The 113191-nt window shown below is 42.2% G+C and overlaps 3 protein-coding genes across 3 annotated transcripts; 1 reads left to right on the top strand and 2 right to left on the bottom strand.

Annotated features, from left to right (window-relative positions):
* The first annotated feature begins 5454 nt into the window (after positions 1-5454).
* Positions 5455-54291, top strand: CLOCK (clock circadian regulator). Its single transcript, XM_084266656.1, has 22 exons — positions 5455-5512; positions 22111-22225; positions 24575-24665; positions 26611-26670; positions 27631-27779; positions 31992-32083; positions 33506-33595; positions 35070-35190; positions 36327-36440; positions 39417-39535; positions 43298-43380; positions 43618-43724; positions 44369-44516; positions 44742-44817; positions 45466-45607; positions 45930-46030; positions 46974-47063; positions 47892-48038; positions 49807-50013; positions 51133-51341; positions 51623-51899; positions 53998-54291. The coding sequence occupies exons 3-22, from the start codon at positions 24619-24621 to the stop codon at positions 54184-54186; spliced, it is 2568 nt and encodes an 855-aa protein (XP_084122782.1). The 5' UTR covers positions 5455-5512; positions 22111-22225; positions 24575-24618; the 3' UTR covers positions 54187-54291.
* A 9813-nt stretch (positions 54292-64104) lies between these two features.
* Positions 64105-74855, bottom strand: TMEM165 (transmembrane protein 165; the record flags this gene model as incomplete). Its single annotated transcript, XM_084266946.1, has 6 exons — positions 64105-65031; positions 66442-66547; positions 69311-69493; positions 70282-70457; positions 72980-73205; positions 74682-74855. 6 exons carry the CDS (start codon positions 74853-74855, stop codon positions 64955-64957), a joined length of 942 nt encoding a protein of 313 aa, XP_084123072.1. The 3' UTR covers positions 64105-64954.
* Positions 74856-77333: 2478 nt separating this feature from the next.
* On the bottom strand, positions 77334-84457 carry SRD5A3 (steroid 5 alpha-reductase 3; the record flags this gene model as incomplete). The annotated part of the gene is made up of 5 exons (XM_084266611.1): positions 77334-77593; positions 78126-78248; positions 80782-80972; positions 81394-81549; positions 84255-84457. 5 exons carry the CDS (start codon positions 84455-84457, stop codon positions 77334-77336), a joined length of 933 nt encoding a protein of 310 aa, XP_084122737.1.
* Between the last annotated feature and the right edge of the window lie 28734 nt (positions 84458-113191).

Below are 113191 nucleotides of genomic sequence, written 5' to 3'. Positions count from 1 at the left end.
ATCCGTCTCCCCAGTACAACCTGGAGCCTGCTGAGAGATTAGGATTTGAATCCCTTCTGGCAGAGAGCAGAGATTGGCTTTCAGACCCCTCTGTTCTGGGTTGCTGTGCTGCTGGATGAAATGGGAGCACATCCTTTTTCCTCCTGCTGGAATGTTAAAAGAATGTGTTACTCCTGTTTGATAGGGAAAGCTTAGCTGTGTACATCAAGGGCAGGGACCAGGAGTGTAAGTATTAACCTTACCTGTGTCTGAGGCCTCTGAAATGGGTGAAGATGAAGGCATAATACTCTACGGTTCCCCTCTACTCAAAAGTCTTGCTGAGTGATGGAGCTGTCCTTGGCCTTGGGACTTTAGATTCCCTTATCCTGTCGTATGAAATTCCCTTTTTGTGCCCTGGTAACAGTCTCCTGTAGTGAAGGCTGTAGTTTAGGGTAGCACAGCCTGTTACAGCCAGAGCTGGCTGCGAAACTTAATTACTAATTCATGACACAGAAGTGGTGCTGCTGTGGGACGCTTAGATGAGGAGGTGTACCTGGGAATGGGCTGATCATCCAGCATGATGTCTGAATTTTAAGTGCTTTATAGTAGGGTATAGTATTGCCAACAATGTAATCTGCAAGAGTTTAGGACTATATCTCAGTTGTTTGCAGAGGGATGGTCCCAGATCCCATAAGAATCTCACTATCTGCTGATAGTAGATATCCAGAAAGTTCTAACACTTTCTTTTTAGTATTGCTGGGGCAAGGGTTTGTTGACATGGAGATGACAGGCCTGTAACTAGTGACCTGGCATATGAGGGAGGAAAGATAATGTGTGAATTTTCTAAGATGGGCATTAGAAAGCTTTAGGAAATGCATAACTCTTACAGATTAAATTCTGATCTTGGAGATTGAGTGTGTGAGATACTAAGCTGCATAATAAGAAAGATACTTCAAAATAAATTGTATTAATACAGCTAATTTCATGTTTACAATTCTGAGAATGCTGCTGTTGCAAGTAAAACATAAATTACCATATTTTTAACATTTGACTAAAGTTTTTAATGACATATTAAAGAACAGTTTCTGGCATGTAAGAGCATTTGACATCTTTGCTGGCTGTTGAATGTAACATCAGAGACTGGCTTTTGCTGTTTAAGTTGTGGCAATTACTGGTGTGCCCCCTGGCAGAATAATATTCCATCAGTTTGGTGGCTGCTGGTGAGACGGTGGTTACAAATTCGGAGAGGGCTAATTCCTGCTAGTGGGTAAGGTAGGAAGTCGTTAATTTTCCAGATGGATCTTGTTAGAGAAATATCAGAAGTTTTGCATTTTCATTGATTGTCCAAAAGCATCAAGATACATTAGGGGAAGAACTGCCTTGATACATGGAGCAGCTTTCACAGTCCTGAGTCCCCTACCAGTGTATCTGAAACCTCAGTGTGAAGTTGTGAAAAGTCAGCTAGTGGAAAATGTTTTGCCACAATCTTCTATTTCCCTTACCTCAGTAAACAACCAAGAAACAGTCTCCATTTGAAGATGTAGGGAGTTGCTTTTTTTAACGCCTGATTTCCTAAGAAAACGGGACATGTTTTTTCCTTGTTTTCTCTCATTATTCCCTTACATTTTCACCAACAGCTTTTGAAATCATTGACCAATTGCAGCCATGTTTGTAGGAGGGATAGAACTCTCAGGCTGTAATGTTGCTACAGGTTTTAGGAAGAATAGGCAAACATGGTAGAGAGAAATGTGTCACTGCACCCTCGCTCAAGAGGAAGAATGCAGTGTGAGTTTGGCACTGACCTGTTTGGGGTTTTATTTCAAGATACGCTGGTTTTGTGTTGAATTGAAGAACCAGGAGGTGGTTGTATGTGGCACTGGGGCTTGAGGAGGCAGGCAGGATAATGAGCTGTTTTGGAAGGGGATTGGGATGTGTCAGAGGGATGACTGGAGGGGAAGCTGACTTCTCATGATGGTGAGAGGAGAGCTGTCAGAACTGTGCTTTACTGTGTGTTGAAGAAGGGTAAGCTGGTGAAAGACATTTTGACTGTGAACCAGGGAATTATTGGCCTGGTCAGAATTAGATGATAATAGGTTTCACTGACTGTAATTGAATTCATATTTTCCCATTGTTTTGGGGGAAGAGAATGAGTTTGGTGTATTTCTTTGGAAAGACTAGAACTTAGAGTCCCCTTGCAGTAAGCAGTAAAGAGGAAAGAAAGTGTAACTTGTGCCTAAGGAGTAGTACTTTTTAATTCAAAGGCCATAGTGTCTAAGTGCTTTTAATAGCAGAGAGCTAAAACTAAATGGGGGCTGCCTAAAGATTTCAGTTTATACCAGTTACTGTATAAAACACATCCGTTAATAGCCAAAGAATAAGGTTTTTCTTTCAGCATAAGATAGTACCTCCCAAATGGGATTTCCTGTAAGCCCTCTCCTCTGTCTTATAACATGGAGTTTTTACTTGAAAAGCAGGAGGAGCTGGGTTTATGTCTGGAACATTTCTCTGATTCTTTCCCATCTTGCCTGTATTTGCATTATCTATTATTTTAAACAGCAGACTGAAATTTACCTCATTAAGTTCAACTTGTAAGATTTCTATCAAGTCGCCGTGGAGAACTGTAGTGTGTCCTGCTGATAAGTTTAGAAGATCTTCTTACAGATTTAGTAATGATGAAAGTGGAGAAAACTTTATTACTTTGCTACTTTCATTTCTAGGGAATTTCCTGCTCAGTATCAAACATACTTCCCAAGCTTTCAGTAACCAATAGAATCTTCATAAATTTTGTAGTAATCACAAATTTTAACTCATTGATTTCAAGTATTAAAACACTTCAGTTTTAAACTATAGTAATGGATTGAAAAATAGGTGACTTTGACTAGTCCTTCTGTTAAGGTAGTGTTAATAGTAACAACGGATATTTTAAAGGAAACTGGATTTTCCTCTGACTGTGAGTAGAAAAGCAAGTAGCAGCATGAATCACAGCTTCCAAGAACTGTCAGAGTAGGAATGCAGATTCTCTCACGCAGACATGCTTTCCTCACTGTCAATTTTAATGTGGTAATGTGATTTAATAAAGTTTTTCTTGCCATCCACAGAAGCAACATTCATTATATATAATCAAACTACTACTAGTAGTTGTGTGGTTGAGGATGAAACCAGAGCCTGGAACTAGTATGGTAGTTCCAATGATAACTCCCTAACATCTCAGTAATTTTGCTTAAAATTTGTTTTCTGAAAATGTTTTTGCTGTTAAAATACTGGTCTTCATTTTTGCCATTCCTTTTTTTCCAGCTCAGAAGCATTAGTTAAACATTTTGTGCTGCACTGAAGCTTTGCATGATGTTTCATAGATAATAAGATACAGTTCCAGCCTTGAAGAGCCTGTGATCTGAATTTCACTGACATAGAAAATGAGGAGAATGACCTCAGAAAGGGGGACAGGGATTCAAATGAATAAATGAGTCATAGTGAGTGAATTAAGTTGTCATTTCTAAGAACAGACTAAGGTAGAGCAGCAAGGAGGAAGATGAGAATGTAGAAGCAAAAGACAGCATAAAGCAATTCCAAATAGTATAGAGATTTGAAAGAAAAGAGGGAAGGTGTGTTATTCTGCAGGATCTGGAAAGCAGTATGAAATCAGAAGAGTAATCTGAATCAAGATGAAGAGTAATTAGAAGGTGTTAGGAAATGGGGCAGGAAAAAGATATGTAGAGACTTATATTGATGGGTTTGGCTTTTATGAAGGGAAAAAAAAGATAAGACAGGAAAGGAATTTAAGAATGTGCTGGTTTGATTCAGCAGGAAAGTCAGGACACTAATTCTAGTATTAAGAAATTTTTAACTCCTTAAATTAAGCTGTCAATTTAACTTGCTTTTAAAATGAGTGGCAAAACAATGGGCAGCTGTGCCTGAAAACTCAGTCATTTTGCATTCATGTTGCTCAGTCACTACCTCCTATTACATCCACTTTTTGTATGAACTGGAGGATGATTTACAGGTTTCAGTGCAATTGAGGTGGGGCTATAAAACCTCTAACATCAAAAGTAATTGAGGCACTACCACTTTATCCAGGTCAAAAGTATCATAAACATTTTCATTAAAATAATGGAAATTGCTTTCCAAAATTATTTTAGTTAAACTGATACTAGAGTTATATGGACAGTGGAATTTCTGGTTGATTTATATTGAAGTATGTTAATCATTATACTGCTGGCATAAGAAAGGAAAAACAGTTTCTCTTAAACTTGTATAGATTTATTTTTTTTTCATGGTGCCTGTACACTTTTCCTCCCCTATAGAGTTTGGCATTTCTTACCTGTATGTTGGAATTTGATTGAAAATGTGCATTTCTCACAGTAGGATTTTTCATTTTAGTGTATAGAAAATAGAGAAAAGTAGATTATACTGGTGGTCTTATCCCATTAGGCTTGTCCAGTAGACGTTCCTCAAACATTGGTATTCTTCCCCAGCTTCTTTCTGTTTGTATGTACTGGGGTACAGAGTGGTAAAGAACATTTTGAGTGGGGTTTTGAAGTTCCTTCTTTTTTTGTTGTTATGACAAAGGAATTCTGCCTGTCCTTGCATACGATGGAAGGAAATAGATTTATGTACAACTTAAAGGGTATGCTTTGCCACAAGGGAGTGCTGGGTAGAAAATGTCAATACTTAGAAGTAGCAAGTGGTTTTCCCAGCAGGATTGTCAGCAGTAAGATTATATTACCAAATTGGTGTGTGAGTATTTAAAACAAAGCACTGTGTGTAGGGATACAGAAATTGTGACTTAGTGAGCTATTGCTTTGTGGAGTAAGAGTGTTTGTGTATAGACAGTTAGATTCTGCTCACTTCAGCTTACTGAAAGTAGTTTGTCATTAGTGAGGGGAAAATGTTCAAATCTTTCATATAAAGTTGTGTGCCGTGTTCTTTGAGAGTTTTAAACTGTGTTCTGAGGTAGATAATGAATCCAGTTTGAATTCTAACACACACACAGAGTTAAGATTATATTGATGTATATTTATTTCCAGAACTTTGCTGGGTATGTTATTGATGTTCTGCAAGGTCATAATATACCCGCCAAGCAACTGTAATATAATAATTGTAATATTAATGTTTTGTAGGTAGTGTTAGAACTGTAACTTTAGTCTGAGCCATCATCAGGCTGTTGCATTTGTCTCGCAGATTTGGATTTCAGGCAGTGCCAAAGCTATGTAAAAGGTACGTGTTTTTGAAGCTCTTCTTAGATATTTGCTTCATATGTCAAATAGAGGAATTGGAAAGTGAAATTGTGAGCAGTTTAGGAAGGGAAATAAAGTGACTGAAATGGCAGGAGAGAAATCTGAGAGCAGATATCAAGGGCTCACTTCAAAAAGTTGTTTTGAATGGGTTTGTCTTTATAAAACGGGGTTTTTGTTGTGTCTTTTTTTTTTTTCAGAACACTGTGCCAAAGAAGACTTCTGCTCAGATGACATCACATTTGGACTACTAATGCTATCCACCCACTCTACAAGGAACAATGCATTTCTAGGTAATTTAAGTAAGTATGTAGATTTTATTGCTATTAGAACAGTAACGCTTTAAACAGAAGGATCTCTTTCTTTCAACCTCAGGCAGTGCAGACATTCCACTTCAATTTCAGATGGAAATTTGATGTTGTGTGAGAGCAAGAATAAACTGCAGACAAACTTTTAATAAGTTTTCCCCCTGTACATAGGTGAGCAGGAAATGAAACAATTGAACTAACTGTATCTGAGCTGCCTTGGAAACTAGAAGGAAAAACCCAAACCAAAAAACCCACCCAGCACTCATGATAGCATTGTCCTCAGCAATGAAGTATGCTAATGGGGCCCTGTGGTTTCTGGAGATGGAATTAATATCTCTTCCATGGACGCTTTGCAGTGAATGAGCATACATGTATTGCTGTGCTCATAGCTTTTTTTGGTTGGGTTTGGGTTTTTTTCACAGATGCTCCTGTTAAAGTCTAAGAATATATAGAAAGCAAAAGAAAGCATGCTAATAGGTTCAAGTAGCAGTATCTGTGTTTACATGGCATTTTATTTGTGAAAAGGTTGCACCTCCCCACTTCCTTGATTGAACACTATGTACTCTTCAGCTGAAGATGGGACAGGAGGTGCAGATTTTCAGCTTTGCAAGATTTGACTTCCCTTGCCCTGAGTTTACTGATTGCTTTGTACATCTGCAGTCATGCAGAGAAGCACACAACAGACTGGGTAGCTTGTTTAAGGTTTGTCTTACAAGTGACAAAGGTGTTTTGATTTGATACATCATGAAGATCATGGCCATGGTCCCAGTAGCCTTCATGTCATGTGTTAATATTTTTCTTTATGAGTAGATACTATTGTTAAACTTTTCAGATGTTCTGTTGGTTTTTTGACTGGGTCAGAAGCTCCAAAGAAATCGATCTGTAGATCAGACATTGGGCAAATCTTGCTCAAACTGGATTATTTAGTCTTCCTGGCAGAAAGCCTTCCTGTATTCCTTATGGCTTATCATGTTTGGTCGTGCATGAAGTTTGGTCATGAATGGAGTTACAGGTAGCAGTGCTTGTAGTTAATGATGCTTGACACTTTCTATTCTAAGACCATGGGTTTAGTTGCTTATAGTTTAGCAGTTGCTTATCACTGAACAGTAATTCTTTGTGTTATCTGTCTGCTTCAGGTATAACTTTACATAAGGTCAGCCTATGTCTGAGAATAAGAGGAGGGGGAGCAATGCACTGTTCTCTTGATTCAGAATGTGTTGAAATCCTTACACTGGAAAGATAAAACACCTGCACATGTTAGAGCAAGCACTCCGGGTTTTAGAAGAAAATGTAACCTGTTACACTGCAGTATCAGATTTGTTTTTTCTTTTTTGGTGCCATCCCAAACTCTGCTTTTAGGCAGCATGATAGATTTGTGAAAATACAGTTTCTACCAGTTTGGTGATTTGCCTAAATCCGTATCACCTGCACAAATCAGATGAGGTACATATATTCCACATCCTTTTAGTCATAACCAGACAGCTTCTGAGCATGGTCTGGCTGGACTGAGAGAGGTAAAGGGGTGTAATCTCCTCCAATCTGTTGCAACGTACAGGTACAAACACAGAGTAGGGAGACTTCTTGTTGTGTTCCTTTTGCTTTTCCTTAACCCCATCTCACATCTGCTGTTGATTCTGCCCTTCAAGTGCTGCTTCAGCAGTATATTTGCATAACAGCTCTGCATTTTTTTTATTCAACTTTTCTGTATTCTTGGATATTTTTATTTATTGCTGCTCTTATGTTCAGAACAGATCATAATAAAATAGATTGTTTTGAACAGTGCATACTGTCATTAGAAGTTATGAAAGATTTCTTTTTGAAAATACTAAAAATTTATGCATGCTGTCCATCTTTGGTGCTGCTTTTAAATAAACTTTGTAGCCCGTGAGGGTCTGTTTTACTAAGAATTTGTATTTTCCAGGGTGTATTTCAGACTTACTTAGTGCGTGTCTCTTGTATCTTTTCCTTCACCTTTACAGTCTCTCTGGTCCTTTTACTTGTGCTTCTTCCTCTGAGCTTTTTTATAACTTGTGCTGAAAATCCTCAGTTTAAAGCTGTTCTTAAATTGCTGAATTTTTGTATTTGCTTATATAAAAACATCTTTTTATACAATTTTTCTCTATACTTTTCATAGAAGCTTGAGAAACAAATAACAATGCGGAGAATACTTTTGACAGTGATTTGTGGAAATATAAGAGATTTCAAAATCGTTGTACTCCTTTCTCACTGACTTGTGTGCATGTGTGAGTGCTTGCAGTAGTGTCTCTGTCTCTCTGGAAATGTGGCCATGTCAATACCTCATGCAAAACCACATTTACTCAGGAGAATAGTGAAGTCAAACCACTCTCTCACTCAGCTTAGTTCTTAACACACCTGCCGTAGAAGTGCAATGAATAAGGAGCAGAAGCAGCACAGAGCCCACCCACCACAAATGGGAAATGCAGTAGTATTTTATGGAAATGGGTTATCTTGGTTGTAATTATTGGGGCTGCTTTGCTTATCACAGGGAAGAAAAATTGCAGCTCGTTAAATCAAAATTGAATAGGGTTTGACATGGTTTGTCCTGGTTTTCTGCTGGGGTAGAGTTAATTTTCACAAGAAGCTGTGAGGGGACACAGCCAGGACATCTGATCCAAACTATCCATAGGGATATTCTATACCATGATGTCACGTTCGGTATATAAGGGAAGGGGAGCTGCTGCTCAGGGACAGTCTGGGCATTATGTCAGGTGAGCAAATTGTGTTGTGTATCACCAGTTCTGTGTATTTTCTTATAAGTCTTTTTATTATTTCTCCCTCCCTTTGCTGTCCCAGTAAACTGGCCTTATCCCAATCCATGAGTTTTGTCTTTTTCTCCCATTCTCCCCCCCATCCCATTGGTGAGGAGGAGTGAACAAGTGGCTTTGTGGTTCTCAGCTGATGGTTGGGGCTAAACCAAGACAATCCTTTCTGGTGCCCAACATGGAGCATGAGGGCTTGAGATAACAGCACATCTGACCAGAGTGTGTTAAAACAAATTGGTTATTAGCACTGATTGTATGAGGTGAATGGTCACAAGTGGTGCTGGCATGGCTGTAACACTTTACTTGCTGTGTGTATTCCTTGGGGTGTGTGGGTTATCACTTCTGGAAGAATAAACAGGATTCTCATTTTGTTGTACCGTGCAGTATCACCTCACAATATAACATCATCACTGGTCATGAGGTTAAGATGATATTTGTGTGTGTCATTGCTGTCCTGTCCATACCTTGGATGACGTCTCTTGGGACTGATTAATACACCCGATCTGTGGGGAGGATGGGGGGGGACACCTCTCCTCCTGTTCTCTCACCTCCCTGTTTTCCTTCAGGCTAGTTACACAGTTTTTGAGAATTTTGAATGCCCTGAGGATGTTCAGGCCAGCATGCTCCTGTTGCTAGATCTGAATGTGTTCCAGGTCATGTTTGGGATTACAAAACATTGTTTGAAGAATACTACCCAGAGATCTGCCCAGAGGCTGGATAGTCAGGGGTGACATGGCATGTGAAAAAATATGGGCAGGTATCTAGAGAACTTCTCACCCTGAATGGTTTGTTACATCTCTCCTGAACAACTACAGGACCCTGATAAAGTGATAGAATACTTGAGAGGAAAATGCTGTGACTGTTCCAAAGGGGCACAATTTACTGCACTATGCTAGGCCCTGGCCAGCACCTGCTGACCGCTGCTCAGCCATCACTGGAAGGAGAGGGAAAACAGACCCACAGGCACTGTGGCTATTCCAACCCTGGTGACAGGCACTGCAGCTGAACCCCAACCCATGCTGGTATCAAGTCTCCCCTATACAGAAGAAGAAATACAGGAAAAAGTCAGCTTGCTTAGTAAGGGATGATGAACCAGGGCCATCACAAGAATAAGAGGAAGAGGCAGAACCAGAGATAATCCCTGGTCCTTGTCTTTGAGTGAGCTGTGAGATGTGTGAAAGCATTTCAGCTGCCATCCAGGCAAGCACACAGTTACCTGGCTGCTCAGATGCTGGCATAATGGCACCAGTAGCCTGGAATTAGAGGGTGGGGAGGCCAAGCAGCTGGGATCCCTGTCAAGGGAACGGGACATTGGCAAGGCGATTGGGAAAACTACAAAAGCCCACAGCCTCTGGAGGTAACTTATGTCAGGTATTCCTCTGCTCCAGAGAGAGGATACAGAGGGTACACACCATGAGATGTCCTGTGGTATGACCATGGGGAGGACATGAGGAAGTGGGATGGTAAAACCTACCTTGAGCCTAGAGGCACAGCTATGTGATCTACAAGGAAAAACAGTCACAAAAGGGGATTCTTCCAGGAAAAATGTCATTCCAGTTTCCATCAGGCAGTTCTCCAGACTGAGTGGACGGCTTCATTGTACATGTGATCCTCTTGAAGTGATTTGTAAGTCATTTTTGCAAGAAGTGAGTAATGAATACAAACAGTGCTCACGAGTAGAGAGTCCTTGCCTCCAGCCAAGTGGAGGAAAGGGACAACAGGGTTTATTGGAGACTGTAGATCCAATGGCCTGGCACATCAGACCTATGGGAGTATAGGGCTCTCGTAAACACTGTTGCAGAGTGGACCCTAATGCCATCATCTGCTGTGAAGGGGCAGAACCCATCTGTATTTATGGAGTCACAAGCATTGCAACAGTTGACTTTATTGGAGGTTGAAGTGGAAATGACTGGGAAGAGCACCCCATTGTGACTGTCCCAGAGGCTCTGTGCATCCTTGGCACAGACTTCCTCCAAAGAGGGTATTTCAGAGTCCCAAAAGGATGCTGGTGGGCTTTTGACATAGCTTCCCTAGAGACAGAGGAAATTAAATTGCTGTCTGCCTTGCCTGGTCTCTTAGAGGACCCTTCTGTTGTGGGGTTGCTGAGGGTAGAGAACAACAGGTGCCAATTGCTACCACAGTGGTGCACCAGTGGCAATATCATACCAGATGAGATTCCCTGAATCCCATCTGTAAGCTGATTAGTCAAATGGAGAGCCAAGGATTGGTACCCAGAACTCGCTCATCTCTTAGCAGACCTGTATGGCCAGTATGAAAGTCTAGTGGAGAATGGAGGCTGGCAGTAGACTGTCATGGCCTGAACCAAGTCACGCCACCCATGAGTGCTGCTGTGGCAGGCGTGCTGGAACTTGAGTATGAACTGGAGTCAAAGGCAACGAAGTGGTATGCCACAATTGTTATCCCAAGTGCATTTTTCTTCAATCCTTTTGGTGGCCAAGTGCAGGCAGTGTTTGCTTTCACTTGGACGGGTGTCCAGTACACCTGGAGTTGACTGCCCCACGGGTGGAAACAGAGCCCCACACTTTGCCGTGGACTGATCCAGACTGCAGTGGACCGGTGAGGCTCCAGAGCAGCTGCAGTGCATTAATGGCATCGTTGTATGGGGCAACACAGCAGAAGTTTCTGTGAAAGGGAAGAAAATAGTCCAAATTCTTCTGAAAGCTGCAGTAAGGTCAAGAGACCTGCACAGGAGATCCAGTTTTTTAGGAATAAAATGGCACAATGGGTGTCATCAGATCCTAATGGACGAGATGAACAAAACAGCTGTGTCTTCAACAATTAGCAAAAGGGAAATGCAACATTTCTTAGGTGTTGTGGGTTTCTGGAGGATACATATGCCAAATTACAGTCTAGTTTAACCACAGCTGGTAACTAAGCACCATGTGCCTGCTTGCTCACCCCACCCTCCAGTGGGATGGGGAGGACAATGAGAGGAATAAGGTAAAGCTCATGGGTTGAGATAAAGACAATCTAATGGGATAACAACGGAAGAGAATAATAAATACAAACCAAGTGATGCACAAATGTAGTTGTTCACCACTCATGGGAAAAAACAACCCAGTGCCCAGTCTGTTTCCCAGCAGTGATTCAGCCTCCTGGCTTGCTTCCCCAGTTATGTCTGGAGCAGGACTGTCTGTGGTTGGGAATATCCCTTTGGCCAGCCTTGGCCAGCTGTCCTGGCTGTGCTCTCCCAGCTCCTTGTGCACCTAGCAGGGTGTGAGAAGCTGAAAAGTTTCTGATTTAGTATAAACATGACAACTACCTAGCAACAACTAAAAACATCAGTGGGTTATCAGTACTATTCCCATACTAAATCCAAAACACAGCACTATGCCAGCCACTAGAAAGAAAATTAACTTTATCTCAGCCAAAATCAGTACAAGGGTATAGAGAGCTAATGATCTGAAAATGGTCTCCTGGTTCCTAACTGAGATTTAAGGGGGGGAAAGAGATTGTTTCTCAGCAAGATAAGGAATTATCCTGGGTGTTAGATTTGATTTAGAGGAGTTGACTTAGTGAAACAAAGTAGTGGGGTTGCTGACCAAAGCAAAGGTATGCCCTAGGCCAGGCAGAGAGGAGGGAGAGGTGCTATGTGGGAGAAGTCGCCACCTTGTTTATCTGAAGATTCAAATTATGAAACGAATGCAGACTTGCAAGACAGGCTGGAGACTTCTTGTTCCACTTCCTTTTGATGAAACTAGAATCTATAACATAAAGGATAATCTGAACACTTCCATATTTCCCTTTTATTATAGGACCACACTGAACTTGCTTTCAAATATTCTGGGTTTTTTTGTGTTGAAGTGACCCAAGAGCATGTGATATTCCTGAGTTACAGGAAGATGGAATTAGTGTTCTACTATAGGCATAAATAGAATGATTTATGGTTTCTTAGATTTTTATTTATTAAAAAAGTAGCATTTAATTAATATTAAAGTTCTGTAATTGCTTAATAGGGTTTAAAAAAATCAGTTGATTAGTTGATGTTGCTGCAGGTTTTTTGTTACTGAACTAGAATTCCTTGCAAACTCTGTGTTTTGCTTTGAAGCCCCCATCCACACAGAAGGAAGCTTCTGAAATGAAAAGGATTATCATTATACTTCAATTTATATACATGTGAAGGTTTGTATAGTATTGCTCTGTCATTTGTTTTTATTAAAATACATTTTTTCTTTAGAAATTCCTTTAACGAGATTTGATTTTCTTTTCATACGAATTTGAACAAATGCAGAGTGAAGCCCATGTTTTCTTTTGCAAAACTCTTCTGGAAAATTATTTAGATGCTGTATATTGAATGTCTGTGAAACTTTGTGAGTCTGGGAATATTTCGCTTATTCTAAGCAACTGATGAGTTAATTGTGTGTGACAAAACCCTGTTTATAACTTAGAATGCTAAGAGAAACTCTGGCATTTAACCTAAAATCTTGAAGATTAAATTCTTATACAAACAAATGACATAGCTCAGGAAAGAGGCGGGGGGAGCAAAGATTAAGCAATATATTCCTGGCTTTACTCCTAAGGTGAAAAGCTGTGTTTATGCCAAATACAATTTTATCCAGTGTTTCTGTAATTAAGTTTTTCTGTAACAGAAGGTGCTTGATTAGTGTCCCTTAGCTCTTCTGTCATGGTGTTCCTGTGGCTGGTGATCTCTGATTTCTTCTGAGGCAGGTGTCAGTCCTGTAGTGTCGCTGTGCTGTTAACCTGCTTTGTCTCTGTGCTCGTGGTTGCGCAGCACCAGCACCGGATTTAGAGGTCGATTGGAATGATTGGAGCAAACACGTGTTCATTTTAGCCCTTTTGAAATTCTGTTTGCATTGATAAGTTAAATCACAGTGGTAGTGCTTACATACCTGTCTCAGTCTCACCATCTGAATTTCCAAATAAAAAACCGACACAGGTCTGTCTATAAATTCAGAGGTGCCAGAATCTTCAGTTTTCTCTTGCTGTAATTAATTTTTGTGGTAGCTGGTAGATTGCCATGTACTATGATTTTTATTTATTTATTGTGACAAGGAGTTAAGAAAAAAAGCTTACAGAATTTCTCCAGAGTCTATCAGTACCCTGGAGTATTCTGTTTTGTGAGGTGACACACCTGCTGTGGACAATCTGGTTTGGAAAGGTAGGATACAATTCCAGTGTATGCATTACCATTTTGATTCGGATCTTTAATACTGTTTTGGAGAGAATCTCTCAGTTATCTCTCCTTACCACATACTTTTCAGGGTGTTCAGACTACATTCCTATCCCAGAAGAATTGTTTTTAAGTACTGCTGCAGGTGCAAAGTGCTCTTTTGTCTGTACAAGGGACACACAGGTCTGAATCAATTATTAAATCCCTGGAAGACTTTGAATGGCCTCTGTGGTGGTGATGTTTGCTTCTAGAGACCAGGTGAAATCTAATCCAAAATAAACCTTCTTGAACAGCTAGCGTAGGAGTGTCAGCACCAGCTGGTTTGATCTACTGATCCATTTCTGCTGCTCCAGTTCACTTGCTAATGGAGACGTAGCCAAAATTGTTCACTTCGGTTATAGGTCAGTAGATGAGGACAACGAACATCTGTGATATAAATGGATTTGCAGAACAGATACGTAAATATTGATGCTAATATTTACAGCTTTCCAAGTGCCACAATGTTTGTTACAACTTTGGATGTACAAAACATTTGTATGACTTCTGTTAATGCAGACTGTCAAGGAAGGGCTAAGTACTACAGGTCACAGTAAATCACATGGCTAAGTCATACCTGCCTTCTGAAATTTTGTTTAGTCTGGTTTTATTCTCTGCTTATAGTCTTAAACTGTTTGGAATCTTCATAGTTTTTATATTGAATTCTAAAGTTTGCACGCTCCCCATGCCACGTGTTCTGCTTGAGCTGCTCATCTGCCCTGAAAAAACCCAAGTCTAGTGCTTGGTTGTAGTCATTGAGTAAGAGGAAGACAGAAATCTTAAAAGGAGACAGTCTTCACTGGTGGGGCAGTTCTCACCATCTTTCTGTGCATTGAACTCTCATGAATTGAGACAGACTTTTCCCTGGACAGAATTCCTCAGGCTGAGGTTGTGGACAGGAGTTGTTGAGGTTTTGACATCTAAATAATGTTTAGTTGCCAGTGATAACTCATTTTTTCCTGAAGTAACAGTTGTAAAAGCTCTCCCCATCTGCCTCCTGTAATCTTAAGTTCAGAGATCCCCAAGAATTTGGCACGCTTGCTGCTAGTGTGGTATCTTGCATGTCTAAGCCAGTGACTAAACTCAGTTATATTTCTAGTTTATTTGATCTTTGCAGAATCGAGGCCTCAGCTTTCAGCATTTTTTTCTAGAAAATGTCCAAGATTCAAGTAAGATTTCTACTGATAGGACATTTAAAACAGCCCCCAATGTAATAATCTGAAAGAAAATCTTCTATCTAAGCTTGCAGGAGCACAGATAGCAGCAGCAGTTTGGACAACGTCATTTTTTTAATAAAACCTGTTTGGTTTTTTTTTCAGGCTAAATTTTTTGCAGTTTTCTTGTTTTCATTCCATCCCCTCATGTTGCAACGAGCATAAACATATTATAAAAGTTGCATATTTTGTTCTCCTAGGCTTACGCATCTCTCCATTCAATTTTTATAGCTCTTTCAAAGGGAGTGTTTGTAGAAATCTAGCTAGCAAAAAAAATAATGTATAAAGACCAAATTTAGTGCTTAGCTGCTTCATATAGCAGCTTTGGGAGGAGGCTTCATTGAAGCAGGTCCAAACCTCAACTTAAAATTAATTAAAATGTGAGTGTCAAAAAGTTGAGTATTGTAAGCCAGCAAGGTAAGAAAAGTTCTCATAATTTTAAGTAATCTTGCACTGTTTTGTCAAAATGTAGATTTCATTCTCACTCTATTTGCATATTTGTAAATATGCTAGACATAATTAAGCTGTTTCTAGCCTTAAATACAATGCATCTGTTGCCATTAGCCTGTTAGCATGTGACCTCAACATGTATATTGATTTCAGGAATTCCTGTGAATACTGATAGTGTTTGGAATCTCCTTTCTCCATACCAATCTTAAATAAGCTACTGGCAGGATCCTAGGTCACTGAAACCATATTAGTAATGTTCTGAGGAGAGAATTGTAACTGAAAATAAAACTGGGTTACAGTTTTACTTTTTAATAGCTGATATATTATTTAATGTATTATTAAAATTGGAATAGCTATAATGCCTTTATAAATACTTACTTTCTGTTACTTTTCAGCACTTAAGTGCTGGACGATTTAAGTCAGGTTCTGTTAATGAAGTGGGAAAAGAGCCTATAAGGGCTGGATTACCACATTTGCTTTGATTTAAAACTTTAATTGTAAAATACTTGTAGTGCAACTTGATTTTTAGCCACGTCCTTAGGTAGCTGAGCTGGCAGTCTTTTAAGCAGTGCTAATTTTAGCATCTTCAGTAATGACTTGGAAGGTAAGATTCTAAATGTTTGCAAATAAAATATGGTGGTACTAATCTGGGAGGTGTTGATAACTTGAGAATGCAGAGAAGGCTTTGAGGGGCAAGAAGTAAGCATACCAAGACATTTGTTTTTGTAGATAGAAGTAGTGTGATCTGATCATTTTGTGAAAGAGAAGCTTGAGAAGTGGTAAAAGAGGAGAAAATTTGATTAAAAGAGTTTTTTGGCATGTAAATTTGATGAGTACAGTCCCAAGTATGATTTTGTTTGCTTTTGTAGATGGTAAAAGGGGACTAATAGTTCTCACATAAATAGCTTCAAGGACTCATTTGAAACTTTTAAAAGTTTTTATGAAAAGTTTTCATGACACCAGAATTTTAGAAAAGTAAGTCTTTACTTAAACCTTGTTCATTTTATGAACATAGCAATAAGCATGCTACTACAGAAGTGTATTTTGCAGCATCTTTTCTGAAAACACTTAAGTTAGCACACCTGGTTTTGTTTTGTTTTCCTACCAACTCATTACTTTTTCTTTCGTTATTGCCTTCTGCTCTCCAGGATGTGCAGGACTGGGAGGGGAAGCGGGTGGGGGGAAGTGGAGAGGAGGACCTGCTTGTTGGTAATCTTGACTTGGATTGCAGTTCAGTCTTGGAGTTTAGACTGTTCATGTTCACTGATTTTATGGAAACAGCAGTCTGAAGTCTCACTACTTGATGTTTGAAGAAGCTTTCCAGTGAAGTGCACTGCCTACTCTGTTCTTCAGGCAGCAGAACAGTCCACTCTTCCAAAAGCTTTACAGAACAGTTTAGCTGTGCATGAGTCACCCGTGCTGGGAAATCGAAGCATCAGAAGCACTTGCACAGCTGCACAAGTCAAGGATTGTGCAACAAACTTGGAAGAAAAAAATATGTCCATCACTAAATATTTTTAAAGTGTTTTATTTGCCTGTTTGCATTTCTGCATGAGATGGATAATGAAGTTTCAGACTAAATATTAGCTTTCTGAAACACCTGTCACGTTCTTCTGTGTTGCTGTTAGCAACTCACCTAATCTTTTTTAATATATGTCCATTTTGTACACTCATACAGTTCTAAGAGTTGCAAATAGCTGCTGCTGGTAGAAATCATTCTTTAAATTGTCTGAGTTTCATATTTAGGCAAGTACCAGTGTCAGTATCTGTACTGTGGATCATCTGAAAACAGCCATTCGATAACATGTTGTTTGTTAGATGGGTTGATAACTTCTTAGGGGCGCACATTCTACTGCTTTATGTTTTGCTTGAGTTTCCCCTTGACTCTGAGGCTGAGTTCTGCATTTGTTTTCACATCCAGAAGCTGATCGATGGGTCTAGATCAGTGGGTATAAACAAACCTTGTTCTGTCCAAAGCCACGATGCTTGGTTTTTTTGAGCCCAAATTTGAATTATTTTTTTCTAATTTCATTTCCTGGTGGTAATTTAACACATGGAGTAGGTTATTTTGTATGGAGTGGAATAAGAATTTACTTGGTGTTATCTTGCTTTGAATCTGTAATAATTACATCTGTTGAATTTGGTAATGAATTTTCTTCAGGACACTTCAAAAATGAGTTACCAGTTGGGATTAAAACTCAACAATATTCTTTGTCCTAGACATTCTTCCCTCTTGTTATTGGGGTAGAGGAAAACCAATGTTTAACTCATTAAACTGTCTCATTTCTCAGTGAATTTTAATTTATACTTTTCAATGTAGGAGTAAAGTGTTTGCTTTTTCCTCTCTAATTGGTAAACCTGGTGTTATTTATCCTCTGAAAAAATTGTTTAAACTAATATCTGTATCTGATACAAGCCACTTAATTGCTAATGCTCTATTTCATAAATATGCACATTTGTAATTATGTGAGTAATTTGGAAGTGTTTTTAACTCCAGGACCAATATTGTGGTATCATTTTTTTAAAGGGTTGTGGGGTTTTTTTCCTTAAATTTATGTCAATATTGAGAAATCATCAAGTGAAGAGTATTTTTTTCTGGTAACTTTATTCTGCAGAAAACCATTATTTTGTGGAAAGCATATAGTTTCCTGGGACAACTAACGATATCCAGTGTGATTTTAAACTTCTGCGCGTGTCTGGTATTTTTTCCCCTTTTCTACTTCTGAAAATAACCTGTCAGTTGCCTGAACTTCTCAGTTCCCTATAAGAGGCTGGAAGAAGGAAGCTGGAATGTTTTTTGTTTATTGTAAAATACACTAAGTTTAGATGCATCTTGTGAGAGCGAATAGCAGAGCCCCCAGGTTTTAAACGCGGTAGAGCACATTTTCTGCAGCACCATGAACATGGATTTAGAATCTGCTCTTGAGCTGACTGGCTTTGGGTTGTTTCTGCCCAGAATCCCGCTGCAGGGAATGGAGATTGAGGGAGATGTGAAGATTTTCAGTTTTGGATGTTGGCTCCAACAGCTTAGTTTTGCTTGATTAAAACTCATATTGTGAAGTACTGGTTTTTTGTTAAGCACTATTTCAGAAGGCAGTAGGTACATTTTTCAGCCAGAGTGATGTATCCTTGTCTACTCCCTGCAAAGCTAATGGACCTAAGCAAGTTGCTCTGCCAGAGCAGGTTACTCATGGCCACTTGTAAATTTTCCTATTAAAAGCCCAGTTGAGATCAAGGTCTGTGGTTGCCTGCACTGTTTGTCTGTGAGGCAGGTGAAGATGTACACCTGCTGTTACAGTTCATTTACCTACAGAAAAATTATATTTCTGGGATGCATCACCTCTTCTGCACAAGTACAGACCAAGATTACAGTTGGTTTGTTGATATGGTAGAGAGAAGGTTGCAATATATAACTATTCCTAGCTGTTAGAATAATCTTCTTAGCTGCAACTTTCGGACAGCATTTCTTGAAATTCCTTTCAGCCCTATCTTCTGATGGTTTTGTTTGATTTGCTTTTTTTAAAAAAACATGTTGATGCAGAAAAAGGAGACCTATAACAGTTTTTAAAGTACAGTGTTTTAACAGGTAGCCTGCAATTAGTGAGAAGGGGTCAGTCATTACCCTAATCTGCTGTCTGTTGGTAAAGTAAATAGCAAGTAGAGGAGCAAGCATCTTGAAACCTGCCAGCTTGTTCTGTTAGGCCAATCTCTGTCTGATCAGAGAGCAGGCTATGGTTTACCTGTTTAAATACTTCTTGTTCGCTACAAAAGTCTGTGATAACTAGTGAGGATGTAAAACAACATAAATGCTTCCCCTTCTCCTCCCCTCTACCCCAGCTACAGAAAAAGTCTCTAGCTGGTCTGGGGGAAAATCTATGAAGGAAAGAGCAAAACGGAAAATGTGAATGATAGTCATGTGCTATTCTGGGAATGAGAGAATGAACAGATGGATCTCTTCTTGCCTACTGTGGTGGGATGTCCCAGTAGAGTAAAGCTCTAGAAGTTCATAATCCACGTTATCATAAACAAATGTTTCTTTGCTCCTGGAAAGCAATATAAAAAATCGTAATAGTTATCCTCAGAATCTGTATAATGAATGTGGCTTTTGGTGCTGTGCTTGTGGTGGTAGTCAGGTTCTGGCTCCCCTGCTTGCTCACAGTGTGATTTTTCTGCTCCTTGGTTTGCTTATCCTGGTGCATAACTAGTGTTAGAGCTCTGCCGGGGCATCGGGCGCTGTAGAAGCGCAGACTGCTATGCTGTGATTTTGATTCTTTAAACAAGATCTTCTCTAAAGCTAATCCTCAGTGATTCTAATAACTAGTTTGTTCCTCTGGCAAAATAGGATTATGGCACAGAGATCAGGTTGTATTAAAGAAGTTAATCTGTTTCTGTTTGAAGAAACCGTAGTGTTGGAAAACTATTACAGTTTGCTGTATTGTTTCCTATATCTTTCCTGTGATACTACTTGGGTGAAATTACTTGTGTTAAGAATATATATCACCGTGCATGAGTTCTGAGAGCTGTAATCTGTAAATTCATGGAAATCAAGATATTTATATAAAATATAAGGGCAATACTGATTCTTCCTCAGAAATATGTAGCGATGTTACCGTTAATGTGAAGTGCTGGAGAGAGAAAGGTTTCAGTCACTGACTCTATAGAAAATTAAGTACAGGCAGCGTCTTTGGTATTGTCCCATCCATTTTTCAATCCAGCCCTGACAGAACATCCAGCATGAGCAAAAGCCTAGTGTAATTTTTTCAATGTTTGAATTTGTTTCTAAGAATGAATATCACCAGTGTGCCTGCCAGTACTGACGGTAAAATTGGACCGAAATTACTCAGATTCTTTCAGACTAAAACTTGGAATGCTTTATCAGATGCCGTAAACTTTTCATTATTACCTTAGATTGGATTGTGGCTTTTTACTCTCTGACTTACTCAGAGCCTTGTTTCTTCAGCCAAGCAGTAAATTGGCACCAGTAACTCTCTGCCTGTCCCTGAGGGGTAAGGCAGCTCAGTGCGGAAGTTGCAGTGTTGCTAGTTTCAGTGATTTTTGCTACGGATTGAGCAATGTTCTGTATCAATCCATGGCAGCAGCTAAGGTTTTTGGTTGAGGATCTCAGCTTTCTTACAGATTTTTAAAGTTCCTAGCCTTTGTGGTTACAGAAAAGTGTGAAAGAATGCACTGAATGTGTACAAAAGACGTAGTATCTAGGGACAAGTACGCAGAAATTACTGTATTAAGACAAACCTCATGAATTGTGGAGACAGACCCGTGACCTTTGAACACTCGTGGCTGACAATGCTGGCGTGTAGGCGTCTTAACCTTTCTGCTGGCTTTCACACACATGCCATTTCTGCTGAGTTAGAGATCTGTGGGGCTTTGGTTACAAAAGCTTTTCCACTGTGATTAGCTTTCCTTTTGGTTTGGCTTGAGATTGCTTATGTTCACTTATGATAGAAACGTGTTCTTTTCCTCCTCAGCTCAAAACCCCTTTTTTGAAATATCCTTTTTTAATTTGTGAATTATTTTAGACATTATCAAATAGGAATCTGTGCCTAAGTCCTGTAGTGTTTGTCTTAAGTGTTTAATTGTGATGACAAAAAATAAAAATACACCTCTGCATACTGCAGATGAGGTAAAAAATTTTCCTCAGTAGGACTCTGTTAGGAGCTGGGTGAGAGTTGACAGAGTTCGACTCGGAGCAGCTTAAAAACACAGGTTTCATGTTGCAGTTTCTGTAACCTAGACTTCCATGGGACTCTCTGTCACTATTAATGTTTGCACTTGTCAGACGAACAAAACAGAGTAGGAGAGGAGGCTCTAAGCACCTAAAAAAGTAGGTCAATGGGCCAGCAGGTTATTTGGCCAGAAAAGAACAAGTGGCTTCATTGAATCATGCTGTAATTGTTTTTCTCCTGCCGGCAGATTGTTGTGCTGTGCTTTAACTTCCTATGTTAATATTTGCATCTGTGTTTTAATGACTTGGGAGCCTTTGTTAGGTGCAGGGGGAAGAAGAAGCTTGACTTTTCTAATCAAATAAGAGATAATGCTGGTATTTTCCATAAAATCTATTGATGAATTTTGAGAGGAGTGTCGGTTTGGTTTTTAGATCCCAATGTCCTTTTTGGGGTTTAAGAGGCTTTAAAATTTTTCAGAAATGGTGCAACTAATACATTTTATTTTAAGATCAGTAAGCAAGGCAGAAAGAAAGGGGGTAAAGGCAGGAGAAAAAAAGATGGTTTAGTGTACTTAAAAATGTAGAAAATAGCAGGGTTCAAGGGGAGAAACTATATGGATTCAAAGTAATGGTATAAGAGACTGGAAGATCGTGATCACGTATTGGTGCTGACTTTTTTATGGAGGAAAAAAAAGGTTTGGAATACATTCTTGGAAGAGTTTCTGAACTGAGTTTGGAAAGAGGCCTTTTAAGGACTGTATCTGAGGAAGTAGCAATATTGCACCTGGGCAGCTTTGATAGCTGTCAGCAGCATTGTACACATTCTGGGGTCATGAGAGTGGCAATTTTGGAGACTGGGAGAGAAAAAAACTTAACTGAGAAAGCCAGCAGAGGCCTGAGTAAGGGTTTCAGCAGAAAAGGTGTTGAAATAATGATGTAAAGATATGCTTTGAAGGTAGCAAGTGCAAGCGAAGATGGTATGGGAGATACCAAATTCAAAAATAAAAATTACATTGAGGCTAAAGATTGGAGTAAAGTGATAGCTTAAAGCAGAGATCAAATCATTGCAGAATATCCATTTTATCAATAAGAGCTTTAAAACAAGGTGAATTCAGATTGGAGATGTTTTGAGTAAGCAGATTATTGCATTTATAAAGTACTCTTGCTGGAATGATTGCTTCTCTTTTAATAAAAACAAAGTCTAACACCAAACAAGTAAGTGATGATTTTAAAACTCCCTGATTGTAAAATTTGCCTTTTTTGTTCTTTTACAGTTCAGAATTTAATGCTTTTCTGCAGAAGACTATACATCTGATTCCACATTGATCTTCAGAGGAACCACATTTCATCACTAAACCTCACACTTTAACAAGTCCCAAAGCGTAAAAGGTAAAATTTGTGTTCTTACAAGATTCCTATGGCTTTCAGTCCTCAACACTGAAGAGCTCAGTAGCCTTGTTAAGTAGTGTGTTTTGTTCTCTGGAACATGACTGATTTTGATTCTTATAACTAGACGTAGGCCTTGATTTCTATAGTGTTTGCTTTAACCTTGGCTGGCTTCTTTGAAACCATCTCTGCAGTCTTAAGTGCTGAGAACGCTTAGTGTGGTGCAGATTTGGACTCAGTGACAGAAAGGTCAGACCTAGAAGAGAAAAACAAGTTCTTTTAACTATTTGTTGTGGATACCAAATCTCAGTTGCTAGTTCTGAGGTAGGACCTGATCATTGTAACAACCGAAGGATTCTGTTGAATTCTAGAAATTGGCTGCTTTCATGGAGTGAGAATACTGACTCGTAAATTCTGGTTCTGCATAATGAAGATGTCAAAGTTGTGTCCCAGGTGGAAGTTTTCGTGTGTCCTACAGAATTTCATCCTACTCTTCATCTCTATAATGTTGGTACCAAATTAATTTAAAATTAACATGGGGTGAAAAATTTAATTAGCACGTACTTGTATGTACTACGTAAGCTAAATGAAAACAACTTTCTAACTGGTGTCTTGTTTTTAAAATTAATTCCATGCCAGTGATGGTAGTTTTCATTTGCTGCAGAGCAGCTTGTCTGTGTTGCTTTTGACAAAATTTTAAATGAACGCTTCATCTTAATTTACTTTCCCCCTGCCATTTCTGACTGGTTTTCAAATGGTGCAGCTCTGTTACTTTCCAAAACTTGGCTGATCAATCTGGGGAATTTTGTGTGTTGGTATGTCCAGAGCAATTGTCTCCTTAGGGCACTAACTTTTGGAGAATAAAGGCAAGATCATCTTGGACCTAATTAATTGAATTGGGTAAAAGGGCTCATGGGCAGCTTGGTCGAAACTGCATGCCCAGCTTGTGATGTACCTTGAGAGATGGTGCAGCAGCACAGCTCTCACAGCTACTTTCCTGCTGCACTCCAGAAACTTTGTGGGAAAAAATCCTGGTCTAGTGAAGCAAACCTGCACAGTATCTGGCTGCTGTAGATCCTGAGATAATTTGGTGGAAACCTAAGATTTCTTCCTCAGTTTCCCCTTCTACTTAACAACTGGGATACAGTTTTCCTGGAACAGTTTGCAGACTGTCTGGACCATAGAGTTTGCCGTATTTCTTGTGGGTTAGCACTACAAGTTCCACTGGATTTGGCACTTCCAGAAGCAAGCAAATCATTCCTTCTCAGAATCTATGAGTCACTAAAGGGACTAAACCCAGCTTCTTTGAAATACATGCAATGCCTTTTTACTATTACATTTATAACTTAGTAAAAATTCCTGAAGATCTGCAAGTCCAGTGCATGTCAAACTACTTGCTGCATGCAGTTGTTCCTTAATCACTGACAGCGTTAGTCCTGCTGCACCCGTTGAGCAGCCTCTGACATCTGACTTTTCTATATCAAGGAGGAAAGTTTTAATTGTGTTGATTTATGTTTTCATAGATATTGCAGCCTTTACAGTCATGTAATTTTTGGGTACATAAAAGTGGGCTGAATTGAAGACTTATATTAATTCTGTATTCCTTCTCCCACTGTTAATATTTCATGTTCTTTATTCAAAGTCAGACGTACACCTGAAAAAACCACAAAACTTCCTGCTGAACCTTTGTAATGAACAAGTGACTGCTTTAAGAAATGGCCAGATTAACTGTAACTTTCTCAGTTTGGAGATCACATTCTAATAGGTGTCTTACTGTCATCATTTTGCATGTCTATCTCCTGAGTTGGAAGGGACCCATAAGGGTCATCGAGTCCAACTCCTGGCTTCACACAGGGCCAACCAAGCCAGAGCTATAACAGTGTGCTCCAGAAAAAAAATAGAGAAAGAAATAAGTAATAGCTGTAAAATACTATATCCCAAATGCTTTCTTTTTGCACAGTTTCTAAGTAGAGTGTATTACTACGTATACTGACAAGTATAGGTTACATCTCTACAACCTGCAAAATTATTAATTTATAGCTAAAAGTTGAAATAAACATGAAAAGCCGTATTCAGAGTCAGAAAAGGGTTTGCATTACTTTAGTCCAGACTTATTTATTGTGACATTTAATAAAACAATGTTCTCTTGAATTCTTTGTCATATAAAATGACATACAGGTTGAGATGGTAATGGAGACCGCATTAGAGATGGTAGAAGGGCAGAGCAGAAGGTTGGGATATGGTCAGATTAAGAGCAGTTTATAAAGCAAATGAAAACTTCAGAATACTCTAACATAGAAAACATTTGTTCCTCCAGAGTCACATTTTGATTTTTTTTTTCTTCTCCTGTAGGCAAACGTACAAATGTCTACCACAAGACTAAAGTGTGATATGTTATGTTTTTTACCATAAGCACCCATAAAATGAGCTCCATTGCAGACAGGTATGTTAATAGTTTTGGGGGAATTACTGTTCAGTGCTTTCTTAAATAATCTTTTCTTATGGATAATATATACAATATTAATTTATGCAAAAAATGAGTGAGGTTTGGGCTATTTTTGACAGGTATTTTGGTAGTTGTTAGTGTAATGTTTTGTAGTAATTGGAAGATGTGATTTTTATTGTTGGGAGAGAAGTCTTAAGACGTATTATTTGTTTTCAGCCATGGAACAGCATCTGTGCAATTTGAGTTGATTTTTAATATTTACTTAAATACTTTTTTTCCAGAACTTCACTATTTGATTAAGGGAAACAAATACATTTAAACAATTAGTGATGCTGGGAGTGATAGTAAAGTGACCTGCTAACCTATTTCAAGGGAAAAGTAATAGCTGAGACATTGATTTCTACTTGATTTCTTGAGCTGGACTTCTTTAGCAGCTTAGGTGAACATCTGTTCTTGATATTCTGTGTATTACCATTTTTGAGACTTCATGAAATGGAACTTGCATCAAATTTACACAAGTTGAACCATTCTAAATCAGTAACAATAAAAATGAATGGTAGAAGTTCTAAAATGCTTGTGTGAGTTATCAGTTCTTTTTGTGATGTTTCGTTGCGTTTCACTGACACTTCAGCCTTTTGAATATACAAATTCCTTCTAAAAGCTTTGCATTTATGTGATAGCACACGAAATAATGACTTCCTAATGTCACTGCTTATCATAATGTACGATTGCTTGGTGACGGTTACTTGTGTTAAGAGAAGGAAATGTGATAAAGCAGAGCTCAGTGTGTACAGCAGACAGAAGTTAGAGAAATAAAATGTGAAAATCCATTATACAGCAGTTTTGCAAAACACAAGAACAGCTTTGACTTTATTTTTTTTTAAAAAAGGAAGTGAAACAGAGGTGTTGAAGTGTGAAGTATGCTGAGGCACAGAATCACAAGGCTGGAAAAGACCTTTAAGATCATCAAGTCCAACCCAACTGTTCCTGTCCTATGCTAAACCATATCTCTGAGTACCTGATCTACCCTTTTTTTTAAAGGCTTCCAGGGAAGGTGACTCAACCCCCTCCCTGGGCAGCCTGTTCCAGCCCCGACAACTAACATCTAATCTGAACCTGCCCGCGTGTAGCTTTGTGCCATTTCCCCTTGTCCTATCTGCTGTCACCTGGCTGAAGAGACCATCGCCCACCTCTCTACAACCTCCCTTCAGGTAGTTGTAGGTGGTGATAAGGTCTCCTCTCAGCCTCCTCTTATCCAGGCTAAGCATCCCCCCAGCACTTTCAAGGGAAAAGATTTTCATTTTGATATTTTAGCACCTCTTTAGCAGTAAATGGATAGTTGTCAATTCAGAGAAATTTACATCCTTGGTTAGGAAGCAAATGTAATGAATAATTACCATTACTGTTTCATGTTGATGTTAATTGTATATTCATAAATAGTTGTGTTCATAAAAATACGTATATGGGTGAAGTTTAGTACATTCCTCAGCACCCTGCCATTAATGATACCTCGGTATTTTAAGAAAAACTTGCTTTCTTACTGATAATATTTCCAATAATTGTAATTTAAGTTGCCAATAAGAATATATTTGTCCACTCTTATGTTCTCAAAAGGGTGAGGAAATGCAGATAATCAAGAAGGTAGAAAAATAAAGTAGCATTCAATTTTTGTGCAGAGTTGTAAGTTCTCTTCATAAATAGCCTAAAACTCCTTTGAGCTGTCAGAAATGGAAGTTTTTTTGCTTTCTGTTTTTAATGTTCTGCAAGAAGAACTTAGAGCAGACTTGGGTTCAGGTAATTGATGATGGTCTTTACCGGACATCACAGTAAAACAGTGCTTTAGTTTCTCTATGGAGCAGAGATGATGAAAAATTTTATTTCCTTTGTTGTGACTGAACTCTACAAGACAGAAACTTTACATGCCAACATTTCTTTATTTCAGAAATGATGGAAGCATTTTTGATGGGCTGGTGGAAGAAGATGACAAAGATAAAGCAAAAAGGTAAGTTATTTAAAGTTAAGAAATGCTCTATACTTACACACTTGGGCTTACCAGCGAAATTTCTTAACATTAAAGATGTGGTTCTTTTTATAAATAACCATATTATTCAACAGCATTTATTTTACTGTTATTGTTCAGGTATGTTCTGTATCTTTAACTTTGGTTCAGTTATTTGTATTTTTGTCAAAAGATGCTTTATTCCAAAGGCCTAGCTGTACCCCTCCATGAGGAGAGGAAGCCATTCTTCAAAAATGGTGTCTGAGATTTGTTTTTGTCAAATTTAGCATTTATTGTGGTTACCCCAGTTTATTGTGGTTTAACCCCAGCTGGCAGCTAAACACTGTACAGCCACTCACTTGCATCCAGTGGGATGGAAGAGAGGATTGGAAGGGTAAAAGTGAGAAAAAATGTGGGTTGAGTTACAGACAGATTAATAGGTGAAGCAAAATCAACATGCACAAGCAAACCAAAACAAGGAACTGATTCCCCACTTCCCATGGGCAGGCAGGTGTTCAGCTGTCCCAAGGACAGAAGGGTTCCATTATGTGTAATGTTTACTCAGGAAGACAAATGCCAACACTCCAGACTTGCCCACACACACTTCCTCCTTCCCTCAGCTATATGCTGAGCATGATGTCGTATGGTATGGAATATCCCTTTGGTCAGTTGGGATCAGCTGTCCCGGCTGTGTTCCCTCTCAGCTCCTTGGCTCTGTACAGGCACTGCTCAGCAGTAACAAAAACATCCCTGAAGTATAAACACTTTCCTGCAGAAATCCAAAACATAGACCCCATACTAGCTACAATGAAGAAAATTAACTCTATCCCAGCCAAAACAGGCGCACTGTTGTCACAGGAAAGATTCTTAAGGGGCTGTTTGCATCAAGAACCTGGCAGTAGTATGCAGATTATTGTTAGGTGTCATAGTTGTTATAAATCATTGTCTGTTTTGTTTTTTCAGAGTGTCTAGGAACAAGTCTGAAAAGAAACGTCGAGATCAGTTTAATGTACTTATCAAAGAGCTGGGTTCCATGCTTCCAGGTAATGCTCGGAAGATGGATAAATCCACTGTACTGCAGAAGAGCATTGACTTCTTACGGAAGCACAAAGGTAATTCTTTGTAGTAATAACAAGGCCTTTGTAAACTCTTAATGATGTTGTCATGGTTCAGCCCCAGGCAGCAGCTGAGCACCATGCACTGCTCACTCACCCCTCCCTGGGAGGAGAGACAGACAAAGAAAGCCCTGTGGCCCAGGGACAGTCCTAGCGTGGTTGGGTATCGATTTGGTCAGTCATCATGTTGGTGCAGTGCTCTGTGTTATGACCTCCTTGGGCTGGTAAAGTGCTCACTTAGTATACAAAACATTAACATTTCTGCAGCTCCTTTAAGGAAATTGTAAAAAAATTAACAGAGTTCCCCAAGAGATACATTATTAAGTTCCTCATTTAGGTAGCAGAGCTCTAAATATCTTTTTTTGTTGATATATTGCAAAATCCAGTACTAATATTTTTTTTGTCCCATAATTTTCAGAGAAGTCTGTTTCATAGAGGGAAGCATTTATTTTTGAAATAATGCTCACGTTTTTTTGTTGTGAACAGATGGAGACCTTTAGTTGCTTCTTAAGTTGTCAAAGTTTTGCTTCACAGGAAATCTGTGCTGATCCATTTCAGTGGAAGTACTAGCTGGAAGTAGTTATTTTGATATTTAGATAAGAGTGGATTAAACAGTTAGTTTGTCTCTCCACGTTCCACATAAAGCAAGATAAATCACTGAAAAACCTAGTCCAAGGGAACTTCATGCTCCCTTTCTTCATGTTAGTCGTCTGCAGAACTGTCTGCTTTAACAGCAATAAGGCATTAAGGCATTGTGGTCCCCAGCAAGCACTCTTGGGTAGGTTGTTTGATGAATGAGGTGGCATTCAGCTCAGACCAGGAGCTTGGGCATTTTCTCTTTTCCTTTCTCCAGAAAATCTAGAAATACCTTTAACTGGATTTTCTAATTCTCAAGACATCCACTGATGGTGAATGTGTGTTGTTTTGTAAAGTCATGTGAGATGCTAAAATGATGAATGTCTGTGAACATCCTTGCTACAGTTCATTTCTCTGGTGTACTCAGATATGTTGTGTTGAAGTTCGTTACAGATCGTTACTTCTGTCGTGAAAAATCTTTTCCACCAAGCATATACTTACTTATGGCTGTTAGATTTTTGTGTATATAAAAAAGTCTTGTTGCTGCTCCAACACTTGTTCTTGATGTGGCACATTGTGATTATACTGCCAAAAGCAGGATGAAAAATTCAAGAAAGTGAGCTCTTTCACTAGATAACCTAATTTCCAGAGTAATTTCTGACCATGCATACTAACTAGAAAGCAGTAGGGACAAAAGAAGCAGCTACTGGGTTAAGTAAAGCTATTAAGTGCTTGTATAGGTACATATTTTTCAATAGTTTGTGTGTCAATTTAAGGTATGTTAAGGTATGATAAATATTCTTCCATGCCCTAGCACATCTCTTCCATCAGTGTTCTAGTACCTTAAAAGGTAATCATAACAATTAAAAGAGAAAGGGAGGGGGAATAATTTGTGCAAGATCTCATAGGGTTGGAGGTGGGTTTCTTCCAATTTAAATAACGATTATGCTGTTTTAGTTCTGAGACACATTTGGCTCATAGTAAAAAGTAGTACAAAGGCTTCTTTTCTGTAAAAGAAAAGGAGTCTGTAGGTTTGTGAAAATTGGTTGTTTCCAAATCACTTTATCTTGTACTGATGATTCCTATCATAAAATCTAAGGTGTAGAATAAACATCTCAGCCAACCCACAGCACCAGTCATAGATTTTCCTCAAAGTGCTTTGGGATTTATCTTTTTATCAACTTTTTTAGGATAAAGGGAGAGAAAAGCAGCTCTGGAGATGGGTGCCTTTTAGGGCATGGCACTTCTGTTCTTCACCTGGTGGGACAGAGTGCAGCTTTGTGTGACTGCATGTATCATATGAAGGTCTCTCAAACTCTGGCTGCCGGTGCTCATTAGCATTACTCTGCACAGTTTTACATTAAAATGTTTTGGAAGCATGTTTTTACCTCCTGAGGTGCTTGGGTCTGTTTGTTACAGTAAAGCAGAGTGACCCTAGCAATAAATGAATCATTCAGCAACAGTTAGCTGCTTTATTGTTGAAAATCCTGTGTTCAGCCAGCAGGTTTTGATTAACTGCCTTGCTTCTGGTTCTTTCTGGACTGTTTCTGCATTGGCCATGTTTGGTACTCTGGCAGCAGCTCCAGATGAACTGAGCTGGTTATTGGCCTGCGTGGACTCTGTTTCTTTTTGAGAATTATGAAATACTGAAGAATTTTGCCATTTGTAATTATAACTAGGACACTGATATTCATACAGCCCACAGATAAATGCTACAGATCTCAGCCCAGCTGGCAGTTTCTTTTGAGGATACTCAGTGCTGATGCATTACTCCTGCTTCAGGTCCATGATTTGAAGCCAGGATGAGTTTGACATGGTTTTTGTCTGGTATCTAGCTCAGGAATGTGACCTCAGCATCATTTATCTTTGAACACAACCCTCTGCCATAATTTTGAAGCATTTCTGTAAAATTACCAAGTGAACCAATTTTATTTTTTTTAATGTTACTTTGACTCTGTCTTCCAGTATTACACTAGTTGTTCTAATTATGGGAAATGTAAAAGAACACCTGTACTTGTAAGATAATTTTTGCATAGTTCATCAAAGGCAGAAACTTAAGATTTTCTTTAGTACAGATCCTTTCCTCTGTAGAAGCCAGACTGCCTTTGTTTTCTTTTTTTAATTCTGAAGTAGCATGGTTATATGGACCGGAATGAACCAAGGAATCGGGAGTTTTCCAGTTCTGACAGGGAGATCAGATGCGTCCTGTGGACTGAATGCATTAAGTTCCTTGAATTTTTGCCTTCACCTTTGTGGCAGAACTTTTCATTTCTGTGTCTTTTGACTTTCCCCTCAGTGCTCAGTATGTTTGTTCTGACTGAAAAGTTAGGCTTAGGGATATCCTTCAGTTTCCCTTATTCTCCAGCCCACTCTGCTTTGTGATACCATTTCAAAACAGATGGCAAAAGCCTGATCAAGTTATGCCTTTTGTGTGATCTGATCTCTGGAAATTTTGCTCCATCTTATTTGTCTGGGTGTTTTTTTCCCCTCTCTTTGCAGCTCTCCACTTCTTGACAGTTTCTTACAAATATTGCTGTTTACTGCTCTTTTAGTTAAGTCTGAAGCTCTGTCCTGAAGTTTTCCCTACTCAGTCTGAGAAACAAAATTCTGAACTGTTCCAGCCCTTTGCATATTTAACTCAGTTCCAGGTTTCCTGTTCTCTTCAGGCCACCTGAACTAACAAAACAGCTTATGGCCTTTGTACAAAACAGCTTATGGCCTTTGTACAGACATCCTTTAGAAATCGGAAAACCTTAAATACATGGTTTGGGTCTTTTGTTTCATCTAATTGCTTGAGTCACAATTACTTGCTCAAGGTTGTTCTTACAACCAGTATTCCTGTAATGCCCTTGTTACTCATAAAAACTGAATTACCACGTGATTGTGCTGCTTGTTTCAGTTATCAGTTGATACGGAAGCGTCAGCTTTCAGAATCCAGGGTCTGGTTTTGCTTAGCAGCCATTGCTTCTCTCACCTACTTGGGGGAAGTCAATCTCCATATTTCTCATAAAGCCTATGGGAATATCTGTTCAAAACTCGCCTCTGTGTACAAATCAGAGAGCAGTGCTACAGCACAGTGTGCCATACAGCTCTTACCAGTCTTTGCTGGAATCCTGCTATTTTTAATGTAACCTTATTTCTTGAGAGAAAAGGGTGGGAAGAAGAGAAAGGATGTTAACAAATTTTGGTGCAAAGATTAGAGTGATGAGAATTAGTCAAGATACTTGAGGATTAGGCATTTTAATGACCTAAACTGATCAGGAATTTTGACTTTCTAAATCTTCAAAAACAACACTCAATAAAACACTTTATTGCAGTCTCAGAGGCAAGAGTACTTTTCCATTGTCAAAATCCATTACTTACTGTCGTTAACCCTGGCCTTACCTTGAAGACTGGCAGGATATAGCATGAAGTGGTGGAAGGAAAGAGAAGGCAAATCTCATTCTAACAGAGCAGAGAAGGCATTTATTTTCTCTTTAAGGAGCATCATTTGTATGTAATGAGTGAATGAACAACAGCAGAGTCAGAAGAACTGTCTGCTTTTTCCTGCTCTATATGTATATGTAACTTAGTGGGAAAGTAATGGCTTTTCAATGTGTGAATGCTTACACTGTGTGTATGTTTTGATTGTAGAAATTACTGCACAATCAGATGCCAGTGAGATTCGACAGGACTGGAAACCAACATTCCTTAGTAATGAAGAGTTCACGCAGTTAATGTTAGAGGTATATTATTTCTGTTTTTCTGGGAGTAGAATATTTCTTTATAAGGAGTCATTCAGGGATAAAACTTTTCATTATGATGACATAACTTTTCATTTTTGTATTTTAATTGTACTGTAAGTTTTCATGAAGGTAAAAAGTCAAAATTCTGATGTATGCAGGGTAATGCAAAGTAGTTTATAAAAGATAGTAACAGAGCAAGTCCACAAAAAACCTGGTAGAACAAAGTAGATATTTTATATTAAAACCATAATGAGAGTACTAGTTAAAATTGTTGTGCATAAATTAAAATCTTAATTATAAAAAGCCTCAGCGTATCCATGTCACTTATGAGCAATAAAGCATTTAACTTCTTTGCTTGCTACACTTTCCAAAAGTGGTGTGTGAGTGTTACATTGCTAATGAAGCTTACATGAACAGTTGGTTTACTATGAGAAATAAACTGAAAGTATAAGCTGTCGTTTCCTTGCAAATGAGAATGTCATTTGTATCTCATTAGTGGAACAATTTCTACTAACAGTGGGATGAAAAATTACGAAGTATGTTAAGAAGCACATGTTTTCGGTCTGCAGTTAAACCTGTTCTTGAGGCACAGATATGACATGTAAAAAGTTATGATTTTTTGGTAGTTAAAAATTTTCCAAAAATTCTCTGTGGTGAATTTGCATATTTTTCCCAACAAGTTAGTGAAGTAGCTGTTTCTGAGTTCTGGGGTAGGGGGTTGTGGGCTGTCTCTAGTATTTCTCAAGTCCTCTTACAAAATACATGTCCACAACTAGTGACTGTAAAGCAAGAACAATGTGATATAATGTTTCTCAAAGATGTGTTTTAAAATAACCTATTTAGAAACACAGTTCTGCCATGCTTTGATGTTTGGTAGTGTTCACCTAGAAGGTAGTCATGTTCGTTCAGTGGAAAAAAGTTTAGAAGATAAGCAGACAGAACTGTATCTCACAAGTTTTCAAGTCTCATAATATTGCTATGAGGTTTTTTTATTGAGATGGGGAATATTGCTATTTTAAATACCAAAATTCATTGATTTCACCCCCTTTTTTAAATTGTTCTCCTCTTATTTTTTTTCCACTTCTTGCTTTTGTGCCAAGCTCTTATTTCTGAATATTCTGATGTTTAAAATGATTATGGAATTAAAGATAATAATAAGCAGGCAGAGAGCAAGATGGAAAAACAGTGGCTAGCTGTAAATGGACTGCAGTCTTGCTTCTGAAACCACAGATTGTTTAAGAGTAGAACAGTATGGGAACTGTAATGCTTAAAGCAAGACTAAGCATTATATTAGCAAAAAGCATTCTCATTTTTATAATATACTAAAAATTGGTGTAAATTATTTTCCACATTGAATGTAGCTTAACATTTTTAATGCTCTGTGTTGCTTTTTATTTAACTGCCCATTATGTTTAATTTCAGGCTCTTGATGGTTTTTTTTTAGCAATTATGACAGATGGAAATATAATATATGTGTCTGAAAGCATAACTCCCTTACTTGAACATTTGCCAGTAAGTATGAATTGTTTTTGGTAACATGTCAGTATGTCTGTGGATGGTGTTCTGCTACGAGCGCTAATTAATCGTTAGCCTTTTTGGCGTTATAGAACAGATCCATGCTTTGTTATAATGCTTCTGCTTTTTCTTCAGCACAGCTCCTTGCTACTGGTCTGTCTCCTGTATTAAATATTTCCTTTGGAAATATAGAATGCAGTCAGCACTCTGTTGGGCAGGATTATGGAGTGCCCATCTAGCATCAGTTTCTCTTCAACATAACTGAAATGACAGAGTTGACTGCAGGAGACCCTTTAGAGTTCACACCTGTCACAGCCTCTACATGAGTCAGAAGAGTATTGCTAAAGAGCTACATTTTTTAAATTTTTTTAAACTACTGTATTGTTACTACTTTATTGCCAAAGAAGTTTTACAAGAAAGATATTGCTGCTGGATCTGCTAGATACATACTTTGGATTTTATCACTTTCACTCATCTTTAATCTTGGTGGCATTGGACACTGGTAAATGTAACATTCGAGTTTTTTTAAGTTACCCCAGAATAATGTTTTTCTGAAATGAGACAAATTAGTACTTCAAAAACCAAACAACTGATGAGTGAAATAACAAGTTATATTTTATCCGTGAGGGACAAGTTATTCTTACAGGCTCGTTGTCTTACTCTGTGATAGAGTATTTTGTAAAACTTGGAGTGGCATATTTAAAATGATTGTGCAAAACAGAAATTCCACTAAGGTATGGATAATATCAGCTTCAGAATTTTGAAAAATGTACAAGTAATTGTGAATGTTTTGGAAAAGTAGAGTTTAGTAAGTTCTTAAAGGCACAATTGCCCTTTGCTTATAGGTGTGAGTTTTATCTTCTGAACATACATTCTATGATGCCACTTAGTAGAGTACTCAATCAGGTGCATTTATGCATATCATCATCACCTGTTCAGTTGTTCAGTTTTATTATATTCATCTCCATTGTTCAGAGCTTTGTGTACATAGGAGTGGAACTGATGATAAAATTAATTCATCAAATCAATTGTAATTAAATATAATTATTGGTAACATAACCTATGCAATGTAGGGAGGGACTGTCCTTTGTACCAAGATACTGTTTCAGTATATTGGATACCACTGACAGGTTACAGTGATGTAGAGCACCACCCTGTAATTTCTAAATAAAATGCTCCTTTACTTGGAGTTGTTGCATTGGAGGTTAACAGAAGCTCCATTGTGCTGTAATGTGTTTGTGTATCTGCTACGTTCGTGGTTGTTTTTGTTAAATAGTTCACAGTATCAGAATTGACAGATCAAAATGAGATTTTTTTTCTTGCAGAATACTCAAGTGTATTCCAGCAGGTGGCTTTCTTGAGTCAGTGTATGTTGTTCTCAACTGTGAATGTGTTTTGCAGGAAAATACTAGGCTTTGTGATGTTGTATATCTTGCATTATTTTAATGCTTTTTAAATCTTTTTCTTTCAGTCTGATCTTGTGGATCAGAGTGTATTTAATTTTATCCCAGAGGGGGAACATTCAGAAATTTATAAAATACTGTCTTCTCACCTGCTGGAAAGTGATTCATTGACACCAGAATACTTAAAATGTAAGTAGTTGTTGCGGGTTAACCCCAGTTGGTAGCTCAGTCCCACACCGGTGCTTGCTCGCTCCTCACAGCAAAATGAAGAAAGAATCAGGAGGGTAAAATTGAGAAAACTCATGGGTTGAGATACAGACAGTTTAATAGGTGAAGCAAAAGCCATGCACACAAGCAAAGCAGAACAAGGAATTTGTTAACCACTTCCCATGGGCAGGCAGGTGTTCAGCCATCCCCAGGATGGAATGGGTTACTTGGGTGGACTAAATCGCTCCAAATATCTTCCCCTTTCTCCTACTTCCCCCCAGCCCCTTATACACTGAGCGTGATGCCATATGGTATGGAGTATCCCTTTGGTTAGTTGGCATCAGCTGTCCTGTCAGTGTCCGCTCCCAACTCCTTGTGCACCCCCAGCCTACTTGCTGGTGGGTTGGTGTGAGCAGCTGCAAAGGCCTTGGCTCTGTGCAAGCACTGCACTGCTCAGCATAATGAACACATATTATCAGGGCTGGTTTAGACCGTACAGAATCATATGAGCTGCTACGAAGAAAATTAACTCTATTCCAGGCAGAATTACTATGGTAGTTGTGTTAACAACAACCTGCTTTGTATCACATGTGATAAGTTCTTTTCTTCCAGTGTTTTTTAAGCAGAAACATATGGGTAAGCCCCAGACAACAGAAGCACTTTTTTGTGGTTCCATCCACCTCCCTCCAAGAGTCAAACTTGCATTGCACTCTGTGGCTTTCCTGTGTATTAGAAATGTTCCTCTTGTTTATATTGCTTCCATTTAGACAGTTGTAGCACTTGGCAAGAGTAAAAACACAGCAGTCTAATGGGTTTTGGAAGTGCATGCTTTAGTAAACTTAATCTTAGGGCAGCTGCTTCCGTAAAACAGCTCTAGTTTTCAGGGGGTTTCTGTGTCATTAGCATTCAGACCCTTCATGCACAAATTCTAAAGGAGTTCTTTTCTTTAGGCTGGCTAATACCACAGTGGTTAAAAGCAGAGGCTTGTAGCCATTTGTATTAACAATATTTACAGTATCTCAGTAAGCACACAGCTTAGTTATTCCTGCTTTCCATTTCATGTTGCCTGTGAGTTTTGTCAAGCATGTAGCCTTCTAATCTGTTTATTCTTTTCTCAGCAAAAAATCAACTAGAATTCTGTTGCCATATGCTGCGAGGAACAATAGACCCAAAAGAGCAACCTACATATGAATATGTAAAATTTATAGGAAATTTCAAGTGTTTGAATAACGGTAAGTAACTTCAGCAATGCTAGAGTGGAGTATTTAGGCAGCTTCATGGATAAAAGGGCTTGGTACCATTGTGCAAAACTTAATGACAAATTAAAATCAGTTTCTCAAAAGAAGAGCTTGAAGCAAGGTTGTATCACTTCTAATGAAAAAGAAGAAAAACTTACAGGTATTACATGTCTGTGCACTGGAATATAAACTGTAATAATAATGCTTAAAGACTTTCAATTACAGAAAGCTAGTATCTTGTAAAAGAATGTAAGAGAAAGTTAAGCAAGCGCTTTAAAGTAAATAACCTGAATTTCATTAAGCATAACCTATATTTAAGCAGGTGACCAAGTAAATTAAAGATCAGGGTACCTGCAGTTGTCATTATGCAGTGAGCTGGGAAGTAAAATGGTGGTTTTCCCGACATTTCCATTCTGTGCTTACACTCACAGGAGTTACCACTCCAATGAGTGGATGGGCCATTACAACTTTCCTTGCTGAGTTCCTTCTCCCTTTCACAGAAGTTATTTTCATTAGCTGTGTACTGCTATTATTCCTTTGTACTACACCTCTAATCTATTTGGCCAGCCGGTGCTGACTGTTTACTCAAGAGACTGTTTTATTTGGTCAGCCAGACAAATGGGTTGTGTGGTGTGGCCAGCAGTAGATCTTTATAGAGATCGACCCCCAAAATATCCATGAAAACAGTATCTTGTAACTAAACCTATAGGGTTTTTACGTGGTACCAGTATTTTTCTCACAAAATGGGGAGAGGTTAAGTCTTCATGTCAAATGCAAGTATGTAATATTATGAGAGAGACAAGAAACAGTCCTGAAAAGGCCAAATATGGTGCTGTCATAGAATGAAGAGGAGTTGGGAAACTGCAGACCTATCAGTTGCAATTCAATATTGGGAAATATTCCAGAACAAATAATTAAACTATGTAGCTTCAGGAAGTTAGCAAGCAACTGAATAGCAACCTTTGTGGATTTTTCAGGTAGAAATAGCATGAAATCAATTCAGTTTCCTCTGCTGAAAAGGAACGTTACTGTGAGAATAAGAGGAAAAACACAAATAAATTATGGACTTTATTAATATGCTTTTGACAATTAATATATTCTGTTCTCACAAACATATAAGGGAAGCACATGTTTATTGAAATTACTGCATGGTAGCTGCAGAAACTGGTGGGTGGGAAAGGTTATCAAGTGTTCACGGTCAAAATGAGGTTTTAAGGGGCAGCTTCTGGACTTGTATTTTCATTAGCATTATGAATAATGGAACGTAGTTTGCAGTCATGAACACTAGAAACAGGACAAGGATTCAGCCCCAAATTTAGAAAAGAAATAATTTTTGGAGGAAAAAACAGACAAATTGACTAAGAACAAATGCAAGTTGTTATATTCAGGAATAACAAACTATATGAGCAGGGAAAGAAGTTGCAATCAGCTAAATAGCCCTTTAGAAAAAGGAGTTACTGTGGAATGTAAACAGAACATCACCAAGTCACCATGACAAATTGCCATATTATAAAAATCATACAAAAGTCTTTTTAAAATATCGTCTAGACCACATGAAATAAATCCCACTGCACTTTTGGCACCCATGTGTCCTCATCCAGATGCTGTTTGCTGGGAGTAAGTAAAGCGATGGAAAGAGTTCAAAGTACAGCAGTGAAAGCAATCAGATATCTAACAGTGTAACTTCAAAGTCGAGATAATCTCTGAAGAAAGATGGAGAAGGGATGAGATAGAGGGGAAGGAAAATACCTGTTTTCTTTCTGATGGAAAGTGCAAGGAGTTGTAAGCTTAAGATGCACAAAGAGCTTCAGTCGAAGTTCACATTTAGAGTTGAACTAGAACCAGTTAGGCTTGTAAGAGCCTGAGAGCATTAATAGGCTAAACTGCTAAACTGCTACCTGCTGGAAATGATAGAGATTTAGTTCATCTTTTGCCTACTTGTGATTCCATCCATCTCTGTGATTCAGCAAGTGGAATTAGTTTGTTCTCAGCTCAGTCTTCTGATTCTTCCACATGCGTAATTGTTGTGCCTTTGACTGTTTTGTTACTCAGATTTGTCTTCAGCTTGTGGTGTTTGAATGTAATGGAAGCCTAGAAAAGAAATACATCAGAGTTCAAGAGAAAAAATGTAGCAGAAGCCGATACAAAAGAGAAACTTTAACATTATTTTTGAAGGTGTATTCCAGTCATTTTTAGTTGTTAGCAAGAAGGATTAGATTTGTTAGTAGTTTCTTAAAACTGCTTTGTCACAGATAATATCACAGAATCATTAAGGTTGGAAAAGACCTCCAAGTTCATCTAGGCCAACCTACCACCTATATTACTAACTAAACCATGTCCCTAAGTACCTCATCCAACCTTTCCTTAAACACCCTGAGGAACGGTGACTCCACCACCTCCCTGGGTGTCCCGTTCCAATGCCCAACCACTCCTTCTGAGAAGAAATTTTACCTAATTTGCACCAGGGGAGTTCGGGTTACAACTTAAAGCCATTCTCTCTTGTCCTGTTGCTAGTTACCTCTGGGAAGAGGCTGACCCTCAGCTCACCACAGCCTCCTTTCAGGTAGTTGTAGAGAGCCATAAGGTCTCCCCTGAGCCTCCTCTTCTCCAGACTGATCAGTCCTGGTTCCCTCAGCCGCTCTTCAAATGACTTGTGTTCCAGACCCTTCACCAGGCTGGCTGCCCTTCTCTGGAGAGGTTCCAGAGCCTCGATGTCTTCCTGTAGTGAGGAGCCAAAACTGAACACATATCCTGTAGTTAAAGTTCTTTTGGTTGTATTCCTGTTGCCACGGTACAGCTACTATTCCTGTGCAAACGTGCATATATTATATGTAGCATTTTTCGTAACGCTTGTTAAGTTATAAGCAGATTGCATTAGATGAATATCAGGCCATTTGTCGTAGGATATTATGGCCATTTTCCTCCATGCTTATACTCCAATCTGTGCTGACCTCATCTGTCTTCCCTCAGTTCCCAACTCGGCGCACAATGGTTTTGAAGGAACTATCCAGCGATCGCACCGGCCTTCATATGAAGACAAAGTTTGCTTTGTAGCCACAGTCAGATTAGCTACACCTCAATTTATCAAGGTATGTACAAATGACATGACTTTTGTATAATTTTAAAATCTATTCTCAACAGGAGAACTACAGGGTGATACACACAACATCTCAAATACTATTAAAGAAAACTTTAAGGTGTTTTGTTATATGGAATTAAAAGCTTGTTTCTTTCTTCACATACAAACAGCTTAAACGTTATAAAAAGTATCAAATAAAGTTGGTGTGCTGAGTGAAATTTCTAAATAGTCCTACAATAGTAGTATGTAAGAAACAAATTTAGAAGTTCACAGGAATATAATTTACCAGGCTTGCCTTAAACACAATGAAAGATAACACTGAGATCCCACTTTCACTGGAGAAACTGAGTAATCCTGTCACTTGAATGCACATTTTATGCTGCTGATCTTGCTGATCTTACTACAGCTGGACACAGAGGCAGATCTTTTAGGGCTAGTAAAAGCTTGATTTGTGAGCAACTGAAAGTCAGGTTTTGAGATAATGAAGGTAGTGAGTTTTGTTTTAGTACTGTTCGTCATTCAGCAACTCAGTTGTTTCGAGAGAACATTTTGCTTAGCTGCTAATGCACAGTGAAGATGTCTACAAGTTTCCAGTTGCACGTGTGTGAAATTTATAGATTTAAGTATGATCTTGTTCCTCTCCAAAATAAATAAAAATAAATACTCAGGACACAGTATAGCATAGTCTGTGAATGTGATTCAGATTGGGTTTTCTACAGATGTAATAATCAAGGTACAGGATAGTCTACTATCGAAGATTTGTTCTTACAGTTCAGTTGCCATGAAATATATAAGGCACATAGAGATAAGCTGCTGTCTGTCATGCAGAACTCTTTGGCCTTTTAAATACTCTGCATGTAAGTTGTACATGGTAGTGTCTTCAGCTGAAGATGGTTGATGGCATCCTCTGAAAACACGGTTTACACTTTGAAGGTATAATAGGGAGCTTGTGGAGAAATCATATGAAATTTGTCAGCTCAGTCAGGCAAAATAGGAATTGGATCTCTCCAGACTGTGGGGCAGAGAATTTATTGGGTTATTTTTCCTGAAGCCATGGAGATCTTTCATCTGACACTTTTCTTCCCGTGCGGGTCTAAATAATGTTCTTACTGTTATTCCTACAGCTGGTAGAGATGTCAAATGTGGGGTTTTTTTGCTTCATGGAATACTTGGGGCAAAAAGACCAACTCATCAGTATTTGGAAATATTTTTATCTTTTAAAGTTTAACAGTTTAGAGTGTGCTACAGTAAAACTTCTGTGTTTCCTACTTCTGGAACGGGACATTTAGCAGTTGAGGACCATCCATGACCTTTCAGGTGTCTCAGTCTCTTGAATGTGAAAGCCTTATGGATTATACTCTGGCCAAACTTTCAATCCTCTTTGCCTGAACTTCTGAGCCCCTAGTGCCTAAGGAAGCTTTTATGTCACAGAGTTTTTAAGATCCTCTCAAGGGTTTTGATCAGTGCTGCTCATCTGAGAACCGTTCTTGAGACAACTCACGTTAAGAGTGAAGATTTGTTCATAGTCTTTTGATACCTTCATTGTTACAGAGGCTAGCCTTGACTAGACTCAAGCAAATAAGTGTTATGTCAGGAGCTCTACCACCCCAATAACTTTACTAACAGATGTATGAAACAGCCAGTAAAAAGATGTGTAACTTAGTACTGGAGTGCCTTATTTAAAATAGAATTTGACTGCTCATCTGCCACTTTTTCTCTTTCATTCGGATGGTATATGGTTCTGGGTTGGTTGGGGTTTTTTTACCTAGAAAGTCATTTCTCAAGGATATACAGTGCTTTTGCAAAAGTCATACTATACATGAGAACAATCTCTGAAAGGTCACATTTTTATTTTCTGCATATGACCTGACCACTTTTGTAACAAAACGTGCCCCAAATTTTCCTCCCCGGTAAAGGGATTTAGCTCTACACATTTGTCTTGCACTTGGGCTTGTAAACAGTTCAATCCCATGATGAAAGCAGGGTTAATCCAGTATTCTACCAGAATACTTTTTGTTACAAATGAAAGTCCTTTCTTTTTTAGATGCCTTGTTGACAACTTCAACAAGATTCCTTGTTGAACAAGATAGCTTCTACCCAAGGGCATTTTACAATGAAGTATCTGTAAATCATTAATGTAAATACATTAAGTAATCAGATACTAACCTGCTGCCAGCTCCTTTCTAAAAGTGCTGGTTTTACCATGATTTTACTGCCTGCACTTGAAGTTATTTTTACTTTTGTTTTGGCTTGTGCCAAAATAATGAGATAAAAAGAAACAACAAATCAAAAGTATATCTCAAGGATATACACTTGCTCTGTCATTTCTTTTGCTCTGCTATGAGTGGTGTTTTATAAAATGCTGTAACCTTTGGAAAGTAGATGATCTTTGGGTTTTAGGGGTAGTTTCAGTTTTGAAGGTTATGTCTTGCTTAACCACAAGTAACACCTCGAGTTACAGGTTTGTGCCAGGAGTGATTTTTTTGTTCATTACATCCATCATGTAACTCACTTTCTGGTCATTGTCTTTAGATGATACACCAAGGAAAGTGAAGAACCTACATATGTTAACTTTTTTTACTTTCATGGAAACAGAACTTAGAAATACCTATTTAAAGATCTGAAAAATATCCACATAAACTCTTTGTGTTATAACCTGAAAGAATGAAAAGGAAGGTGGTCCATTTGTAGGAACAGTGGTTAGTCTTCTACTGTATTTTTCCACAAGACTATTTTAGTTACAGATGTTTGCAGAGCAACAGTGTGCTCATCTGTCCACATCCATTGTGAATATTACATCAGTGCAGCAGCGGTTTCCATACCATAGTCTTCAAGGAAGTGTGGTATCTGATCATCAGTAGATCCTACTGTGTTCCTGGCAAGGGGAATAGCATTGCCAGCTCCTACAAGCATAACAAAAGTGAGCAGGTGTCCAAAAAAAGAAAGATTTACTGACCTCTACTTTGATTGTAATTCTTTTAAGGGGTGTATCTGTACATGTGCATAGATCCCATCCATCTTTCTTCTTGTAAGGCAGTGCTGGAGCAGTTTGCAAAAGAACTGGCTGCCCTGGGGTACTTAGCTCTGTTAAGGTCTGAGCATGAGGCACGCTGCTTGGTGGGGCATCTCTACCTCTCTGTAAGGGGACAGCAGAAATTGACTGACATGCACAGTCTAGCAGAATACATTCTAAAAATTCACAAAATACCTTAAGATTTGTTGTAATAGTGGAAATATAATAATTTTCTGACTTTTCATGAGTTCTAAACATAAGAATAGTGTGTTATTTGTCGTAAATGTCGGTGCCCTCAAGACAAAGTGATTCAGAGTGCTCTGTGTTTGCTAAAAGGAAGAATACTATTCCTAAAGTCAGAGTAACGTGATCATCCTGCTAACGTTGGTTTTTACCCATTGTAAGCATATACTGTAATCAGAGTGTCTGGTGGGAGTGTTTCATCTCTTCTTTTGCTTGTTACAAGTTAAAAGCCTAACTGCAGGAACTATTGATTTCTGCTTGTACTGCTGAGCCTGAGTTTAATCCTACGCTGGGGGGGTTCCATTTAAATCAACTGAGTGTCAGCCTGGCACTGCTGAAATTAGACTCTACCTCAGTACTGTGCATCTAAGCAAGCAAAAACTATGAAACTGTCTAAAAATAACATCATAACTATTGTGGAGTTATTTACTAACTTAGGTAAGTCTGAATTTCACAAGAGTTTATGAATTAGAATAGAGCAGTTTTGAGAGAGATTTTTATTTTTTTACTTTTTAGGAAATGTGCACTGTTGAAGAACCCAATGAAGAGTTCACATCTAGACATAGCTTAGAATGGAAGTTCCTATTCTTGGATCACAGGTGCAATTCCTTCTATGTATAGCAGCAATAGTAGCTGAATCACAGTGGTGGCTGTAATATTTAGAGTTCACTAATCAGCATTAACTCCTCATAGCTTGTGTTGGGTTTAATTTTTAATTTTTTTCAGAGCACATACTGTAAACAAGAAAAGTTACATATGAAATAATTTTTGGTTGTGGGTTGTTTGGTCCTTTTTTTTTTTAAATAAAATGACATTAATTTTTTTGTATTAATTAGGGCACCTCCGATAATAGGTTATCTTCCATTTGAAGTTTTGGGAACATCAGGCTATGATTATTACCATGTGGATGATCTAGATAATCTGGCAAAATGTCACGAGCACTGTGAGTATGACTAAGTGGCAACAATCAATGGGTTTGCTTTGTGGATGTCGTTTAAAGTTTATTACATCATACAGATGTAGTGAAATTCTGTGATGCATTTGACTGAGGTGTCTTTGCTGCCATTCCTTTGACATTATTGCACTGCTGATCTTCATCTCTTTTTTTTTTTATACAGAACTACAAAACAGATTTAACTTTATCTTCCCATGTAGAGTTTTTGTTGTAGCAAATTGGAGTTCAGAGCACTATTACTAAATACTACTTCAGTTCTTCCAATAGCAGTTAAAAAGCTCTGTGATGTTTAATAAATGTCAAAATTGCTTTGAGATGTAATGGGATAAGCTTTCAGTTCAGCTGTTATTTCTTTATAAAACAGTATTTAGATGTTCTGGCACATAACTTTTTCACAATATGTAAAAAACCACCAACAGAATCATGGAAGCTTGGATTCTGCAGTTCTCCAAAGAATGCAGTGTGAATGTTTTTGGAAGAAAGCTGCAGTTTTAAACCTGTTCATAGTCATTGTCATCATGCTGAATTAGAGTATGGTCTTGGGCCATATGAAGCTAGAAAATAATGTTTATTATGTAATTGCAGTATTTACAGACTGGAAATACAGTCTACTTTTTTCTTCACTTTTATAGTAATGCAGTATGGGAAAGGGAAATCATGTTACTACAGATTCCTCACAAAGGGACAACAGTGGATTTGGCTGCAAACACATTACTATATCACGTATCACCAGTGGAATTCGAGGCCAGAGTTTATTGTCTGTACACACACTGTTGTAAGGTATGTTGCCTTTATAAAAATATTAAAAAGTATATGCCAGAGAAATTCTACTGGCATGGGAGATGTTTGCAGGTATTTTTAGGGGTAGAGAAATCATAGCAATTTAAATAATCATTGGGAAGCTTCCTGGGATACTTCACACCTCTGAGGAGTTTCATTTTTGAAGTATGTTTGGGGTTTTTTAATCATCCAAATATAACAGTCATATGTGATGTGTTCTTCTAGTTATGCAGAAGTTAGAGCAGAAAGACGACGAGAACTTGGTATTGAAGAGTCTCTTCCAGAGATAACAGCAGATAAGGTGAATGTCTTCTATAATTTTATTTTACCTCTTATTTTTCATGCTAAATTAATACATAAGCAAATAACTCAGCAACAAGTGTTTTGTCCTGTTATTTTGATCTCTAAATAATGAGACTATTTAAAATGATCAAAAATGTTTAGAAATGGTGTTTAACTGTATTCTGCCAGAACACTTACCTTCCTGTGTTTTAGGAGTTTTTGTGCATGTAGTTACAACATGCAACATCCATATGTCCTTATTAAGAACTGATTCTTGCAGTTTGATTCATAAATAAATGTTCTTTCTTACTGGAAGCACAAATAATCTGGGGGGAAAAAAAAGGCTGACACATGAAGATGTCTTACAGGAATTCACAAGAGGAAGGCAGGAGCTGTTTCATGGTTTAACCTCAGCCAGCAGCTCAGCCCCACACAGCTGCTTCCTCACTCTCACCCCCAGCAGGATGGGGAGAGAATTGGAAGGGTAAAAGTGAGAAAACTCATGGCTCAAGATAAAGACAGTTTAATAGGTGAGGCACGGGGCACTTCTTCTGCACCTGTGCAAGGGGGTTGATGACACCCAACATGGTCTTAGATATTTTCTAACAGAAATGTACACTGTGTGCTGCATCAGATATCTAATTGTTGTCTGCATGTGTCTCTTCAGAGTCAAGACTCTGGGTCTGACAATCACATAAACACAGTGAGTCTCAAAGAGGCATTGGAAAGGTTTGACACCAGCCCCACACCGTCTGCTTCCTCCAGGAGTTCAAGAAAATCTTCACATACTGCAGTATCAGATCATTCATGTAAGCACCAACTGTTGAAAATATAATTGCCTTCCTAGTGAAGGCTTTTATCTACTTCAATTAAATGCATACCTAGCAGTTAAGCATCATTTTGTAAGAAGTGTCTAAATGAAAATGTCTTTTTTGATAGTTCAGAGATTTTTAGAGGTGCCTTCAGAAAGTATAATAGCAGCCTGTTTCAGTCCATCAGATAGCATTATTGTTGGATAGTCTGAGGGAAGAGTCCAAGCCTTAAAAAGCTTCCTGTGATTTCATTATTGCATATCAGAATTGAGATTACTATTAACACGTAATAATTTATTGTAACTCTGTATATTGCCAGCAACACCAACTAAAATGACAGTGGACACTAGCACTCCTCCAAGGCAAAGCTTATCTGGTCATGAAAAGACTGCGCAAAGAAGATCATCTCTCAGCAGTCAGGTAACTCTTGAGAAAAAAAAAAATGTACTTCATCAGTGTAATTCACCTTTAAAAGCCATTACTAAATCCTTATCACCTCCCTTTCAGTTCTTCTGAAAACACAGAATTTAAACTGTAACAATTTCACCCAGAACACATGGCTATCAGAATTACATCATCTGTACATCTGGACATGCACCTTGGGTAGACTACATTTTAAGGGAATACCATAATTAAGCAGTCAAGTATTATTTTTTGGCATTAGGGTTTGCAGGACTGTGTATGAATCTGCTTTCACTCACACAACTTCTTCCTACGATTCTGCATTTTTAATATATATGTGTGTATAAGCAATTATATACACGTGTGTATATATGGATATATATACACACACACTTATAAAATTGCCAGTGTGATGCTTTGTATCCCTGTAGAGAAATAATGAAGATTTATGACTCAAGAATAATAGTGAATACTTTTTTTAGAGTTTGGTAACATGAGAAAATGTCATCCTTTGTGTACTTGGTGCTCATGTTCCAGCTGGACTAATACATTCACTTAAAAATAGAATTCTTATTGTAATACACATCTTCTAAAATTAGTAGTTTGAGAATAAATCAAAGGTGTCAACTTCCAAACTTGCTGAGATAACATTTTTTCCCTTACTACAAATAAGATTTTTAAACAGTCTCAATTGTAACTTCAGTTTTTCCTGGTTTATGCCTACTGCTTTTATGTATTTTTAGCAGTGGAAAATTTAACACACATACATACATATTCTATATATAATCTGTTGCTCTTGTATTCTTAATTCTTTAAGTAAGGTGAGATATTTCATGAAACTTGGTTTTATCCTATGTACATTTGATGCTATTTTGGAATTGACACTTGATGTAAAGAAATATTTCACATCAAGTATGAAGTTCATTCTCTTCAAGTTACGGAACAATGTTTTAAATCTTAGTCTTTAAGCTCCCAGTCTCTTGGACAACCAGTAGCCCAGCCAACGATGTCTCAGCCTGCAACTTTACAGCTCCAGTCTGGCATGTCCCAGGTATGGATTAAGTTGGTTTATTGTTTATGATTTCCTACTATTTTAAGAGTTGTTTTCAGATGATAAAGTAAACTCTTCTTTCAGAAACTAACTACTTGGGTGCCAGTCACCTTTAACATTATTCTCTTTAACAAATTACCCAATTTGACACTTTTTTCCTTCCCTTCCTCTTACTTGGGCGGATATAGTTTTCATCTGTGGCCTTTAGAAACATAAATAACACAAGATAGAATACATTAGCATATGAATTTGAAAATCCATTCTCTATGCAGCTTTCTCTACATATGCTTATAACACAAAGCAACTTGTCTGTGAAATAGTTTCCCTGAAATAGGAACAGGAGTGTTAGGTCCAACTGAACATCTGTGCCCTGCAAGTATCCAAGCTTGCATTGACTTGTACCTGCAGCAGATATCTAGAAGTGGCAAACATGGGTTGTCTGTGGCCTCAGCCTTCAAAGGGTTTAGCTCTGGGTGAATTTTTTTTTTTAAACTGATGGAATTCTAGAGCTTTAATATCTGTAGTACCACGTAATTTGCTGTGGCTTTTTATAAAAGCTTGGTAATGTGGACACCAGTCAGTTTCTTTTGTTTTTTTTTTTTAGTTCACTGATTCTGATGCATCAATTAAATGTGGCATCAAGTAAATGCCAGTTCTTTGTCACTTTCATACTAAGGAAGCTGTCAGATTATGCTTATTTGCAGTTTAAAAAGCAGTGCTTGATTTCTTTGCTGCTGTGGAGGAGAGTGTACTTACTGCTCGTAAATACATTTTAATTGTTTTTGCTCAGCTTTTAATTTATTCATTGCACTACAGCCTGTGTTTCAGTTTTCAGCTCAACTAGGAGCTATGCAGCATCTCAAGGACCAGCTTGAGCAAAGAACACGTATGATAGAAGCAAATATCCATCGACAGCAGGAAGAGCTACGTAAGATTCAAGAGCAGCTTCAAATTGTCCACGGTCAAGGGCTCCAGGTGAGTTAGTGTAACCTTCCCAGGTTTGATCTATAGAGAATTTAGTCCCAGATCTCAATTTTAGATGTTGTATCTTTTCAAGACTAACTTAAGTCTAAACCTAAATGTGAAAGGATGTGGTAGTTGGTTGTTACTTTTTGCACAGTTTTGCAGCCACTAGAATGTAATCAAAAGTGTGCAAGGTAAGTATTTATTTCCTCTGTTAGCTCAAAGGTGTCAAATCCATATCCTTTGTTTCTTAAACTGCCCTAACTATCAGGCCATGGTCCTCCTACACACTCTCCTGGTGAAGTGGTTTTACTTTGCATGGTATGCTGCAGTAATTATTGAGCCAGAAAGGCAAGAAGTCTAGAGGATGCATTACTCCAGCAGCTGATTTACTTGATTTCTACATTTTAACCAGCAGATTTTTCCCTAATTTTGTCATTCTCTTTCCAGTAGCTGTCTTTTGAAGAAAAGATTGACCCTGTTGGGTTTTTCTAGTTAAAAAAAAAAGGAAAAAGCATAAACAAAACCTACCTGTGGTGGTTCTGCCCCAAACAGTGGCTGAGCACCACACGCTGCTCGCTCACTTCCAGAGCAGCAACAGACAGAGCGTCCATGGGTTAGGATAAGGACAGTTTACTGTGAAAGGGGAAGCATAACAGCCTGCAGCAACTTTCACTTACACCTGATGATAACACAAGAGTACCTCATTGACCTGACAATACCACTGAGTACTGCATGACTCAAGGAGGGACCCAATGCCCTGTCTGAACTCAGAGTGCCCTGGAGGTGCCCAGGAGTGCCCCTCCCCAACCAGCCCTTTTTATGGGGCAGTGATGTCAGGTGGTGTGGAAACAGCCCAGGCTAACTCAGGTCACCTGGGCTGGCTGCCTGGGGAGGTTACCACTGGCCTGGCCAAAACCAGGACACCACTGAAACCAAAAATTGATCTTAAGGAAATAATATAAATATTTTCAGTGTGGATTGTGAAAAAAGAGTATTAAAAAAAATACTTCCTGGAAGTATTAAGTATGTTGCCTAAATTCTGTGAACAGTAGGCGTTTCTGGCATGTGCCATTTCAGTGTTTTATCATGCCTAGTGTCAGCAGTAGACTGCCTTATAGATGCCTCAGAATGAGAGATTGACAGCTCACTTCCCATGCACTGTGGAGGGACCTTGTTCAGGCCTGTGAAAACGAGGGAAAATAGATGTATTGCTGCAGTCTACCTTATTACCCTGTATTAGGTAGGCTTGGGCTTGACTCTTTGTAATGACTCAAATTATTGTTGTGCTGAATTCCGTTTATTAAAGTGATTTTGGAGTGTTACAATAATGATTTCTTGACTGCCAAGGAAGAATCTATTCCTGGTGCTATGCCTGGTTGATTCTGAGATTTTCTTAATTATAGTTAGTTTCAGTGCTGGAGATCCTACAAATAGAAATGTGATTTCAAATACGTGTTGTCTTTAGACAGTTGTAGACTACATTACAAGTTAGTCTCTAAATACTACTGCTTCTTTAAGAATTAATATTAAAACGTAGTATTTAGAGCTCTAGAAATCAGGATTCTGATTCTTACCAGTTACAGTAGGGCCTCTCAATACTGACCCTACATGGGACTTGGGCCTTTTGCTCTTAGAGGTTCAATACTGTTTTAACACTTCTAATAACTAAGATCAAATTTTAATTGACTTAAAATACATAAGTTTAGTTTCTCTAAGACATCTTGAACAATTAACAGATCTTTCTTAAAAGCTAACTTGAGGATTATTTTTTTTTAAGATGTTTTTGCAGCAGTCAACTCCTGGGCTCAACTTTGGTTCTGTGCAGCTTGCTTCTGGAAATTCTTCGAATGTTCAGCAGCTTACGCCAATAAGCATGCAAGGTCAAGTTGTTCAGAGTAACCAGACTCAAAGTGGGATGAACACAGGACATATAAGTACTCCACACATGATACAGCAACAGCCTTTGCAGAGTACTGCAACACAGGTGAGATTCTCATTATTGATTTTGCTAGGCAGAATATATATTCAGAACCATAGCTGGAACACAACAGTAGCTTCCCTGATACCCCCCCTCCCAAATTACTTCTTAACAGTGTCCTTTGAGCTGCATTAACTTATGATCCATGTTTTACAGTTGAAATGCATTTATGTTCTTGATAGTGCCATTGCAGATCTTGCTTTATTTTGAGATTTGCCATGTAAATAGTAACAAGTAGCTGTTTGGAAAGAAAAGTATTGAAAAAACTCTCAGCTTGCCTTTTTTTTTAAATGTCTGTGAATTTGCTCTTGACAGAACATGTAATATGAGATTTGTACCATGTGAGTCTGAAACCCGGTGTCCAGACAGCAAATAACTAGAAAAGTATAGGAGCTGGAAAAGCTTCTGCAGTTGGCTTTTCTACTCTTCAGCAGTTTCAGCCAGATGCCACAGGTGTATGACACCTGCAGTGTAACAGCCTTTTTCCTCCATGAGCTTATTCTGTTTCTCACGATTCCATGTAAACGTTTGAAACCTGCAGTACCTCTCAGAATCCTACAGCTTTACTTGCTGTGAAAGGTGATTATGTTTGGGGGGGGGGGGGGTGTTTTTAAACCTGCCACCCTGCCTGTTCTTCAAGCTGAACACTTCTGTTAGGTTTGACCATTTTGTGTATGGAGACTCTTTACACCTCCAGTCTCTGGTCACCGTCCTCGGTACCTTTGTGCACATTCCGAGCTTTCTTTTTGAGATCTGTGCAGAGGTGCACAGCAGTAAACTAATCCAGATTTTGAAGTAAGAAATCAGTGGATGTGATGTTCACAGATTAGTCTAAGGCTGGCACAGAGATGCTTAAAGGAGTGGAAAATAGGATCTTCAACAAACAGCATATAAGTCACTGAAAAAATAACCTGAGCAGGAGAAGAGGTTAATCTAAGAGGTTTTCAGATATCTGAGGGCCAGTCCTATCTCCAACTTCTCAGTTAGTAGAAATACAGGTGTGCTTTAAATTAATTCATTTGTAGTGGAAGAACAGTGGCAATTGTGAAGCAATGACAGTGAGGAGGACAGCTCTAGTACCTGTCTATTTTCAAATTACTATCTCAAAATATTTTTTCTTTCCAGCATAATCAACAAAATGTACTTAGTGGACACAATCAACAGGCTTCTCTTGCCAGTCAGTCACAGAACACAGTCTCGGCACCTTTGTATAACACTATGGTGATCTCTCAGCCAACAACAGGAAACGTGGTCCAGGTTCCTTCTAGCTTACCACAGAACAATAACCAGAATGCTGCTGCAGTAACTGCTTTTACACAGGATAGACAAATCAGGTAAATATTACAGACTAGTATTCTGACGACTTGCTGCAAGGATACGCTTACATAGCTGTGTCATATGTGAAAGGAACTCAGGTAGCATTAAAAAAAGTCACTTGGTTTATTATCTTAACTACATATGGATACAGCTGCTAAACTAAACTTTGCTCAGAAGAACATGTCTTCAGGCTTAGCAAAACCCATGTTGTGATGGCAAAGAAAGCCTGATGTGCGTGTGAGGCAGGTTTTGTTTGCTTTTAACTAAAATGACTCTAAATGCCTTTTTCTATTAACAGATTTTCTCAAGGTCAGCAACTTGTAACAAAACTTGTGACAGCCCCAGTGGCGTGTGGAGCAGTGATGGTACCAAGCACTATGTTTATGGGACAGGTGGTGACAGCGTACCCCACTTTTGCTGCCCAACAGCAGCAGCCACAGACTTTGTCAGTAACACAGCAGCAACAGCAGCAGCAGCAGCAGCAACAAAGTCAGCAAGACCATCAGCAGCAGCTCACCACGGTCCAGCAACCAGCGCAGCCACAGCTGACCCAGCACCCCCAACAGTTCCTACAGGTAATGCAGCATTCCCTAAGAATTCTTTGAAGTCCTGACACTTTTAGTGTTGCTAGATTATCCTAGGGGTGCTTCACCTGAAAACAGAGCACTTAGGGAGACCCATAGGTTACTGTTTTGATGCATGAGGAGAGGTGGGCTCTCCTGCAGTTTCACTCTATGCTTTGTCCTGTTGCATGTCATTTTCTCTTTGATTTGCTACTCTAGATTGAGCATGGGATAAAGCGACAGTTGTTTCCCTTTAAAACAGCTTGCATTTCCTTTGCATTCATACATTATGCAAGAAGGTATGAGAGATGATCTTGAAGAGACCTGCTTGGGAAGCAGCATGCAGCCCACAGCAGGACATGTCCACGTAACATGAGGCGTGACACGTGTCTGGGTCACAGGGAAGGCTGAGCAGCAAGTAACCTTGTAAGCAGAGAGTAGAGAACAACCTTGTTTTAGTAGACAAAGAAGAGAGATTTGATCAAAAGAGAAGGCAAAACCCAAGGAGTTTAGAGAGAGAGGAAATCCCGAAATAAAAAGGAAAATAACCAGAAGGTAGAAAGACTTGAATGGGACCTGGTGGTTCCAATCACTTCATGGCACATAGCTCACCCAGCAGGTGATGTTGGTGAGGGAGAGGTAGTGGTAGTGAAAACACTAGAGAGGAATGCTTCCAGAAGGTAAAAAATACCTGAATTTGGCCTCTGATACTGTCTTCTCCAAGGAAAGGTAAACTCATGGGTAACCATCACAGTGTAGTTTTTGCACATTGGTAACATGCTTTAGTCTGGGAATGTTGTGTTGGGTTTTTTTTACTTTTTGAGAGGACACATAGTTTAAAATCCTTACTTTGCAAGTACTTCTTCTTCCTTACTATGTGTGGTCTCCCATTTGCACTACATGAGGGATCCTGTGCATAGGTGGAATATACACAAACCCAGTAAATAATTGGAAGCTTAACCTACATTTATCTGCTCAAGGGATGCTGAAAGTTCTGTTCAGGGCTGTGTAAAATTGCCTTTCACTGGCTCAGGGACAGAACATGTTGACTAGCTGACAAAAACTCTTTCATGGAGCAGACCAGTTTCAGTCATGCAGAGGCTTTCCAGCTGCAAGCTGACTCTCCAAGAGAGAGACCTAACAATTTGAATTTCAGCACTCTTTACGTAGCAGGAAACTGGAATTGAAGCAAACCAGAGTGCAGATTTGAACGTGTTCTCTCTCAGCTCGGATTAATGCTGTAACAAAGCAGCCGTTCAGCAGGTTGGTAGCGTCTATAGCTCTGTTTCTAAGTCAAATGGTTTGTACAATTTTAACCTAATTCTGGTGAAAAACAGAAGGTTTGTGAAAGATTAAGATCTCCAAAGGTCAGTTCCTGTCCTGGAATTCGTTTCCAAGCAAGAGTGTAATATTTTTAATACAAACTATTAAACTGTTATGATTTGAAGTGAAGCAAATGCTTTTTAAAAATTGAGAAAAGGAACAGTGCTTTTCCTGCCTCTGCTCTCCAGGGCTTCTTACAGACTGATTCTGTGGGTGCAGCAGGCTATGAGGTTCACTTCCTGCTGCAGAACATGTTTCTGGATTGAGACATCCAAGTGTCTTTGTCCCCGTATCATTGCTTTTCTTCTCTCTTGGTTCTGTGAAAATGAGTATTACAACTAAGTGCTATTTCTGAGAGACATCAGCCCCCTTCAGAGGGGAGGTTCGGGTCTGCATAGGCAGTGGTTTCTTTGACTGCTCCTTTTGGCTGGGGGCACACACAGGGTCTGTGGCGAGTCAGGCACTGCTTTTCCTTTCGACTGCAGTGCACAGGTTAGTCCCCCAGCCCTGGTCTGCTCCTGCGGGGGGAAATGGAGACAAGTGGCCGTGGGTTCCTACCCGCTGTCACAGGAAATCACAGAGACCAGTTACAGCTGCTTTATTGTTTGGTCAGATGCTTTAATTAACTTTATTAGCATGAACTAATCTTTGCATTGTTTGCTTGGCCTCAGTGACCCAATCCAAGTTTCTTTGGATTGAATGAATCCTTGCAAGGAGTTAAAAAGCATCTCGCCCCGCTTTCTCAGTGCAGCAGGAAAACCAATCTTTCCCTGTTTGCCTGTTTTAGACATCCAGGTTACTTCATGGAAATCAGTCAGCTCAGCTTATCCTCTCTGCTGCTTTCCCACTACAACAAAGCACTTTTACTCAGTCCCACCACCAGCAGCATCAGTCTCAGCAGCAGCAGCAGCAGCAGCAACTTTCACGACACAGAACTGACAAGATGACCGATCCTTCCAAAGTTCAGCCACAATAGCATGGGGCTCTGCCTCTCTTGGAAGCAAACTACCAGGAAGGGAGCTGCTCCACAAACAGTTGCACTGAGGCTACAGAGGTAGCAGTACGAAGGCTTTTTAACACCACAGCGTTGAGATCTACTTCTAACTTCTGGAATCTGTTAAGAAAAGCCACGAGGTGATGATGGGGACATGGCCAACTTTGATAGTTGCCCCGGTTTCTGTGTTCTAAAGGATTTGCTGCCATGTGTTAATTTGTCCAGGTGAAATCTCAAAATGTGACTGAAATGAGAGGGATGCTGAAAATATTGGTATTTTTATCAATCCTGTACATTTTTAAAGTATTAAAATGGACACGGAGCAATTGTTTGAATTAGCAGGAAAAAAATATGCCAGGAATATAGTCCAAAAACCATCTAATTTTTTTCAGATGATTATGGGACAGTAAATATTTTGAAAATGTTGTGTGAAATCCAGTTCTCTGTTGTACAGATGCTGTAAAATATTGTGTATATGTCTGCATAAAAGAGAAAGAGCAAAATATTTTATATGATGCATGAAAATGTAATCTGTTATTTGTAGGTTTGAATATGTTTCCCTAAATTCTCACGCCATACTCAGACTAATGTTTTCCTCTGTTCTACCCTTTTGTTTACAACATGATGCATCATTATTTTCACCCTTAATGTGGGCACAAGTCTCTTGTTTGTGCTTTGTCTGTGATGTCAGGGTTTGTTCGGTGAGGTATAGTGTGTTGGTTAGTTGACTTCTCGAGGTTAAATTATTGATGAAGCTGTTTGAACTGGTGATCATGCATCAGGGTTCAGGACATTCAGATTCATGGATATCATCCATCATTTCATACTTAATTCATTGTTTTATTTCAAAAAAAATAGGAATTTGCACTGCTTTCTTGCGGATGGTTTGGAATTTTATTCCCCAAAGCTATCTTTTGATATAGTTCATAGTTGGAAATATTTATGTAAAAGGTTTAAAAAAAAAAAAGACAGTAATTTTCAAGAATGTTTCAGTTATAGGAGTAATTTGCACAAAAAAAAATATATTTACATTTAATAACCTTTTGGGCACTTTTTAACCACTTTGTGGTGAGAATTGTAACTTGTTAAAATATGTTGGAATCTTTTTATTCTCCTTCAAAAATTAGTCAGAACTAATTCAGGGTCATTTTAACAACAACAGCAAAACCCATAGTGCCTTGATTTTAATTCAGGTGATAATGTCGAACATCTTGAATTACAATGTCTTGAATCTGTAACCATTTTCAATTTTGAAGTCTTAGTACATTGTCAGCCGAGCTTGTGTATCTGCTTCATAGATCCTTCTATATTGTGTTGATTTTAATAAGGGTCTGAGGTGAGAACGTGAGCATTTTTGAGTGGTACTTCCCCTCAAACACTAGCCAGAAACAGAGGACTCTCTGAAATCTCAGACCTCCAAGTTAATGCTCTTAAAAGATCAAAAAAATCTAAAAGTACAGAACTTCTTTTGCTGGAGGAGGAAGAGTAAGCTGATTATTTTTTTGTTTGTTTCTTTGGTGGGTTTTTTTGTTTGTTTGTTTTTTTTCAATCATTTTCATGGCTTTTAAAGTGCGTGTTGGGGGGAGATCATGATTGCATTGAACACTACCAGGCTATTGATTTTAAGAGATATCACTGAACTAAGACTTCAGAAGGCAACTTCACTTTATAAAGAAAATAAAAAGTTCCAACAGACAGGATGTGCTATTTCAAGTAACAGTTCAGCACGTTTTTATGGTACTAGATTGTGGAAACCAGAACTTCAGAGGAAAATGGATTAACGCTGATAGATCTGCTCATCCAAAACAAAACCAGTAAAGGAGTTAAGCTTAGTGCTAGGGAGAGAAAGCTGGATTAATCTTGAACACTGAGGAGGAGTGGAATGAATGTAACCAAATGGCGATGGACTATTTTGTACTATGAAGCAGTTTGATTGTATTTCTGGATGAACCAAACCCACGGGAAGGTAACAGCAGTGTAGCCGAGAGACCCTTGGCCGCGTCCTGGGGCGCGCCGCCGCCTCCGCGCGCGTCCTGCCGCTTGACCGGCGTCACCCCCCACTTAGCAAGCAGGAGTTTGGCACCAAAAAGCACAGTAGTGAACAAGGAAGGAGAGTGTGAGAAACACAGTACCAAAGAGAAACGGATCGCTTTCTGCTCCAAGGAGGCTCTTGCACCCTGGAGCAAGGAACGGATGCCAATACCAAAATAGTGAGGAGCACTTCCCCTTCTGTAAAGGGATTTCTGGCAGTCCCTGCGCTGGAGTAATTGTCAGAAACCTGTTTCTGTAAAGTTCTCTGTAAAGAAATCCCACCTTGCTCTCCTACCCCCACCACGCCATTCCACCTGTTTCTAAATTAAGCTGCGCTGAGGTCTGTGCTATCAGTACTTTTTGCTTCATGGAAAATAGGTTAGATAAAAAATTTCTTTAACCAATTACAATAGTAATTTAGCACTTAAAAAAAGAAAACTGGGAGAGCTTTAATAGTGCTCTTAGAACTCTTGAATAGTGGTAAAATAGGTTCATTAAGCTGTTATACTGAGAATTACAGAACGTAGAGAAACCAGCCAGACAGTTAATGATGCAGCTTTTTATATAAAGCTTCATTTAAACTTCTCTTCCCGTTTCCCCCTTCCCAGACCCTCCGGTGTGCTGCTATAGGTCTGTCAGTAAAAAGGCTGAGCTGGGTGAGAGAGAAATTAGATGATGGCAATAGCGTGGCTGCTGGAAGAGAACTGTAGAACTGTACGCTTTGATCGAGAAGCTTGTTGTAACCTCGGAGAGAGGTCATTCAATTACAGAACTACCAGCTGGTAGAGACAGTGTAGAAGATGGGGAAATTCAAAGAAACTGGAAAAACACAGCACATGTTTGAAAAATTCCTGCTGCAAATCAGGCAAACTTTTCACAAAAGCAAGTATGTAGAACTCGGTCCAGGCTCTGTGCAGATGCTTTGTGTCTCAGCTAGCGACTAAAAAGCCTGTACTTCAAGGGGCCACAGCTTCCCCAGTTGCTCAGTCAGTTGCTGAATTGGCCTTCATCTTCAGCAGGAAGAGGACCAGGCTCTATCGCCTCTTTCTTAACCAGCCTTTTGCTTCTGCCCGGCTCGTTTCCTACAGTCGTAGACTTATTTGCAACATCCTAATAAATAGTAGGGTAACGGCTGCTGTGATGCTGCAGGTTCTGGAGCGTAAAACATGAGCAGAGTGACTCTGACAGAAGGGAAGGGGTCTGTCTGTTCAGGAGAGGGTTGCAGTTAGGAAGAAAGGGGCCGGCGATATATCACAGAGTGATAGAGATGGCGCAGTTGCGTGGAGTTTAGGTGACGGGCATTGTCTGCCTGCCATGGGTGAGGATTTGAAGAAAAGCTTCTAGGATAACTTCAGAGAAAAAGAATATAGCTATTTTTATATTGTATTTAATATATATTATATTTGTATATAAATACGAAAGGATTCTAGTAGGAGCTCTCCATATGCCTTCCATTTCACCTAGAAGGTTTACCTTCTGCACTACGGTTCTAGTGTGTCACCACCTTCTGTGGGCATCTCGCCTGCTGCCAAACACCAAAATTAGTAACCCAGTATCCTTACGAGAGATAGGTTTCATTTCAGCTTTATGTGAAAGTGAAGAAAATAAAGCTATATATCAGGCAGTTTTTCCCAGGAAAAAAAAATCTCTAAGGACTTGGATAGCACTTTCTCTTTTTTTTTTCTTTTTTTTGAGTAATAACAAGCACTTTACTGAAAAGACTATTTGAAAGGCAGTTTATTTCTTTAGTCAGTGAAACTGTTAAAAAAATGGGGGGGGGGCATCGAGGAATAACATGCCTAAGACTGTCGAGAGAGGCATTTCTGGAAAATGTTTCTTTACTGTGGTGATCCTTTGAGGCTCAAAGTGCAAGATTAAAAAGGCTTCTCAAACCAGTTGGCTTTGTGTTTTGTATGGCCAGGGCAAGAGACGGGTGATGCTGGCTTAGCTTCCTTGGAAGGAGACTTTTTAAAGTTGCACAGTTGCCAATGAGAGAGAATCATCTTGGAAGCTCGTTTGCCTGCTCGGTAACTGGGGAGTGTCCCTCAGGATTATACTCTGTGTGAAAGCGTGCTGGAGGTGTAAAGATGTGGCCTTTTTCAAATGTTGAAGTTGATTCAAGAACCGTTTATATTTTCAGAGGTTTAACCCGGGTATTGTTGTTATTATGAGTGTTTTAAATGTCGTGGCATCAGGAGATGTCGAACAGATTCATAAGTTTCTCTATTTGAAATCACTGTTAAAGTTAGATGTAGAGTCAGAGGGGCCGGTTATTTTGATTAAAAGGGAAAAGAGACTAGTTTTAATAATTAACCTTTTATTTTTTTACTTATCCCTAGTGGAAAAATGTTAAAGAGAATTAAGAGAATTTGGATTTTAAAAAAAGGCGTGTTTAAACGAATCATAGTAGATAAGACAACTGTGGGAGAACGTTTGAAATTGTCTTGGTTGTCCATGAGACTGGATAGTTGCTTTTTCACTATCATGATTTTTTAACACTACATTCCTTGTCTCTTTTTTTTTTTTTGTTAACAGGTGATTTTAAGCTCTGCTATGCTTCATGCTATGTCATCTGCATGAGTTTTGCCAGCATGATACGCTATATTCAAAGAAATTGTACCTAAAGGGGGGAGGGGAGGGAGGGGGGAGAAGGAAAACAAAAGAAAAACAAAACACAAAACAAAACACTGTGTCTGAACAAAATGCTGTATGGCCTAATACAGAGAGCCCAGCTAAGACTGAGAGATGCTGCATCAACAGACAATCAAGGGGTAGTTACCTAAGAAACGCTTCTGGGAAGGGTCTTTCAGATGTTACTGCTTTGAAAGCAGTTGGCAGGTTGTCTCTCTCTTTTTTTTTAAAAAAAAAAGAAAGGTTAAAAATTATTTATTTTCAAATATACCAAGATCGAATTTTGAGTTTTTAAGCAGTGTTTATTTCACAGTGTCTTGGGTTTTGGTTTTGTTTTGTATTTTTTTAACTGGCATTAGATTTGTATACGTGAAAGAAAACCAGAAAAACCCTAGTGCCGCTCATATTGACGTCAGGAAATGTAGATACAGTTCCCTGGTGTTCATGTGACCATTACTAACTGTCAATTTTTTAACTGAATAAATGTAACCCATTTAAAATTTTGCTTTTTGTAGCTTCTAAGGTTCCAGAAGTTGTTTTTTTTTCTCCTGAGTTGCTTGATGTCATTTTTACCCCCGTGCCGGCGCAAAGCACGCTCCTGCCCTCCCCACAGCTGTAACAAAGGCACTCTGCCCTCCTCACCCCCCCCACAGAGCCGGCTTGTGAGAAGTTGCTGGATGTGGATTTCACCTCCTCTCCCCAGATGAATGACTTGTGAGATCTCAGTAAAAACACATACTGTATTTTTTTTCCTTGTCTTCTCTCTGTATCTCTTTATAAATTGATGCCCCACGCTACAGCCTAGAGCCCTTTGATTTGTGTATTTACATTACTGCCTCCACCCTGACCCGGGCAGTGCTCAGTCCCCTGGGCCCAACTTCAAACTTCTTCTGTACCCATGCACATCCAGCATGGTCTTCCTGAAGGAGGGAGCAGTGCTGTGCGGCCTACAGAGGAGTGTGGCCCTTCCCTCACTTTCTGCCACTGGCAAAACACCATTCTTCAGTGCCTGCTCCACTCCCAGGGTGTTTCTGCCGCTGGGAACTGCCAGAGAATAGTCCTTGAGAAGGGTTAGTGACAATCCAAAGTGTCGGCTGCGACGATGAAAACGGAAGGCGACCAGCGTTAGCCAGGAGCAGGACTTGCCGTAACATGCACCCTGCCAGGGTGGGATGAGCCTTTTGCCCCCATCAGAGTGCCAAGGTCAATAACAAGGATCTAGCAATTTGAAATTAATTAAACGTTGGGGGCAGAGGGGGAGGGAGGGAGGCGGGGAGGGAGAGCAGGCCAGCAGTCAGAGCCAGGTGCCTGGAGGAAAATGATAAATATGCTTCTCCCTTTCTGCAGGCCACACTTGGCTTTCCCTCCACATCGTCACGCCATGCCCACACGAAGGTACTGAGCTTTTGCCTTAGGGAATGACATAATACTCTGCGAGCTGTATGCTCCCTCCAGGTGCCATAAGCCCCCCGTGCCCCAGGTGTCCTGGTAAAACTGCCTGTAGAAGTGCAACGCTTCTAGTCAGAGCCTGTCAACCCCCACCAGCGATAAGGCTGATAATCACGCTGGCTGCATGCTATCAGCTTTCTTAAAGCTGAACTTTGGCAAGATTGATGTATTTTCCCATAAGCTTATCGAGAAGAAGAGCTGTAATTGCAACTGCTGCCACACCTGAAGCAAAGCTGTTCCAGGGCATTTTGCTCTTGTGCAAGCTGGGAGACAAAAGTCGCGCCTGTGGGAGAACAGAACTGTTAAGTACTCATAAAGATTAGCGAGCCAAAGGTTAGCTGCACTTCAGAGGCTCAGGCAATGGTGACAGAGATTCCAGAAGGTTTCAGCTGTTTGAGGGCAGCAGCGGAGCAGAACTGAAGTTTCCACAGTCTTTGTATTACTCTGCACCATGCGCATGGTTGCTGTCACTCTTAGCCTCTTCAGCAACTGCATTTTCACTCAGAAGCTACACATAATCCAGAGGAAACACACACACCTGTAGTATATGCCCACATATAGATGGGACTGGGACAGGTTAAGTGTAACCTGGGTTGCCATTAGCAGGCAGCTGGATCTGTAACTCACCAAGGGTACTGACCAGGAGCCATATGAGGTCACCTACAGAAACATGCTCTGTCATTATGGCAAGTGCCATTGCATCGTTACTCCTCTGGAAATTAAGGGTCTCTTTGGTTATATAAAAAGTGGAATGCTCTCTCATATCCTCTTAATTGAAAGCCACAGATAGGAGGCTTTTTTCAGCACCTAGTATCCGGAACTAGCACACAGCAAGACTCAGCCACCACGCCCTTTCCAGAAAGCACTGTAGAGCCACTCACGAGCCACTCATGTGAGTGGGGATCCAGCTGCTGCCCAGAGCAGGAGGTGCTGCCTCTTACAGCACTCAGTGCTTAGAGCTCCTCTCCTTCACCTCCCTGCTGCCAGCCTCACTGTCTGACCCACATGTCTCAGCAGCCCCACACCAACTCGTCTCCAGCAGCCACTTGTGAAGCAGGACCATACGTCAGCTCCGTCAGTTTCCTTTGAAAACTTTGTCCAGGCAGGATCAAGATTACAAGTTTACCTTAATCTTTGCTTGTTGCACTTTGCTACCCTGGGTGTAAGGTGCAGGCTTGACCCCAGGATTGGGAACAGGCACCATCAAACAGAACTAGCAGGCTCTCCCACTCTAAACATGGGGTGGGGGCGGTGGGAGGTGGTTTCCATGGCAGTAGAACTGACATCCATTTGGGTCTGGTGCCTGGCAGTTGGTAGCACTTTTAAACCTCAGCTGTGTGTGCATGCAGAGATGCAGAGTCCTGCTTTAAACGTGGCTTTGGGGGTTCCCCTGGCAGCAATCAAAATTGGCCACACCTCACCCCAGCAGGGAGAGCTGCAGGACAGGCAGGAAGTGTGTGGCAGGTGGTGCCTGTTTCCCACATTGCAGGGGCAGCCGCTTGCAGAGCCCTCCCTGCCACACGTGAACACTCCCTTCCTCCAGCTCCAAGAGAATGAGAAAGGGCACAGGACTCTGGCACAACCCCAGCTAGATACCTTCAGGGTTTCTTTCCTATTCTGAAGTGCAAGGCAGCCCCCAGCCTACCTCTACCAAACAGTGAAAGAGCACTTGTATTTAAACTGCTTCTACACCCCTACAAAGCCAGACTCTACTAACACACCAACAAGCTCTTTCCCCACAACAATCTCTGAATTCAGAGGGCATCACAGTCACCACAAGCACCATGGAATCACAGACAGCTTTTGGGTTGGAAGGCACCTCAAAGCACATCTAGCTCCAACCCCCTGCCATGGGCAGGGACACCCTCCACTATCCCCAGGCTGCCCAAAGCCCCATCCAACCTGGAATTGAACACTGCCAGGGAAGGGGCAGCCACAGCTTCTCTGGGCACCCTGTGCCAGGGCCTTACCACCCTCATATAGAAGAATTCTTTGCCAATGACTAACCTAAACCTACCTTCCTTCAGTTTAAGGCTGCTCCCCTTTGTCCTTTCTTCAGTTGGTCCAGATCTTCTCACAGGCTGCCCTCAACATCTCCTGCACAAGGTTGCTTAGCCCAGGGACAGCAGCAACCCAGCTCACCCCTTCCACCACAATGGCCTCAGCTCACCTGCCTCTGCAACCATGACCCACTACTTTAAGGAAAGCATGGACAAAGAAGTTTCAACCAAGTCGGAAGTTTATATCAAAAACTTCCAATGTCAACACACTTAGCAAGACAATACAAGGAAGCAGTACCCATGACAGCTGCCGAAGCCCCAACACCTGCACCCACTGCCAAGCAAGACCAACAGCCAGGTGCAGGTGCTCTGAGCCACAGCAGAGGGACACCATTTGTGCTGCAGGCAGTGCAGCAAAAACAAAGCAGTGGAGTCATCCACCACCCTCCAGAGGTTTTGGTTACATCCCAAACAGGTACTTTCAGTTGAAAAAAAACTCCAACAGGCAGTTGACAATGCTGGCTGTAACCAGTAGCAATTACTAACGCACCTTTAAAGCTCTCACTAAAATTTCACAAGCTATCTAATGTTATTCCCAAGGATAGGTCAGTGTTTGTGCTTTAAACAAAAGAGCCAAACAAAATCCCCACACAAACCCCAAAGTAAGACGTTTCAAACTAGCTCCTACCTGTCTAAGCAGCATCAGAGGGTAGCCAAACACCTTGCTGCAACTGCTCAAAAGCAACATGTGTGAATTTGTAACAACAGGTACATGGAAGTTGCAGACATTTGTTCTGCAGCTTCATCCCAGCCTCTACTAACACCTTCATTTTTCTGTTGATCCTCATGGTTCCACTTTTGAGCAGCACAGCTGAACCTTGGAAGGCTCCTACATTAAGAGTAGGGCTGGCTGGGTTGAGCTTTCTGGCTTTTGAGCAGGAATTTCCAGCAGGATGAAGCATGGCCACACAGTTACTTTAGCCAGGACACAGCTGGACTCCACTGCACCACTTCTGATTCACAGCACAAGCAGCTGTCCAGTAGAGAGTTGTAAATTCAAGCTCTTCCCTATTTTGGGTTCCCTGTCCCTGCCCTGCTTTAACATGACTTTGCTCCAACTCCCCAGCCGAGCTGACACACACCACAGGCAGAGATGTGGGTCCAGGCTGCAGGTTTTGGCTTTGATTTTTGGTTTATATATAAAAAAACCCCACCAAAACACCCAATCAACAAACCAACCCAAAACTCCCAAGCCAATATCAAGTCAAGACAGGGCCTTAGGTGAGGTGATGGCAGTGCCAGACCCTGACACACACATTTAGACTCTGAGCCTGAAGCGTTTGCAGGTGGTTTTCATACCACCACGTGACTGGCATTGACAGTGCTGCTGCCTCTCCTGGTCTCAGAGATGGGGCCATTAGGGGCTGCCTTACCTGAGAGCTCTGAGAAGGATCAGCAACTGCTCTGGTTTTGAGCTACAAGAAGGGGGGTCAAATCTGTAATGCTCTGTACTACACTTCAGCTTCAACAACAGGGAGATTCCTCATATTAGAAACTGTAACTTCTACTTCACAAGACTTGAGTAAGCCATTAGCTCCAACTTCAGACCGGCCCTGAAGAGCACAGCAAAGCATGCATTCAGCAGTGCTCCATGCTTTCCAAGTCTAACACTGACATTCATTGGTATTCAAAATAAATTTAGTAAAAACTGCCCTCACAGAGTACACAGCCCCTAGGTTGTGGCAAGAATTAGGGGAACCATCAGAGACAATACTGAAAATAACTCAAATGGAGACACCAGGTTTTATTAATACTCTTCCAGATTACATTTCTATTCCTAAAAAGATAGAAGAGGAACACATCTAAATCTAAGAATTCCATTACTGTTCAACCCTGGGAATAGAACGCTGTTAAGTTGGACCATTTTATCACTTTCCATATATTTTAATATTTCAAAATTTAAAAAAAAAAATCAAATGCCAGCTTCAGACAGATTGCATATTGAATATAGTAGGTTGTTAATCACCAGGCATCAACTTCCTGATAAAAATCCCTGATTAAGAAGTTTTCCTTCTAAATAAAGTGTATAAAATTCTCTGTCGGTGGCTCAGCCACTGAATGGTACAGGTACTGCTCCCAGGCTTCTCAGGGCTCAGATTATCCAGCCTCAGGGGCACCCTGGAAACGAAGTCCTTGGTGTTGGGAGCCAGCAGTCTTACACCATCTGTGGAGCAGCACGGAACTAGACGTGGTCTGCTCTTGAGAAGCCTTACACATCGGCTCTTGGAGAAATGGGAAAGGTGGCCATGTGTAACAGAGGAAGAAGAGAAGAGGAAGCCTCAATACTTATGGGGAGTAGATCCTCAAAACTCAGCTGAGCCAAGTCCAGCAAGCAAGCAAACCACGCAAATCCCACCAGGAGAGCAGGCACCACAGAATAAACAAACCAGACGATAAGCAGATCTCCACTGCAGAAGCAGTCCATAAATGTGTCAGTCCCATGAATCATTTGCTATAAAAAGTTCAGTGTCTCATCCTCAGTGCTTCTTTAGCTGCAATTCTGTACATTATATACAAAAACACACAAGGACAGCCGCTCCATGCTTCCAATCCTTGCTCTTTTGCAGTGATGAAAAACTTTAAAAACCAGAGTCTGGACTTATAAATAGTGCAGAAAACGCAAACGCCAAGAAGACAATGCCTCCTATAATTGTCACTGGAAAGAACACACAAGCCAAAATTAGAAACTGAAGGTTAAATATCTTCAAAAAATATTTGTAACGTTGTCATGAACATGTCCAATTCCCAAATAACCTGACTTTAAAGTTTATGCTGCCAACAGTGGGTGTTTCTAGCTCTGTGTTGGGATGCCCATGTGACATCCCATGGTCTAAATGCACCTACAAGACTATATTCTGGTCCTTAGAAAGAAGCTTTATTACTTCAGCTAGTACAAAACTGAGATTGACACTTGCTGTTGAGTATTTGGTTGTGTGGGGGAAATAAGATACACTATTTCCTTGCTGAAGCAAGCCATCAGTTAAGAGCAAGGTACTTTTTGGCACAGTTTAGGTAACTATACCAAGAGAGAATCCAAACCCTAACTGCTTGCAATAGCTGCCACCTGCTAGAGACTGGGGCAGTACTGTAGGACAGCAACCCTGTACATGTTCCCCTGCTCCTCTCTAAACAAACTGACAGGCTAGATAGATCTTAACCTAGTAAGGCTGTTCCTGTGCTGAAAATCCACAGTTGGCTTATTAGCTGCACACTAAATCATTGTTACACTAGCATTTCATCACCGATTTCCTTGGCAAACAAACATGACCATGCATTTCATTTTTCACAGTGAAGTTGTTTTTTTATGACCTCTGCAACTACAGAATATTCCAAATGAACATTTATAGGAAGCAGCTTCACTGAATCCTTCCTGGGAACAAGAAGTCTCGCTACACCACAGGGCTGACAGATGAAGCAAGATGCAACCTAATGTAAGGAGAACCAAGTAACTCAATGTAATGTTACTGGCCCTTCCTCTCACAGAGAGAGGTGTGATTAACAAACCCCAATGCCACACTCAGAGTAGCTATTAAAGCCTTTAAATGGCTAGTGTAACTTGTGAGTATGCAGTTCTCTTGCTCACTTGAAGGTCTGCAGGCAGAATTGCAGATTTTCTATTACCTACTGTCAAACAGTAAAGACCACTCATTGAAGATCCAGCATTTCCTTCCTCCGGTCTCCCACAAGCTAGCTTTGCAGGAGACAAAGCTCCAGCTTCACACCTGAAGCTACAACACCCATTTTGATTCCTTGCAGGGTCAGTACACCTGTAAGTTCAAGTCAAGCCAGCCCCCTGAGATGACCCTGCCCAGGGTGGTGGCAGGCACTCACACCCTGCCAGGCAGGAGGGATACGCAGCCCCAGAACAGCAGAGTCACCCCCCACAAGAGGGGACAACTACAGGGCCAGGCTGGGGGTAGGATAGAAGAGATTAAAACCACACAAAAGTAACAGAACCAGAAAACAAACTATCACATGTTTTTCAAAGCCCAGAGCTGCTCTGTTCCCAAGCATGCAGTCATTTACACCACACACCATTTTTTGGTTGGAGGGGGTTTTCACTTACCAGTCCTAACAGAGATTTTTTGTGCTATCATTCTCCCTCCAATAACTGCTAAACCAGTGCAGAGGCAGTGTCCCACCGTGCCTCCTACTGCCACACCGTAGGGATCCTGAGGGGAAAACACACAAGAGAAATGTCAGCACAGTTAAAAACCCACTAGTCCTGTAACAGCTTTCTGCCATGAAGGAGCAATGCCTCGATCCCCTGGTTGCACACTGAAGTGTGGAGGATACTTTGGTGTTTGCTCTGCCCTTCTAACCTCTGCTGCCTTAAAGGACAGGAACAGCACACATCAGCAGACAGGCTTTAAATCTGAACCTGACTAATACAGCATCAGTCATATTGCATGTTTCTTCTTCAAATCGTTAGACACAGATCCACAAATTGTTCTGCCATACTTAACTAAGCAACCTCTGGAGGCAAGGTGGCAGCTGTTGAGAAACATAATATGCACCAGCTAGAAGAACACCAACCTCATTATAAAGAAAAATAAACCCATGAGCCACAAATGAAAATTTTTCAGCAGCTAAAACATTCTGACTCCTCTGTCCAGCCTCACAAGCTTGTGCTCTACGCTCTGCCCCCACAGCCATCCAATGAGGGAGCTATGAAAATACTTTATTACCCTTGGGACTGAAATTCTTTCAAAGTTTACTGTCAGTTACAGCTTTCACATCACTGCAAAACAAGCAGCTACTCGATATGAGTGACTCTACTGTGCAAAGAGGTTTCTCAGATCTTTTAAGTTACACAGTTAAGGGCAGCACAGGTATCAAGCACCTTGTGAAAGTGAAGACTGCAGCACTAGGAACAGAAAACCTTACAGTGACCAGTAACGAAGGCAAGGTAGAAACATGACTTTCTCCTGTACAAAGATGAATGAGGGAAGGCAGAGCTGAGCCCCCTGCACATCTCTAGGTAAAACTTCTAGCTCCCAGAGAAAAGGTGCTGCTGTCCCACGAGGAACACATGAAAGCTTTAACAGGCAAACAGCAAAACTACCAAAAAAAAAAAAAAGACAGTATGAAGAAGAGGTAGCACTGGCTAAAAAAGCCAAAGCCACAAGCCAGTAAGAAAAGGTGGCAAGAAGCCACCCAGAAGCACAGGTCAGAAGCAGGGCAGGACACACTTGCCTCCAGGATGAGGACCTAGAGTTCCTGAAAATCCCTGTTTCCATGCAGTCAGGGGTTTCATGTACAGCCTCCCCCCAGGCAGAGGGTGGATCCCACCCCCACCCCATTCCCTAGAGCCGTCCCTGGAAGGTAACAAAGTACAGCTGCTTCCCTCAGCATAACGTCTGCAGAAGCACTCAAACACAGCAGCTGAGGCAAAGCCAGTCTAGTAGGACACCAGGGAGTTTCCTTTTCTGATTCCTTAAACACACAAACAATCCTTACACACGTTGAACTACTAGGGTCTAAAAATCAAGCTCTTCAGGAACCTGGTTCTGACAACAGCCTTGAAGACAGGCTTAACTCATTCCCTCAGTAAATGCACTGAGGCAGCCAAATTATTACCCTTACCCCTCTATGCCCCCAAAGGAGTCCTGTTTGTTACAGCAGGACAGACACTACTGGCTCAATTAACAGCCTTGCAGTATTTTGTGTTTTCACCAAGGAATATATGGTCACAGCTGACTTGCCATACTGTTCAAACCTCCATATAAAGATAATTCTTCATAAACATTTCTGTAATGCTCCTGCTATGTGTCATAGTACTTCACAGACCAGAATTTTCCAAATATATTATGAAGCAAAGGGGTATAAAACAATCCCATGGTTAAAATTTTTAGAAGTCCAGATGATAACCATGCACTGATTTTTGAAAACCACAATCAAGATACCCTCAATTCACTGTTTGTAGTGTTTGTTTTAGTAGCACCTATACAAACACTCCTCATGCTGAAGGCACAACATCCCGCAGCCTCTAGTTGCTGTGCTCAGCACTTCACAAACCAGACTACAGCGTCTCACAGACACTTCCCAACAGGACACTCAAAGTGCAAACCAGAAGTAAACAACCACCTGGGAAAAGATGAGCTTAAGCAACTTGCCTGCCACCACATAAAAACTTGGGCAGAGGCAGTGACAATTCCTTGTTTTCCAAGACAGCGTGTAAGTGCCTGAACAATGAGATCACCCTCTCACTCTGCCTTTCCCTGTCAGCTCTAAACACCTTCTCTACACTGAGAGAGAGACAATAGGTTCCTACAGTTTATAGCCTCCCTCATTATACAGCCCCAGTTTATTCCTAGGGAAGGTCTGGAAGTGCACTGGAAGAAGCACGAGTCCTAGGGAAAAAATGTAAATTAACTCAGTGTATGAAAGAGCACAGGCAAGCTACTTATGCTTATTAAGAGGATGATTGTAATGTTTAATTTTCTTTTAAATAGTTATGTACATTTCAATCATGATGCTGAATATAGCTTCCTTTCCAGTATTACTGCACAGCAGTTTAGAGTTTATTTCTATACACTGTAGCCTGTTCACTTAAGATTTTTAAAGAGAGGTCCCTAACAGCTTTAAGTTTGCTAGGATGAAGTTCTCTTCTTTTAAAGTTACTGTGTTAAAGCTGTATGACCACAGAGATCAGACACACCTGTTCTGTTGACCTCTCAACACTGTAACAAAACACAATTGTCTTCTGCTGGATGATTTAAACTGTCTCCAGAAATGCCCAGGCAGTCCCAGTTCTATAGCTTTAATACCACACAGAGCTTCAGTTTTCAGGTTTCAGCATAGCTGTAACACCAAGTAAGGCACACCAAAGTAGCAGCATGATCCCAGCACCTCCTGCAAGAATATTTTGTCCCTTCCACTTCTCTGCAGGCAGCCCTGAGAGGGCAGAACAGCAGACATCATGCAGCACTCACCTCTCTGGCAGCCAGGACTATGGTTGTTAATTGGGAACGATCACCCCATTCTGCTAGAAAGGTTAAAGTAAAAGCTTGAACAAAGATTGGAGAAATAAAGTGTAGCCACTTCTTCTGAGGTATGGTGGTGCCTGGCCCTGATTCCACATCTCCTGGCCCATTTAACAGTTTAGTTCTCTGAAGCTGTGGAGGACAAGGGGTGGGGGGAAGAAAAAGCCAAACACAACAAAACCGTAAGATTAGAGATATCATCTAAACAACCCCAATTAAACACTTAAACAGTAAAGCTAGCCATTTAATGTCTGGAATGTTACTGGCCACCCACTACCGCATTTTCAGTGTATAACTATATTAGACACCATTTTAGAAGACTGGCTACACCCACCAGTATACTGGTGATCACACCTCACTTCCAGCTGATGCCCATGCTTGCTCTGATGCAGCAGTGTCAGCAGAAATGACACCTGTGGTTTGTAAACACAGATCTGCTCCTCTTTTTAAAGCAGGGATCCCCCTCTTCCAAGGCAGTGGCTCTCAAATTAGGTTTTGATAAGATTAATTTTAAAAAATTCTTAAAAGAAATAAGGAATTATGTGGGGTACTAATATGTAGACCAGTATATTTTGGAAATTATTATGAGACACCTTTATTTCAACACTACAAACCTCAAAATTATTTTGCCTGGCCATAAAAAAAAAGTACAGGCAAGAGTAAACCATTGAGGTCCTCTCTGCTAGTAATGCATTTAAAAAAAAGGAACTCCACAGAGAAAGTTCGTTTTCCCCAGAGAAGCCAGGCTTGCCACAGAACTGGAATCACCTGTTGAAACAGCCTCCAGGGGCCACTTCCACTTACCACACATTCTCTGTGCCAAACTACCACTCACAGACACAGCCAAACACCTCAAGCATGACAGTGCCGTTCTGCAGCCTCGTGGCTCTAACTATTTTAGCAGAAAGCTTACGACTTACTTCCTCGTCCTTTTTTTTAATTTCTGCTTGAACTTCCTCCAGCTCTTCTTGACCCTCATCTGGACTCATTTTCAAGCCTTCCCGAAGCATCCGGACGCCAAAGATTGCGAAGAGAGCCGTTGACACATAGTACGTGTACACGCGAGGAATAACTGTGGTGGCGTAGCCAAACAGAACTGAAAACAAAAGCACAGCATTTAGAACAAAACAAGCCTGGGGATCATAGTTGGTTTTCCCATATTTAAGAAAGTCTGCAATTCAAACAGCCACCAATAAGTAAATAAATACTGCATCTTTTGTTCATTTTGCTATGTTGTTTTACCCAACACTCTAGAAACTCCAACCACTACCAGTCGTACCAGAGACTGCGGTCCATTAACACACAGACAAGGCGCACCAGGCAAAGCTGATGTGCTGCTATTCCCAGGGGCCAGTCCAAGCAACATTATCTTTTCCCATCAAGGACTATGCAAGTCCTGCCTTTCTCCAAGCATGCCCTGTAATCATGTTAGATTAGTCACAGTGTATACCAGTTAATTCCAGTTTCATATATGACTACATGTTGGATAGCATCTCTTTCCAATCATTTATCAAAGTCAGAATTAAGATTTTCTGCAAGTTAAATCTACTAGATGTACCCACAACTCATCTAGCTTTGGGAACCCATGCCTGTCTTCTTTTGCCAAGAAATCTTTTACCTGTATATCCCTATTCCCTTCTCTCCCACACTCCCCACAAACTCACAACATGACCAACTTTGATCTTCCTTTAATTTAAAAGCACTGATCCCACTCAAGGACAAAAAAGTTACCTCCACAGTGCATTAGTTTTCATGGGTATTGAAGGCGATCAAACTAAGCCAAAACTAGTTCTCAAAGAAGTATGTGTCCAGGACAAAGTACTTGTTTCTTCATGAAGGTAGACTAGTTAGCTTTTTTTTTTTGGACCAAAAAATCCCTGTGTAAATAAGAGGTAATGAGAACTCCACACCAAATATTCAAGGCTGCTTGGACCATGCATTCACAACTGTGTCTGTTTTATTGCATGTGCAAGTAGCTAAAAGGAAGCTTATTACTCTGTGTTTTCTTGAGCACATTTTCTTAGTTGAAAAATGCACTCAGAAGTTACTACTTAACCCAGAAATTAATCCACACTGCCACTACCAAAAGAAAGACTATGAGACCAAAATTAATCATACTGTACTATTAGAAAACAGGGCACATACATACATGAGTAGCAATATTAGCTGCACAGCTGAATAAGAAGATGAGTTAAAACAAACTTTAAAAGTCTGAAAATACTGAAGCAATGCAAGAAGCTACAAAAAGATTTTTCTTCAGCATTACTTGCTTATGCAAGCATTGAAATATTCAGAGTAAGGCAGCTTATTTTGTCATAAGGGTAGACCCATCTCTCCTAGCACAGCTTGAAAAAACCCACCCCAGGCAGTGATTACTTGGAGCCAGTGAGGTTAGATGAGACCATTTTCATGAAATTAAGGTGAGCAAAACCCCCAGGAATTTCCAGACACAGGCTGTGTAAATCAAGGGCAGTGGAGAAAGGGGGGGAAATAAATAAAGAAAAGAGAAAAAAAAAAAAAAGGTGTTTTTCTGAAAAGGTAGAAATAGTTGGGAATCTCTAAACTAGGGGATAAAGCAGAAAAAGAAAGCTTTTATGAAACAGCATCAAGATTTGAGGAAAGAGTTAGTACAGAAAGTGTGGAGCCATAACAGCCAGGAGAAACGAGACAGACTTACAGAATAGCACATCACCTGTGGTACTAACTAACACTAAATGAAGCAAGAAGCTCACAAGTGGAAGAAGCATCAAAGATGGTTACATTAAGTGAGTAATAGAAAAGACTCATACAATGCTATCGTTACACACAGTGCAAATGGAAACTGCTTCAAAACAGAGATAATTGCAGCAATACACGTAGCAATAGTTACACATTCAAAAACCCTTCACAGGAACACTTGCTGAGAAGCCTGAAGCCAGTTATCAGCTGCCTCCAGTGCATATCAACCAATGAACACCATTCCAATTACTTCTGAAGTGGACACGGTTAGAAATGAGCACCCATACAAGAAAATTTATGCTGCATCTGGTATACCTGAAGGCTGCTCCATTTTTCAGTAAGCACACATAACTACAGGTTCCTCAAGTGCCACTTGACACATCACTTCCCCTTGCCAGCTCTTGGCTCTCTCAGCACCACCCATCCCAAGGGATTACAGCAGGGCACCCTCTTCCACTTACAAAGCTCCCAGCACAAATCCAAACAGCTACGTGTACAGGGACACGAGTCAGGTGAGGCCCATTTATCATCATCCTAAGAATCTTTTGCCTTAGGAGGAAAAAGGAGAACTCATTCCCACATTCCCTTCAGGCACAGTAATTTAGCAGGAGCTAAAAATAAAAAGACAAGTAGTGGCTCAAGAGTCAGAGGCAGCACTTCGGCTCCCAATCCCATTCTTCCTTAAATCCATACTGAGATCTAGGGAACCCAAACACCTCATTACAGGTAAGAGCCCAAATATTCAGTGAAAGCCAAGGTCCCCAGGAAAATCTTCATGTTCTCCTCAAAACTAAAAAGTGCATATACCTACTACCTTCACTTTAATTTCAATTAAGATTTATTGATAAATACATACCCAGCACATTTTAAAAGGCAAAACAAAAAGAAAGGAGTGCTAACCTGATAAACACGTCATCAGTCCCAAGGCAAGCATAGCACCAGCCAGTACAGTCAGACGGTTGTACCGCATTGCCATGATGGCTGCAATGAAGAAGGTCTTATCCCCCAGTTCCGATACGATGATAACCGATATAGCGGCCACAAACGCATGAATAAAGCCCAAGTTAGTCTTGTCAGCTGATTCATCGTTGACAATGTGAACTGGAGCAACCTGTGAGGACCCCTTCTGTAAGGGGAGGAGAAAAAAAAAACAATTAAGAAATACACCAGTTAATTAGGTCTGAATAGTTAGCTCAGAGAAGTACTGAGCCTTCCATTTCTCCTGCCACATCATACAGCACAGTGCAACATTTTAAGTATACACCTCTCACACAGCATTAACGATCATTAACCAGTTACTGCCTGCCACCTACCTCAAATTACTACTTAGGCACTTAGCAAGAAGCTGAGATCATGCACAGATTATTAAAGCTGTACTTCACAGTGCATGCTGTTACCAGAACATGAGAACACGAGTGCAACATATCACAGGGAAAGCTGCTTTATCTCATTTCTAATATTGCTGCCTTTACAATTCCTGGCTATTTACTTTATGACCTTGACCAAACAAGCAATTTTCTGACGCTAATATTAGGAATTACACTCTACAAACTAAAATGGGGCAACCAGGGCAGCTTAGGAGAAATACAAAGTCCTTTCTGAAACAGTCAGAATAACTTTCTTCCCTTGCAGAATCTTCACATCTCAGACACATCACCATTCTGCACGAGTTTCCATCAGTACGTGCCTGTTGAAAACTAGCTTTGAGACTTTCTAGCAGTCAAACTGAACCAGCATGCTCCAGGTCTCACTCACCAAGCCTCTGACTGAGATTTAAGATATCTGCGGTCAGAAGCCAGACCCAAACCAAGGAAGTCGACGTTCACATGGCTGACCCGAGAGGGCTAAGCAAGCTTGTTTCAGCACATCTACCAGCGGAGACAGACTGCAACGTGTTTTAACACGGCCACTTCCCAGCATTCCACTTCCAGCAGCGCTGTAAGTTTTTGGCTTTGATGCTTAAAAGTTTAAAAGTTTGGCTTTGAAATTTAAAAGTTTCCGCGCTCCATACGATGTCACAGTGACTTCCCAGAGCTCCTTCACCTTCAGCAGGGCTGTAAGCTCTGGGAGCTGGATGCCTGAAACCTGGCACGCTCTGCACGCTACATCCAGCCATATGGCAGCACTTTTTTCATCCCTGCGCGCCATCACTCGGCACTAAAGCCCCCTAACCAAGGAAGCTATTTGAGAACTTTTAACACAGAACAAGCAAACAAAAAAAATTCTTCAATACTGAGGAGGATCCGGCAGGTTCTGAGCCGCAACAAAGCCTGCCTTCCTCTCCTTCTGTGAGGGACACAGGGGAAGGTCGGCTCGCCCCCCGGCATGCGGGACACCGCGGTTAGCCGGTGCGAAAAAGCATCAGCACGTTGTTCCTCCTCAGCCTCCTCTTTCAGTAGAATAGGGCTGAGCTGCCCGGCCCGCGGCCCTGGCTAGAGAGGAGAAATTAGGGGTCCGACGGCCTCCGAGCGGCGCGGAGCCCTGCAGGCCCGGCCCTACGGCCGGGAGCGGCGACGGGGGGGTGACTGGGCCGCTCCCGCCCCCCGGCTGAGGCGGGGGAGAGGAGGAGGCTGGCAACCGGCGCGGCCCAGCCCCGCCTCACCTCAGCCCGCGGCTCGGCTCCCTGCGCCGCCGGCGGTGGCGGCGGCTCCTTCTTCCTGCCGGGCTCTTCCTCCGGAGCGGCTCGCAACCCCACCGGGACCGTCAGCAGCAGCGACGCCGCCAAGAGCAGCACGGCGGCCCGCGGGAGCAGCGGCGGGGACGGCGGCAAGCCCATGGCGGCCGACCGCCGTGGCGAGGCCCCTCTTAAAGGCGCCGCGTCACCGCCCAGCCAGCGGCGCCTCAGCCGCGCGGCCCCGCAACCGTCCCCCAGCCGCTTCCTGCAACGGCCCGGCCCGGCCCGGGCTGCGGGAGGGGGCACCTCACGCCGATTGGCTGCGACCGCCGATGACGGAGGACGCCCCGCCCTCCGCTCCGCCGGAACGGGCGGAGGACCCGGGGCGCGGCGCCTTGGGAGTCTCGCTGCGGCCGAGGCGGCTCCGTGGCGCCCGGGATGAGCCCCAGGCGCAGGTTTCTAACCCCTTCTCCCATTTCCGCCGTCGAGAGGGGACGGGCAGGGCGGCCGCGCGGCGTTCCTGGCGGGGCGGGCGAGTCGAAGCGCATCCCTCCTCCGTTCGGAGCTGCCTAGGGGCAGGGAAAGGGCGCCGAGGGCCGAAAGCGACCCGGCTGCCTCAGAGGGCGAAGCACCTAACGCATGGAAACAGCCCGGGCGCATCCAGCTGCCTGACACTGCAAGCGCGCAGCAGCGCGCTGGGTGCGCCTGACCGCAGCAGCGTCGTGCGGCCCGTGCTCTCCCCGGGGCAGGGCTAGGGCTGTGCTGCCCGGGAAGCACACAGCCAGCCAGGAGGAGCAGGAACGCCTGTGGAACAAGGAGTTGCTGGGAGGCAGGTTGCAGCAGCCTCCCCGGGATCCCTATACACACCCCAAACCCCCCGGGAAGGGTGAAGTGCCGAGACGGGGTGGTTGGTGGTGCACGGGGAATCAGGGCCACACCAGTGTCCATGGAGAGCCGTGAGAGGGACACGGGTTCCCGCTGAGGAACTGCCCAAGCTCTGCAAATTCCAGGCTCGGTTTTGAAAAATTACACAAGATAAAAATGGAAGGTGGTTTAATTAGAAAATCCCTACGGTACACTTCAGTGTATAAAACTTCTTCTCGCACACAAAACAATGTATGTACGTAAGCAGCAAACATGCTGGAACACCAGCTCCATATGCTACATCATGCAAGCTGGTCAGTCGTTCCAGCATCATGGAAAGGGCCAAAATACTCAATGGTCAAGTGCAAAACACCCTGAGCTGAGCGACGTCACCTCCCCAGTAAAGAATTTCTTAGCAGCACTTGTCAGGTACTGGTTTCCATGTGTTCCCTGCCTTGGCAGTTCATTACATCAGCTCTCACAGGCTGTTTAAAAAACACTGTAGTTGTGGTTACAGTCATCCAGCAAAATTGCCCCCTCTAATGTACAAGGGATCCAAATAACCCACTCTTAAGGATGACACAATAACCATGAACATTCATTTTCTGGAAATTCTCTTCTACTGTCTATCTAGACAGAGAACGTTTCACAGTCTTCCCAGTTTAGGAAAAACTAAGGAGGTTTCATCAATGAGCGAACACACTTTGGTGCAGAAGAGATAATGCAGAGAAAGGGGCTGTTTATCTCCACTGCTGAGCATGAGTCATTCCTCCACCGCAGCTTTCTCCACCAGTTTCTGTGCTTGCATTTATAAAGCAGTGGCTGGTTTTAATTATCAACAGGGAAGCACAGAAAGACAGTACACAATTTGCCTCCTTCTGAAGTGACACAAAGAAAAGAGACTAGGTGAAAATGTGTTTCAATATTAGAAAAATGTCGTAGTTCAAATGATTTCCTGCACCCTCCTTTCACTGAGGAGTTTCACATATATGTATTCAGGCTTGCTGCACAACAGCAAGTGCTTTATGCATCAGATGTAATTATAAAACAGGAAAGAGCCAATTAGCATCCCTTCAGTCTGAATTAAGGTCTTCAGTAACCCTTTTTTTAGCTTGTATGGTATGCAAAAACTTTATGTAAATTGGTAACATGGGTGAGATTATCACAGAATCACTAGGTTGGAAAAGACCTTTGAGATCATCAAGTCCAACAATACCTGTTCTCTCCTAAACCATGTCCCTGAGCACCTCATCTACCTGTCTTTTAAATACATCCAGGGTCAGTGACTCAACCCCCTCCCTGGGCAGCCTGTTCCAGTGCCTGGCAACCCTTCTGGTGAAGAACTTTTTCCTAATGTCTAATCTGAACCCACCCTGGCACAGCTTGAGGCCATTCCCGCTGTCACGTGGATGAAAAGACCAACACCCACCTCTCTACAACCTCCTTTCAGGTAGTTGTAGGTGGTGATAAGGTCTCCCCTCAGTCTCCAGGCTAAACATCCCCAGCACCCTCAGCTGCTCCTCACAAGGTTTGCCCTTCAGCCCCTTCACCAGCCTGGCTGCCCTTCGCTGGACACACTCCAGGACCTCAATGTCTTTCTTTTAGTGAGGGGCCCAAAACTGAACACAGTATTCAAGGTGCAGGGCATTATGATTTAAGCTAGAATTAGAGAAAACGCCTGATTTTACCTTGGCTTAAATAAACCACAAATCTCTTATTCCCTTATAGAAAAAATACTTCCCTGTTTGCACTAAAGATATTTTAGAAAAAAACATTCTAAAAAACAAACGGTATAAATGCTTTTCTATGCTTTGGGTAAGAGCTAAAGGTTGTCTGATAGAACTCGTGGCACAAAACAGCAGCCACTGCCTGGTTAAAAAGAACATATGTCACTACACACCACCAGGTCACGTTGTGCAATCCAAGCGTGACGGCCATAGATACGTATATGAGGAGTTCTGCAAAATAATGCGGGCAAGAAACTCTCTCAAACCAGTCTCCAAAAGGTACACTGTGGCTCAGGCTTACGACCTTTCCTGCAAGCAAACAGAGAGAGATCAGTTGTGCATTAAACTAACTTCTCTTCTGGTCATAATTACAGATCAACAGGCTCATTAAAGTTATCACCATCATCATCCCCCTCCATCTGATCTGGCAGCTTCGCACTTCTTAATGAAATAAGATGCCACCTCTGGCTGTCTGTGCAAATAGAGTAAGGAAACCTATTTTTAGCTCACACAGAGACAGAAGTGAGGACCTGGAGGAGTGGCACAAGTCCTGAGCATTAGCATGTGCTGCCCTTAGGATACTAGAAACTAGACCTTTATAGACCTTCTATAAAGGGATGTATACACACGCAGACACATGCTCTGCCTATTCAGCCATCCCATCTCCTTTCCAAACAGCCTCATTTAATCTCCTGAAAGTCTTATACAGGGCACCACACTACAGGAACTGGAAAATACTCCTGTTAAGATCTCAGAAGCTACGGACGCCTATTGAAACAACCAGGAACAAATTACTCAAGTAATTTGTAATTACTCAGTCAGCAGAAAGGAAACATCTTACCTGATTTACTTTTTCTAAGATTAGCTAGAATCACAAGACATCTGTGTTGGTGAAGAGAGGCCCAAATGTACATCGTAACTCCGACAATGTGATACCAGCAGATGTGCACAGAAAGCTCTTTCCCTGAATGAAAGACATTTTGTTAATACACAGCCAGGAAATACCTTCCCAAGCATCATCCCAACACACTGTATAGATTATTTTTAATGTTACTGTCTTAAAGATTTCTAGTAGCGAGCCTCTAATCCCTTGAAAGATGGCTTCAAATTCTCCATCATTTAAGCTTTTGGCTGGTAGTTCATTTCCCTTAATCACTCTATCCTAAAAATACCTGGGTTTTAATGCAGTAGCTTGAATCAAAGAATCACAGAATCACAAGGTTGGAAAAGACCTTTAAGATCATCAAGTCCAATCGTTCCTGTCCTATGCTAAACCATATCTCTAAATACCTCATCTACCCATCTTTTAAACACATCCATGGATGGTGACTCAACCACCTCCCTAAGGTACAGCATGATGCATAACTGATACATGATTGATAGTCTAAGACCTCAATATTCAACACTGTGTGTAATTAAAGAGGATGTCACGGCTCAGGTCAACATATAAGTATACAGTTGTCTGGTTCACAGTGAGATACATACACCTACACACACACAGTGTGAACCATTTAGACTCTCAAAAAAATATTAATTGTATTAAAGATGACTTCCAATGTGCAAGCCAATACACCAGCTCTAAAATTATACAAGATGTGAAAAGTAGAAGACAATCCAGAAAAAAAGAAAGGCTGCCTCTACACATAGGAAATCTGAAGGTTCTTCAAAAAAAACCAAAAATCTCTGGATTAAACCAGAGCTGATGTGCTGGTAAGTGCTTAAAAACTTCTGAAGTTACGTATTTGGTAATGACACCTTACAAAATGAGTCACAGAAGTGCTACAACCAGCATATGGTTCATCTGTGCAGGGGAATAGCAGCTCAGTTGTGAGACTCAGTGGAATGTGTTGGCAGAAACAAGTCATATAATTCAAATTTCTGCTGTATTAACAGAGACATTACAGTACCGAGGGAAAGGAGACTGACTGGATGGTGTCTAACTGGACTTTAGTTATGCCTTTGACACTGTTCCTTGGCTTGGATGGGCATACTCCTTGCTGGTTAAGAATCTAGCTGGCTAGCTGGGCCCAAGGAGTTGTGGTGAATGGAGTTAAATCCAGTTGGTGTCCCCAAGTGGTGTTCCCCAGGGCTCAGTGCTGGGGCCAGTTCTCTTTAATATCTTTATCAATGAGCTGGACAAGGGGATGAAGTGCACACTCAATCAGTTTGCAGACAACGCCAAGTTAGGTGGGAGTATTGATCTGCTTGAGGGCAGGAAGGCCCTACAGAGGGATCTGGTCAGGCTGGATCAATGGGCAAGGCCAAGTGTAGGAGGTCCTGCACTTAGGTCACAACCACCCCATGCAACACTACAGGCTTGGGGAAGAGTGGATGGAAAGCTGCCCGGAGGAAAAGGATCTGGGACTGTTGGTCAACAGCCAGCTGAACATGATCCAGAAGTGTTTCCAGGTGGCCAAGATGGCCAACAGCATCCTGGCTTGTGTCAGGAATAGTGTGGCCAGCAGAACTAAGGAAGTGATGGTCCTCCTGTACTCACTACTGGTGAGGCCACACCTTGAGTACTGTGTTCAGTTTTGGACCCCTCACTACAAGAAGGACACTGAGGAGCTGGAGCATGTCCAGAGAAGGGCAATGACAGGTGAAGGATCTGGAGCACAAGTCTTATGAGGAGAAGCTTCAGGAACTGGGATGTTTAGTCTGGAGAAAAGGAGGCTGAGGGGAGAACTTACCACTCTCTACAACTTATCACGCTCTACAACTACCTGAAAGAAGGTTGTAGTGAGGTGGGTGTTGGTCTTTTCCCCCAAGTAAGAAACAATGGAGTAAGAGGAAATGGCATCAAATTGTGCTGGGGAGGTTCAGATTGGGTATTAGCAAAAAATTATTCACTGAAAGGTTTGTCAAGCACTGGAACAGGCTGCCCAGCAAAGTGGTTGAGTCACCATCCCTGGAGGTATTTAGAAGATGTGTAGATGTGGTGCTTAGGGACATAGTTTAATGGTGGACTTGTCAGTGCTAGGTTAATGGTTGGACTTGATGATCTTAAATGTCTTTTCCAAGCTAAATGATTCCATGACTGATGGAAGAGCAGCCACACGTTCTGAATGGAAAACAAAAGTGGTGGCCAAGGCAGCCTTGCAGACCTATCTTACAGGAAAGCGTATGACAAAAACTGAACCCCAGTTTGAGAACCAAAGTTGTGTAGTGGCATTTAAGAACTGGTACCTATTACTGCCCTTCATAAAGCATACGTATCTCGATGCAAAACTGACCAGTAAAGTATGTATGTGAGATGTCCTTTGGGAAATAACAGTGATGGTTAACACAGAAGTGTGCATCAGTGTCTGAGTTTGTGCATAATGCTGGCTGGTTATGTGATACATTGAAGTATATCTCTGAAGTATGCCAGTAGGTATTTTTATGTCTCATCAGTTAACACACTTCTCACACAAGCAGCCCTCTACAAAACCATTTGCCATGATGGAAACAAATGAGAGCAAAATTGCATCTTTGGTAATGACTAAGCAGGCACTTACCACTGCTGATGCTAGCAGGCACCTGACATAGCACAGTTGAGCCCACAGCAATGTAGTAAGCAAGTCCAAAGCAGTACTGCACGATATGGATGACGCCACTGGAAAACACGCTGGTCCAGAGGCATTCTGCAAGTCTTCGACAGCTGTGCAGCCAGAGCAGCAGGAGAACCAGGAGTGCAGAGAAGTACTCACTATCTCCTTGCAGATAAAACATAGCAACTTTGAGACAGACAGGAACAATTTAACTGCAACAGTGCTTCAAAAAGGCTATTTTTCTCCCTCCCCACAGCAAAATTTTACCCTAATTTTAAATTAACTGTGTGCTGGGGAAACCATCTGTACAAGTGAGAGACTGCTCATCACAGCAAGATTACTTCTAGAAGGGGTTAGTGGCCTTTTCTGCTAAAAAGGCCTGCTGAAAGCCATCTTATCCATGAATTAGAATGATTTCTACCTTAAATAATGACTTGATATTCCAGGGAAGTTGCTTGGAGACTAGTGTAAAAGCAACTGACAAAGTAGCACTTGAAGAATACAAAGTCAGCAGAGGGTGATGCAGCCTTCTAATGTTTATATATATAAATATATAATGCATCATAATAGCTGGAATACTTGCCTGCATCCTCATGCTGAGTACCTCTGCCAAGAGCACGGTGCATGTACTGAATCCATGATGGGATGGACCCTCCGAGGAGCTCAACTTGGAACAGCCAGATCAGCAGAATGCCATTCCAGAGCACAGAAACCACATAAAAGTGAATAAACCACCTGTGGGAACAGAACAGGTCTCCATTAATGTTCTCATCATTCCTTAGTTGGAAACGTAGCTGCAGCACACACTCACTTGACGGTGAGTACATTTCCTTTTGATCCCCCCATCAATAAACAGAAAACTCGGGTCTCCAGTGGTACCAAGCAGGAATAACCCTAATGCCACCTTCCCTCAGCCAAAATGCTGCCTGGAATAACCTCCCACTTAGCTTACCTTACTAACCATAACTGCACTAATGAGGAGAATGTGTAAACCACACATTGCAAAGGTATTCCTCAACTAATCATGATGAGCACGTAATTTTCTTTATCACTTACACCACTGAAAGAACACCCAAATAAATTTTCCAGGCGTTTCCAGGCTGTTGTGCCTAGCAGCACTCCCACCTTCCTCAGTTCTAGTGGATGCTTTACAAGGCATGTTATAGTTCATAAATGATAAATGTAGATGGTAAAAAGCATCCAGAAGTAATTACTCAGCTGTACACTAAAATTTCATGTCCCTCTGCAAATTTAAGGTCTGCAACAATCATATAAAAAACAAGGAGAGATGACCAGTATCACTGGGTGATTACCAGGCAAGAATATGTTTTTTTTTAAAAATCAAACAATCTCCTAATTCCATAATGCACTTACAAAAGCACATTGTCCATTGCTGAAAGGTAAGACATTATGGTTAGACAGGTAACTGGATGGAGTTAAACAGCCTACAAAATCCAGCTCAAACTAGGTGATCCAGCATTTCCTTTTGCTCTTAAAAGTTTGGGCTGTGAATAAAAATCAGGACTTCTGGAAATACCTGCAAAGACACGCAGTATGTACCATGGGAAGGCATGGATGGCCTTGACAATGTAACTATCAGTACAAAATTAGGATATAACTGTATTTCTCTGGAAGATGCAAACTTTTCTTTTGAAGGAGTGTAGGGGTACAGCACCCTTGCTTAGTGAAACCACATAAAGTGACCCCTTCCCAACAGCAATACAGTGGCCAAGCCAGAACCACAGAGGTACCAAGCACCCCTGTATGCTCCAGATGATCACTTCTCAGTTCCTTCTCCTACTAAGCAGAGAGCAACATTTGCTCTGCTGCATTTCACCAGCAGAATTAAAATTTAGTGCCTCATTTTCTGCTTAGAAGACAACTTGTATGGTGATAAAACCTCACTGCCACTTTCCCCGCTGTCCTGTTGCTCAGATGGCTTCTGCCTCATCACTCAATACAGAACTTTCTCCACACACATTGTCTTTGCTATGAGCACATAAACAAGCCCTGCCAGCTTAGCAGAGGTGCCCTGAGAGTTTTCAGCAATCCCAAATACACTGGGGATGTGTCTGGCCTATGGAGCAATCAAGCACTGCAATGAGCACATGTCATCCCTCAAGGGGAGCAATGTTTACAGTTTGCCAAACCAACCCAAAATGAATCACAGAATTTGACAAGATGGAATGGCAAAGTTAGACAAGCCTGGGCTAGTGAAAATACAGTGCTTGGTTGGAAGCAAGACACAGGTGAACGGAAGTGGAAAATGCCTCAGTCTCTACCTTCAGGATCTTTCAGCTATCAGGGCAACAGGTTCACTAGTTGAGTAACAGAATTGCTTTGTAGATGTCGAGAGCTTAAGGCAATTTCCCTGCATAAGCCACATTCTTCAGACACCAACTTTCTTAGGATGGGGTGGTGGAAACTTCTGTCAGAGAAAGGTCAACTCCAGCAAGCCTCTACCTTAAGAACGTGGCATTTTGCTGTATGCTGCCATTACGTCAAAGCCTTTGTGAGCCACTATATTTGCTGAGGGTATCAGAGAGCTTAAACAAACACGTCCCTGGGTGTCTTCTGTAACCAGAAGCCTGACAGCCAGGATACTGTGTTACAGCCTTTCCATGAACAATGTGCTGTGTCACAAAACTTTGACATTTGGTTTGAAAGCCCTGTATATAAAACACATCAGTGATAAGCAGATTGTTCCAGAAGGGAGCGAGTGGATCTGCAGGTTAAGTAACCTCCCAGTCCTGTCTGGCTGGACTTGCAAGATCCTGCTGTGCCTGTGTTCAAGCCAAAGGCTCGTTCCAAGCATGAATCTCGACTGATCAAAATCCCAGGGACACAGAGAAAGCTGCTAGGATTTTTCTTCTCTTTTCCCTCTTTTATCCTATTGAACATCTATCAGGAGTTGTGTCTTGGATTACACACCGCCTCTTTGGGCATATTAAAGAGACTTCACCAGGGTCCAGACCGTGACATTAGCAACCTGTTACCTGCATCCCACGTCACATCCTTAACAGTAAGTCCTGAAGGGAGGAGATGACGGCTGCGAGCTGGTTGAGGGCAGCCAGCCCGCAGTGTATTCACACAGCCCGGGTTACGCTGAGGAATCCGCAGCCCCGGGTCCCCGACCAGAGGCGCGCAGGAAGGCTTGTTTTGCGGGTGCGGCGCCTGGTTGGGACACAAGGGGTTTCGTTCCGATTTGGAGCATACGGACGCTGTAGGGTCGCAGCCTCCATGCTCCGCGCTTCCCCATCTGTACCAGAGTAACTCCTTCGCAAAAACCCTGACCCGGCTCTCTATGGAAAGGCCGCAGCCGCCACACGCACACGGAGCTGCCCCTAGGCCGCTGTGCCGCACGGCATGCGGCTCCCGGGAGAGAGGCGGCCGGCGGCTGCCCGCACGGAGCGGCGCGGCCCGCCAAGCCGCCCCCTCACCTCTTGGGCACCTGAAGGAGGCGCAGCCAGGCCGGGCGCTGCCCGCACCCGCGCTTCGTCTTCCCGTAGCGGATGAGATCCTGGAAGAGGCTGGAGATGATGCCGCCGCCAGACCGCCGCGCCGGGCCCCGCAGCAGCAGCAGCAGCACCACCAGGAAGGCGGCGGCCAGCAGCGCCCAGGCGGCTGCCAGCAACCCCGGCATGGCCCAGGCACGCCCCGCTCCGCCCACCGCCGCTGAGCGCGGCCGGGGCACCGTGGCGGCAGCAGCGCTTCCGCTTCCTCTTCTTCCCGCAGTTGGGGGAAACGCCGGTCCGCGGAGCGGGTGGAGCCCGAGGGACCGAGGAGCCCCGGGGGACCGAGGAGCCGCACTCTGCCCCTGCAGCGGCGCACGGAAGGGCGCGGGGGAGCCCGCCTTTGTAACGTTACCGTCCGCACCTTCCAGCGCCTGCCCTGTCGCCGTCGGACCTCTCCGTGCGGATCCGGGGCCGGTGGGAAGCTGCCGCGGGGTCAGCGGCGCTGCGGGGAGACGAGCCCGGTCGTCAGGCCGCGCTTCGCTCCGGCAGCCCAGCAGCAGCCGGTGCCCTCACCGGGTTCCCGTTCGGGGCTCGTCCCCATCGCTTACCTGCCGGCTCTTGCGTGCATGCAGGGATGCAGGACCAGCCTCCTGTCAGGGGTTGACCCTGGCTGGAGGTCGGGTCCCTCCCAAAGCTGCTCTGTCACCGTCCATCTGCAGCTGGGCAGGGGAGAGAAAATACAGTGAAAGGGTTGAGATAACGGCAGGGAGAGATCACCTGGCAGTTGTGGTCACGGGCAAAACAGGCTCAACTTAGAAAAAGTTAATTTATTACCCAATCAAAACAGACAATGAGAAATAAAATAAAGACCTCCCTCCTACCCCTCCCTTTTTCCTGGGCTCAGCTTTATTTCTGATTTTCTACCTCCCCCCACCTCCAGCCAGGGAGATGGGGAATGGGGGTTGCAGTCAGTTGGTCATGTGTTGTTTCTGCCCCATCCTCCTCAGGATGCTCTTCATCACACTTATCCTGCTCCAGTGTGGGGTCCCTCCCATGGCAGACCATCCTTCACCAACTTCTCCAACATGAGTCCCTCCTCAGGGTTCAGTTCTTCATTGACTGCAGGGGCCCCTTCCTTGGGGTACAGTCCCTCAGACCCAAGCTGCTCCAGCATGGGTCCCCATGGGGTCACAAGTTGCCCCCAGGAAACCTGCTCCAGCCTGGGCTTCAGGAGTTTGCTCCAGCACAGGCTTCCCAAGGGGTCACAGCCTCCTTCAGATGTCTCCACCTCTTCTGGCATGGGGTCCACTATGGGCTGCAGGGAAACACCTGATCCCCATCATCTTCCATGGGCTGCGGGGGGACAACCTGATTCACCATGGTCTTCTCCACCAGCTGCAGGGAAATCTCTGCTCTGGTGCTTGGAGCACCTCCTGCTCCTCTTTGTTCACTGACCTTGATGTCTCCAGGGTTTGTCACATCTTGTCACTCCCCTCTCTGGCTGTAAAAACTACTGCTCACTTTATTTTTTTTCTCTTCTTAACTCTGTTATCCCAGAGGTGCTGCCACCATGGCTGATGACCTCGGCCTTGGCCAGCAGCAGGTCCATCTTGGAGTGGGCTGGCATTGGCTCTGTCAGACATGGGAGCAGCTCCTAGCAGCTTCTCACAGAAGCCAACCCTGCAGCCCCCCTGCTACTCCCTTGCCACGCAAACCCAATGCACCTTCCCTTTGTAAGAGAAACCTGAATGTCACTTGGCAGGCATTCAGGTTTTGGTTTATCTGACCAAATACCTCTGAGTCAATTATCTGACTCAGTGTCTCTGAGAAGATACCGGAAGATAGTTAAAATTCTGTAATACATGTGACATTTATGATTGTTAGTGTGGGCATAGTTATGCCACTAATTATTAAAGATCAAAATAGGACTGTTTTCAGCATTCTCAGGGAAAAAAATATTTGGACTGTATTAAGTCTTTAAATACAGAACAAACTAATTTTGTTAATCTTTAGTGCTGCCTCCAACCATCATAAAAGAGGTTAAGAGAATTCATGAAGAGAATAAAGCAATGGCCAGCACCCCACCACTCACTGAGACTCAGGTCTGAAGTACAAACACGTTTGTGATTTCAAGAGGAACTTCTGATAGGGACGTGCTTCCACAATACCCAGTGTAGCTGCCTTTGTAGTGGTACCTCCCAAGGTATCTCTAAAGGTGTTGATGGCTCTTTTCCATATAGGATTGAATTACATCATAAGCATTTTAATTGCATCCCAGCCAGGTACCAAACTCCTATAATATCCTTCTTTTCCTAGAGCGGGTTTTTTTTTTTTTTTTTAGATTAGACTTGAATGAAAGAAAATGTTTCCATTTTACCAATGTAGTTTCCTAATCAGAGGTATAAACCCTGCCTAAATTATTTTGCCACATGTGACTCTGTTAATCCATCCTATCAGTGAATCCTGCAAAGCAGCACATGCTCAGCTGAAGCACTCATGACATCAATAACGTTGCTTTGGGAAAAAATCATTGGAGTTCACATTTCCTGCTAAAGCATAGGTTGGTAGTGCTCCAGTTACCTCTGCATAACGTCGTGTGATAAATACTTTCATGTCCTTTGTGTTAATATAATTTATGTCAGGGTTTCAAGCTTAGTTTAATTTTGTGGTCACACTTCTCATTACCCGACTCTGGTGTCAGTGGGTGTGTGCAGTGTAATAAATTAGAGAGTTTTCTTTCCTTTACTCTGTGGAGTCTGTTTTGCCCACGATGCTGATTGTGGAATGATCTCTCCCTGTCCTTATCTTGACTCCCAAGCCTCTCAGTATATATTTTATCCCCAGTCCAGCTGAAAAGGGGAGTGATAGAGTGACTTTGGCCTCCATCCAGGGCCAAACCATCATACTTTCCAATTCAGTTTGATTCCTAAATCTGTTTTGGGGATTCCATAGCTAATTGTTTGAAGTAATCAGCAGGAGATGAAGATATCAGGCAGGTGGGTGGACATTTTTGGGGAGCAAGAGGGAGGAGCAGGGGATGTGTGGGTAATCCCACAACTGGTGAGGGCAGGTGGAATTGGAACATACCTGGGCAGTGCTGGGGAGGAGAGAGGGGTGTTACCATCACCACTCCTCGGCCTTGCTCTCCGGGAAGATGAGGCAGCAGCTGCTCTGTCATGGCTGCACTTGTCCCAGGGAGCACGTGGGCGGGTGCTTATTTCTCCATCCCACACGGCCACATTTCAAAAGTGCTGCTGTGGTGACTGGTTTGGGCAGAGCAGGCTGTGTGTGAGCAGGGAACAGCCATGTCTGCTTTGCAAGCAGCAACAGCACAGGAGCTCCCTGCAACAGCCTGCGGGGTCATGGCAGCGATGTGCTTCTGCATGTCCCGACTCAAAGCACCGTGTCCTCTTGTGCTGCACATTCCTACAGCCAGAGGTTGTCTGCTCTTGCAGCATGTCTCTCTGAAGGATGGCAGACATTCCTCTTTTCAGCCTCAGCTCCTCACTGAAGCATGAAGGAGACATCTCACCTTGCAGCTCTGCTTCTGCAGGCTGGTGCTTGTATGGCTTTCACAAGACAGACAAGACAAGGGGGAGCAATGGTCTGCACTCCGGGAAGATGAGGCAGCAGCTGCTCTGCCATGGCTGCACTTGTCCTTTGACCAGCAAACTTTTAGAACTTAAAATAACTTTGCTCAGCAGTTTTGGAGGCCAGTGCAGATGTTACTGTCGTGAATTCAGGGCCTGGAGACTCCTGGCTATGGGGTCTATGGCATGGCCCTGCAGCACAGAGAGCAGGTCCTTGGCTTCCACTGCACCCAAGTTGTATTTCTCTGTGCAGTTTGGGCTTTGAGGGTGTTTGTAAAGTGACAGATGAGGAATGTGGCCATTTTGATGCCCAGTAGAGGCCAGAGGGCCTACAGGCATCGTGCTGGGGAATGGAGCTGATGAACAGCAGCAGGACACTCTCACATAGTGCGTCATATTGTGTTTCCCTTTGGGGTGACAGGTACCCAACTTTCTGGCACTGCAGTCATTTCCTAGATTTAAATAACCCAGAGCCTGGGAGGTACAGCTCTCATGGAGCTCAGTGGACTAGCAAACATTTAATAGCAAATACTCTTCCATCAATTAATTTAAAGAACAGGGAGCAGGAATCTGCTATGTGTGGGTCTGTAGTGCACGGTATTGAAGCACTAATTGAAGCACAACACCATGGCACCAACTGCCCTGTGATGTTATTAGCAGCAAAGCCAGGCAAAGAAGGGTTTAGCAGGCACCAGCCAAGACTTGCTCTGCACTCTAGCAGGGTGGGATGAATTTGTATCCGAGGAAAACTCCAGCTGTAACAAACAGAACAGGTCCCTTTTAACATCTTATTCCTTGGATCCAGCACTTCTGCCATGTGGAGTTTCCTGTGGGCCAAGTAAAAGCCACAGCATGAATGCCATGGCCACAGGCTGTGCTGTGGCAGTTACCACATGCAGCATCCTAAGGGTGAGGAAAGCATCATGGTCCACGATGATTTGGTGCACCCTTGGTTGAGAATTTCTTCAATCTGCTGTGAAAGAGCTGCAGAGCCCACCCATCAGCAACACCCCCCCCCCCACCATCCAAGCTCCATAGTGTCCCTGCAAGTCATCATCACCGCTGTAATTATCACGGTGAACCTTAGGTTGTAGGTGGTGGATTTAACGATGAGCGAAAGATGATGACCTGTGTTTATGCACCAATCCTTCCTTTGCTTGTGGATGCAGTTTTAAGTCAGACAGGCAGATGCAGGATCTCAGGTGGGTCGTTCAGCAAAGCTGGTGATCAGCAGGGGGCTGTGAAAGCGCATCCCTGAGGCTTTCTTGGCAGCAATCGTTGCTTCCTGGACACTGAAGGCACCTCCAGCTGCCAGCTGGCTCCAGCCTCAGCTGGTGCTACAGCAGCTCAGGGAAGCAGGATCCGACCTCCAGATGTGGTCGGCTTGTCGGCTGTTTCCTCAGACTTCAGATAATTGGAGGAAGAAGGGAAGGAATACAGCTGTGAGGCTGGGAAATGATTTGAAGGGGAGAGGAATCAGCAGATGATTAAATATACCTTCTCTATTTGCATTTGTAAGTTATGCTGAGGAGAAGGTGTACGTTGTACTCCGCTACTTCTCATAACTGTGTATGGTTTTTTGCACGGCAATAAGAGCCCTTCTCTGTACATCTGTGGCACATTATTATCGCTCGTGTGAGGTAATGATTCTCCCGCTTTTTAGGTGAATAGTTCCCTCTAGGTGGCACCAGCACTCTTCGGTTCCCCCGACGCCCGCCCGTCCTGCGCCGGGATCCGGCTCCTGCTCCCCGGCGCGGGGCGGGGGGTGCCGGGAGATCCCCGAGCATCCTCCGAGCATCCTCCGAGCATCCTCCGAGCATCCTCCCACCAGCAGCGCTGCGGGGCGCTCACCTCTCAGTCCCTCCAGGCCCTGGCTATGTGTAACAGCTGATATACCGTTATCGTTTGTGGGCTTTGTAATTCGACAACTGCAAGCGCTGGTGGTCGTGTGTTTGCTTTTCATTGCAAATATTTGTTCTCAGCTCTGCCAGGATTATTCCATCTTGATGTGTGGAGTTCAACCTACTTACCTTTACCTGGCTAAAAATTAGGTACCTAAGTTAGGTGGGTTCCTCATATAACTCATGGGGACAGGTACCTCCAGAGTGCCAGGGTTTTTTTCTTCCTAAACAGGGATGTCTATATTGTTGAGCTGAATTTTCCTCCCTGGTGAAGATCCTCCCAATGGAAAGAGAATCTTAAAAGATCCAGAGTAAAAAGGGATATAAATCATTCATGCTCCTGGATCTAAAGTTGGTTTGAAGACTGTCATACAAAGAGGCTTTCACTGGGATTAAAAAAGAAAAAACCCAAACAAAAAACACATTTGAACAAAGGTGTGGGCCACATGAGTTATCTGTAAATGTAACTGCTTTGTGTTTCCTGCCTGCTAAAGGAGATCAGCCCAGACAGTTTGTAGGCTGCTGTGAGACATCACTTAGAATAAAACCTGCTCACCAAGGAGAATGGAGAGCCTGAAAAGATGCTCATCAAAAGGTGTGAAGGAGTGATCGAATGATACGGAATAATGCTGGATAGATTGATATAGAAGTAGCTTAAGAGACAATTAATTAGTATAGCTTTAATATAAAGGAGAATTTGAGTGTTTTGGGAGTAGAAAGTATTAGTGTGTTTTGGATTTTAGTGGAGTATGGCTGTAGCCAGGAGGGTCAGGGCTTGGCTGAACCATGGGAAAAATGCTGGAGTGGACAGATGGGAGCTCATATTTATGGACCACAAAGCTAAACTCATGTGGGCCACTGTGGACCATAATGTCTGATAGTTCATTAAATGCCTGTAAGGAGTGGGAAAGCAAAACTCTGCTTTGGAAGTTTCCCACCTGGCCAGTCCAGAGCAGATTTCACAGCAAGTCTGAATAGACTCACCCACTCTGATTTTCTATGGTGATTTTGCTTTTTGTTGAGGTTTTGGGGGTTTTTACCTAATTTATAAGGGAGGATAAGGAAATTATTCAGCTACTCAGATACTTTTTGCAGGTTGATTTGTTCAGGTTTACCAAGACCAAAATGTTTTATGAGTCACATAACTACAGGTGGGTGTCTTGGTAGTCTCTGTGAGACAGGATTTGATGTGAATTTAGGATAAGGGCAACCTTGACACTACAAATAGAGACCACTGTCTCTCAGGCCTTAATGAACATGCTTCAAGCCAATATGGGTGAGGACCTATCTAGGTTCTTGGTTACAGGGCATGATGATCTATGTTAATTAAGTTGATCAGTACCAGAGGGTCTAGGAACTTTAATTAGTAAAGCATTCCTCGATTCAGCTAATTAGCATAATGGGGTAAAGCCACACACTTCTGTGATTTGTGGGAAAATAAAACAAGAAAGCCAACAGATTGCTACATTTTGAAGGTTAAAATAGTAGCCTGGTGCTCTACTGGTTTTAATCATTAGAAGATAATACCCAGATAGTGGGGCCAAGAAGAAATAAATCACAGAGCACACAAAAAAGTGTACTTAGAGATGTGTGTGCTGAAACGCACTTCCCACCATTCCAGGATCACTACCTGCCCTTGGCTTTCAAATTAGAAAATGTGAGTGTTCCCACTAGCTGACAGAAAGCAGAAATTCTCTCTGATAAGACAAGAGCTCCTGTGTAGGGCTGGTGCCGTGCTCCTGGGAGAAACACTGTTATGTTTGCATAGATCTTAATGCATGGTTCATACACATGAATCCATAGACTTCAAGGTGTGACTTCTGCATCTCTTAAAGCCACGACATTCAAAGATTTATTCACTCTTCAGCCATATTATTTATGGATATTATATAACATTTGCTGAGTTTTCACTGATCACAGCTAGCAAGTATCTTTTCAACACAGTCAACTTGGAATTGGAGCAGTTTGGAGTTTCACCCTGGGAATAAAAGCAGCTTTCCTCCAGCTTGTACGATATAGTGTTGATGGTGGGTTGGTGCATGTGTGGTGAAGGCAAGGTCTGGGCAAGTTGTTGTTTGCTATGTGAACCTACCTTTGGATTTTTTAAAAAACCTTCATTATGTAAGGAAGTTTGTAAGGGAGAAAACTACCTGAAGCTCATAATTATAATTTGGATCATTTTGATGTGCAGAATAGCTTAATGAAAAGTAAATACACCTTTAGTTAAAAATTATAGTTAAGTTATGGTTAAAATGAGAGCAGGGAAGATGAGTTAAAATTCCCAGGGATGCATCATTAATGCTTTCTTTGTCAAAGGGCACCAGTCCATGATACAACCCCAGGGCTTGTCGGGAGCAGAATTCAGACCCTTAATAGTAGCAAATAATTGTCTGACTCTGTATCAAAATCCTCAAAGTATTTATGGAATAAATACTCACCTGTTTCTGTCCTCTATATATTGTTTTATGGGGAGTTTTAGAAACATGGTAAAACATTCTGCTTGCAAAATTATCAGGGCTTTCCTGGAATAGAGACTGCATTCAGACATGGGCCCAAAATTAAAGGTTCTTCCCAGAGATTCCTGTTAAAACTTTCAGACTCTGGTACAAGACTTGAGACTTTAGGGGCACCAACTGCCTATCAGAGGAGAAAGACCAATGCTGATAAAAGCCATGGAGGGCAGTCAGTTTTAGCAGGGCTGTCAGCTGAAGAGGGAAAGCTCTAAGTAAGCTTGTCAGGCAATGAGAAAAGTCATAGCAACATTTATAACTCCCAGTTGGGAAGGGTCAGAATTTCCTCAGGGAAGCGAAGACTGTTTGCATGGCACTTAATGAAAATAGATGGCATTAGTGGCCCTTTCCTGTGCCCTCTGGGGCTGTGAGCAGACAGTATGTTAACACTGGTACCTGTTTGATATGAATCAGCTGGGCAGCACATAGGAGTTTGGGACGTAGCTGCAGTTGTGCTCTGGGGTGGTAGAAGTTGTTCCAGGAGGGTACAAGTTGCTTGAAAGCTATCTGAAGAGAAAGACTCTACACCATAGGACCACTCTGTGGCACCTTTCCATTTTGAAGTGGCTTTACCTTCAGAGGGGCAGCCTGAAAGCACGGCCAAATTCCAGAGCAGCCACGCTGTAATGTGAGTGAGCATGACAGGCATCTTGCTCAACTTCCACAGCTAGGAGAGACTCTACAGTGGCTGTCAAAAGGAGCCTGCATATAGTCCACTGAGGTCATGGAGAGCACAGATCAGGCACTGTCCTACCATTCAATAGCCGAGTCATTTATAGCAGCAAGGACTGAAAACTACTTCTTCTTCTTCTTGTTGTGAGGTTTTTTCCACTAAAATGTGTTATAAAATAATCTTGGCTATGAATTTGCTCTTTATTGTGTAAAACCTATATGCTAACTCTGAGGTTTTACCTGTAATGGAGAAAACAGGAAGAAAAAGACCAGAAATCCTTACACATTGGTGTTCTTAGGTGTAGGCAGGTTCAAGATCGGACTGTGGATGTGGCTACATCTGAAATATCCATATGACCCCACTTGGAAAGAAGCAGGTCCCCATTTTGTGTTACAATGTTGTGAACAAAGAGAATTGTGAATGCAGATACCCAGTCCACACATGAAACCACATGCCAGAACATTTGAAGACCATCTCCCACATTTATTGTGAGCTATAAAGACACTACTACTGAGTGGCAGAAGCACCTTCTCAGCTGGGCATGGTGTAGAGTGGGTGCCTCTCCTTTGGCATGGGAGGCTAAAGAAAGTGACTGTGTTTCAGGAGATGCTGCCTGCTTCAACAAGGCAAACTCTAGGTTTCAAAATGCTGGGCTATTGCCCTGTTCCAGAATGCAGATGTGTATTTTTTTCCATATGCTGTCAGTGTTCTGCTGAATTGTGCCATGACGTGAAGACACAGGCTTTATTCACATATCTGCTCACACTTACTGGTGATGCTGCCTTGGGAAAGGTACAGCGGCTCAGTGAACCCTTACTGTCCATGACCTGTGACTAGAAAGAAATTCAGGTTTTCAACTGCTAAGTTCAGTTAACAGCTGTAAAAACAGCTGTAGAAAAAAAATTTGTGTTGCTAAACTTAAACATGTCACAGGGGAGATGAAAGCTGTTTATGAATATTCAAATTTTTTCCCCATTTATCCTTATTATATAAATATCACTCTGGCAAATTAACTCTTCCTGATTAACTCTGTGCAGTATCAGAAAGATAATTTAACATCTTTGTTTTCTTATTAATACAAGTGTTCTCACACTGCTATAAAGGCTAAAAAAAAAGGCAATATCACAGATAGCATGGAAGGTCTGTGCTTATACTATATGGCTTGTGTTTCTAACTGCTAAGTTACCGTAGCAGGGCTTGATCCTAAATACATCTGAGGTCAAGCTTTCAGTCTGGAAATGAGACGAGCTAGTGCTGGCTTTGCAGTATTTCCAAATGAAGGTGCAAGAGAATGTGATTTTATACAGAATAATATCTGCAGCTTTTGGTTACAAATCCCATGCTAGTTCTGAATGGAACTGGGAGTGGAAAGGGTGTCACCTCCACTTTAGCTCACACATCTTCTTTTGCTCTGGCAAACCTTTACTTTTCTGTGTACTTCTTCCCTTGCTGGCATATGCTTAATTTTGTATACTCCTTTTTGCCAGCTGTTTGATTAATTTTTATCTTGGCTTGCTTTTCTAACTGATTTTTTTGTAGTAACAGATTTTTAAAGGAATTTTTTTTCCCTCATGTGCTTCCTGACAGAAAATCTCTAGTAAATATTTATCAGGAAAGTGTGATATTAGTAATTTTCTCAATAAATATTTATTAGAGGCCTAACGCTTCAAACCCCTGTAGAATTGTGATAAATATTTACTACAGCTGAAACAGAAACAGTGCCTGAAGAGCACTGCATACTGCAAGCACATTCAAATCAGTGATAAATATCTGGTGGCTTTTAGGGAGGAGAGCTGAGCTTTCCCTACCTGCCAGATCTGTCACATGTACGACAGCACAGGGTTAACTCCTGAGCTGAGGACCCAGAATTAAGAGGCAAATCTCTTTAATATGGGAGCAGCAGCCAAACCAGGGGAGCTGGGGCGGGGGCAACACCAGTTTTAAAGCAGTTTGAAAAGATACACCATATTTTCTCACAGTGGACATAGTTTTCTTGGCTTGATAGACACGTGAGAAGCCAAACAGGCTTCTTGTGATACAGCTAGGTGAGCATGCTGGTACCATGTGCACGGCTGGGCAAAATAATTAAGGGGAAAAAAAAATGTCTGGAAATGGTAAGAGCAAATAAAAGGTCATCCACAAGTTAATTACTTGTAGTGCCTTGCCTGAGATTTGCATTGACATAGGTCGCTCTGTTGCTCTCTGAACTGGAGGCTAGAAAAATAAACGGTTATGAGCGGGTAGATATGATTGAGGCGTGTGGGGTCTCCGACAATAAATAATCTCAGCCCTCGTGTTCAGATACTGTGAGCAGCTTTGGCTAACGTCACGACTTACTTGCCAGATTCATTGTGTGAGTCCAGCAATCGAGACAGCAGTTAATAAATACTCTTATTGTCCGGACTCAAAACAAAGCTGAGGTCAGGCAGGGCTGGCACTGTTACCTAGGAGGAGATGCAGGCTGCGCTCTCCAGACTGCTGGTTTCTGGGCTGTTTTAATGAAATCTAACCCTGACAGGCTTCAAAACCCTTGGAATGAGAGCAACAAGATGACTGACAGAGCAGTAGGGATGTATTGTTTGCATGTTCCTCTGCCCATCATGTTGGGAGCGCGGAGCAGTGTGCTGGCTCTGCTGCACCCATAGCTCTGCTGTGCGTTACACACAGAAAACTATTCCTACTGGAAATTTCTCCTAGCTCTGCAGGTAGTTTAGTTTTTCTTTCCAACCACGCAGCCCATAGGTGGGAGAAGAAATACTGCCAAGTAGGATCGCCAAACCTTCTAAGCTGGCTGGTCTAAGCCTGCTCTTGCAGTAGACAGGGCACAGGGCAGTAAGCAATAAAGACCTCTCCTGCACTGCCAGTCATTTACACCATTTCAGAAGGGTGTAAGTGGCCCTGTCTCCTGCTCTTACAGCCAGGGGTGTAGGGACAGAACCACTGGGCATCCTGCATGGTGGGCCTGCCTAATGGGCTGGCCTGGTGAGGTGCACGAATGCTGCTGGCCAAGAGGACAGACAGTGGCATGTCTCAGCTCCAGCTGGGCAAAAGGGACTCTCCCTGATCCTTCAAATTCAGTTATCTTACAGCTGATTTAGGCTTCATTTCAGGAGCCTTTCCTATTCAGCAAAGGATTAAACACAAGCTTAAGTGGCTTTGCTGAACAGGGATTAAGTTAAACTCAGGTCCTTCCTCGTATTTATTAGCTCGATAGTCAGAGGTCTGGCTGTCAGGAGCAGTGCATGTAAGAGCTGTGAAGGCCCACTCAATGGCCAGCCTGCTGCCGATCACTCCTGCCTTTTGATGGGACCGTCTGCGCAAGGCTCATGCTGAGTCCCTCTGCTTGCCCTCAGCCCCTGCCTGAGCTGGTGTCTGGGGGATAACAGCACTTTGCTTCCTGCCAGCCTCTGCAAAAATCAGTTTTAACAGTACATCTTCTGCCTGCTGGTTCTCCATGATCAGAGGGTCCACTGGAAGCCTTTGGATCTGGCATTTCCTACCAAGGGCACCCCTTTGGTTAAATTCAGCTCCCAACCTTCTCAGTTTGCTCCTCTGAAAATCCATCCCAGCTGAGGAAAGATCATGCATCTGATGTCTAGTTTTTCATTTTACCCCAATCTGGACAGTTTTAGACTGCCATCTTGCCTAATTTACCTCCTCATGGAATCAACAGCTTCCAACTTGTTTGAGGAGATCAGGAAAAGCGCAGTGTAGTTCCCAGTGACCCATGCTAGAGGATGTTTGCACTGGAGAGGCAGCTTTAGTGTTTGTCACACCTAAAAATGCAATGACAGTGGATGCTTTTCTCTGCTCGGTTCCTTCCTTTTATCTACACACAGCATTTGTTTCCACTTAATCTGAAGAGACTTGGAAAGTGATCTGATGAATTAGAAGAGACTACTTAGGAGGAAATGAAAATAACTCTACGCAGCTCTCTGTTACTTCCTCAAGTCCTTCTGTGACTAGTACTAAGCTGTTATGATACAGGATTTTTGAGATGCCAGGGAGGGAAAAACAAAAGGGTTTCTGTGCAGCACTAATTTTTCCACCCTGAGGTTTTGGATTCCTGTTTGTGGGACTGACACAGAGCTATCCCGGCTCCGAGCCCTCGCACAGAGGGGGCTGGCTCCTTACACCTCACCTTGCAGGACCTCCAGTCTGGTGTGTACTGAAACCCCTGTATGCTCTGGAGAAACAAAAGGGGATTCTTTCTTCATCTCTCACTGGGAATAAAGAACAGGCATAAGTCTCAGCAAGACATACTGCTGCTTCTTTCTTACCTCCATTCTTTCTGCTTTGGAAATCCACATGGTTGATGGGTCCCACCACCTGCCCAGCCTGCCCTGCACGGGCACACGGTGGGGCCAGTCTGACCATGCCACTGATGGGGATCCAATAAATTCACCTATTGCAGCTTTTTTTGAGAATGCTGAACTGTATTTTGTGTCTTTCCTGTGCAAAAATCCCCCTCTCCTTTTCCCTCACTGCTTCTTTCCCCCTCTCTCTCTTTCTTCTTGTTGGTTTGCTTTTTTTTTTTAAACCATGCAGGAAATGTTTTGGAAGGGAGAGTCTAGAGACTTAAGTCTGGAATTTTTATGTAGACCAGAAACTTAAATGTGTGGTTCAAGCTGATAAACTTACCACACCTCTTTCTGTTTTCTTTATAGACTTATTACAAATATCTGGCTTAGGACATAGATTTATGGTGTGAACAAAAGAAATATAGACCATGGAGACACGAAAAGATAAATCTCAGGAGGAGACACAAAAGTGTTTGTTCAACTTTTAAACTGCTTCTTAATGAAACAAAATAACAAAAAAAGATCAAGACACTTTTTTTTTTTGATTGTTTGCATTTAAAGAAACTGTTGAACATTAGTGATGCCATGTATAAAATATCACATCTCTTGTTTTATGCCTGAGTTGAAGTTGCTATAGAGCCCAGTCCTGGGTTTCTCACAGCATCCCAGTTTGCATTACTCTCAGCTGGAGGTTTGTACAGAAAAAAGAACAAACACAGAGTGCTCAGACTGGACAAAATTTCCCAATGGTGCATTTAGGAGCACTGCTTTTGGATTCATTTCGAGTGAATGTTTTGTGAAACTTTGTGCACACGTCCACAGTACTTAATTGAGAAAATAATAAATAGATAATTTATGTTTCGGGGGGTGTGTGTGTTTTATTTTGGGTTGGGTTTTTTTTGTTTTGTTTTTTGTTTGTTTGTGGGTGGTTTTGCTTTTTCCTTATATAGCTTTTTACATAGTTCTAATCAAAATGAGGCTTTGTGACTTCAGTTTTGACAGTGCCATTGTGAGCAGGCAGGTCTCGTTCGACCCCAGCAAAGACACTTCTGTGAAAGTTTGGTCTAGATCAGCTTCTAGGAAAATAAAAAGTCATTTACTCTTGACTTACAAATTTTCAGTGGTGGAGAATTCTCACAACCTTTGGTAAGTTGCTCCAGAGATTAGTTATCCTCACAGGCAAAGAGCTGGCACTGTATTTGTATATCTGAACTGTATGGCTTCAGCTTCTCTCTCTGTGGACATCTTATACCTTGATCTCCTATAGATTTAAAAACCCAGCTTGAAGATTAGGTGTGTGCACCTAAGATCAAATCATCCTTGTTCTTATTTGTTAATTTAGATGAGAACCACCACTTGCATCACTCCGTGACAGACATAATTCTTTTATGGCTGCTCTTTGGATTTCTTTCTGTCAAGCAGAGTCGCTCTTTGATTGCAAGTACCAGAATAAATGCCACTGTTGTGGCAGCAATTTCATCTGTATCAGAGAAGAAATCTAACCTTCCTATCCAGTTTATTTTATAGTAAGTAATTAGTAAGTAATGGAGGTGGTAAGGGGACGGTTGGACTAGATGATCTTGGAGGTCTTTTCCAACCTTAATGATTCTGTTATTCGATGATATGACTGAGAATTGCATAAACCATCCTGTTGCAATAGGAGCTGATGTTTAAATGGTTATTGACTAGTAGCCTGTTAATATTTGAGTACAGTTTAGTTTGAATAAGACAGTGTGTTCACTTGGTCCACCCAATTGTCTGATAGTTGAAGTGAAACCTCAAAGTTTTGCATGCCAACATCATGTGCCACTAAAAACACAAGAGGGTGATTTTGTGAGGTCAGTGGGTTTATAGCATGTTCACAGATATCTGGATTGTGCCCTAGGTTCACTTTTATGTTTTTATTGAGGGTATCTTTGCCTAGAGTGGAGCTCTTTTGCCTTTAGGAGAAGGGAGTTTTAGGAAGTAAAGATTCATACAAGGCATAGACTCAAGATAATACTTTTTTGGAAAAATGTGTGCTCTAAGTCTATTTAATTCAGTCATCTAATTGCCAAGATAAATAAATAAGGGTTTGCTTGGCACTTGGGAACTAGAAGGTCTTGGATGAGGAACTTAGCTGCAGGTTTAGTCTGCCTTTGTATCACTGGTGAGTTACTGACCTTCTATGGCTACTTGGTGTCCCCTGTGAAGGGAATCCTTGAGTTTCATACCACAGGTATGCACACCGTGGTCCTGCTGTCACGTCTGTTCCCAGCAGGGACCTTTCCCAAAGGCTAGGTAGAAGTTCCAAGGCCAGAGGGACTATAGAGGTAGAACTACTCATTCAACCCCATCAGGATGCCCCTTGGAAAAAGTTCCTCAATGGGAACAGGTGGGGAATTTATGCTGCTCCTCCCTGAGCTGTCATTTCCCTATGGCTAAATAAAATATTCTCTCCTGACCCTTTTAAGAACACTAAATTAACTTAAAAGAAAACCAGGTCTGTATCCAAATGTAAGCAGATTATCTCTGGGCTCTGACAAATGAGATTGCCACGAAGAATTATGTAATTCTCAAATTTGACCTCCAGTCAGTGCGAACCTTCAAGAGCAACCTCATCTTTATAGGGATCTACTCCAAGCTTTAAAGCATCTATGGCTCTGTGCTTTTGTCATGAGCACATAGTAAATGTGTCTAAACATAGCTACTGCCAATGTCTGGAAGTTACCAGCTAAGACAGAAGCAGCTAATTGAATACAGCACCAGCAGGAGTAATAAATGTGCATTGATTTTGATGTTGTGTGGAAGATTTAATATTCAAGTGACTAGATTGCTATTAATTGCATCGCTTGTTCTAAAACTGTGAAAGATAAACAATCACTAAAATCCGTATGTTAATTCAGCTCAAATGAAGTTATTAAAAGTAGAAGGAAAAATAAATGAAAACAAAGCATTACCACATTCTTTTACTCACTCTTTTGGTAAACAAGATCTTTCTGTGATACAACTGCTGTTCCACTGAGAAGAAACATTGATAATTATAACGTATTACCAGCCAAGCAAGTATTTTCCATTGGAACAGTGATTTTCGCTTAGCACATTAATGTTGACAGAAAAAGACCAAAGGCACCCTTGTGACTTTACCAGCATGTCATAACAAAATGAAGGCTTAACCTGTTTCTGAAGGATTGACTTTCAAGCAGGAAACTGGGCTATTTTGGAAACTTAGTTAATGACACTGTTATTTTTTCTCCTGAGTGATAAGGTTGATGGATACATACCACTTGTATTTTGCTTAATCCTTTTTCTCCCATGCTCAGGACTATCACTTACAACACAGTGTTGATCAATCAATGTATATTAGTATCTAGCTCTACTGACAAATGCTCTTGCTCTGTCATTTGCAGCTGTAAATTGATTTCGATTGAATTATCTGACAAACAGTATCCTTTCTCCTTTGGAAAACTGTAAAAACTAATGTTTTTAGAGGGACCAAGGCGAATTCAGTGTCCACCTCTTACTGAAATCCCAGGGACACAAAGTGCCTGTGTGCCCCAGGAGTCCTGGAAAACTTAGCCAGGGGGTCATTAGGATCTTCCTTCTGCTCCAGTGCAATGTCACAGTATATCTATAGTGACAGATTATGTTTCTATAAAATGTGGGTATGTAAAGAGCAATAAATATTCAGACTTAGGAGAGTTAGAAAGGGCACCAGTAACAGTAGCTACCACAGGTGTTCAAACAGTCAGTTTTTTTATGGAGGTGAACATTTTCATGCTAGCTCTGCAAAATAAACTCTTGCAGGGAGCACACAGTGAAGGATATAATTGGATTACCGAGCTCTGCAGCATCCGTGCTTGGCTTCCTTATAGAATTTAAAATACATGTTAACTGATGGTGAAGAGTTTCCAGTTGAAGAGGAGGGATGCTCAATAAAAACATGATTTTACCATCGCCCGACACTTCTGCAAGGTCACGAGGGCAGATAAACAACTTCCTGCAGCTGTGGCTACATCTGGCACACGACAGAGGCAGAGAGCGTGCTTCGCAAAGATAAACATATCAGGTTGTATCTCCCTAGTCTCCTACACTTCTGGATAAAGCTTGGGGAACTGAACTTGGCCCTGCAGTGCCAGCGATAATTAATATCTGAAACTGCTTTGCCACTAATGAATCAAAGCAGCCCTGCAAACCAGCCCGCTCCAATAATGTGTGGTGACCGTGGGGTGCATGGTGCCGCTGCACTGCCCCTGAAGCCCAGGGTGGCTTTCCTTCACCAGGAGACTGTAACTACCATCAGTCTGGTGGTGAGATGCTTCAGGGGCAGACAGCTGGAAGAGAAGTGAATCCTCACAAGGTCTGTAGGTGGAACGTAGAGTGCTGAGAGCCAGGTAGCAGACCTGATCCCAAAACTACCACATGAGGAAAGCCTGGGCTGGGGAAGGGGTTCCTGGTGGCCTGGGGTTGGGGCCTGCCTCTCTGTTCCTAAGACACATTTTTGAAGACAGTCTCTCTTCAGATAGCTTACATTCAGCAGGCTCGATGGGTGGATCTTTCTGGCACATTGCCACATTTCCCCAAAGGCTGTCACGGTGCTCTAAGGTGGGGTAGTTTTTGTTCTCTAACTGAACTAACTGAAATCAATAAATGACTTTTGACCAGTCCCTGGTTGAAATGTTTGGCATATGCAATGAGATCAAGCCGGGTTAACTTTAACCTGGATGTTAATAGGAAAAAGAAATTGATTACATTTGGCATCGCTTCTGCATTTGAACAGTAGGATAGTGTTGTGCAGCTGGAGAGGCTCCTTGTAGCTCCACTGGGAAATAGTATGTGGGTGCCTCTCTGGGTTTCTGGAGGGAGATCCAGTCCTGAGAAGGTGCAGAAGTGCCCCAGGCAGACCTATAGCACTGATGTCATTCACAACAGCCGAGTGCAGAGATGTGAGCTCAATAAATGTCCCACTACACTGACACCACAGAGCTCCTTCTCCTCCACAGCCGCAGCACGGGAAGGTGTATCTCCAGACATGCACTGGCCTATGCCATCATACCTGCATACTGCATACCCATGCAGCCAGCAGGCTGAGGTGCTACAGCCCCTCAGAACTGGTGGGAAATCAGATGCAGAGAGCACCCTTTCCCCATGGAAGTAACCCCTGTAGAGACAGTCTTTCTATTCGAGGTCAATTCTAAAATGATTTTTTTAAAAGGATTTTACACTCTGCTTCAGTGGGGAACTGGGACTCCAGAGCAGGTTCTAAATCTCCCTCTTTTTAAAGTGCTGATGGGCTGGTAGCATGTGTTTTTCACATGAGACTTTCTGCATTTTAACATTACAAAAAGAGTCCTTGAACTCTAAAATTCCCCCTTATCACCTACTAGCAGCCAGATTTGCATAAATATACCTAGACACATACACACACACACAAAGATGCACTGAGAAAACTAACAAAAGCCAGGCACAGCTCAGCAGTTCTCACTGACTTGGTTTTTTGTACTGCCAGAGACCATTTTAAAAGGCAAATTCTCATCAGATATTGGGGAGGGAGGGAAGGGAAGGAAATTCATGACAGATTGTGCTGTGAATTCCTAAGCCTGGAGTTTTGTTTGTGATTTATCATTGCTAAACCTTATCAACCACTGATTGAGTCTTTCCTCTTTCAGCCCTCAAGGGTGGCAGTCTCTGGTCTCCTGCGGTTCCCTCCCGGATGACCAGCTTCTCTAAATGCTAATCAGATGATACGGACCTTTCTGTGATCTTGTGAAGGGCTCTATCAGCAGTTTGGTAGAAACACCGTCATGTAAAAATGATACTCCCTTGTCATCTCCAAGAGGTGTCTGCCAGGAAGCAGGGAAGAAACACAACATCAAACGGCTTGTATATTGTCAGCTCCTACAGTTCTCCCTGTGATGTGTCGAAGTGTGGACAAATACTTACCTGACATGGCTTGCTACAGAACTAGGGCTTTTGCTAAGGAAAGAGATGGCTTATAACTCATTAATATTTTTTAATTTGTTTGCTAGGCTGAATTAAATTCAGCTGAAACCTACACTGTTTCCAGATAGGATAAACTTGGTGCCAAGGTCCTAGGAACATCTACAGGCAGAAGGGCCAACAATTTCCCAACACACAAGCAAGCAAGGACACAGTGCTCCTACCAACACCACTATGCAACCGAACAGCTACTCCTCAGTGCAAACTGCCAAGCTAAGGGCAGAGGAGGAATTTTGCTTCTCTTTTTAAGAGGCAAAGCTCCTTGTGGTGGGGATCTGGCTGGTACAAGAGGTACAAATGTGATTCTTCCACTGCCAGATGCTGATTGAACGGTCCTTGGAACAGAGGGTGCCCAACGGCTGTCTCGGGAGCTGTATCTGCCCGGTACCTCCACTGTGTCCCATCCACCATGGGCTGCCTCTTTGGCATGTTATGGATGGACTTGCCCAGGTACTGTCTGGGTTGCAGGCTCTTCAAGGACTTTGTGCACAGTGTTTGTGGGACACTTTACAGGTGCTCCTTCAAGCTCAGATGGTCCCTGTTGTGGTCAAGTGTTCTGAGCATATCCATGTAACCCCCATAAATAAGTATAATATATTATATATATGAAATCCAAATGCTGGGCACTGCCTCTTCCCCTTGCTGACCAGTTAATTGATGCAAAGGGAAGATGCTGAGATCTTTAGGTCTCCCTTTGCCCAAGTATGGTATAGATAGCACTAAGCAGAGTATTTCCCCTGATTGTAGCACTTACAGTCACACATGTACGTTCTCTCTCTTTTAGGGTACAGTGAGCAGGGGTGGAAGTAGGCCCTTGTTTCGTCCCTGCCTCTGGGCACAAGAGCACCTTCATGGGCTGTGAGTGCCCTCCCCAGCACATTTTCCACACTGCTCCTTAGATGAGGGCTGGAAGCAGATGAGTTCTATTAGCCATCTTCCATAGAAACCAGTTCCCTCCATCTCTTTGGAGATGCCAGGTGAGCAAAGCACACGCAAGTGACATGCCTCCCAGCTGCACATCCGCTGGCCCTCACTTGTGCCTGTGCACACGTGGACTCGGAGATGGGGTCAAACAGTCTGCAGCTGCCCAGTTAAGAAGCTGAAAACAAGGAAGAAAAATACTGTTAGAATGGACCAACTGTGGAGGAGAAGAAAAGGGAATTGAGGGGGAACAAAAATAAAAACAACGCCAGAAATGGCAAAAGAAAGAAGCAGGAAAGAAGAAAAGAAGGCATGTGGAGAAAAATTCCCTTTGCTAATCATATAGAAATTGCACATACACTGCTGCCTAGTTTGAGAGATGGGTGGTAGGAGCTGTATTGAGCCTCTCACAAAACTGTGCTTTTAAAATACATCAGAACTTTGGCTAGTGCGCTTGTGATGAAACCTGTGGGTTTTAGCCTAAACATCACTGTGATCCTCCTTGTCTCCCATGACGGGGGTGTTGAGAGGCAGCGTTGCACTGGTTTGCTGTAGCAGCTGATAGGCACAAAGCATAAATGTTCTTCCCAAACTGATGCGAAGGAAAAAAATCCTGTTACCAGAGGGGAACTCTGAGGATCTATTTTTAACTTTTGCCTTGTTAAAAATCCTTGTAGGGTTGCAATAGCCTGCTTTTTACATCTGTAGTGATTCCTGCCCTGTAAAAGCAGCAGGATTTCTCCAAGGGATGCCCGAGTGCGCAGAAATGCTGACACTAGCCTGATGCCGCTGCTAGCAGTGTGCACTGCTTACTTGTATTAGACAATAACACGTACCCTGGGGTGTCTTCTGGCTTTTGATTAAGCTCCCTGGGATTCCAGCTTTGTAGATTGGCCATTGTAAATGCAGAGGCAGAAGAAAAATGCGATCGCCTCTGCTCCAAGGGTGGTACAACCACCTCTCCCAGCAGGAAGCGTTCAGATGCCCTTGATGACAATGGGCAAACAGACAGTGTTTTTGTTTATTTTCTCATAAAGTGCTGATGAACAAATGAGGCGGGGGCATTAAGAGGCTCACGCTGTGAGGAGAGATTTGAGTCTATCAGCTGCTTCTTGGCAGGGTAAATTTTACATACAGTGAGAATATAAAGAGATCCCTCCCTGAGGGGCGAGACTCTAGAGTTTTATTTCATAAATCAAAGAGAAGTGCTTTCCTCTAGAGATCCGCTCTTTTCTTGAGTCAAATTTGAATAATACTGTTTATTTTCTCTGACCCTCTCTGGTGATCATGAAACACATCGCAGCTAGCTAGTCTATAGTGGAAGGGCAACAGAGGATGAGAGGAAGCCTCTATGGATAATGCACAGCCTGGGAAAAAGTGAGGATGATCTTCCCTGACTAACAGGCTAAACTCTGATGTTAAACCTTGTTCATTAGATGGTCTAAGCTCTACAATGAAAGGTGCTGTTCCAAACTCTGCTATCTGGTATCTGATCTCTCCAAAGTCACAAATGGCTCAAAATACTATGTACAAAACCTTGCCCAGTGGGAAAAGGCAACAATGACCCTGAGCAATTGATCACACAGATCACATGTGGAGCTCCGTTCTTCCAAGGGCTGAGGGCACTGAACCTCACAGCTAGCATATGAGTCTTCTTTTTGCTGGTACCCTTACCTAGGGCATCTTTACATATATCATCAGAAAGGTTATGTGTGGCAGGTTTGGAAAACATTTTGGAATCCATATTATGAAGAAAAAATAGAATCTTTCCCTCCAAAGCATCTAGAGGCCAGTGGCAACGTCCGCATGATCTCTTGTAAAAAGGTGATGCCATATGGCAGGAAGCCATTTATCTGGATTCATTGCTGTAGGGAGTGAAAATTGACAGGACAATGCTATCTGCAGGGCTCACGGGGCTGGGTCAAATCCTGCTTACCTTACTTATGTAAATAGTTCCCCGCATCTCAATAGCTCTGTGTTGTTACAAACTGTCCTGATTTGCACTTTGCAAACTGAGAGCAGAAATTGCTTCCAAACTTTCCAAGGGGAGCTTTTCCCTCCAAGAGAAAAAAGCTTTGTCCTGCCCGACTGCATCGGCGGTCGGTGTCTGCGTGACTGCAGAAACCCAGTAGTGTTTCACAGGGAGTTTTTCTTTTGAAGCTTGGTTGTGTAAGAGAAGAGGAAAACCTTCCCTCCCAAGTATAATCCTGTAGTGTGAAATCAGCTTTATATTTATTTATTTTGACATTCAAACTGCTCTTTTAATGTATAAGTATAAGCTCTTAGAGATTTAGGTTTCCACCGCTTGGTGACTTGCCTAGTATTTCCCATAGTCCCCTATATAAGGGAACTGTTTTTAAGAAACTCCACAGTTTTGGCTTTGCTTTTCCTTTCAGTGGTTGGGGAGGTCAGGCTGGGGTGGGTGGGGGGCATTTACACAAATGTTCAAGGGTGGTTTTACAGACTCGGTGGACTCGGCAACCAGGAACTCAATCCTCTTGAGTTACTGCCAAGACTTCCTCTCAGATCCATCTGAAGTGACTTAGAGTTGGTGCAGGTCAGGTTGGAGCTTCAGCAAGAACAGTCCCCGTGTTACCCCAGGGAGACCTCACCATTCTGCACCTGACTTTGAAAAATAGAAGGTCTGCATGGTGAAGAAGCACTAAAAACAATAAAGAAATGTGAAATGGCTAGGAAATCACCCCTTAGCACAGGCTCCACATCTGCAATAACCTTCCCTGCTGCAGTCTTCCTGTGCAGCTGCGGCTGAGCCACTGGGACTGCAGCCCGTGGATGATGGAATGAATCACAGAATCTTGAAGGTTGGAGAAGTCCTTAACTGTCTGCCCAGTACCACCATGTCAACCGAACCATGTCCTGGAGTGCTACATGTTTTTGAACACCTCCAGGGATGGTGACTCCACCACCTCTCTGTTCCAATGCCTGTTCCAATGCCTGACCACTCTTTCAGTGAAGAAATTTTTCCTAATATCCAGTCTAAACCTCTCCTGATGCAACATGAGGCCATTTGCTCTTGTCCTATTGCTAGTTACTTGGGAGAAGGGACCAATCCCCACCTGACTAAAACCTCCTTTCAGGTAGTTGCAGAGAATGATAAGGTCTCCCCTCAGCCTTCTTTTTCTCCAGGTTAAACATCCCCAGTTCCCTCAGCCTCTTCTTATAAGACCTGTACTCTAGACCCTTCGCTAGCTTTGTTGCTCTTCTTTGGATGCTGTCCAGCACCTCAATGTCCTTCTTGTAGTGAGGGGCCCAAAACTGAACACAGTACTCAAGGTGTGGCCTCACCAGTACCAGGTATGGGGGGACCATCATTTCCCTGGTCCTGCTGGCCACACTATTCCTGATACAAGCCAGGATGCTGTTGGACTTCTTGGCCACTTTGGCCAAGAATGGTATCACCAGCCTCAAAGCCCAGGAGCGCAGTGTTCAACCCCCACCCCAGCATCCCAGCTTTCACCACCACACTTCCACCAGTGCCCACAGCTGAAGATGGCTGGCAAGGTCCCAGTCCTGGCAGCCCACGATGCCCACATCTCACCCATGAGTGACCTGCAGTCACTTTCTTCCATTGTCTGACACTCTTGGAGCCCAACTAATTCCCCCTTGCACCAGACAATACTGACTGGGGAGGGAGGGGGAGGACCTGTGCATAGTCTTGGATTCAGGAACAGAGATGTGAGCTAGAAATTGATTTAGAAATGTTTTGCTTAGTTGTTTAAGTATGCAAGTATTTCTTCTGAATAAGATGCAAAATATTATCATAAGATGGAGCAATTCAGATGTACTCATCTGGAATTAAATGCAATCTTGATTTGTTAATTTTGGCATTTGTGAGTGTGTGTGAAGCTGGGAGAAGAGGGATTCCTGCAGATCTGTGTATTGGCCTGGCAGGAGACTAAAGAAATCAAAATAGCATAAAACCTGGGATAGGATTTGGTCTGCCTGAATCCCACACTGATCCTACTTTCTTGGACTTGCTAATCTCTCTTCTGAAGCCAGAAATTATAAGCATGGTGTTAGCAACCCACACCCACATTTATAGCCCTGTCCCTCTTTCTGCAAAAATGAAATTGTTAGAGGACCCCTCAAAAATAGTGTCTCTATCAACCCCAGTGTGAAGGAGCCCCTCTGCCTGCACCCCACCAGGACTTGCAGCCATCCATCCACCTGCCGAGCAGCCAGGGCGAGCACAGCCTGCACGGGTCCTTCAAGACTGGGGTCTCTTCCTCCGGGCAGGGGGATCCCCCAGCTTGTGCTTCCCCTCCTGGGGTGACTCCGGCAGAGGGATGGACACCAAAACTGTCCTGAGCAGATGGCACTTTGGGCAGGCATGCTCTCCTTGTCCTGGTGAGAGGTCTGGTTCATGGGATGGGATCTGCTTCTGGGGTTTGTCAGAGACACCTTCCTCCCACCATGGTCCTTACAGTGAATTTAAGAGCTTACTTCCAGAGGACTAAGCCACCCACTCCTTCTTCACACATTCAGTTAAAGTGAAGTAACAGTCCACATATGGAGGATTTGATTGTGCCACCTTGTGGGTAGGTTAGACACCTAAATTAGGCAATGAGTAAGCTAAGACATGACAATGACTCTATTCCATGAGGTGAAGATGTGCCTTGCAGAGTCCTCTGGTCTCAGTAGGTCTCCCCTTTTCTCCCTTGGGCTTCCAGTCGCATCCCTGCCACACACACAGCTTTGAAGGCAGGAAAGGAATGGGTTAGACTAACTACACCCCTCCATCTCCTACCTACCTAAATGAAGAAAGTTAACATTAAGTTTGTTGCACATGTTGATTTACCTGCATGGGTGGGGCTCCAGATTTGTGTCTTGGATGTCAATTTGTTATTGACATAGATTTCCAAGTGTCCATAAATCCACACTTATGTAGGGGAAGAGTATTACCATTGTACTTCAGCACCAGTTCATGTCAGTTTAATCTTCTTTATTCATAATGGCAAAGCCTAACATCCTTCAGGTCTTAAAAGTTAGGCTCCAGGTTAAAACATATTCCTTCTCTACAGCTCTGGCTGCATAAGGTAACACTTTTACTGTGGACATTAAGACCTTAACTGAGTTTCCTCTGCTGAGGTGTAAGGTGCCATTTGAAATACCCTGGGATACCCAGGGCACCCCCGTGGGTGGGCACCCATGGCAGATGGTCTTCAAGGGAAGTACCCCTTTCTGGAGGGGACTAGTGGAATATCCCAGAGCATCTCCAGAGATACTAAATGCAATTTATGGACAGCTGAGTCAAGCCTACACCAATTTAATCTCTCCTCTCTGCTGGTTGCTATAAAGAGTTGGAAGACTTTGGCTCCCGAGTCACTCAGCTCCCTAACTGCTTGTTTTCTAAAAAGCAATTTAAAATAGAAATACGGAATGCTGGTGATTGAAGGGTGCCAGTTCTACAGCTAATATTTTGGCTTCATTAAGTTACTCTGTGGAAATGTCTATCACCCCTTGTTTTTCTAGAAGCATGCTATGAATAATGAAGGAAAAACATACTCAAAGAGATGAAATTTCTAAATGATAATTTATGTCATTTTCATTATGCTCTGTAACTCTTTGCAAAAGTTTCCATTGTTTGGTGTTATCAGGAATTTCAGCGGGAACTCCCTAGAGAAAGGTGCAGTTGGCTAACTAAATAGCTTTTCATTTAAAGCATTATTGTAGATGGGCCCGTACATGAGATAAGGAGGAGGGGGCAGTTAAGAGGAAACAATAAAATATGCCAAAATGTTCAGAAATGCTGGTGCCGAGTTGATATTATTTTTTTCATTTCCCTTTTGTTTTTCCTCCTGCATTGTCATGTGAAGAACATGGCTCATACTTTCATATTTACATCAAGTGGACAATACAGCTTCAAAGCTCTGAGAGGAAGGGGAGATCTTCCAAACTTTTCAAAACCTAAGAATCATCAATAAAGGTAAATAAGTTTATAGCAGAATAACTAGTTGAAATTGCATTTACCTCATAGACTTGCACTTTGGTTGCTTGGAGGTATTCCGTTCTTTGGACTTCATGCTCTCTGGAGCAACAAGAGTTTGCAGCTTGTTAGAGGATATTCCTCATTTTGGGCCAAAACAGTGTGTACAGACTATTTTATCTATCTATTTACACACTATCAGTATTAGTGATACCTCTTCTGAGCCAAACGTTGGTCTGAGTTATGGTGGCTTTGGTTGATCCTTCCCTTCTGTCACTCTTTTTTAGACACCCATTTTGCCATAAGCCGCCTGTCCCCACTGCCCCAAACAAAACAGGACAGAACACAGAAATCTCAGTATTTTCCTTCTCCATTTTCAGCTCCCCATCAGACCCTGTAGCTCTGCAGCTCAACCCCAGCCCTTGCACGTAACCCATATTTTAAGACTTCGTTTCCCCAGCTGTTTCCTAATACAGCCCTCATCTGTATCAAACACGGCTTCCTTGGGTGTTTCTCCCAAGGCAAGTAAAATACTTATTTTTTATTTTTTTGGATTTCAAATCAGTTAGAAAGACAGCAAATGCCAAATGGGAAGGAGAAAACTGGCATGCAACCAGCATACATGCCATAGTCTAACAACGGTCAGATAGTGGGGGTAAGTAGAAAAAACAGGAAGGGAAACAAATTCACTTTCATTAGGAGAACTGCAGGATTTCACCTGTAATACTATCTTCTCTCCCCGTGTTTGTGTAACTAACAGGCTCCATGTGAGCAAACAGCCCGGCTGATACCTCTCTTGTCGGGTGTTTGCAGCGAAGCTTTTCCTCCCTAAGTACACATCTTACATGCTAATTGATTCCACCTTCCGAGAACGGCAGGGTTGCACGGCGCGGCGTGTCTGCCGCGCGTGTCTACAGCACGCTGCGGGGACCCAGAAAGAGCAGGGAGGAATTTCTAGAGTGTGTCTAATGGCCTTTGCTTGTCATTAAGCTGATGAGTGTAAAAATCACTCTCCAGACTCCTTTGTGACACTTTATGCTTTTCACAGGGTGCTTCTGTAACATAATCACCCACGCATCGTCTCCCTGCAGACACGGTCCGAATGTCTGAGCTACGGGGCAGATCCTCTGCTTGAGAGACCTCTGTGGCTTTAGGTTAGCTGCAGGGTTTTGTGGTGCTACAGGGGAACACTCTGCCTGGCTCTATTTGTGTGCTTGTATTCCGGAAAATACTTTCTCAATCACAGTATCACAGAATTGCAGGGGTTGGAAGGGACCTCAAGAGATCATCGAGTCTAACTTCCCTGCCAAAGCAGGTTCCTTAGGACAGGTCGCACAGATAGGCATCCAGATGGGTCTTAAAAATATTAAATGGCGACAGCTGGAACAGTGAATATGATGTAGGACTAAAGGAATGAGAAAATCTGCTGTCTATGATAAAGATGCACCTCAGATGCCTTGATTTCACGGGGTGCTGTGTATATCTTTTACAGGCATTAAGACTGAGATCCCTCATGTCCTCCTTCTGAATGAACTTAAAGGCCAATGCAGCAGCTTTCCTGTACTGGAATCTGCTTTATAACTTGAGTGCAGTAACACTAAGGCAAACTACCTCTGTCTCCATCCGGCTGTGAGTGTGGAGTGTGGAGCTGGGTGCACAAGGGCTAGGGCAGCCCTGGCAGTGTGTGCCAAGAGTGCTGGAGATCCAAGCAGTGTCAGTTGCACAGGTGCAAAGGAAAAACTAATCTGGGGGTCAGCAGTGTTGTCCCTGGGGTCTGTCCAGTTCCCTCCTTAAAATCAGAAAAAATCCACCACGTGGAGCACAAGATCTAGACAGAAGTAGCAGGCTGAGAGAATAGAGGAAATGTGGCACTACTTAATGGAAGCTTCATTCTCTAGTTTTATTCCACCACTGGAGCTTTTTCCCTCAAGGTGTGACATCACTTACAATGCATGTGGAGTTGTACTGGCCATACTGGCTGCGACTTTTCTTTGGGAGATACCTCTAGGTCAGGCAGAGGGACATGCCAGCATGGGGGTATGACCTGAGGAGAAGGGGCAGGTCTGCAGTGCCTGGGTTGTTAAAGATGTACAGTGAGGAGTGAGCTGAGTCTGAGCAAGGAGCAAGCCACGAGCAAGCCACCCCACTGTTCAGACCTGGGTGCTTCTGGGCTGCTTCTTTCAGCGCCCACTGCACAGGCAGGTGTTTCTCAAGAAAGACTTTTGGGTTTTTCCTTCTCTTGTCACATCTTTCTGCAATATTATCTAAGGGTTTGACATAAGAAAAAATTAATTGCACTACATTTTTTCTGGAATTACCCCACTTATCTCCAATCTTTTTTTTAATTACCTAAATGTCATGCTGTGTGCCTCTTCATGCTTATTTTTGCAGTACCTGTTCTCCCTGGACTGCAGTTGTCCATACCATAACCTAATATGAATTTTGGTCCCTTTTAAGTGATGGCTGGATTCTAAATTACAAGCTGTTCCTTCACATTTTGCTCTCCAGCTCTTTCCTCTTAAGTACCAACTTCCAGATTGCTTGAAAAATTTAGCTAATACCAAATACTACTTCCTTGCTTATTAGCCCAGAAACTGTGGCCAAGTCTCAGCTGCAAATGATACTGTTATTGGCAAGGAGCTGCTCACAGTGGCGAACTCAGGAGAGGGATTCTCTTTCTGTTATTTGTTTCTACAGTACCTAGCTGAAGGAGGCTTTAATCCCTGCTTGGACCCTTTATACACTATCACATTAGAAGCAGTAGTTCAATTGCTTACTCAGCCTGAACTTGTTGTTATCTGTGCAAATTGTCAGACATTGTTCAACGTCTTATTAACTCGCCCGTTAAGTCTGTATTTAATTAGTGTGTGTGCTTTCTGATGTAATTGCAGCGATGCTGAGATCAACGGCCTCTCCATCCAGCGGTGCGTGCCACGCCGAGCACAAGGCCTGGAGCTGGGTGCTCATGTCTCGTATCTTTAGGCAACGTGCGATTGCCTGTGGTTGCCAGCGTCCCATACACCACGTATATCTGTGTGCCCAGCAGCCACTTGCTTCTGAAATCCTCAGCTTCAGACACAACTCAGAACAGGCCTTGTGT

The sequence above is a fragment of the Gallinula chloropus genome (genome assembly GCF_964237585.1).
Source record: "Gallinula chloropus genome assembly, chromosome: 7".
In the NCBI taxonomy this organism is placed as follows: Eukaryota; Metazoa; Chordata; class Aves; order Gruiformes; family Rallidae; genus Gallinula; species Gallinula chloropus.
The sequence above is the reverse complement of the archived record's forward strand: the minus strand, read 5'-3'. Positions and strand labels throughout refer to the sequence as shown.

Coding starts and splice junctions, on each gene's coding strand:
- CLOCK (XM_084266656.1), top strand. CDS start 24,619: ATGTTTTTTACCATAAGCACCCATAAAATGAGCTCCATTGCAGACAG. Junction 27,780..31,991: donor CTTCTTACGGAAGCACAAAG/GTAATTCTTTGT, acceptor TTTTGATTGTAG/AAATTACTGCACAATCAGAT. Junction 33,596..35,069: donor CCTTACTTGAACATTTGCCA/GTAAGTATGAAT, acceptor TTTTTCTTTCAG/TCTGATCTTGTGGATCAGAG.